The sequence below is a fragment of the Ranitomeya imitator genome, chromosome 2, assembly GCF_032444005.1.
Source record: "Ranitomeya imitator isolate aRanImi1 chromosome 2, aRanImi1.pri, whole genome shotgun sequence".
Taxonomy (NCBI): Eukaryota; Metazoa; Chordata; class Amphibia; order Anura; family Dendrobatidae; genus Ranitomeya; species Ranitomeya imitator.
In genome coordinates, this window is record NC_091283.1 from 556,055,448 (window position 1) to 556,199,626 (window position 144,179).

At 44.7% G+C, this 144,179-nt stretch overlaps 2 protein-coding genes across 2 annotated transcripts; one reads left to right on the plus strand and one right to left on the minus strand.

Annotated features, from left to right (window-relative positions):
* Nucleotides 1–454: 454 nt before the first annotated feature.
* On the minus strand, nt 455–68,486 carry NFS1 (NFS1 cysteine desulfurase). The gene is made up of 13 exons (XM_069751996.1): nt 68,274–68,486; nt 55,190–55,266; nt 52,853–52,969; nt 51,078–51,161; nt 35,307–35,459; nt 35,122–35,215; nt 24,500–24,634; nt 23,343–23,500; nt 21,752–21,857; nt 12,017–12,098; nt 5,918–6,001; nt 5,603–5,692; nt 455–3,900 (listed from the first exon to the last, which is right to left on the minus strand). The coding sequence occupies exons 1-13, from the start codon at nt 68,362–68,364 to the stop codon at nt 3,837–3,839; spliced, it is 1,335 nt and encodes a 444-aa protein (XP_069608097.1). The 5' UTR covers nt 68,365–68,486; the 3' UTR covers nt 455–3,836.
* On the plus strand, nt 68,385–82,992 carry ROMO1 (reactive oxygen species modulator 1). The gene is made up of 3 exons (XM_069751997.1): nt 68,385–68,510; nt 77,958–78,091; nt 82,839–82,992. Exons 2-3 carry the CDS (start codon nt 77,958–77,960, stop codon nt 82,945–82,947), a joined length of 243 nt encoding a protein of 80 aa, XP_069608098.1. The 5' UTR covers nt 68,385–68,510; the 3' UTR covers nt 82,948–82,992.
* Nucleotides 82,993–144,179: the final 61,187 nt, after the last annotated feature.

Here is a 144,179-nt window from a genome sequence, read left to right on the forward strand (position 1 = left end):
AACCTGGGCTTCCATAACACCTCAGCAGTGCCACAGGCTGATCGCCGCCATGCCGCAATGATGCAGTAATTGATGCCAAAGTAGCCCCGACCAAGTATTGAGTGCATTTACTGAACACACATTTCAGTGGGCCATTCTTTCGGATTTTAAAATCATTTTTCAAGCTGGTGTTATAAAGTATTCTAATTTACTGAGATAATGACTTTTGGGGTTTTTATTGGATGTAAGCCATAATCATCAACGTTAACAGAAAAACACCTGAAATAGATCTTTCTGTTTGTAATGACTATATAATATATGAGTTTCACTTTTTGTACTGAAGAACTAAAATAAATTAACTTTTTGATCATATTCTAATTTAGTGAGAAGCACTTGTAGGTTAAATACGTGGCAACTATTATATAGACTTTGACTTCTTTTTTTTTCACCCACTAACACAAAATCAGAACACAAATACAAGCTAATTTTTATTGATTTGCAGTCATCCAAATGCAAAATATCAACGGTACTGTACATTAGCCTCACATTTTTACAAACCTGAGCAAAAATAAGGCAAAAAAAGGATATATTGTATAATTGTGAGAAGTCACAAACTTGGAACAAGAAAAATATATAACCTAGAAAAACACACGCATTACCACATTACACAATAGAATTGGCGCACGCAGCTGTGCATCCTTGTGCGTTACGTGAATGTGTTATGCAGTGTGAGGACAACAACCTTAGGTTCCATCTGCTGCAGAAAAAAGGGACACTATACTGCTGCATTCACACGTCGAGGCTACGATCGCAGCAAAAACACACCACGCCTCGAACACGTGAACAAAGCCCTAGAGTGGGGCTACACAGTGCGACTGGGCACAGGGTCAAAGCTCTGCCAATGATCTTGGTGTACATTTATGTAGTGATTGGCCATCATAGAGGGAGAAGTTTCATTCGCCATTGTGAATGGTTTAGGGCAAGTAGTCCAGACTCATAAGATCATTTCTGCAGCGGATTTCACCATGAATTTGCAGAAAACCTGTGTTGAGAAACTAGTCACATATCCAAGCACATGTGATTTAAACATGTGTATTGCAGAGGGTCAAGTCAGCGCTGAAAATGCTCAGCTTTTCTACAACTAAATCAGTACACTGCATATTACAAATTCTGCAACATGTTCATATTGTCACAGATTTTATAGGCCATCTGCATATAGGATAAAGTTTAAAAGCCCCAAACCATGGGTATTGTACAGTACACAGGGTTGTGCAAAATCCAAGGAAAGCCCACCAGGTCTAGATGTTGATCAATATGGTTATTGCAATTGGAGCAGCTCCTAAAAACAGAAGTAAAAAAGGAACACTTTTTTTTGGCCTACATTTATCGTAAATGTGTATGTTGCAAAAGCATTGCAAAGTTCTGCCAAATTTGGCAAAATGTACAATATAAAAAGGACAAATGTGGAGGAGATAGCCTAAACAGAGAAAAGTTGAAAAAAGAGTAAGTGTAAAAAAACAAAAAAAACTAAAAACTTAAATTCACTTTCATAGTAAAGGAAGTCTGTGATGGTCTCCTGGATGGATTCCAGAGCATTCAAACAGGGAGGAGAGGCCAGGACACTTCACAGTTAGGAAACACCAGTTGAACACTTGGAATCCTGGTGCGCTGCAGAGTATTAACATTAAAACATGCACACTTTAAAGGGTTGTTCTCATGTGGACAAAATATTAAAACTGCAAAATGTTTGTAAAAGATTGATTTTTAATTCTATTGTTTATGGCTTGTTTCATAGGTAACCGTCCACCTCTGCCATCCATCAGTGGAGGCCAGTCTCCTAGGGAAGGAGCACAGTGCTAACAAGGTCTTTGGTTTAGAGCTGGCAAGTGCTGCTTTGACACTGGCAAGATTTTTTTCTTTGAGGGACCAAAATACCAAAAAGGAATGCGAAAATTTGGAGAAACTTGGACAGGGTGAACACTGGAAAATTTAGAGGTGATTCCATACCCCAGAATGAGTGTTACTGACAAACAAAAATGTCCAAGAAATTCTGGTCATGGTCAATGCCTATGTTAAGGGGAAACGGTCATGGTCAAAAAGGCATCTCATCTGCAGCCTGCTATAAAGCATGAGGAGCTGATCAGGTTGATATTTTTTTTTGTGGGAAAGGTTTCAGTATGGGCTCGTTCACATGACCGTATTTTCAGTTTGAGTGCTGTTTGTGGGGAAAAAATCAAACAAACAGCACTTGGGACCAATGTTAATAAATGTGTGAAACTTGGAATGATTTTTATACATTCATTTGTACCTACCCCAAGGCTTCCATGATATCCGTGGCGTTTGTATGGATACAGTTCCAGTGGGTGGTCCTTTTTAGTAATTGACGGTCTTAACTGTACAAGTGTGCATGCAGAGATAGCGGTCAATCATTGGTATGACCGCCCACTGGACTTACAATCATATGAACACCAGGGATTTCAATGAATAAAATACAAGTTATAGTGAATCTTTTCCAAAAAGCCTATATATTATGATTCTGCTCAGATTTCCTTCTCTATACCATGCTCCGCACATATTTGGGATGGATGTGCAATGTGTCAGGTTCCCTTTAATGAATGGCCTTACATTTTTAACTATGGCTAGTGTACATGCTTAAACGTTGATTTTCTGCCTATTATATTTACTACGAAAGAAGGCAAGTTCACATGTAGTGTTTTTGATGCGTTTTTAATTTTTTTGTGCAGTGATCTCAAATGGGAAAAACTGCATTAAAAATTGAAAGTGTTTTTTAAAGTGCATGGAAAAACAATACACTGAAAATGAGATGTCAGAAGTCGCATTCATTTTGCTGTTAATGCAAAATAACGTGTTTTTTTTTTCTAGTAAGTGCTAAGGGTCCTATAGAAACAGCAATAGGCAGAAATGGTGACATGGACCATCATGCTCAATGCCACACTAAAGAGCATAATTATTATCATTTTCTTTAAGGCGTGTTTGTCAGCAGTTTTAATCCTGCAAAACTACTGAAAAAAGTAAGTGGGTGCAGTCTATGCATACCATTGTTATGGTTATATTATCGGCATCAATGTGAAGGAAGTTTTATCCAGGCATACACCATCTTCTTCAGGTGCTCTGAAGGTGGTCCCTAATGCTTAGGGGCTCTCGGCAGTGAGCGCTCCCCAACACCCCCAACTCATAGCTGTAGTGTGCAATCTCCCTATACTTGTCACACAAGAGTAAAAGGGAAAGGGTCTATGGCAGGGGTGTCAAACTGCATTCCTCGAGGGCTGCAAACAGGTCATGTTTTCAGGATTTCCTTGTACTGCACAGGTGATAATTTAATCACCAACTCATTATTTGTGTAGGTGATTAAATTATCACCTGTGCAGTACAAGGAAATCCTGAAAACATGACCTGTTTACAGCCCTCGAGGAATGCAGTTTGACACCCCTGGTCTATGGGGCGCTTGCTGCAGATTTCACGTCAATGCTAGGAACCACCACATTAAAACTTCTGAATATATAAAGGTACGTTTTAAACTACATGTTAGAGCTCCTATTTATCTGCAGTTTTGAAGATTGCCAATTGCTACAAGCCTTCCTTTTACAAGAAACTAAAATGCTGGTCTTCTAAAGCGACAAAATGCAGAGAGTAATATGTTTTCAATGGTGTCTGCATCAATTCTGCAACAGATCAAACTCACAGAGGACCTCCCTGTAACTGATAAATATTTCATTTTTTTACATAAAACATGGAGATGCAATCACACAGATGTTAGACTAAGTGTTGGCAGCTGGAGAAGTATCCCATTGTAACAGAAGCCATTCAAAGTTTTCTAAGAAGCCAGTCCTTGATAATCAGTGTTGCGTCCATTGTATGCTCTTCAAATCGATCCCATCTTGTACCATTTCCCAAAGTGGGCTGTAAAATGCAAAGATATGATTTTACCAAGAGATGCAGAAGCATGGGGGAGAGGAGGGAGGAGGGGGGGGAAAGAGTTGAAATAATCTAAAAACAAATAATACGTTGCACCCTAATGGGAAGCCCTAATTAATTTGTGAGAAACAGTGCAGATACCCAACAGAAAACACTTCCACCTACACTTCAGTGGTGGGTGCTCAGCAAATACAATTGCCATCACGTAATAAGTGATGAATTGTGGCACTCGCTCACTTTATTCCAAAATGCTTTCAAACACCGTGCATGTACACAGGCCAAGGCAGTTTCACACCTGATACTCGAGCCTTCCTTGTCCACGGCCAGGAAGAAGCATGTAATAGGCGTGAAACGGCTGTTGCCTGAGTACTCTGAGTATTTTAATGTGACGAGTATACAACGACCCCTTGTGTGACCCCGGCCATATCGAGGAGCTCAGAATCTGTAGTCTGAATCGTTTATTCACTACAATGGGACAATAATGCGTATGTTGGAAGGTGACCCTTCCCTTCTCATCCTGAATGATATCCTAATCATGAAGTCTTAATTATGGGCTCATTCTGGCGACTCTTGGATTTTCCTTTAACCACACCCAAATGTAATGTTTGCCTACATTGCTTAAAGCGTAACCAAAGTTTTAATTTTTGTTTCAGAATTTAATAATACACATAAAAATAAGCAACACTAATATATTTTAGCAGAGAAATTTGATTCGGTCTCTACCAGAATTGATCAGTTATTATCAACATTCTCAATTCTGATGTCCAATCTTTACTCCGTGAAGCCACTTTCCCATTACCGAGAGGAGATGGCGATTGCTGCAGATACCCGTCTATGTGGACAGGAGGAGGAGAAGCTAGAGGCAGAGCTCCTCCCCATCCCATCTAGATAGAATCTCATCAGTAGCAGCCGCCATCTCCTCTCTGTAATGGGAAAGGGTCTTCACCGAGAACAGATTTTACCTCAGTATTGAGAATTTTGGTAATGACTGGGGATGATCGCATAGCTTCGGATAACTCCTTATCCGAATAGCTGCATCGGGAACCCAGATAGCTCCCAATAATCAGGTGTCCGGCGCTGCAGCTGTGTGACAGGCACTACAAATGAATGGACAGCCTGTGTGTTGTGCCTGTCACACAGCCGCTGCGGCACCAAACAGCTGATTATTGGGAGCGCTCCAGGTATCCAGGATCCCGATGCAGCTATTCGGATAAGGAGTTATCCAAAGCTATATGCTCATCCCTAGTAATGACCGATCAATGGTGGCAGAGAAAGAAGAACATTGTACTACTAAATTATGAAATAAAAACTAAAATGACGGTTACGCAAGAAAAAAAAAAGCCACAACATATTGTAACGAAACAAGCATGATTATGTCAGGTTTATCCTAACAAGCAGCTCCTTGTAAATACAAACATGCAAGGAGAATGGAGAAATATAGAAAAAAAGAGAGCACCCCATATTGGATCCCTCTCCAGCAAGCCATAAGACTTAACTTTTATTAAATTGATTAAAATATATATGGCGTATTGATAAAAATGTCCCTAATCTGCCATCTATTTATGGACATCTTCCTACTGTATACATTTTCAATAGCTGGTACCCCAGGGTGTCATCACTAACTGGCAGAACGGGACATTGATGGGGAAAATCAGGAAAAAACACAAACTGATCCCGCTGCTTGTACCTCATTTCTCGGAGCCTTTTCACCTCCTGAATGCATTTTTTAACAGTAAAATCAACCTCTTCTTCTGTTGTAAAACGACCAATACCAAATCTTTAAAAGAAAAGACAAAACAAAAATGTGTAACAAAGCAGGTAAGTTAATAAGCATTTCAGAGACCCAGAAGAGAATGTAAATCTGCACTAAAATGCATGATTTCTGGGATGACAAACAATTAAAATGTATTATCTATTGATTGTAACATGCATAGCAATTAAATCTAGGAGAGGAGGGCAAAATACACAACCTACAAAAATACAGAAATATAAAAAGAACAACCTGATGGAGGAGTGAGCCAAATCTTCATCTGCCCCAATGGCTCGCAGTACATACGAGGGCTCCAGCGATGCAGATGTGCAAGCACTGGAAATCAATGCACACAAAAAGGTACAGGTAACGTACATATGCAATTTGTATAGCAGCCCATAAAAGACTATAGATATTCCAAAATGTGCAGCATGTGTTTCAGTATCAGTGCACGAACACTATCACTAACACTATCAACCCCAAATTATGAACTAGTTTAAACAGTCTTTGGTGTAAAAAAAAAGTTGCAATTTGGTAAAAAAAAAAAAAGAAAAAAAAAAGACCCCATTAAACAAAAATGCAGCTTTTTATATTATGCTTGCGAGAAGTTCAAAAAGGTTTGAAATAGAGTGGCCATGACCACAATGTCTTAGACTGTTTTATTGAGATGAAACCAAAAAAAGGTGCAAATGTTTGTGCAAAATTTGCATCAGTTCCTAGCTGGTCAAGATTTCTTTTTCTAAGTCTGTCTTAAATGTCCCAAATTTGTTAAAAGATGCACGTCAATTGTAATTTGCAGTTAAGTCAGAAGGTCAAACTCCGTGATGTGCACTATAATTTCGAGCTCATAATTTAGTAAATTAGTAGTTCCATTTCCAGCAAATGAAGTGCTGCTGAATGTAAAAAAATTTTTGTATTGTAGTCTTTTAATCAATTCTTTGCAGGTTCCAAAAACCCTGGTCCTCATTTATCAAAAGTGTCATAATTTGTGTCAAAACTGTAGTGAGCTCACGTCAACTCTGCCACTCCATATTTATCAAATGCTGCACCCAATAATACATTTGGCGCACATTCCAGCAGCGCAACATTTTAAGCATGGCAGTACATGTTCTAATGTTAGATAATAGCAAATGTGTCAAAAATCAGATGATCTGCTGAATTATTCTGCAAACATCTTTTGTCTAGCATGGGCAATTTTAATATATCGATTCATTCATAAATATGTCATACTTCAGACTGAAAGGTTATCCGTGCCCCCTTTATCATCATTTTGAGTTTTAGCATAGGCACTAAAAAATGGTATATAAAAGGTCATAAAACACTGATAAGTTTGGCGCACAATTTTATGCATTAGCGTTTCACAAATGCAATCATAAATTTAAAAAAACTCATTTTTTAAAAATACGATTATATATTGGCCACAGTGTATTTGTTCACCTGCTTGTTAATTCAATACTAAAGGTTTGCAGGTGTATTCTTTTTGTAGTATACTTTGGGCTCCCTCCCGAGCTTTCCTACAAAAGTTTCATTAGCAGCAAAGTCTGGTTCCCATCTCTCCCCTGTTTTATTTGAGGCCTATCTGACACACGGAGAGGCGAGTCGCTAGAGTTAAGGGCCATCCAAATTGATGTCACCTTGTCATGTTTGGATTTGACACTTTTGATAAAAAAAAAAATGTTAATCAAGTACCTCATGATTTTTTAACTTGCATAACAATAGTGGAATTCATGTATTCATTAACCGAAGTGTGCTGATGTACAATGTGTGTATAAATGTCCCCCAGTGACTGTAGTTAAAGGGGTTTTCCACAGAAACTGATGATCTATACTTATCCTAAACAAATAAATGAAGCCAATCAGCAGTACACAAGAGTTGCCAATAAACAGTGAGACGGGGCGTTGTGGTGTTCAGCTCTGTACACCATGTACAGGTCCTTCTCAAAAAATTAGCATATAGTGTTAAATTTCATTATTTACCATAATGTAATGATTACAATTAAACTTTCATATATTATAGATTCATTATCCACCAACTGAAATTTGTCAGGTCTTTTATTGTTTTAATACTGATGATTTTGGCATACAACTCCTGATAACCCAAAAAACCTGTCTCAATAAATTAGCATATCAAGAAAAGGTTCTCTAAACGACCTATTACCCTAATCTTCTGAATCAACTAATTAACTCTAAACACATGCAAAAGATACCTGAGGCTTTTATAAACTCCCTGCCTGGTTCATTACTCAAAACCCCCATCATGGGTAAGGGTACCGTCACACAGTGAAATTTTGATCGCTACGACGGCACGATTCGTGACGTTCGAGCGATATATCTGTGACGTTCGAGCGATATCGCAATGTCTGACACGCTCCTGCGATCAGGGACCCCGCTGAGAATCGTACGTCGTAGCAGATCGTTTGAAACTTTCTTTCGTCGTCTAGTGTCCCGCTGTGGCGGCATGATCGCATGGTGTAACATATATCGTATACGATGTGCGCATAGTAACCAACGGCTTCTACATCGCACATACGTCATGAAATTATCGCTCCAGCGTCGTACATTGCAAAGTGTGACAGCAGTCTACGACGCTGGAGCGATATTGTTACGACGCTGGAGCGTCACGGATCGTACCGTTGTAGCGATCAAAATTTCACTGTGTGACGGTACCCTAAGACTAGCGACCTGACAGATGTCAAGAAGGCCATCATTGACACCCTCAAGCAAGAGGGTAAGACCCAGAAAGAAATTTCTCAACAAATAGGCTGTTCCCAGAGTGCTGTATCAAGGCACCTCAATGGTAAGTCTGTTGGAGGGAAACAATGTGGCAGAAAACACTGTACAACGAGAAGAGGAGACCGGACCCTGAGGAAGATTGTGGAGAAGGACCGATTCCAGACCTTGGGGAACCTGAGGAAGCAGTGGACTGAGTCTGGTGTGGAAACATCCAGAGCCACCGTGCACAGGCGTGTGCAGGAAATGGGCTACAGGTGCCGCATTCCCCAGGTAAAGCCACTTTTGAACCATAAACAGCGGCAGAGGCGCCTGACCTGGGCTACAGAGAAGCAGCACTGGACTGTTGCTAAGTGGTCCCAAGTACTTTTTTCTGATGAAAGCAAATTTTGCATGTCATTCGGAAATCAAGGTGCCAGAGTCTGGAGGAAGACTGGGGAGAAGGAAATGCCAAAATGCCTGAAGTCCAGTGTCAAGTACCCACAGTCAGTGATGGTGTGGGGTGCCATGTCAGCTGCTGGTGTTGGTCCACTGTGTTTCATCAAGGGCAGGGTCAATGCAGCTAGCTATCAGGAGATTTTGGAGCACTTCATGCTTCCATCGGCTGAAATGCTTTATGGAAATGAAGATTTCATTTTTCAGCACGACCTGGCACCTGCTCACAGTGCCAAAACCACTGGTAAATGGTTTACTGACCATGGTATTACTGTGCCCAATTGGCCTGCCAACTCTCCTGACCTGAACCTCATAGAGAATCTGTGGGATATTGTGAAGAGAAAGTTGAGAGACGCAAGACCCAACACTCTGGATGAGCTTAAGGCCGCTATTGAAGCATCCTGGGCCTCCATAACATCTCAGCAGTGTCACAGGCTGATTGCCTCCATGCCACGCCGCATTGAAGCAGTCATTTCTGCCAAAGGATTCCCGACCAAGTATTGAGTGCATAACTGAACATTATTATTTGATGGTTTTTTTGTTTGTTATTAAAAAACACTTTTATTTGATTGGATGGGTGAAATATGCTAATTTATTGAGACAGGTTTTTTGGGTTATCAGGAGTTGTATGCCAAAATCATCAGTATTAAAACAATAAAAGACCTGACAAATTTCAGTTGGTGGATAATGAATCTATAATATATGAAAGTTTAATTGTAATCATTACATTATGGTAAATAATGAAATTTAACACTTTATGCTAATTTTTTGAGAAGGACCTGTACATCCAGACGGTGCCGTCACCCACCAATCTCATATTGGGGACCTATGGATAAGTCTCAAATAGATGACATCCAGCGCCTCTTTGGATGAATGATCCCAGGAAATCCAAGGTTTCTTAAAACATCTACCGGTATTTATTTCTTCATATTAAAAACAGGTAACATAAAAAAAAAAGGATCAGGCAGTTTGGATACTCTCATGATTTAAAAAAAGGCATAGAAACCAAGATGTTTCGACCCAGGCAGGTCTTAATCATGGAGTTGCATCTGAATGTCTGTTAGGAAGTCTAAGGCCTCTTTCACACTTCCGTCTTCTGCTGTGCGTCGTTGTGCAGTAAAATGACGTATCGACGGACGTCACGAAAATAGTGAAAAACGTGTGTGATGCATGAGAGAGAGATTTTTCCGGAGTTGAAAATCCTTCTGGGCATGCTCAGAGGGAAAAAACGTGATACGTCGCTGGATTCCTGTGTGTGACGGTCAGCGACGGATCCTGCGCCCATAGGCTTCCATTATAGCCGACGACGGACAGAGCAGGACCCGTCGCTGACCGATTTTCCAACGTGCAGAAAAAATGTTCCTATGAACGTTTTCTCTACACGACGGGCCGCTATTTTCTGACGGATCCAGTGCACGACGGATGAAACGGATGGCCATCCATCAGTAATACAAGTCTATGGGAAAATTCAGGATCCTGCATTCTCAAAAAAACGACGTATCTCGATGGGAGCGGAAAGACGGAAGTGTGAAAGAGGCCTTATAAAGAAGTTCTGACTTCAGGTTTTTTTGTTTTTTTTTTCTTACAGGGAAAAGGAACCACTTCTTTCCAATCCAATTGAACTCCTCATCATCTGTGTTTCATTAGTCCCTATTCTCATTAGTTTAGGCAGTCCTCTTATACTTTTACACACTTTCATGTTATAAATGGATCACCTCTGTACAACAACATAGAAGCAGAATTATTAACATTCACACCATGAATGGAAAATGTATAAATGCGTACCCTCTATTTCTCATCTTTTTTCATTTCTTAACCACTATATAACCTTAATAACTATGTTACTATGTAGTGAAGAAATAAATAGATGTTTTAAGAAACCTTGCATTGCCTGGGATCATTCGTCCAAAGAGGCGCTGGATGTCAACTATTTGATGCATATCAACCCTCACCCAGTGGATCCGTGCAGCCTGGAGGACATAGTAACCAGTGGAGGAGGTGAGTGGACAATCTCATTTTATATAAATAATCTATGGGTAAGTCATCGCCATGAGTGCAATAGAAAACCTCTTTAAGGGCAGTCCCACACGTCCAGATAATTCTGGTACCGGAAAAATCGGTACCGGAATTATCCGTGTCCGTGTGCCCCTGCGTTTCTGTGGCACATCAGTGTGGCACACGTGTGCCGCCCGTGTGCCCACTGGGTACCACACGCACCGTGCAGGAGACAGCGCTAAAGTTTAGCGCTGTCCCCTGCATCTGGTGCTGAAGCTGCCATTCATATCTTCTGTGCAGCAGCGTTTGCTGTAAAGAAGATATGAATATTACTTTTTTTTTTGTTTCTCGTGTTTACAATAAAGATCCATGACCCCACCCCCCTTCCACCCCCTGTGCGCCCGCCCGCTGTTATGAAAATACTCACCCGGCTCCCTCGCTGGCTGGCTGGGGGGAACAGCGCTTACTGTAGCGCTGTCTCCTGCACGGCACACGGACAACATTGACTTTAATGGGTCCGTGTAATCCGTGCGCTCCCACGAACACTGACATGTCTCCGTGTTTGGCACACGGAGACACGGTCCGCAAAAAATCAATGACATCTGCACAGATGCATTGATTTGAATGTGTCTACGTGTGTCAGTGGCTCCGGTACGTGAGGAAACTGTCACCTCACGTACCGGAGCCACTGACGTGTGAAACCGGCCTAATACATAGGAGCACACTTTGCTTCTGATCACACAGGAGCTAAACGTTTGACAAAGTGCTTTGCTAGCCTTCATCCAAGCCATGTATAGGTGATCATCACATAACCACAATGGTTTTTCATCCTCTGGAAGAAAATAACAACTTGCAATTCAATAACCACAAGCAGAAATCGTAAAATCCATTAAGAATTTACCATAAACAATATTAGAAAATTCTCTAAACATACATAATATAAAAAAAAAACGCTAAAGTGGGCAGATGGATTATACATTTACTCCCGTACTATGGACTCTCCTCTGTTAATGAGAGAGACAACCTCTGCAAAAAATGACTACGCCAAGTGTGCCAAAGACGCAGTCACTAGTCATATGTTAATCAGAAGCCCAATTTAAAATGGCACTTTGTAATACTACATTGCATGTGTATACATCTGCAGCAGGCCCATTTGTCCTGGTGGGAGAATGTTGTCTGTGTTCTGCCATACCTTCCAGATGAAAGTGCAACATCTTTTAAAGCCATCAGCAAACTCTCACCCTCCACGTAGGCAAAAGAAAGGTTTATACAACCTAAAGAGGAAATGTATGTTAGATAAATGTATCACATACCATGCATCTGAACACAAGATGCAAAAAAATATGTTGCAAAGATTTATTTTATTGGGGGCTTTGTGTGCATGCAAACAAACTTAGGACTTAAAAATTAAAATTACTGTTATTCTTTATTTCACAAATCAATAGTACACATAAAAATAAGCAACATTGTAATATATCTCATCAGAGAAATCTGCTTCTTTCTCTTCCTAGATTCATCTTTCACTCTAAAATGTATGGATAAAATCTGTATTAAGTGAAGACAGTGTTTCACATTACTGAGAAACAATTGGTGCTTTTAACATTGCATGGAGGGAGGAGTCAAGAGACACAAACTCTGCTGCAAGTTCTCCTGAAATGACACTTGCAGTTCTCCGTAGAAATGTATAAGCATCAACTGTCATCTCCAGTCTTAGTAATGGGGAAGTCTGTATTCATTGAAGACAGATTTTACCAGTACCGTAAATTGATACCGTAAAAATATTTATCTTTCTTCAGGAGACAACTGACCTACTGAATTCACTAGCAGCAATAGATCCTCTACCAGAAGGAACCATCTTGGCCACCATGGATGTGGAATCTTTGTACTCCAATATCCCAAACCACGATAGATTACATGCCTGCAAAGCCTTCATGGAAAATTCATGAATTGATGCCGCTTCAGTGGTGAAACTTACAAAGTTCATCCTCACCCACAATTACTTTGAACTTGATAACATATCTACAAGAGACTAGTACAGCAATAGAAAGTAAAATGGCTCCACATTACGCAAATTTTTTCAAGGCTAAGCTTGAGAGCGACTTTTTGTCCTCATATCCCATCAGGCTTCTGACCTACTACCATTACATTGATGATATTTTAATTATCTGGATAGAGTCTGAACAACAGCTAAAGACTTTCCATGAACATTTTAATCAATTTCATCCCACCATCAACTTAACACTCAACTACTCCTGTACTGAGACTAACTTTTGGGACACCATCATTAACCCCTTTACCCCCAAGGGTGGTTTGCACGTTAATGACCGGGCCAATTTTTACAATTCTGACCACTGTCCCTTTATGAGGTTATAACTCTGGAACGCTTCAATGGATCCTGGTGATTCTGACATTGTTTTCTCGTGACATATTGTACTTCATGACAATGGTAAAAATTATTTGATAGTACCTGCGTTTATTTGTGAAAAAAACGGAAATTTGGCGAAAATTATGAAAATTTCGCAATTTTCCAACTTTGAATTTTTATGCAATTAAATCACAGAGATATGTCACACAAAATACTTAATAAGTAACATTTCCCACATGTCTACTTTACATCAGCACAATTTTGGAACCAAAATTTTTTTTTGTTAGGGAGTTATAAGGGTTAAAAGTTGACCAGCAATTTCTCATTTCTACAACACCATTTTATTTTAGGGACCACATCTCATTTGAAGTCATTTTGAGGGGTCTATATGATAGAAAATACCCAAGTGTGACACCATTCTAAAAACTACACCCCTCAAGGTGCTCAAAACCATATTCAAGAAGTTTATTAACCCTTCTGGTGCTTCACAGGAATTTTTTGAATGTTTAAATAAAAATGAACATTTAACTTTTTTTCACAAAAAATTTAATTCAGCTCCAATTTGTTTTATTTTACCAAGGGTAACACGAGAAAATGGACCCCAAACATTGTTGTACAATTTGTCCTGAGTATGCCAATACCCCACATGTGGGGGTAAACCACTGTTTGGGCGCATGGCAGAGCTCGGAAGCGAAGGAGTGCCATTTGACTTTTCAATGCAAAATTGACTGGAATTGAGATGGGACGCCATGTTTCGTTTGGAGAGCCCCTGATGTGGCTAAACATTGAAACCCCCCACAAGTGACACCATTTTGGAAAGTAGACCCCCTAAGGAACTTATCTAGAGGTGTGGTGAGCACTTTGACCCAACAAGTGCTTCACAGAAGTTTATAATGTAGAACCGTAAAAATAAAAAATCATATTTTTTCACAAAAATTATCTTTTCGCCCCCAATTTTTTATTTTCCCAAGGGTAAGAGAAGAAATTGGACACCAAAAGTTGTTGTACAATTTGTCCTGAGTACGCTGATAGCCCATATGTGGGGGTAAACCACTGTTTGGGCGGATGGGAGAGCTCGGAAGGGAAGGAGCGCCGTTTGACTTTTCAATGCAAAATTGACAGGAATTGAGATGGGACGTCATGTTGCGTTTGAAGAGCCACTGATGTGCCTAAACATTGAAACCCCCCACAAATGACACCATTTTGGAAAGTAGACCCCCTAAGGAACTTATCTAGAGGTGTGGTGAGCACTTTGACCCACCAAGTGCTTCACAGAAGTTTATAATGCAGAGCCGTAAAAATAAAAAAAATTTTTTCCCACAAAAATTATTTTTTTAGCCCCCAGTTTTGTATTTTCCTGAGGGTAACAGGAGAAATTGGACCCCAAAATTTGTTGCCCAATTTGTCCTGAGTGCGATGATACACCATATGTGGGGGGAACCACTGTTTGGGCACATGGGAGGGCTCAGAAGGGAAGGAGTGCCATTTGAATGCAGACTTAGATGGAATGGTCTGCAGGTGTCACATTGCGTTTGCAGAGCCCCTAATGTACCTAAACAGTAGAAACCCCCCACAAGTGACACCATTTTGGAAAGTAGACCCCCTTAGGAACTTATCTAGATGTGTGCTGAGCGCTTTGACCCACCAAGGGCTTCACAGAAGTTTATAATGGAGAGCCGTAAAAATAAAACAAAAATTTTTTCCCACAAAAATTATTTTTTAGCCCCCAGTTTTGTATTTTCCCGAGGGTAACAGGAGAAATTCGACCCCACAATTTGTTGTCCAATTTGTCCTGAGTGCGCTGATACCCCATATGTGGGGGGGAACCACTGTTTGGGCGCATGGGAGGGCTCGGAAGGGAAGGAGCTCCATTTGGAATGAGGACTTAGATGGAATGGTCTGCAGGTGTCACATTGCATTTGCAGAGCCCCTAATGTACCTAAACAGTAGAAACCTCCCACAAGTGACACCATTTTGGAAACTAGACCCCCCAGGGAACTAATCTAGATGTGTTGTGAGAACTTTGAACCCCCAAGTGTTTCACTACAGTTTATAACGCAGAGCCGTGAAAATAAAAAATCTTTTTTTTCCCCACAAAAAATATGTTTTAGCCCCGAGTTTTGTATTTTCCCAAGGGTAGCAGGAGAAATTGGACCCCAAAAGTTGTTGTCCTATTTGTCCTGAGTACGCTGATACCCCATATGTTGGGGTAAACCCCTGTTTGGGCACACGGGAGAGCTCGGAAGGGAAGAAGCACTGTTTTACTTTTTCAACGCAGAATTGGCTGGAATTGAGATCGGACGCCATGTCGCGTTTGGAGAGCCCCTGATGTGCCTAAACAGTGGAAACCCCCCAATTATAACTGAAACCCTAATCCAAACACATCCCTAACCCTAATCCCAACAGTAACCCTAACCACACCTCTAACCCTGACACACCCCTAACCCTAATCCCAACCCTATTCCCAACCGTAAATGTAATCTAAACCCTAACTGTAACTTTAGCCCCAACCCAAACTGTAGCCCTAGCCCTAACCCTAGCCCTAACCCTAATCCTAACCCTAGCCCTAACCCTAGCCCTAGCCCTAACCCTAGCCCTAACCCTAGCCCTAACCCTAGCCCTAACCCTAACCCTAGCCCTAATGGGAAAATGGAAATAAATACATTTTTTTAATTTTTCCCTAACTAAGAAGGTGATGAAGGGGGGTTTGATTTACTTTTATAGCGGGTTTTTTAGCGGATTTTTATGATTGGCAGCCGTCACACACTGAAAGACGCTGTTTATTGCAAAAAATATTTTTTGCGTTACCACATTTTGAGAGCTATAATTTTTCTATATTTTGGTCCACAGAGTCATGTGAGGTCTTGTTTTTTGCGGGACGAGTTGATGATTTTATTGGTAACATTTTCGGGCACGTGACATTTTTTGATCGCTTTTTATTCCGATTTTTGTGAGGCAGAATGACCAAAAGCCAGCTATTCATGAATTTCTTTTGGGGGAGGCGTTTATACCGTTCCGCGTTTGGTAAAATTGATGAAGCAGTTTTATTCTTCGGGTCAGTACGATTACAGCGACACCTCATTTATATCATTTTTTTATGTTTTGGCGCTTTTATACGATAAAAACTATTTTATAGAAAAAATAATTATTTTTGCATCGCTTTATTCTCAGGACTATAACTTTTTTATTTTTTTGCTGATGATGCTGTATGGCGGCTCGTTTTTTGCGGGACAAGATGACGTTTTCAGCGGTACCATGGTTAGTTATATCTGTCTTTTTGATCGCGTGTTATTCCACTTTTTGTTCGGCGGTATGATAATAAAGCGTTGTTTTTTGCCTCTTTTTTTTTTTTTTCTTACGGTGTTTACTAAAGGGGTTAACTAGTGGGCCAGTTTTATAGGTCGGGCCGTTACGGACGCGGCGATACTAAATGTGTACTTTTATTGTTTTTTTTTTTATTTAGATAAAGAAATGTATTTATGGGAATAATATATTTTTTTTTTTTTTTCATTATTTTGGAATATTTTTTTTTATTTTTTTTTACACATTTGAATTTTTTTTTTTTACTTTGTCCCAGGGGGGGACATCACAGATCAGTGATCTGACAGTTTGCACAGCACTCTGTCAGATCACTGATCTGACATGCAGCGCTGCAGCCTTCACAGTGCCTGCTCTGAGCAGGCTCTGTGAAGCCACCTCCCTCCCTGCAGGACCCGGATCCGTGGCCATCTTGGATCCGGGGCTGGAGGGAGCAGGGAGGGAGGTGAGACCCTCGCAGCAACGCGATCACATCGCGTTGCTGCGGGGGGCTCAGGGAAGCCCGCAGGGAGCCCCCTCCCTGCGCGGTGCTTCCCTGTACCGCCGGCACATCGCGATCATCTTTGATCGCGGTGTGCCGGGGGTTAATGTGCCGGGGGCGGTCCGTGACCGCTCCTGGCACATAGTGCCGGATGTCAGCTGCGATAAACAGCTGACACCCGGCCGCGATCGGCGGCGCTCCCCCCGTGAGCGCTGCCGATCGCATATGACGTACTATTGCGTCCTTGGGAAGTAAAGCCCACCCCACATGGACGCAATAGTACGTCTAATGGCAGAAAGGGGTTAAGCTATAGAACAATAAAATAGAGACAACCCTAAACCAAAAGCCAGTTTGCTGTCCAACATACCTTAAATGGACATTTTTCCACCAAAACACATAAAAAACTCTATTGTCTACAGCCAAGATATCAGATACAAATCGGATCTGTTCTAACCCTATGGATAGAGACAAACACCTTGGTGCCCTCAGAAAAACCTGTTTGAATCAGGGCAAACATCCAAGAACAATTGAAAGACCAGATTACAAGAGCCACCAGAATATCAAGGAATCACCTCCTACATTACAAAACTAAACAAAAAAGCAACCGAGTGCCTCTAGTAGTCACCTACAATCCAAATCTGGAGGTGCTAAGGGGAGCTGCACGGAAATTACAACCTTTTCAAAAAAAAGATGCCAGATTACATTCCAGATTTCCAGACCCCCCACTACTGTGTTTTAGGCAGCCCCTAAATCTAAGAAGCATCATTGTCAGAAGCTCCATGTCCTCTCCAACAGCTACAGGAACCTTTCTCTGCAACCAAAAAAAATGTTAAACCTGTCCATTTATAATGACCACAGACAAGATAAAGATCCCCAATTCACATCAGGACTACAAGATCTCAGGTACTTTCAGCTGCATCACTTCTAATGTGGTGTACTTAATTATATTATTATTATTATTATTATTATTATTGAGCCATTTATTCCATGGCGGTTTACATGAGAAAAGGAGTATACATAACAAACAAGTAGAATGATCTGAAACAATACAAGTCACGACTGGTACAGGAGGAGAGAGGACACTGCCCACGAGGGATCACAATACTACAAGGGTTGTGTAAGGATACAGTAGGTGAAGGCAGAGCTGGTCTGCAGTGATTACTGCATGTTGTAGGCTTGTCGGAAGAGGTAGGTCTTCAGGTTCCTTTTGACGAATTCCATGGTAGGCGAGAGTCTATGTTGTGGTAGAGGGTTCCAGAGTAGGGGAGATGCACGGGAGAAAGCTTGTATGGGATTGTGGGAAGAGGAGATAAGAGGGTAGTAGAGAAGCAGATCTTGTGAGGATCGGAGGTTGCGTGCAGATAAGTACCTGGAGAAAACGTCACAGATGTATAGAAGAGACAGATTGTGGATGGTTTTGTATGTCATGGCTAGTGTTTTGAACTGGAGTCTCTGGGTAATTGGGAGCCAGTGAAGGGATTAACAGAAGGGAGAGGTTGGGGAATAGCGGGGGTATAAGTGAATTAGTTGGGCAGCAGAGTTTAGAATAGACTGGAGGGGTGTGAGAATGTTAGAAGAGAGGCCACAAAGCATGAGGTTGCAGTAGTCAAGGCGGGAGATAATGAGGACATGGAATAGGGTTTTTGCAGATTCTTGGTAGCGGAATGTACGGATCCGGGAAATATTTTTGAGTTGAAGTCAGCAGGAAGCGGAAAGGACTTGGATATGTGGTTTGAAGGAGAGATCAGAGTTAAGGATTACCCCAAGGCAGTGAGCTTGTGGGACTGGGGAGAGTGGGAAGCCATTTACTTTAATGGATGGATCCATTGGGGGAGTCGAGTGAGATGGGGGAAAAATGATGAATTCTGTTTTGTCCATATTAAGTTTCAGAAATCTAGCGGAGAAGAACCAAATATGTAGCAAATATCCACCTGGGGGTCTGTATGTAGGGGAGACAGGGCAAAACCTTACAAGGATAAATTCTCATCGCCACACAAGAAAAAAAAGAATAGATCTACCTGTTGCCAAACATTTTTGTATCCCTAATCACAGCACCATGGACATGAAATTATTGGTATTAAAAGGAAACTTCAAATCTCAGAAAGAGAAATATTTGGGAATACAAAACAACCTTTGACACTCCGTGCAGGAAAAAATGTGTCACATGGATTTATGTCTTTCGATATGAACTAAGGAATGTGCTCCTCAGACCATTTTGGAGTATCACAACCATGGACCAGACCTCAATCACAGGACAGTAAAACTTTCACACTCCTAATCTATGAAGTGTTCCAATATTTATGGCCATAACTGTTTCTCCTCTTCCTATGCTGATAGTTCTGCTGCTCTTATTTATTGCATTATTCCCGTGCCCTGTTGTGTATAAATATGTGATACTTCAGATTTTGTGTTATTTTCAGTTCTTCAAGGTCGGGTTGAGGGCTTATATGCAGCATTGTAGCATGCTGTATATAAGCCCTGAAAGTTGATGGCCGTACCTTATATCAGCCAAAACTGCTAACAGGTTCCCTTTTTCTACCCATAAATTGAGAATTTTGAGAATAATATGTCAAAGAGGAAAAAGAAGCAGATATCTTTGATAAGATACATTATTATTATTTCATTCATGGTTTACTTTAGGCCATGTTCACATGTTGCGGTTTTTACTGCGGAACCGCAGCGATTTTGCCGCTGCGGGTCCGCTGCAGTTTCCATTGTGTTTACAGTAACATGTAAACCAATGGAAACCGCAAACCACTGTGCACATGCTGCGGGAACGCAGCGGTTTGCAACCCGCAGCATGTCACTTCTTTGTGCAGAATCGCAGCGATTCTGCACCCATAGAAATGCATTGATCCGCTTACTTCCCGCATGGGGCTGTGCCCACCATGCGGGAAGTAATGCGGATAATGTGCAGATGGTACCCGGGGTGGAGGAGAGGGGACTCTCCTCCAGGCCCTGAGAACCATATGTGTGTAAAAAAAAAAAGAAAGAATAAAATAAAAAATAATGATATACTCACCTCTCAGCACTGCACGCGGCCGTCCGGTCTCAGGTTGCTATGCGAGCAGGACCTGCGGTGACGTCGCGGTCACATGACAGTGATGTCACGAAAGTCCTTCTCGCACAGCATCTTTGGAACCGAACCGCCGCCTGCTGCTCCGAGGAGATCGGGACGTCAGAGGGTGAATATATAATTATTTTTATTATTTTTAACATTACTATTGATGCTGCATATGCAGCATCAATAGTAAAACAAGTGCAGGATTAAACCCGCAGCGGAACCAGCAACACAAACCGCGATAAATCTGCAGGGATAACCGCAGTGGGTTTGCCCTGCAGATTTATCAAATCCGCTGCGGGAGAACCCACAGCCCCCTTCCTACGTGTGCACATAGCCTTAAAGTACCACTCCAGCGGGGAGGGAGGTAGGTGGGTAGTTTAAGCTCTAGAGTGGTGGTATTAATCTAAGATCCCCGACCATAGTCATACTTACTTGCTGCCTTTTTCACCTTTTTTCGAGGCCACTTCGATCCTGCAAAGCGATTTTGTGACCACAACTTCTCACTGGCCGAAAATCAGAAGCAAATGTCCCAGGCTCTTAATGTAAGTCTATGAGAGCCAGAATGAGGCTCTCGTATAGACTTGCATTGAAAAGTGTCCTCTGGTTCGCTCTAGAGAACACTGGAGCAGGTCACAAACTGCTGGTTCAGCGGTAAAAGTGGTGCTTTAATTGGATAAAAACCTGTCCTGGTCATGTGCACTGATGCATGGCTCTATACAGGGCCATTCTAAGGCTCAGTGGTTAGCAATGTTGATTCGCAGCACTGGGGTCTTGAGTTCAAATCCCACCAGGGTTCAAGTCTGCAAGCAGTTTGTATGTTCTCCCCTTGTTTGTGTGGGTTTCCCTGGGGTAATTCAGTTTCCTCCTACACTCAACAGATATACTGATAGGAAATTTATATTGTTAGCGGAGACAGTGCCGATGGGAGATTAGAACAGTGTGCTCCCCGAGATGCACGCTGTAAATGCTGCTGTCATTAACCTGTTAAATGGCACTGTCAGAGGCAGATTACTGAATAATCCAGCCATCATCTGCAGGCATCAAAGAGAGAGCTGGACAGAGGGGTAATAAACATTTTGTGGAAAAGTTTCAGTAAAACTTGTATTTTATTCATTCATAGGGCAGCACGGGGGCTCAGTGGTTCCTTGCAGCACTGGAGTCCTGGGTTCAAATCCCAGAAAGGACAACATCAAGCAAGGAATTTGTATGTTCTCCCCGTATTTGCGTGGGTTTCCTCCGGGTACTCCGGTTTCCTCCCACATTCCAAAGACATACTGATAGGGAATTTAGATTGTGAGCCCCATTGGGAACAGTGATAATGTATGTAAAGTGATGCGGAATAAGATAGTGCTATATAAGTAAAAGGATAATAAATAAATAATTAATTGAAATCCCTAATATTTGTATACGAGTCCAGTGGGCGGTACTATTTAGTGAGTGGCAGGCTTTTCTGTACGACTGTGCACGAAGTAGCAGCTGGAAATCACTAGTAGGACCCGCTCACTGGACTCGTATGCATTCAACCAGAGATTTCAATAAGTAAAACACAATTATACTGAATGTTTTCCAAATACTGTATAATTCTGCTCAGCTTCATTGTCTTTATACCACATTGTCCACAGATCAGACACTATGTACAAAGAATGAGACAGGTTCCCTTTAATTAAATAATATCTCAAATAATATCTCATCTTCATACCTGGATACCGTTGCTCGGGGTCTCCATTCAAGACAACTTCTGGCACATTGTTCACAATGTTCTGAATCAGCCTCTGAGACAAGTAGCTGATTCTCTTGTGGTCATACTGTGGGAATACAGGTATACACAAATGACAACACTACCATAATAAAAAGCTAACAGAAACACAGAATTAAAGAACATCGGTACCAAGCATGTTCTGGATGTACAGTAGCGGAGAATACACTTTATTCTTGCAAGTCTTGCTTTCTTGTAAACTACACCTTTTATTTCCACCCTTGTTTCTGGTAGTTTTCTAAACAATGAATGTTAAATCAGTTCTGTCATCAGACCGCACTGCCCAATGTAAGCACAGCATTACTCTTATTAGCCAAAGAGCACAAAAAGAATGAGCATGTAGCTAATAAGAGCAATGCTAGAATACATCATATGCAGAGTTTATGGTTTGGCGTATGGAGGAGTTGATCCCATCCTCACAGTGATTGCAAGGCTGCCGTGTACATAGACCCGGCTGGTAGACACTGCTGGGGAGGCTGCACTCCTCATAGTGATTACCAGCCTGCCATGTACATACACCTGTCCGGTAGTCACTGCTGGGGAGGCTGCACTCCTCATAGTGATTACCAGCCTGCCATGTACATACACCTGTCCGGTAGTCACTGCTGGGGAGGCTGCACTCCTCATAGTGATTACCAGCCTGCCATGTACATACACCTGTCCGGTAGTCACTGCTGGGGAGGCTGCACTCCTCATAGTGATTACCAGCCTGCCATGTACATACACCTGTCCGGTAGTCACTGCTGGGGAGGCTGCACTCCTCATAGTGATTACCAGCCTGCCATGTACATACACCTGTCCGGTAGTCACTGCTGGGGAGGCTGCACTCCTCATAGTGATTACCAGCCTGCCATGTACATACACCTGTCCGGTAGTCACTGCTGGGGAGGCTGCACTCCTCATAGTGATTACCAGCCTGCCATGTACATACACCTGTCCGGTAGTCACTGCTGGGGAGGCCGCACTCCTCATAGTGATTGCCAGCCTGCCATGTACATACACCTGTCCGGTAGTCACTGCTGGGGAGGCTGCCCTCCTCATAGTGATTACCAGCCTGCCATGTACATACACCTGTCCGGTAGTCACTGCTGGGGAGGCTGCACTCCTCATAGTGATTGCCAGCCTGCCATGTACATACACCTGTCCGGTAGTCACTGCTGGGGAGGCTGCACTCCTCATAGTGATTGCCAGCCTGCCATGTACATACACCTGTCCGGTAGTCACTGCTGGGGAGGCCGCACTCCTCATAATGACTGCCAGGCTGCCAAGTACATACACACGGCTGGTATTCACTGCTGGAGAGGCCGCACTCCTCAATAACACACCAAAACCACACTATGTGTCTGCTGTATTCTCTGAACATACCTATTACCAAACAGCACAACATTTGCATGTCATTTAGTGGCAGGAGAGCAGACCTCTCGCCATATTAAGCTGCCCCAACATAAAATTCACATAATCTAATAACACATCCACCAATCATATGCTGTAACTAGAAATATATACACTGCACAAATAACTACTGATCTGTTACCTCAATCTCCTGTTCAGCTACTTCACATGCTGCACCAAACCCAACAGTGAGTGGTGCTGGTACTGTCCCAGATCTCAGACCTCTCTCCTGCCCTCCACCACTGATTTGGGGCTCCAGTCTTACTCTAGGTCGCCGACGAACATAAATGGCCCCTATACCTGAAACATCAATATAAATTCAAAGTTATCAAAGTAAAAAGGAATATGTTTACATATTATGAGTTAAAGGGAATCTGTCAGCAGGTTTCTACTATGTAATTTGATAGCAGCATGATATAAATACAGAGACATGGATTCCAGCAATATGTCACGTACTGGGCTGCTTGTTGCAGCTTAAATAAAACCAGCGATTTTATCAGCAGGAGATTATTGCTGGAGGACTTGTTTTCTCATGCCGTGTAGTCCTCCTGCTATGTGTAACTCCGCCCCCACCACTGATTGTCAGGTTTCTGCCTATGCACAGTGTACACAAAAAGCTGCCAATCAGTGGTGTGGGCGGGGTTATACAGAGCTCAGCATTCAGAGAACTGCTAGATCTTTAGCAGAGAAAACACAGATTTTATTAAAATAAAAACATGAAGACCGTCAAGAGACACATCGCTGGAATCAGTGTCTCTACGCCTACAACATGCTGCTCTCAGATTAATGAAAAAAAAAAACTGACGCCAGATTCCCTTTAAAGGTGCCAAAACTTAACTCCGTGAACAATAAAATAAATAGTGGTTTAAAATACAATGTCTTCATTTTACGCAGAGTTTGAATATCTATCAAATTAATACAGACATTAGTATAGCATTTGTGGATTGCAAAGTGTGTGAGAGTTGCTAATTGGGGAAAACCAGGAACAGATGGGTTCAGTTATTATCTGACTAGTTTTACTTGGCAATGTGTCTGGCAAGTGCTGAGCTCTCCCCTTTAATTGCCATAAAAAGTGTAATCGGGGGTTTCAGTGATGATGGTCAACTAACACCTGTCAAAACGTATACATATTCAAGGACTTGCATTTGAATAAAGAGAATTTTTAAATTATCAAAGCCCTAAAAAACCCTCCACAAAATTACATTGAGTTGTGTTGTAACCAAAGTGGCAAAATGACAGACTCCTGTGATAAAGGAGCTGGGACATCTAGGATAATGACACGACACAAGGACTGCGTACCTTTAGGACCATAAAGCTTATGTGCACTTATGCTCATGAGGTCGATCTTCATTTGATTTACATTCAGTGGTACCTTGCCTACCGCCTGTGCAGCATCTGTGTGAAAGAAGACTTTTCTGGAGCTGCAAAGATAACCTAAAGACAAAAAAAGTTGCCCAGTTTGAGATTTTCGTTTAAGTCAATTACTTTGATTAGAAAGTACTAACCCCACTAAAATGGGAAAAGCAACCAGCTATATACTAGCTGAGCAGATGGTCACTATTTATGTACATACGTTCTAAGTACAGTAAAATGCTAATTAAAAGGGAAAAAAAGAAATATACACACGGTGGGGAAAATAAGTATTTGACACATTGCTTATTTTGCAAGTTTTCTGCAAAGAATGGAGTGGTCTGTAATTTTTATTGTAGGAACATTTCATCTGTGAGACACAAAATCTTAAAAAAATAAAAAAACAGAAAATCACATTGTATGATTTTTAAATAATTAAATTGCATTTTATGGCATGAAATAAGTATTTGATCACCTACCAACAGCAGGAATTCTGTCTCTTAGGCTGCTTTCACACATCAGTTTTTTTGTTTCAGGCTAAATCCGGCTCTCAGGAGAAAAACCGGAACCGGAAAAAATAAAAACCGAATCCGGTTTTTCCCCCATTGACTTGTATTAGCGCCGGATTGCCCAGCGTTCCTTCCGGTTTGATGCCGGATCCGGCGTACACTCGATTCCGGCGTCTGGGAAAAAAACGTCTACTGTAACTTTTTTGTCTCCGGCGAAAAAGCCTGAAGCGCCGGATCCGGAGCTTCCGGCTGTTTGCTAGAATGGAAGCCTATGGGAGCCGGAAGACCTAACAGCTGTCAAAGGATACAGAGGACAAAATTGTAGACCTGCACAAAGCTGGGATGGGCTACAGAACAACAGGCAAGCAGCTTGGTGAGAAGGGTAAAAACTGTTGGCGCAATTATTAGAAAATGGAAGAAAAACAAGATGACTGTCAATCTTCTCGGTCTGGGGCTCCATGCAAGATGGTAAGGAGGATTCTGAGAAAGGTGAGAAATCAGCCCAGAACTACACTGCAGGACCAGGTCAATGACCTGAAGAGAGCTGGGACAACAGTCTCAAACATTACCGTTAATAAAATACCCGATCATGTATTTCATACCAAGTCTGAGAGTGTGTGCCACGCTCGAGAAGTGTGTGGTTTTATCTACCATTCCCCATGTTCCCCTGACTTTTCTTCACTATGGACATAGCTCCACTACTATTCCTTGTGTCATGGAACTATTTTTAATGTATTGGAATAAGAAGAGTACTACCCCAAGAATATCATCCCAACCATGAAGCATGGTGGGAAAAACATACGTTGGGAGTGCTTTTCTGCAAAGGGGACAAGATGACTGCACCGTATTGAAGGAAGGAAGGAAGGATGGATGGGTTCATGTATCACAAGAATTTAGCCAACAACCGCCTTCCCTCAGTAAGAGCATTGAAGATGGGTCGTGGTAGGGTCTTCCTGCATGACAATGACCTAAAACACATACAGCCAGGGCACATAAGCAGTGGCTCTGTAAGAAGCTCATGGTCCAGGGGTTACCTAGCAAGTCCCCAAACCTGAAACCAATTGAAAATCTTTCGAGGAAATTGAAACTCAATGTTGCCCAGCAACAGCCCCGAAACCTGAAAAACTAAAGAAGATCTGTATGGAGGAGTGGGCCAATATCCCTGCTGCAGTGTGTGCACCTTGGTCAAGAACTACAGGAAACATCTGACCTCTGTAATTACAAAAGATTTTTTACCAAATATTAAAGGGAACCTGTCACTTCCCCCATGCGTTTGTAACTAAAAGAGCCATCTTGTGCAGCACTAATGAGGCATTCTGACAAGGTGGCTCTTTTAGTTCTTGTTCCTGCCACTGATGAAAAAATAGTTTATGAAATTTGTCCCTCATATCTTGAAATCGTCCATGGGGCAGGTCTTTACCCCCTAATACAGACGCACCACAGCCGTCACTCATGGCCTCTGCGTGCCGAGTGCTGCCTCCTATTCCTTCAATAGCATTCCCAGCGCCTGCGCCGTAATTTTTTTTTTTCGAGCATGCGCAGTTGCGCTGCCCTTTGAACTTACAGCGCAGGCGCCGGGGACGCTATTGAAGGAAGAGGAGGCGGTGCCCGGAGGCCATGAGTGATGGCTGTGGTGCGTCTGTTATTAGGGGGAAAAGACCTGCCCCCGGGACAATTTCAAGGTATGAGGGACAAATTTCAAACTATTTTTTCAGCAGTGCCAGAAACAAGAACTAAAAGAGCCACCTTGTCAGAATGCTGCATTAGTGCAGCACAAGGTGGCTCTTTTAGTTACAAACGCCTGGGGGAGGGGTGACAGGTTCCCTTTAAAGTCTTGTTTTTCTATTGCATCAAATACTTCATGTATGAATAAGCTAATTAATTATGCAAAAAAATAGTTAAAAAAACTAAGCGATTTTCTGGATTTTGTTAGATTCCGTCTTTCACAGTTGAAGTTTACCTACGATAAAAATTACAGACCTCTCCATTCTTTGTAGGTGGGAAGGTTTGCAAAATTGTCAATGTTTCAAATACTCATTTTCGTGTGTGTGTGATTATTTGTATATATGTATAATATATATATATATATATATATATATATATATATATATATATATATATATATATATATATATATATTACACACGCACGCACATTTTAAACTTATATATACACTCACTTTAAATTTTGTCCGTCTGTAACGTAGGGGTACACAAACCATGCTTTCCTCTATTGTTACTGTTAAAAAAAAAATGTATTGTGGAAAACAATTCAGCTTGGCATCCTGGATGTGACCAAAAATGTACTGCAGCTGCGGAGCCGAACAGCTGATCAGCCAGAGTGCTCTGCAGCTATTCAGTAAGCACTATTACTTGCCAAACGAGGGAGCCGAACATATCTGTAATTGTGATACTGGGGTTTGCCCTCTCTCATCTTGCTCACTCCCTGCTGCAAGCAGGGACAATCAGAAAGGGAGTGAGCGCTTCACCCCACAAAGCCTGTTTTCACCGTCCTGTGAATTTTTTTGCAATTCTGACCACTGTCACTTTATGAGGTAATAACTCTGGAACGCTTCAACGGATCCCAGTGATTATGAGACTGTTTTCTCATGACAGTATACTTCATGATAGTGGTAAATGTCTACTTCACATCAGAACAATTTTTGAAACATATTTCTTTTTTTTAGGCAGTTAGAAAGGTTAAAAGCATACCAGCGATTTCTTATTTTTCCAACACAAATTTACAACACCATTTTATATTTTTTAGGGACCACACCACATTTGAAGTAACTTTGAAGGGTCTATATATGACAGAAATACCCAAAAGTGACACCATTTTAAAAACTGCACCCCTCAAGGTGCTCAAAACCACATTTAAGAAGTTTATATAACCCTTCAGGTGCTTCACAGGAACCGATGCGCTCACAGTGGCTCAGTCACCAGCGATTCTCAGCATGGATGTTTGCATATTGGCACCGTCCAGGTTGAAAACTATTAATCCCCAGACATGGATTACGACGTGGGACAGAACAACGGACAGGTGAGGGATATTGTTGTTTTTGTTTTATTACAAGAGATGAGGGATTCGGTGGAATTAGGGGAGTATAGCTGTGTTTGTTGTTTTGAAATAAAAAAAAGAAAAGTGTGTTTTGTTTTATCTACTATATAATTGTCTAAGGGTCACTTCCGTCTGTCTGTCTGTCACGGATATTCATTGGTTGCGGCCTCTGTCTGTCATGGAAATCCAAGTCGCTGATTGGTCGTGGCAAAACGCCCACGACCATTGCCACGACTAATCAGTGACGGGCATAGTCTGGCAGCGAAATGGCCGCTGCGTAACTGCCCTGCAGTCCGAGGTGAGTGCTCACACAGGGTTAATGCCAGCGTTATTGGACCGCGGTGTAATGCACTCCGTTAACGCAGCTATTAACCCTGTGTGACCAACTTTTTACTATTGATGCTGCGTATGCAATGCGAGAAGGGCCTGCCATGACGTCACGGTCATGTGACCGCGACGTCATCACAGGTCCTGCGCTCATACCAACCCTGGGACCGGAAGCTGCCGCGTGCACCGCACACAGGCGCCAGGACTACAAGGGGCCTTCGGAAGGTGAGTATATGTTTATTTTTTATTTTAAGTCTTTTTTAACCATGCATATAGTGCCCACATTGCTATATACTACGTGGGCTATGTTACATACTGCGTGGGCTCTGTTATATACTACATCTCTGTGCTGTATACTATGTAGCTGGGCAATATACAATGTGAGTGTCCAATATACTACATGGCTGTGCAATATACGTGCTCTGTGCTATATACTACGTAGCTGTACAATATACTATGTGGCTGTGTCGGTTCTGTTACATACTACATCGACTGTGCAATATACTACGTGGCTCTGTTATATACTACGTGGCAGTGCAATATACTACGATGTATGACGTGGCTATGTTATATACTATGTGGCTGACCAATATACTACGTATCTGTGCAATACACTATGTAGCTGTGCAATACACTACGTGGCTATGTTATATACTACGTGGCTGTGTCATATACTAAGTAGCTCTGCTATATACTACGTACGCTGTGTTACATACTACGTAGCTCTGTTAGATATTAGATATTAGATGTTAGATATCGGTTGAGTTATATACTACGTCACTGTGCAATATAGTACATAGCCTGTGCTATATACTACCTACATATTCTAGAATACCCGATAAGTTAGAAATCGAGCCACCATCTAGTTTGAAATAAAAGACTTTATTCTAGCTGTCTTTATTTACCATATAACTACAGGATTAGTAATGTTTAATCAATTCAATGATCAAAAAATCCACATGTGCTAGCTATATAAGCTGCAATTAGTCTGCTATTTTTTGGATACTAGATCCCCTGTACCTTCCAGGCTGATTGGTAGCCTGCATTATATTGTTTGTCATGCGGTATTTGTATAGCCTTTTTTGATAATATAACGCTTTGATCATATGCTATATGTGAATGGTTACCCTGTGGTCCCTCTTTATCTGAGATATTTTTCGTTTTTGTTATTTTCTGTTTAATGTTTATATATGTGGATTTAATAAAACAAGTATTTTTATATATTTATGAGTATGATGTGCTTTTTCGGTCTCATTGCAGTTTATTGCAGTAGATGACACTGATGGAATTAGGATTAGTAATGTATAGGTGTCTTATAGACGCTTCTCCATTACTAAGCCATGGGCTTAATGTCACCAGACAATGCAAAGGTGACTTCAAGCCAAATATAAACCGCACTTGCCACCGCTACAAGGCAAGTGGGAAGATCCGGGCAAAGTGCCAGAATTGTCACATTTAAGGCGATGTTCACATTTGCGTTGCTGGGCGCAGCGCCATCGACGCATACGTCATGCGCCCCCATCTTTAACATGGGGGGGCGCATGGACATGCGCCGGTATGCGTTGTACTGCGTTTTACGACGCATGCGTCATAGACGCACAAGACAGGGCGCAGAGGACGCTACTTGTAGCGTTTTCCCTGCGCCGAAAGTCTTGATCGTAGGGTCTTATGACAACGCATGCGTCGCAAAATGCTGTGTTGTGTATTTGCGTTGTTGATTGCGTTGTGTCGCCCACGCTGCGCCCAACAACGCAAATGTGAATGTAGCCTAATAGATGCACCTTTTCTGGGCAGCTGTGGGCTGGTTTTTTTAGGCTGGGAGCCTATATCCATGGCCCAATATCAGCCCTCAGCTGTCTGCGTTAAGCATGGCTGGATGTCACAAATGGGGGGGGGGGGGGGGAACCCACACCGTTTTTGTTCATTATTTATTTAAATAATTTAAAAAACAGAGTGGGGACCCCTATGTTCTTGATAACCAGCCCTGTTAACAGTGACAACTGAGAGTTGCAGCCCCCAGCTGTGAGATTTGCCAGGCTGGTTATCAAAAATACAGTGGAACCCACGCCATTTTTTAAAAAATTGTAATTAAGAGAGCTGCTCCTGCTCTCACTGTTATTAGCGGCAGCAGGTGTAGGCTGATGGGAGCAGTAGCCCCATCAGCCGACGCCAGTGACCGGAGGTAAACTTTACACCTCCAATAACAGCTGTGGGCTCACGCTGTCATTAGACAGCGCGGGAACCGTGGCTGTCTGACCAGCGGTAATTATTTTACCGCCGATCACGGTTATGCACATGACAGAGTGGCGAACACTGGATGTTCGGAGCCCCCCATTCAAGTCAATGGGGTCCGGGTACTGTTCTGGTACCCGAACCCAAACTTTAACTGTTCGGCCGAACCCGAACATCCACGGGTCCGCCTATCTCTAATCACTGCAACTATCTCGACTCATAAAATGAAGTTACCGTATATACTCGAGTATAAGCCGACCCCCCTAATTTTGCCAAAAAAAACTGGGAAAACTTAATGACTCGAGTGTAAGCCTAGGGTGGGAAATGTAGCAGCTACTGGTAAATTTCAAAAACAAAAATAGATATCAATCAAAGTAAAATTGAGACATCAGTAGGTTAAGTGTTTTTGAATATTCATATTGAATCAGTAGCCCCATATAATGCTCCATACAGTTCATGATGGGCCCATAAGATGCTCCATACAAAATACGCCCCATAAGATGCTCCATATTAAAATATGCCTATGCCCCATATAATGATGCACAAAGGTTAATAATAGCCCCATAAGATGCTCCATAGAAACATTTGCCCCGTACAACGCTGCATAAAGGTTGATGGCCCCATAAGATGCTCCACACATTATGCCCTATAAGATGCTCCACACATTATGCCCCATATGCTGTTGCTGCGTTTAAAATAAAATCACATACTCCCCTCTCTTCGCTCAGACCCCCGGGCACTGGCGATATTCACCTTCCCCGTTCCACCGCTGCGCGCCGCTCTATCTTCCATCCTCCGCAGTAACTGTTCAGGCAGAGGGCGCGCACACTAACTACGTCATCACGCCCTCTGACCTGAACAGTCACAGCCAGAGGACGGAAGGCAAGGCGGCGCACAGTGGTGGAACGAGGAGAGGTGAATATCGCGCAATGCTCACCTCCCCAGTCATACTCACCTGCTCCCGGCGCGGTCCCTGGCAGCGTCTTACTGTCAAATGGTCTCCAGTAGCATGCGGCATCTTCCCATGTTCAGCGGTCACGTACCGCTCATTAAAGTAATGAATATGTATCCATATTCATTACTTTAATGAGCGGTACCACGTGACCGCTGAACACAGGAAGAGCTGCCCGGAGACCATAAGAGATGCAGGGACCGCGCCAGGAGCAGGTGAGTATGTGACAGCCGCCGCTCCCCCTCCCTCCCCGACCCCCTGGGACAACGACTCGAGTATAAGCCGAGATCATCTCGGCCTACACTCGAATATATACGGTAATGTTATTTGTTATTTTTACCATACAACCCATGCTGTAGAAAAAAAAAAATATATATAGTCCCAGTGATCCTGGAGCTCCCCCTGCCGTCCCACGGTCTTCGGTGCTGCAGTTCTTCCTCTATCAGCGGTCACGTGGGACCGCTCATTAGAGAAATGAATAGGCGGCTCCACCTCCCATAGGGGTGGAGCCGCCTATTCATTTCTCTAATCAGCGGTAACGGTGACCGCTGATAGAGGAAGAAGCTGCGGCACCGAAGACAGCTGTCCGGGAGAAGGAGCCGGACGCCAGGACCAGGTAAGTATGTAATATTCACCTGTCCGCGTTCCAGCCGCCGGGCGCCGCTCCATCTTCCCGGCGTCTCTGCGCTCTGACTGTTCAGGTCAGAGGGCGCGATGCGCATATAGTGTGCGCGGCGCCCTCTGCCTGATCAGTCAGAGCAGAGAGACGCCGGGACCGGACGCCGGAACGAGACGCCGGGAGCTGCAAGCAAGAGAGGTGAGTATGTGTTTTTTTTTTGTTTTTTTTTTTTAACTGCAGCAGCAGCAGCGACAATGGCAGAGCTTTCTATGGGGCAATATGAACGGTGCAAGAGCACTATATGGGGCAGAGCTTTCTATGGGGCAATATGAACGGTGCAAGAGCACTATATGGGGCAGAGCTTTCTATGGGGCAATATGAACGTGCAAGAGCACTATATGGGGCAGAGCTTTCTATGGGGCAATATGAACGGTGCAAGAGCACTATATGGGGCAGAGCTTTCTATGGGGCAATATGAACGGTGCAAGAGCACTATATGGGGCAGAGCTTTCTATGGGGCAATATGAACGGTGCAAGAACACTATATGGGGCAGAGCTTTCTATGGGGCAATATGAACGGTGCAAGAGCACTATATGGGGCAGAGCTTTCTATGGGGCAATATGAACGGTGCAGAGCACTATATGGGGCAGAGCTTTCTATGGGGCAATATGAACGGTGCAGAGCACTATATGGGGCAGAGCTTTCTATGGGGCAATATGAACGGTGCAAGAGCACTATATGGGGCAGAGCTATAGGGCAATAATGAACGGTGCAGAGCACTATATGGGGCACAGCTATAGGGCAATAATGAACGGTGCAGAGCACTATATGGGGCACAGCTATAGGGCAATAATGAACGGTGCAGAGCACTATATGGGGCACAGCTATAGGGCAATAATGAACGGCGCAGAGCACTATATGGGGCAGAGCTATAGGGCAATAATGAACGGTGCAGAGCACTATATGGGGCACAGCTATAGGGCAATAATGAACGGTGCAGAGCACTATATGGGGCAGAGCTATAGGGCAATAATGAACGGTGCAGAGCACTATATGGGGCACAGCTATAGGGCAATAATGAACGGTGCAGAGCACTATATGGGGCACAGCTATAGGGCAATAATGAACGGCGCAGAGCACTATATGGGGCAGAGCTATAGGGCAATAATGAACGGCGCAGAGCACTATATGGCACAGCTATGGGGAAATAATGATCTATTTTTATTATTGAAATTCACCGGTAGCTGCTGCATTTCCACCCTAGGCTTATACTCGAGTCAATAAGTTTTCCCAGTTTTTTGTGGCAAAATTAGGGGGGTCGGCTTATACTCGAGTATATACGGTATATATACACACAAAAAAATAGGGGAATTGATTTTTCCTTTTTTCACTCACCCGCCTAAAAGTTAATGGAAATTATTCAATAAATTATATGTACCTACAATGGCGAATAAAAAAGTACACTTCCCTCAAAAATCAAACCCTCATGCAATTATATTGATGGAAAAATAGAAAAGTTAAAGCCCTTGGATTGAGAAGAGAAAAAAAAAAACACTTGCTCCTAAATGTAATTTCAACAATCATGAAAATGTAACCGTACGATATCTCATCTACATAGGTTAACATTACAGACAAACATTCATATCCAATAACCACCATATCAAAAACTGAACTCCTTGTGTTTCCTCCCTCTACTAACCTACCTATGCCTGACATTGCTATTTCCGTTTGTAGTTCCTCCATTACTGCACAGCAACTCTTGTCTTGGAGTCACGCTTGATTCCGAGCATTCATTCACCCCCACATCTGATCACTGGCTCGCTCTCGTTGTCTGTACCTCAAAAACATTTCTAGAATTCGACTATTTCTTACTTTCGACTCTGCAAAAACTCTGCTTCTCTTATTCCTTCTCGTCTGGACTATTGTAACTCTCTACTAATCGGTCTCCCTCTTATCAAACTCTCCCCTCTCCAATCTGTCTTGAATGCTGCAGCCAGGATCAGATTCCTCACCAACCGTTACACCGATGCCTCTACCTTGTGCCAGTCATTACACTGGTGACCCATCCACTCCAGAATTCAGTATAAACATATGACCCTCACACAGAAAGCACTCCATGGCTCAGCACCACCCTACATCTCCTCCCTGGTCTCAGCCTACCACCCTACCCGAACTCTCCATTCTGCTAATGACCTGAGGTTAGCATCCTCAATCAGAACCTCCCACTCCCATCTCCAAGACTTTTCACGTGCTGCGCCATTTCTTCGGAATGCACTACCCAGGTTAATTCGATTACTCCCCAATCCACAGTTTTAAGCGTGCCCCAAAAACACATTTCTTCAGACTGGCCTACCGTCTCAATGCATTAACCTAACTATTCCTGTGTTGCACATTCAAAATTTTTACCATAACCAGGTTCCTCGCATCTTGTTCTCACACATTTTATGCAGTTAATAGCCCTCTATGTCTGTACTGTTACATACTTAGGTCGATAACCGGTTCATGCACCTTTACATGAACACCTAAATTCTTACACTATGGCTGGTCTGAACAACGAAAGCAATTGTTACCATCCACCTCTCATGTCTCCCCTTTTCCTCAAAGATTATAAGCTTGCGAGCAGGGCCTTCATTCCTCTTGGTATCTGTTCATCTATGTGTTTATTGTATGCTTAATGTCTATTGTCTTTACAAGTCCCCTCTAAAATGTAAAGTGCTGCGGAATAGGTTAGCGCTATAGAAAAAAAATTATTATTATGTGGCCTGGCCTAAAGAACAAACCTGAGCTAATATTGACAAGTTTCTGGTGTCGCAATAAATAAATTGTTCATTGCTGCCATTTATTCTATCATTATTACAGAAAGCTGAAATTTACCTATGTCAGCTATAGGTTGCTTGACTCCAATTTCATTGTTCACAGCCATGACAGACACCAGGCTTGTATCTGGCCGAATGGCTTCTTCTAGAACCTAAAGAAAATGATAATGTTTACTCCAAAGTAAAAATCCAATTTGTAATTACAATGCAGAAAATGCAGGAAAAAAGTAAATGAAAAATAACCTTTAAATCCAAGAGCCCATTCTTCTGGACAGGAAGGTAAGTTACTTGAAAACCTTCTGCTTCTAATGAGCGGCACGAATCCAGGACACACTTGTGTTCAGTCTGAGTGGTGATTATGTGTCTTTTCCGAGACTTGTAGAATCTGGCAACACCCTTCAAATCACAGGTCAAATAATGCACAGTTTAGAAAAAAAAAGTAAGTGCACCTTAAAATAGGGATTTTTGTGTACTCACCGTAAAATCCTTTTCGCCGAGCCACTCATTGGGGGACACAGGACCATGGGTGTTCTGCTGCTGTCACTAGGAGGCTGACACTAAGTTGAGACAAAAAGAGTTAGCTCCTCCCCTGCAGTATACACCCTCATGCTGGCTTCCACAGACCCAGTTCAGTGCAAAAGCAGTAGGAGATTAATAACAATATATAACATAACATTAGAGTATAACATGTCAGAGGAAGTCAAGAACCAAAAGAGTAACGAGCCGTAAGGCTAACAGGGTGGGTCCTGTGTCCCCCAATGAGTGGCTCGGAGAAAAGGATTTTACGGTGAGTACACAAAAATCCCTATTTCTCCTTCGCCACATTGGGGGACACAGGACCATGGGATGTCCCAAAGCAGTCCCTGGGTGGGGAACAATACAACCAAATAACTGTGTACCATCTGACTACAAATGCACGATGGTCGCCTGCAGAATACGTCTGCCAAGGGCCACATCCGCGGAAGATTGAGTGTGGACATTGTAGTGCTTTGTGAAAGTATGCAGGCTAGACCATGTTGCGGCCTTGCAAACCTGCTCCGCCGTTGCCTGGTGCCGAATGGCCCAGGGACCACACATCAACCGAGTAGAGTGTGCCCTAACCCCTGCCAGGATAGGTCTGCCCCTGACCCGATAAGATTCTTGGATAGCCGATCGGATCCATCTGGCTATCCTGGCCTTAGACGCAGCTGGACCCTTTCTGTGACCCTCTGGGAGCACAAAGAGGGAGTCCGATTTGCGGAAGGGAGCAGTCCTAGAAATGTACCTCCTGAGGGCCCGTACCACGTCCAAGGTGTGAAGGGCCTTTTCGACCCTATGTCTAGGCTGTGGGCAGAAGGAGGGAAGAATGATATCTTCAGTAAGGTGGAAGGATGAAACCACCATAGGGAGAAAAGCCGGAGATGGGCGTAGGACTACTTTGTCCTGGTGGAAGGAGAGGAAGGGCGCCCGGCAGGATAGTGCGGCCAACTCCGAGACGCGCCTGATAGATGTTACTGCCACAAGGAAGGCAACCTTCCAGGAGAGGATGGTCAGAGGGACATCCCCCAGAGGTTCAAACGGAGATTCCTGAAGGACGCTTAGGACCAAATTGACATCCCAGGTCTCTAACGACATTCTGTAGGGGGTACCACGTGGGAAACACCTTGAATAAAAGGTCCTGACTTGCAAGTTAGCAGCAATCTTACACTGGAACAACACCGATAACGCTGAGATCTGACCCTTGAGGGAACTGAGCGCCAGGCCGGAATCCAAGCCGGACTGGAGAAACTCCAGAATGGAGGGAATGGAGAAAACGAGAGGAGGGCGACCGCGGAGCCTGCACCATGAGAAGGCTTTCCAGGTGCAGTGATAGATGCTAGCGGAAGAAGTCTTGCGAGCTCTGATCATGGTGGCGATGACCTGCTGGGAGAAACCTGCTTGAGTTAGGATCCAGGTTTCAACAGCCCCGCCGTTAAAGGTAGGGCCCCTGAGCTCTGGTGGTAGATCGGTCCTTGGCGAAGCAGATCTGGGTGGTCTGGTAACCGCCAGGGGACGTCGGATACAAGATGAACGAGCTCCGCATACCATGCGCGATGTGGCCAATCCGGGGCGATAATCACCGGAACCCCCTCCATCTTGATTTTTCAGATCACTTTCGGCAACAGAGGAAGCGGAGGGAACACGTACGGGAATTGACACCGGTGCCATGGGAATATCAGTGCATCCACCCCGACAGCCCGGGGATCCCGAGAACATGCTATGAAGTTGGGGACCTTGGAGTCTGGACGCCATCAGGTCCACGTCCGGAGTTCCCCAGCGAAGGCAGATTTGTTGAAAAACCTCTGGATGGAGTTCCCACTCCCCTGAGGTGAGACCCTGACGGCTGAGAAAGTCCGCCGCCCAGTTCTCAACGCCTGGAATGTGCACTGCAGAAATGGTGGAGTGGTTGGTCTCGGCCCAACGGAGAATGTCGGAGACTTCCTGCATTGCCGCTCTGCTGCGGGTACCCCCCTGATGGTTTATGTACTCCACCGCTGTGACGTTGTCCGATTGAATTCGGATTGGGTGACCCGCGAATAGGAAATGAAAGCCTCTCAGGGCAAATATGATAGCTCGGATCTCCAAGATGTTTATGGGAAGTTTCGACTCCCGAATCGTCCAACGCCCCTGGGCAGTGTGGTGGCGAAACACCGCTCCCCAACCGAGGAGACTGGCGTCGGTGGTCACCACCAGCCAATGGATCGGGAGAAAAGACCTCCCCTGGTTGAGAGATGATTCCAAAGTCCACCATTTGAGCGCTTGCCTGATCCGCAGGGGAAGAGGACATGGCCGGTCGAGAGTTAAGGGACTCCTGTCCCAATTGTCTAGCAGGGCCTGTTGGAGGGGACGGAGATGCAGTTGAGCGAAGGGGACCGCTTCCATTGTGGCCACCATCTTCCCCAGGATCTTCATGGCAAACCGAATGGACTGCAGACAAGGGCGACAGAGCATCCGGGCTCCCTGCTGAAGCGCTTGGGCCTTGGACCGAGGAAGTGAAACCAGCCCCTTTGACGTGTCCAGGATCATGCCAGAAAAGAGATCCGTCGAGCTGGAACAGGGGAGGTCTTGTCGAAGTTGATTAACCAGCCCAGGCGCGAAAGGGAATCCAATGTAATGCAGACTCTTGCTTCCCAGGCACGATAAGACGGACCTTTGATCAGAATGTCGTCTAAGTATGGCAACACGACCACTCCCCAGGAGTGTAGAATGGCCATGACAGCCGCCATGACCTTTGTAAATACCCTGGGCGCAGTGGCAAGACCGAAGGGTAAGGCCGTGAATTGAAAATGGTTCTCTAGGATGGCGAAACGAAGGAACCTTTGATGTGGTGGAAAGATTGGGATATGAAGATAAGTATCTTTGATGTCTATTGATGCTAGGAACTCGCCTCCCGACCGGAGGGATTCCATCCTGAAGTGCCATACTTTTATTATACTTGTTTAGGAGCTTCAGGTCCAAAATGGGGCGCATCGTCCTGTCCTTTTTTGGCACGACGAAGAGGTTTGAGTAAAAACCTCTGAATATCTCGTGTTCCGGAACCTGAATGATGACTCCGTTTTGGCGGAGGGATTCGATGGCGCAGTGAAGAGCACAAGACTGAGCTCCCGAACCTGGGAGACGAGAGGGAGAAAAACGTGCTGAAGGGGAGGCGGAGAATTCTATTTTGTAACTAGAAGACACCAGGTCTCTGACCGATTCGTCGTGAATGACGGAAAGCCAGACGTGTTGAAAAAGAAGCAGGCGTCCGCCTACTTTGGAGGTGTCGACTGGAATACTCCCCGAGTCATCGTGAAGGAAATCTGGAAGGCCTGGAACCTCTGGTTCTGGGTTGTCAAGGATTTCCTCGCCAGGTCTGATTCGGTCTGTAAGAAGGCCGAGAGTCTCTGTCTGTGCGTGTAGATAGATCAGATCTGGACGATGCTGTGGAGTTGGACCAGAAAGGGCTACTGCGAAAGGGGCGAAAACGAAAATGTTGTTGGCGCTGAAAGGCAGCTTTAGGCCTGTGTTGAGGGAGGAACTTGCTTTTCCCTCCTGTAGCATCGGAAATAAGCTGGTCCAATTTTTCTCCAAACAGACGTCCGCTCTGAAAGGGAAATCAGACTTTTTGAGGAGGAATCCGCACGCCACTCTCTAAGTCAAATAGCTCTCCTGATGGTGATGGCGTTTGAAGCCGCGGTTGCTGCACAGTCCGCTGCGTCTAATGACGCGTACATCACAATCTGCAGCCATAGCAATTTGTTTGGCGAAGTCCGCCGCCTCAGATGGAAGAGCCTGGTCCTGAATGGATTTTGCAAGGGCATCTGCCCAGAAAACCATTGCTTTGGCGACCCATGCCGCAGCGAAGGAGGGAGATAGGGAGGAACCTGAGGCTTCATACACTGAGCGCGCCAGAGAATCTAACTGGCGTTCTGTGGGATTTTTGATTGAAGCCCCGTCAGGTACTGATAAAAGCGTTTTGGTAGCCAAACGCGATACCGGAGGATCTACCAGCGGTGGTTCCGTCCAATCTTTGACCAGATCTGCGGAAAAGGGATACTTTGAATCCAGGGCCTTTTTACCCGTAAAGCGTTTATCCGGTCGCTCCCTGTGCCGCCAAACTATCTCTAGGAAGTCTGGATGGGAGGCGAACACCTTATGGGATCGCTTGGTTCTTGTAAAGGAAACTGCGTGATCCGGAGCTGAATTAGGGTCATCATTAATCTTTAGAACATGATTGACAGCCTCAATGAGGGAGTCAACAGTTGATCGGAACTCCAGAGAATCCGGGTCCAGGGACACCTCAGACTCATATTCCGAGTCGTGATCGCTTCGAGTCCGTGGAGAGGGTGAGCGCGAAGTGGAGCTACCAGAGGCTGAATGGAGTGGTGAATGCTCAGGAGAGGTAGTGCGTATCTGTTTTTTGAATGGTCGTACCTCTTTTGGGTGAGAGCGGCCCTTGCTGGCCGATGATTCCCCTGTTATAGAGGGGTCTCTTAACCCAGGAAAACGAACGCCCCGCTCCCCAGAGGGGGCATGAAGGGATTCAATCACTTTGGCTAGCGAAGCCATGGATTGTGACAGTGACTCGGCCCACTCAGGGGGGCTAGATACACTGGGGTCGGTAGCGGCTGAAGGCTCTTGGGCACATTGGGCATCACAGGCAGGGCAGAGAGGGGAGTTTTGAGGCCGAGGGAGAGGAGCTGGCAGGTGGTACACGCAGTAAAAAAGGTGGTATGTACCTTAGTGGTCTTTTTAACCCTTGACTGTGACATGTTGTACCTCAATGTGAGAAAAAAAAGAGGCTGCTAGTGGAAGCTGAGGGGTAACGCTGCAGGGAAGCACTTAGTGCTGTCTCCTTACCCAGGTCCTGTGCCCCGCAAGTCGGATAGGTGGTGTGGAAAACAACCTCCAGAGCTGCTGGCGTGTGGAAGAAGCCGGCTGGCGCTGCTGTGCAGAGGGAAGATGGCTGCCGAGAGTTTGTGGGGTAGTCTCGCAGGGAGCGAGAAGCGCCAGGACCGGAGGGGGAGCCGCAAGACTGATGCAAACGTGGGCGGGGCTTACCAGAATGCGGCCTGCACTAGGCCAAAGCCGGGGACTAAACTTTTGGCTTCAGCTGGCGCGCACCGGCGGACCGCCGGAAGGACGCCGCAGAGCCCTTACCGCCATGAAGCCCTCCCAAAACACTGGAAAAACCTGACCCCTTATCTGGACTTACCCCTATGGGGAAGGGGGGGTCTGAAAACCTTGGATCTCCTGTATCAAGGTAGATAGGACGGTGCAGGGTTAGAGGAGTCTCCATCCACCATCCCCTTAAAAGGGGGGTGGAGAGGAACCGTCCGCCTCCTTCCATCATCCGCTTTTTCAGTGGTGATGCAGTGGGAGGCTGCACGGACGCCACGGTGGAAGAGTGCCTCTGAACAGCCAAGGGGATGACCTGGTGGGCAGGGCAGATGTCCGGCAATAAGGCCTGGCTGCAGAAGAGGATACTGGAGGTGACACTCCAGTGCTTGTCTGTAAAACAGGGGGGAGATCGGTGCCCTTGAAGGGGCCCGTCGCCCCAAAAGTCAGCTCAGGCAGTGGCAGGAGAGGATACGGAGAGGTAAAACTCCCGTGCTCGCCTGTTGTTGGTTCGGGGAGATCGGAACATGAAAGAATTTGTCGCCCCTACGTCCAGAAAAGAAGGTTTAAATCCAGTGTGCCTCCTATGGACACTAAGCTTGAACTGGGTCTCTGGAAGCCAGCATGAGGGTTTATACTGCAGGGGAGGAGCTAACTCTTTTTGTCTCAACTTAGTGTCGGCCTCCTAGTGACAGCTGCATACACCCATGATCCTGTGTCCCCCAATGTGGCGAAGGAGAAAGGGACTGTTCGCACAGAATGACTGCTGAAATCAAGTATAGGCGCTCTGAGTTTCACGATGTGGCCAAACATTTTATGGGAACCTGTCGACACTTATCTGTCCTACCAGCTAAAAATATCATTTTATTCAGTGTCAGCTACGCATTCCCTAAATACTTTTGTAACCCCCTGACTCCCCATGTATCACCCATGAAAACCTTTTATATCTCTCCCACAATGTATGCTAATAGGGTCCGTCCAGTCCGATAGGCCTGGCTTTGGTTCACTCCCTCCACCCCTCTCTCCGGCTGCTGGACACAGTCCTTGATGTTGATGATGCAGGCACGATGTCTCACAGCAATCTGCATCATCCACGTCAAAGACTGCGTGCAGCAGCCGAAGAGAGGGGTTGAGTGAGTGAACCGTAGCCATGCCCATCGGACTGGAAGGACCCTATTAGCATACATCGCAGGAAATATAAAAGGTTTAAAATGGGGATACATGGGTAGTCGGGGGTTACATAAGTATGCTTAGATGACATTGAATAAAATGATATTTTTAGCTGGTAGGACAGAAAAGTGGTGACAGGTTAACTTTAAATGCACCTTCCCACCTGCTTAGTTTCCATCTATCGCCACCCTTCTCTAGTCGTACAAAACCAAAGCTGTCAATCAAAGAATAGGGGGTTGGAAATAGATGGAAAACAATCAGGTTGGAAGGTGTATTTAAATGACTGGCCCCACCATTTGGTTTGAACAATCATTCTGTTCTGACAGGGTCCCTTTAAAGGGACGCTGTCAGTAAGACCAACCATCAAAATGATGCCTTGATATCTGTGATCCGATGTCTTGTTCCAGATAAATCCACATTTTTCTTAAATATAAATGAGATGTAAAGATCTGTGAGCTGGACACAGCTCTCCCTGAGAATCTGCCTCCGGAACTTATTTTAAAAGAAATGGGGGATTACGAGTGTGAGACATGTAATGACTGACAGTTCTAATCACACTCATTACAAATACATCTACAGCTGCAGTTGTCGGCTCACAGTTCTGTCAGCTCCGTTGCAGAACTGTGCCCGATTTCCACTCACACATCTTCAGCGTCCATCTCACAGGCAGCCAGTGTGGAAGGAAAAGATAACTTTGTCTCATAAACACATCTGTAATTGCTGTTAGCTCTACTGTACGGTCTCTTGAACCACACTAGCTGTGTGAGAGGAAAGCTAAAGTGTTAGTTATAGTCATGCACAAAGTCAGTAGAGGGTATGATGCTCACCAGAAAGTCCTTTGACCTGACCGATCCATGCAAATATGGAACACAGCCACCCGTCGGTTGGGTGCATAAATAAGTCCAAAGAGAAAAAAAAAAAAAATGTTACTCTTTGGACTTATAGTTATGCACAGCTCTGCGGCTGAGCTGACAGCAGAAGAGAGGTGCCACTGCAGTGAGATTTGGAGAGCGGACTGTCAGTCATTATGTCTCACAATGGCAACGCCCCCTTTCATTTAAAATAATCTCTGGAGGCAGATTCCCAGGAAGATCTATGTTCTGCCAATAGATCTTACCAGCTCATTTACATCTAATATATAATTGCCTAGAATACTACTTCCTGCAATTTGTGCCAACTTCCGTGGCTTTGTCCGGAGCTAATGTCCGGAGCTAATGTCCGGAGATTAATTGCCTAGAATACTACTTCCTGCAATTTGTGCCAACTTCCGTGGCTTTGTCCGGAGCTAATGTCCGGAGCTAATGTCCGGAGATAATGTCCGGAGATAATGTCCGGAGATAATGTCCGGAGCTAATGTCCGGAGCTAATGTCCGGAGCTAATGTCCGGAGATAAGTGACGTCAACAGTGTCCAGTGTCTGATTGGTTGCCGCCTGCTGCGAGCGAACAATCAGAAACGTGCCGTACTGTGACACACTCCGCCCGCCATTTTGGTGTGATTTTTGAATTTTTACCTCACAGCAAGTTTCTACTGCGTGGAGGCGGGCCCAGTGACGTTGCTCTTCAAGCTCCTGCCGAATTTCGTCAAAAAAATGATAATACCATTTACCAAAACTATATATATTTAGTTGTGAAGTGGTTCAGTGACATTTTCACACCAATTTTGAACTTTTGTTTGGTGTTTTCTCCATATACTGCCTATTATTTTTGTTCTTTCTTACTATTATTTATTAATTGTATTATTCTTACATTTGAATAAATAAAGTATATATGGATTCTAGACTCCCGATTCTTTAGAATCGGGCTGCCATCTAGTCTATATATAATCGTCTAAGGGGCACTTCCATCTGTTTGTCTGTCGGTCATGGAAATCCCGCATTGTTGGCGGGCACAGTCCGGCCGCGAATTCACCCCTTCCTACTCTCTGTCAGCGCCCCCTCCAGTCAGCGCTCACACAGGGTTAATGGCTGCATTACACAGCGTTATGCCGCGGTGTAACGCTGCTATTAACCCTGTGTGACCAACTTTTTACTATTGATGCTGCCTATGCAGCATCAATAGTAAAAAGATCTAATGTTAAAAATAATAAAGAAAATAAAAAATCATTATATACTCACCTTCCGGCGCCTTTCCCGCTCCTCACGATGCTCTGGGCCATGCATTGCGGTCTCGCGAGATGATGACGTAGCGGTAAACGGCTGCCCACTCTCCCCAGTCCCACAAGCTCGATGTCTCGGGGTAATCCTTGACACTGATCTCTCCTTCAAACCGCATATCCAAGCCCTTTCCACTTCCTGCCGCCTTCAACTTAAAAATATTTCACGGATCCGTACTTTCCTAAACCAAGAATCTGCAAAAACCCTAGTTCATGCCCTCATCTCTCGCCTCGACTACTGTAACCTCCTGCTCTGTGGTCTCCCCTCGAACACTCTCGCACCCCTCCAATCTATTCTAAACTCAGCTGCCCGACTAATCCACATGTCCCCCCGCTATTCCCCGGCCTCTGTCAATCCCTTCACTGGCTCCCCATTACCCAGAGACTCCAGTACAAAAGCCTAACCATGACATACAAAGCCATCCACAGCCTGTCTCCTCCATACATCTGTGACCTCGTCTCCCGGTACTTTCCTGCACGCAACCTCCGATCCTCACAAGATCTCCTTCTCTACTCCCCTCTTATCTCCTCTTCCCACAATCGCATACAAGATTTCTCTCACGCATCACCCCTACTCTGGAACCCTCTACCACAATATATCAGACTCTCACCTACCATTGAAACCTTCAAAAAGAACCTGAAGACCTACCTCTTCCAGCAAGCCTACAACCTGCAGTAATCACCAATCGACCAAACCACTGCACGACCAGCTCTATCCTTACCTACTGTATCCTCACCCATCCCTTGTAGATTGTGATCCCTCGCAGGAAGGGTCCTCTCTCCTCCTGCACCAGTTGTGACTTGTATTGTTCAAGATTATTGTACCTGTTTTTATTATGTATACCCCTCCTCACATGTAAAGCGCCATGGAATAAATGGCGCTATAATAATAAATAATAATAATAATAATAATAATATACAACATCGCTGTGCTCTATACTACGTGGCCTGTGTTATATACTACGTGGCTGTGCTATATACTAGGTGGCTGTGCCACGTGGCTGGGCAATATATTACGTGGCTGGGCAATATATTACGTGGCTGGGCATATACTACGTGGCCTGTGATATATACTGCATGGGCTGTGTTATATACTACATCTCTGTGCTATATACTATGTGGCTGTGTAATATACTATGTGGCTGTGCAATATATTACGTGGCTGGGCAATATACGTGTCTGTGCTATATACTACGGGGGCTGAGCTATATACTACGTGGGCTGTGTTATACACTACGTGGGCTGTGTTATACACTACGTGGGCTGTGTTATATACTACGTGGGCTGTGTTATATGCTACGTGGGCTGTGTTATATGCTACGTGGGCTGTGTTATATGCTACGTGGGCTGTGTTATATGCTACGTGGGCTGTATGCTACTTGGCTGTGCTACATTTCTCTGCTGTATCTGTGCATCATGAATCGTGGTATGTGTTAAAGAGGGGGGCCCACAGACTCTTTCGCCCGGGACCCTCAAAAACCTGAAGCAGGCCCTGGCTTCACTGATTGGTCACACCAGGCCGCGAACAATCAGCCGGCCACGAATTGGCGCGGAATTTGAACCACGCTTCGCTAATTGGTCGAGCCCGGCAGGCCGAATCCTGTGTAAAAATTGCATTATTCTGAAAACTTCATAAATAAACTACATACATATTCTAGAATACCCGATGCGTTAGAATCGGGCCACCATCTAGTATTAATAAAATTGTGGATTTCTCTGGAATGAGACATCACAGATATCAAGGGATCATACAACCCCTGGCAAAAATTATGGAATCATCGGCCTTGGAAAATGTTCATTCAGTTGTTTAATTTTGTAGAAAACAAGCAGATCACAGACATGGCACATGTCCATAACTTTTCCCCTATGCTTGGTTATAAAAAGTAGCCATTGCTGACTACCACAGTTTTTGTTCTTGATTTCTATTAGTGTTTCTTAAAGCCAGAAAGTTTCCATTTGAAATGACTTTAGTTTTGTGCCATGTCTGTGATCTGCTCTATTTCTATAAAATTAAACAACTGAATGAACATCCTCCAAGGCCGATGATTCCATAATTTTTGCCAGGGGTTGCATTATTCAGTTTCGTATGCCCTACATGCCCATATAGATAGCTTAGGAGGGGTGATCCTACTGACAGATTACATTGAGATCATAAAAAAATACAACCAGATATTTTCTTATTATACCAGATCTAATCTCATTTTAAAAGATGAAGGTACCGTATATACTCAAGTATAAGCCGAGAATTTCAGCCCATTTTTTAGGCTGAAATTGCCCCTCTCTAGGGCTTATACTCAAGTCAAACCCAGGGGTCGGCAGGGGAGGTGGAGTGGCAGCTGTCTAATAATACTCACCTGCTCCTGGCACGGTCCCCGATTCCCCGGCAGCGTCTTCCTGTAGTGAGCGGTCACATGGTACTACTCATTACAGTAATGAATATGGACCCCACTCCACTCCCATAGGGGTGGAGCCACATACTCATTACTGTAATGAGCAGTACCATGTGACCGCTCACTACAGGAAGAAGATACCGGCGAAGCAGGGACCGCGCCAGGAGCAGGTGAGTATAAGCAGTGCGCGATATTCACCTGCTCCCCGTTCCACCGTCGCTGCGTCTTCTGCATCCTCTGCACTGACGCTCAGGTCAGAGGGCGCGGTGACGCGATTAGTGCGCGCCGCCCTCTGCCTGCGCAGTCAGTGCAGTGGACTGGGAACGTAGCGGCGGCTGGCGGAACGGGGAGCAGGTGAGTATAGCAAGTGCCGGGGGCCTGAGACACGAGAGGTATGTGATTTTTTATTTTTTTTTTTATCGCAGCAACAGCATATGGGGCAAATGATTGTATGGAGCATCTTATGGGGCCATAATCAGCATTTATGGAGCATTACATGGGGCAAATGTCTGTATGGAGCATCTTATGGGGTCATAATCCGCATTTGTGGAGCATTATATGGGGCAAATGTCTGTGTGGAGCATCTTATGGGGCCATAATCAACATTTGTGCAGCATTATATGGGGTGTATTTTGTATGGAGCATCTTATGGGGCCCATCATGAACTGTATGGAGCATTATATGGGGCTCCTGATTCAATATGGATATTCAAAAACACTTAACCTACTGATGTCTCAATTAATTTTACTTTTATTGGCATCTATTTTTATTTTTGACATTTACCGGTAGCTGCTGCATTTTCCACCCTAGGCTTATACTCGAGTCATTAAGTTTTCCTAGTTTTTTGTGGCAAAATTAGGGGTCTCGGCTTATACTCGGGTCGCGAGTATATATGGTAAGTGAAATATCTATTTTCAATCACATAGCCGCCCCCCTTCCCTTGTGACTACACACAAAACTATTATATATGTACTAGCTGGCCCGTGTGAAATTTTCGCACATTGGTTGTCGGGGGTGCAGGCAATTTCAGGACAATCAAGCTGGTCAAATGTAAATGTATTTAATGAGATGATGAACACAGAGAGGTATGTGTCTCACTGTATATATGTTTTCATGAATATTTGAGCCCATGGATAAATTATATGTCCATTTTGCAAGCCGGCGAGAAATTCTCGCCATACGGATGTCACACGGATGCTTACATGTGAGAAAATCGCATCCTCGCACTGCACACGGATGACATACGGATCACTGTTCAGGGAACATTTCTGCAATTCTCATCAGTGTAAAACGGACCAGTTTTTTTTTTTTTTTTAAACGTTGTGTGTGACTCCAGCCTAAAGGAGATCCTCCAACATTAAACATAGTGGTATTTTACATACTGATCAGAAGGGGTCTGATTGTCAGGACCAAAAGAACAGTGACAGCAGCATTTTTTTCCCCTCCATAGCAGCATTGCCATTTATCTGCAGTGTAGGGAAGTGCAACACGGCCGTATGTATGTGAACGGGGCAGCTCCCTGTACAGCAGTGCCACTTTGACAGTAAAAATGATGAAGGAGAATTTACCCCCTAACTGAGCGTATTTACACTATTGTATAATAATTGGGAATATCCCTTTTTTTAAAAAAAGTAATATCTGCAGATTATTTTACCTTTTTTTCCCCCTATGGTTGTTTTTTTTTCCCCAAGATAGACTTTTCAATGACTGTCTAATAATACGGAAAATCTGATGGTTCAGAACCTGTCCGGTCCCCTTTAGGCTGCATTTATTTATATATTCAGTTTTAAAGCTGAAGTCTTAAACAGGTAAAGTTTTACTTTTATTCTACTTCCACATATGTAGCAAATATTTTATATGTACCGGTCTGAAATCAGCTGGGCAAGGAGTTCGGCAAGCTGGAAAGCCCCCAAGGCAAATGTTAGGATTTGTTTCAGCTTTGTGGTATTGTGCTTTGGGGTAGTGTGGTGCCACCTGCAGATCATTTTTCCTTACTGCAGTTTTATGAAAATGAATGTTTAACCCCTTAGTGACGGAGCCAAATTTTTGAAATCTGACCAGTGTCACTTTATGTGGTAATAACTCTGCAACCCTTCAAAAAATCCCAGTGATTTTGAGATTGTTTTTTTCATGACACATTACACTTTATGATAATGGTAAATTTATGTCAATACGTTTTGTGTTTATTTATAAAAAATATAAAAAATTTGAGAAAAATGTTAAAAAATTTGCAATTTTCTAAATTTGAATGATTATCCATTTAATCTAGATGGTCATACCACGGCAAACCATTAATAAATAACATTTCCCACATGTCGGCTTTACATCAGGACCATTTGTAAAATGTTATTTTATTTTGTTAGCATTTTAGGAGGTTTAAAAATGTAGCACCAATTTTTCATTTTTTTCAAGAAAATTTTCAAAATTTATTTTTTTAGGGACATATCCATGTTTGAAGTGACTTTACGGGTCCGATATATAGGGAAACCCCCAAACGTGATACTATTTTAAGGCCATGTGCACACGTTCAGTATTTTTTGCGGTTTTTTCGCTATAAAAACGCGAAAAAAACGCTTACATATGCCTCCTATTATTTACAGTCTATTCCGCATTTCTTGTGCAAATGTTGCTTTTTTTCCGCGAAAAAAATCGCATTGCGGAAAAAAAAGCAACATGTTCATTAAATTTGCGGAATTGCAGGGATTCCGCACACCTAGGAATGCATTGATCTGCTTACTTTCCGCATGGGGCTGTGCACACCATGCGGGAAGTAAGCAGATTATGTGCGGTTGGTACCCAGGGTGGAGGAGAGGAGACTCTCCTCCACGGACTGGGCACCATATAATTGGTAAAAAAAAGAATTAAAATAAAAAATAGTCATATACTCACCCTCTGATGGTCCCGGAGTCTTCCCGCCTCTCATCGGTGCACGCTGCCGTTCCTATAGATGCTCTATGTGAAGGACCTGCGATGACGTCGCCGTCTTGTGATTGGTCGCGTGACCGCGACGTCATCGAAGGTCCTGCACACACACACACACACACCATCTATAGGAACGGACGCCGCTGAGGAGATCGGCTGTCTGCAGGTAAGTATAACCATTTTTTTTTATTTTTTTTTAATTATTTTTAAACATTCCATCTTTTACTATTGATGCTGCATAGGCAGCATCTATAGTAAAAAGTTGGTCACACTTGTCAAACACTATGTTTGACAAGTGTGACCAACGTTTCAGTCAGTTTTCCAAGCGATGCTACAGGAAATTTCAGGAAATTTCTGCAAGAAATCCGGACGTGTGCACATACCCTAAAAACAGCACGCACTGACATATTGAAAACTGCAGTCAGGTAGTTTATTAACCCTTCAGGTGCTTTACAGGAATTAATGGAAAGTGGTATGACCAAAATGAAAATGTGTATATTTACCACCTAAATGTCTCTAACTTGTGAACAGATTACTATAGCAGTCAGACTCTAAGGCCACAATTTGGTCATGAATTGCCATGGCAAACATCAGGACCACAAAATCATGATCTGAGGGCACCAATTTGGATAAAGAGGAAGCCCCCACACTCTGTTAACCATTTATAATGATGTAGTCACTATTGAAAGCAGGATCTAAAGGTACACTAGACGATATCGCTAGCGATCCGTGACGTTGCAGCGTCCTCGCTAGCGATATTGTCCAGTGTGACAGGCAGCAGCGATCAGGCCCCTGCTGTGCTGTCGCTGGTCGGGGAAGAAAGTCCAGAACTTTTGTTTCGTCGCTGGACTCCCCTCAGACATCGCTGAATCGGCGTGTGTGACACCGATTCAGCGATGTCTTCGCTGGTAACCAGGGTAAACATCGGGTTACTAAGCGCAGGGCCGCGCTTAGTAACCCGATGTTTACCCTGGTTACCAGCATTAAAGTAAAAAAAACAACCACTACATACTTACCTACCACTGTCTGTCCTCGGCGCTCTGCTTCTCTGGTCTGGCTGTGAGCACAGCGGCCGGAAAGCAGAGCGGTGACGTCACCGCTCTGCTTTCCGGCTGCCCGGCGCTCACAGCCAGACCAGAGAAGCAGAGCGCCGAGGACAGACAGTGGTAGGTAAGTATGTAGCGGTTGTTTTTTTTACTTTAATGCTGGTAACCAGGGTAAACATCGGGTTACTAAGCGCGGCCCTGCGCTTAGTAACCCGATGTTTACCCTGGTTACCGGGGACCTCGGGATCGTTGGTCGCTGGAGAGCTGTCCGTGTGACAGCTCTCCAGCGACCAAACAGCGACGCTGCAGCGATCCGGATCGTTGTCGGTATCGCTGCAGCGTCGCTTAGTGTGACGGTACCTTAAGGGGTTAAACAGATTTGGATGGGGTAAACAGTGATCGTGGCTGATACAGCAAGTTGTCAGCTATAGTGGACAGCTGCTGGATTGTCACCTGTATGGGGAGGCTATGCTCTTATATCTCAGGTCAGTTAAAAGACGTATTGGCTGTCATTAAGGGGTTAAAATGTATTTTGTGATCACACCGCGGATGTGTGGTTTGTTTGGCTATTTTCTTGCTGAAGGGGGTAAGTTTACCTTTTAAATGGTGTATCATTTGTGTGTGTGGGTGCAGTATGAACGGAGATACAAAGGAAGAGCGTTTTGAAATAATATAGAAGGATTGCTCATCTTACATATCAAAAAAAAAAAGAATTACCTTGAGAGCCAGATTGTTAGATTCTGTTGCACCACTTGTGAAAATAATCTCTCTGGGGTCTGCACCGATCAAGGAGGCCACTTGCTGCAGGAGAAATGTTTCATTTCATATTCTTTGAAAATGTGATACAGGAAAGGACTAAATAACTGCAAAATATCATGTGGCAGAAATATATCATGTGGCAGATTTACTTATTCTAATATTTAGTGTAAACATGGCCAGGCAGTCTGAAAATGTGCCAAATTTATCACCGTGGCTCGCATCGTACGCTTTCGTTTTTTTTCCCCTCTTTTTCCAAGAGCCATAACTTTTTTTTATTTTCCGTCAACATAGCAAAATGAGAGCTTTTTTTATTTTTTTGACAAGTTACCGTTTTCAAGCACACCATTCCTTTCAATTCCTAGTGGGGAGAAATAGTGAAAAAAATTGCTATTCCACCATTGTTCTTTGGATTTAGTTTTTTATGGCATCTATTGTGCAGTAAAAATGATCTGGCAATATAGTTCTCTAGGTTAGTACAACTGGTGGTGCCAAACTTTAAAGTTTTTTGTTTTTTTAAATATTTTAGTTGTTATAATAATTCATCCTTGTAAAAAAAAAAATGCGTTTGTGCTGCGATTTTTTGATGTCCATAACATTTTTTTTTCATCCATGGGAACTGTATGAAGGCTTGGTTTTTGCACAATGAGATTAACTTTTATTTATTGGTAACATTTAGTAGGGTCTCCTTCGAAACGTGTCGGTTTTGTGGCCGCACAGAGGTTCCGTAGTTTACTGACAGTGACGTCACATTCGACACATCCCTCGCTTCCGTGACACCATTTGAATATGTCTGACAGCCACAACGAGGGGCATCCACGAGCAGGCGCTCCCTAAACAGACCTTTGGCTCACACAGGACCTTGCCGCCAGCACAGTGCCAAGATGGGAGCTGCACAATTACTATTAGGAAGTACCCCACTCATAGCAGTCACCGCTACTAACCTTGTGGTATATTCTGGAAATAGCCATTTGCAGGCAGTCCCCCAGCGGCTGGTCAGGGGATATCTTTGGGCATATTTGAATCCCTTGATATTTACCAAGTTTATTCATTCCGGGCTTATATTATTTCCTAACAACTAGTGGAGATTGTACTCCACCACGGCATAGGTTTACTGTGCACACCCGTACTCACTTCCAATATTATCTCGTGTGATTCACCCACATATCCAAGTTATATCTCACTCTACTCTACACCTCATGTGCAATATTTTTTTTGTTAGTAGGGAGGTAGTTCTTTCGTTATCAACCTTGCTGACAGGGTAACACACAAAGCCTGTCCTACTACCAGCAGCTTCATTTAACAGCACTCAGTGGGTTATTTCTCCTTTTTTCCAGATTGATTTCTTGGTGTATATAGCTTGGATGTTGGCTTTATGTCGCTTGATTGCTCCTGTGCCCAAGCATAATTCCATGCAATGTCACGTACTCTGTATTGCGGCCATTCTCGAAAAGTGCATCTCAGCTGACATTCACATCAATACCTGCTGAGACGAAGTACCTGAAAGAGGTCCCTACACAGTATAAGGAGCCATGTCCGGCTGCAGCTGCAAATGGCTGGTTATGTGGGTGCTAGACCCCACCGATCTGACAATGAGGACCTATCATAAGGATACTTCTTCATCAATATCCAAATAGAAGGCAATCCCTAGATTTCTGGAAATCATCTGTTTTCCTGCAGGCATTACTCACACAGCCCAAACAGATTATACTACTTAGACCAGCTGTAGCAAATACCTCTCTCGCTTTTTCCATCGCCTTCTCGCTCTCCCAACCATACGCATGAGTTCTTGAATGAGGGTTTCCATAATAATTCACCAAATAAGGCAACATACGGTCTAGTACTCTGGGATCCTTTAGAAGAAAGTGACATATAAAACTGTCATAAGACTAAGGCGTCCTTCTGCTAAAACCATTGTAGGGTATTAAGGATATAACAACAGCCACTAATATTAGATGATACAATAAACACCAAATCACATTAACATAAGGTCTGGAAATTGGAAAACCTGATTTTACTATAATGTGACTACCACCTCCCACAACTCTTTCCTAACCTTGCTTCACAGTTCGCAAGATCTGAACATTTGGGAAAATTGCCTGTTCTGACGGCTAAGTCTTCTTTCACACTTCCGTCTTCCAAATCTGCACAGGATCCGTCAAGACGTTGAAATGACGGATCCTGTGAAGATTGTGGAAAACGTATGCACTGGGCCCATCTTTCAGACGGACCCGTCGAGCCTATGTGCACCTGTTGTGTATGCGTCTTCGCAGCAGTTTTCCACTTCGAAAATGCATACACAACACAAACCAGGTTAAAAAAAGAATTAAAAAAAAAAATAAAATAAATCGCAGTATTCTCACCTACCGGCATTCCCGCGCAGCGATGCTCCCAGCAGCTAGCATTCCTAGTAATACATAGCGAAATCTCGTGAGAAGTCGAAATCTCGCAAGAAGTCGCGATGTATTACTAGGAAGTAACGCTAGCTGCCGGGAACACCGGTGATGCTGCACGGGAACTCCGGTAGGTGAGAATATTCTGAATTTTTTTTTTTTTTTTTAACATTATATCTTGTTACTATTGAGGCTGCATAGGCAGCATCAATAGTAAAAGAGAAAGTGAGCGAGCGAGAGAGAATTTCCCTGACGGGAAATTCTTCCACGAATGCTCAGTTTGAAAAGACGGGACCCGTTGCTGGATTCCTGCTTTTCACAGGCAGCGATGCATCCTGCGCCCATAGGCTACTATTGTAGCCAGTGACGGGCAGCGCAGGATGCGTTGCTGACCGATTTTCTGACGTGCAGAAAAAAACATTCCTCTGAACGTTTTCTCTGCCCGACGGACCGTTTTTTTTTCTGCAGGATCTAGTGAAAGACGGATGAAACGGATGGCCATCCGTCACAATCCATCGCTAATACAAGTCTATGAGGAAATGCAGGATCCTGCATTCTCAAAAAACGACGGATTGTGACGGGAGCTGAAGGACGGAAGTGTGAAAGAGGCCCAATTGTGATGACCTTGAAGTTAACTGAGAACTTTAATCACAACTTATGGGAGAAATAGAACATGGAGACTTTTGGCTCTGGGGCAGACACAAACTGCAGAGGGCCATGTGCAAGAACAGAACATGGGCCTCTTACAGGGCTGTGGAGTTGGAGTCCATTTTGGTGGAGTTGGTATAAAATGGACTAAAATATATAACAAATTAGATATAGTAGTATGATGCAGTAGTTGCCAGGGCTGTGGAGTCAGTAAGCCAAACCTCAGACTCCTCAATTTCCATGACACAACTCCAATTCCACAGCCCTGGTATTTGCTGTAAAAAAAAATTCAGAATTTGGGAAAGTTCTGAAACATCCTATAATTGTCTGTTCTGTTCCTGATTGAAGGATCTCAGCTTTTAGTTGAGATGAATCTGTGCTGCACTTTATGTACATGCTCAGTAGTGACCAGTGCTGTGGGATCGGAGTCGTGGAGTTGGAAATCAGGGAATTTGAGGAGTCTCAGTCAGAGGTTTGGTTTACCAATGCCACAGCCCTGCCTATTACTATGAAATAGCCCATCATAGAGTGCCCACCTCTGAATCTCCAGGAGATCCCTAATAATTGTGAGCCATGAAACTCATTATCTCCATCCTTTACATGAAATCTCATTGACAGATGGAAGCTACTCTGAACCCCCTAACCAACTGGGCCCCTATACAGGGCAACACACGGTATATTTGCCCTGTCCTGGCTGATAATACAGATGTTTGAAATTACAGCAATCAACATATTAGATTTTTGTTTCGTTTTCTTATTAATATTATATATTTTAATATAATAATTAAGTACAGGAACATATTGAACACAACCTGTAGGAAAATGTTTTCTAATTCAGTAGCAAGAAAAAAATTATAATTTTAATATTACAGCCATGAGTTAAAAGAGCCTGGGGTCCCATGACAAAACGTCTCTATCAAGTGTTCCCCTCTTAATGCTACAATGCTAAGATTATGGCTCACCGGTGTCATATCAAAGACTCCTGTAACAATATTCCTGTATTGATTGTTGGCAGAGCATGATGCGACTTACCAATGGACTTGTTGCTTGTACATCCATATACAGGGGTCTGAGCTCTGGCTTCTCGGAGAGCTTTTCGTTTTGCCAATCTGTAAGGAAATACAAGTTATTAGTGTTCCCTAACTAATTGTCTAAATGGATATTTCAATACTTTTAGATTGATGACCTATACATAGAATAGGTCATCAATATAAGATTGGTGGTGGTCCGAGACCCATGCCCTATCCTAAGAATTTATCAGCATTTCACGTTAAAATATTAGCCCAGTGTGGTGTACGCAGTATGCCACAACTTGCACGCGGTTGTTATTTGCCGAGTGTCACATGTTATGCCATCCTTCACAACCAGCCTCGCTTTCTATTATTATGTCCAATAACCTGTATCATCTCAAACATCAACCAAGTTTAATAATGCTCGGCCTTCTACATCTCTCAGCATTATGCCAGTTTAGCACATAATATGCCTTGTCTTAAAGCGTCATTCCCACCTTTGTGAATGGATATTGTCGGATAGAGCTTGTAATAACAAGACAATATGCTATTGACTGCTTATTAAAATGTTAGGCTGTTCTAGAAAGATTAACCTTTTTGTTTATAACGCACTGCCTTGAAAACCGGCCACCTCTGCTAGGCAGAAGAACATGCATAGATTGTAAGCTTGAGAGCAGGGCCATCACTCCTCTTTGCATCTGGTAAATTACGGTAAGCACTTGCTCTGTTACGTTTTTATCTGTACAAGTCCCCTCTGAGACGTAAAGTGTTGTGAAATATGTGGGTGCTATAGAAATAAAAATTATTATTATGTGCGCACGCCTTACAATCTCTTTTCTATTGAACAAATAAACATTGTTTTGAAGCTGGCCAGGATCGCTGTAGCACGAAGTTACCTCCAAATCCCTACCAGCATCAGTGTAGTGCTTACAAACTAGGCAGCAGTGGTCGGTCTCCTAGGCAACAAACTATAAAGAAAATAAAAGGGTTAATATCGTAAGATAGATTGCAAAACTGCTTGTTTTTACCAGCACTATCTGACAGTACCCATCTATGAAGATGGGAATAACCATTTAAAGGGTTGTCCACTACATTTCTAAAATAAGCAGTGCACCTTGGAAAAGAAAAAAAACCTAACCTCACCTCGTGTGCTGGCGCCCTTCCAGCAATGTCAGCGCCAAGCCTTGCGTGCCATTGTTATGCCCCAAGAGCCTTGCATCCAATCAGAAGCTGCTATTGAGTTGCTGTGCCCTCACTTCTGTCAGATGAACCGCGGACAAGGGGTTGAAGTGAGAACGTAGCAGCCACAGACTGGCAACAACATGGGACGATGCCAATGAAGGGAGTTACGGTATGTTACTTTTCTTTTACGAGGGTGAGTATTCATTTTAAAAAGGTGTTGACCAGGTAGTGAACAACCACTATAAGAAATTCAGAATATGCTAGACCACTCCACATTATACCAGTTTATGTCTTGCCTTCTACGATCCTTAATTAATCATACTGGTTTAGCATATACCGCCTCATTACAAGAAAAAGCGGGCATGGCAAAAAACATATCCATCTCAAGTCTGAGCAGGCGCTATAGTATATTGGTTCTCAGAATCACTTCTACTGAAGTCAGAAAGTAAAATTATATATATATATATATATATATATATATATATATATATATATATATATATATATATATATATATATATATATATATTTATATATACATATACATATATGTCCAAGAAATAAGACAAAAAAAAAGTGCACTTACCCGTGTTCAGAAGTCACAATTTTATTCGGACATTTTTACCAAAAATATGCAGGGAGGGATGTGAATAAAGCGGACAATGGCCGTTTCGTGCCTCAGCACTTCAACGGGTCCTATACCACACATAAGGATATATGTCTAACAATAACACCTTATTGTTAGACATGTTTACATTATACCTCCGAGTCATGTGCAGGCTTTTGCCTTGTTAGGGGCTGTATGTACAGGGTTTAAATGAACTGTATGTACAGGGTTTAAATCCCTTTTTAAATAGTTTTAAATGTTTATGTCTTGCTCATGTTTTGTATTTTCTTACTCAAATAAAGTTGTGTTGAATTTTTTGCCATATCCTTATGTGTGGTGATCCCCGTTCTTAAGACCTACTCTGCTTCTTTGTGTGTTATTATTGGTTTCTTTATAGGTCTTGGTGTGATCCCACTGACCGTGGTGCCCCCTTATCCTTATATAAACAGCACAATAGCTGCAGCTTTGGAATCTCTTGCCCCTCTCACACATAAGCTCGCAAAATTAACAGACAGCCCTGGCACATCAGCCTGACCAAAGAACTGAGGCGAGCTTCCAGGGCTGCAGAGCGGAGATGGAAAAGATCCCACTCCAACGAGCACTTTATCGCATTCAAACAGTCCCTCACTACTTTCAAGACCAAACTCGCCACAGCTAAACAAACCTACTTTTCATCTCTCATATCCTCTATGACTCACAACCCTTAACAGTTATTCAACACCTTCAACTCTCTCCTCCGTCCCCCAGCACCTCCTCCCTCTCCACTCATCTCAGCTGAAGACTTTGCCTCATTTTTCAAGCAGAAGATTGAGAACATCAGAGACAGTTTTAGTCGACAACCCCCAGAGCCCTTCCTCCCAACTACCCAGCCCTCCACCTCAAAAGTCAACTTCTCCACCATTACAGAAGATCGACTCTCCACTCTACTCTCAAGATTGCATCTCACCACCTGTGCACTTGACCCAATCCCTTCCTACTTCATCCCAAACCTCGCCACAGTCTTCATCCCAACTCTAACCCATCTTTTCAACCTATCACTAACAACTGGTGTTTTCCCCTCAAGCTTTAAACATGCCTCAATCACACCTATCCTCAAAAAGCCCTCTCTTGACCCATCCTCTGTATCTAGCCATCGCCCCATATCACTTCTCCCCTATGCCTCAAAACTACTGGAACAACACGTTAATCTTGAACTGTCATCCCATCTATCTTCCTGCTCCCTTTTCGACCGCTTACAATCAGGCTTACGGTCACACCCCTCCACTGAAACTGCCCTAACTAAGGTCACCAATGACCTATTAACTGCCAAGAGCAAGCGACACTTCTCTATCCTCCTCCTCCTGGACCTGTCCTCTGCCTTTGACACAGTGGACCATTCCCTATTACTACAGACCCTCTCATCCCTTGGCATCACAGACTTGGCCCTATCCTGGATCTCGTCATACCTAACTGACCGAACATTCAGCGTCTCCCATTCACACACCACCTCCTCACCTTGCCCCCTATCTGTCGGAGTCCCGCAAGGTTCAGTTCTAGGGCCCCTGCTCTTCTCCATTTACACTTTTGGCCTAGGACAGTTCATAGAATCTCACAGTTTTCAGTATCATCTCTATGCTGATGACACACAGATCTACATCTCTGGACCAGATATCACCACCCTACTAACCAGAATTCCTCAATGTCTGTCCGCTATTTCATCCTTCTTCTCCGCTACATTTCTAAAACTTAACATGGACAAAACAGAATTCATTGTCTTTCCCCATCTCACGCGACCCCCCCCCCCAATGAACCTATCCATTACAGTAAACGGCTGCCCACTCTCCCCAGTCCCACAAGCTCGCTGTCTCGGGGAAATCCTCGATAATGATCTCTCCTTCAAACCACATATCCAAGCCCTTTCCACTTCCTGCCGCCTTCAACTCAAAAATATTTCACGGATCCGTACATTCCTAAACCAAGAATCTGCAAAAACCCTAGTCCATGCCCTCATCATCTCCCGCCTCGACTACAGTAACCTCCTGCTCTGTGGTCTCCCCTCTAACACTCTCGCACCCCTCCAATCTATTCTAAACTCTGCTGCCCGACTAATCCACATGTCCCCCGCTATTCCCCGGCCTCTCCCCTCTGTCAATCCCTTCACTGGCTCCCCATTACCCAAAGACTCCAGTACAAAAGCCTAACCATGACACACAAAGCCATCCACAACCTGTCTCCTCCATACATCTGTGACCTCGTCTCCCGGTACTTTCCTGCACGCAACATCCGATCCTCACAAGATCTCCTTCTCTACTCCCCTCTTATCTCCTCTTCCCACAATCGTATACAAGATTTCTCTCGCGCATCACCCCTACTCTGGAACTCTCTACCACAACATATCAGACTCTCACATACCATCGAAACCTTCAAAAAGAACCTGAAGACCTACCTCTTCCGGCAAGCCTACAACCTGCAGTAATCACCGATCGACCAAACCACTGCACGACCAGCTCGATCCTCACCTACTGTATCCTCACCCATCCCTTGTAGATTGTGAGCCCTCGCAGGCAGGGTCCTCTCTCCTCCTGTACCAGCTGTGACTTGTATTGTTCAAGATTATTGTACCTGTTTTTATTATGTATACCCCTCCTCACATGTAAAGTGCCATGGAATAAATGGCGCTATATATATATATATACACACACATACATACATATACACATACATACATATACACATATACACATACATACATACAAACACACATATACACAAAGTACAGACACACCTCATTTAAAGATTTTTCTGTATTTTCATGACTATGAAAATTGTAAATTCACACTGAGGGCATCAAAACTATGAATTAACACATGTGGTATTATATACTTCACAAAAAGGTGTGAAACAACTGAAATTATGTCTTATATTTTAGGTTCTTCAAAGTAGCCACCTTTTGCTTTGATGACTGATTTGCACACTCTTGGCATTCTCTTGATGAGCTTCAAGAGGTAGTCACCAGAAATGGTTTTCACTTCACAGGTGTGCCCTGTCAGGTTTAATAAGTGGGATTTCTTGCCTTATAAATGGGGTTGGGACCATCAGTTGGGTTGAGCAGAAGTCTGGTGGATACACAGCTGATAGTCCTACTGAACAGACTGTTAGAATTTGTATTATGGCAAGAAAAAAGCAGCTAAATAAAGAAAAACAAGTGGCCATCATTACTTTAAGAAATGAAGGTCAGTCAGTCCGAAAAATTGGGAAAACTTTGAAAGTGTCCCCAAGTGCAGTGGCAAAAACCATCAAGCGATACAAAGAAACTGGCTCACATGAGGACCGCCCCAGGAAAGGAAGACCAAGAGTCACCTCTGCTTCTGAGAATAAGTTTATCCGAGTCACCAGCCTCAGAAATCGCAGGTTAACAGCAGCTCAGATTAGAGACCAGGTCAATGCCACACAGAGTTCTAGCAGCAGACACATCTCTACATTAACTGTTAGGGCTCCTTTTCACTTGCGAGAAATACGTCTGAGTCTCGCAGGTTAAAACCCTCCTCTGGCGCCGGCACTCCAGAGTGGAGCGTGTGGCCGCATAGCAACGTATGGAGCTACACGCTCCGCTCCCAAGTACCGGCGCCAGAAAAGGGCTTTAACCTGCGAGACTCGGACGTATTTCTCGCAAGTGAAAAGGAGCCCTTAAGAGGAGACTTTGTGCATCAAGCCTTCATAGTAAAATAGCTGCTAGGAAACCACTGCTCAGGACAGGCAACAAGCAGAAGAGATTTGTTTGGGCTAAAGAACACAAGGAATGGACATTAGACCAGTGGAAATCTGTGCTTTGGTCCGATGAGTCCAAATTTGAGATCTTTGGTTCCAACCACCGTGTCTTTGTGTGACGCAGAAAAGGTGAACGGATGGACTCTACATACCTGGTTCCCACAGTGAAGCATGGAGGAGGAGGTGTGATGGTGTGGGGGTGCTTTGCTGGTGACACTGTTGGGGATTTATTCAAAATTCAAGGCATACTGAACCAGCATGGCTACCACAGCATCTTGCAGTGGCATGCTATTCCATCCGGTTTGCGTTTAGTTGGACCATCATTTATTTTTTCAACAAGACAATAACCCCAAACACACCTCCAGGCTGTGTAAGGGCTATATGACCAAGAAGGAGAGTGATGAAGTGCTATGCCAGATGACCTGGCCTCCACAGTCACCAGACCTGTACCCAATCGAGATGGTTTGGGGTGAGCTAGACGGCAGAGTGAAGGCAAAAGGGCCAACAAGTGCTAAGCATCTCTGGGAACTCCTTCAAGATTGTTGGAAGACCATTCCCGGTGATTACCTCTTGAAGCTCATCAAGAGAATGCCAAGAGTGTGCAAAGCAGTCATCAAAGCAAAAGGTGGCTACTTTGAAGAACCTAGAATATAAGACATAATTTCAGTTGTTTCACACTTTTTTGTGAAGTATATAATTCCACATGTGTTAATTCATAGTTTTGATGCCTTCAGTGTGAATGTACAATTTTCATAGTCATGAAAATGCAGAAAAATATTTAAATCAGAAGGTGTGTCCAAACGTTTTGGTCTGTACTGTACATACACACATATACATACACACACATACATACACAGGAAGATATATCCCAATGCAAACCAGAATTCATACATCCATACACTGATAGCAAGGTCAATCCATGGGTTCTATGGAGGGAAGGACATTTGTGTATAAACATACAATTCAGAAAGTCATAATGTAAATAAACACCACTTAGTGGTTATGTAACTCAATTACCCCCTTCCCAACCACCACCGTACCTGCTCCATTTGAACCGGGTGACAGCAGTGTTACACTGGCTGGTTGATAACTCGGATATTAGCAGTTCTGAATTTTTAAGCCCCAATTTATCAGAATTCCATCATAAAACGGTTTAAAATGTTACACAATTTTTCCACTACCAACTTTCTCTAAAGTAGGCAGCACTTAGCAGGAAGGGCATAGTGTGTATTCTTGATGAGTGGGGGGTCTTGGCAGTTAGACAGAGTGGAGGGTCTTAGAAGTACTGACTGCATGTTTCAGCCTCTTAGTGGCACTAAACAATTTAAAAAACATATTAAAGAAGCACTCCTCCTTCTCCCATCAAAGTGTTTATCCTCTTAATGTATTGCAGTCATATTACATAGCACTGTGTACTTACAATGCTCATTTTGCTATGGCATGCAACCACAGCGACCATAGTATAGTATTCGAGCACGCCGAAGACACTCTATTAGCACCCGAGCATGCTCAGATAACACCTTATCCGAGCACGCTCACTCATCACTAAACACATCAATAAAAATATCACGTTTTAATCCAGAACAGTAATCAACATTGTGGTGAAATATGTGTATATATATATATCCATATGTGTGTAGTGACATATGTCTAAGGTTATGTGTGTGACTAGTGATAATGTAATATCTGTCCTGAAGGCAAGTCGCACCTAGGTGTTAATAGGTACTTCCTTGGGACTAGTAGAAATTGTGTCTCCATATCTCACCAGGAGGTCTAGCTAGGGCCAAGAAGAAAGGTAACATTTGGCACCTCCTAGGTCTTGGAGGGGAGATGCTAATTGCAGCCTGAGGGCATCTATTCCTGAGAACCTTTTCACAAGTGTCTCAAGAGAAAAATAATATATTCATTAGTAGCGCGGCCGTGGCCAATCAAAAAGCCAGCAATTATTATATTAACCTGAGGGGCCGGTCTAGAAACCTGACCTCCAGACCAAAGTTATAAATTTAGGCTGCAGACAGAGAATTGTGTTCACATGATGGGGGCAGCCTGAGAAGCTGGTGTGATCCAATCTACATTCGTCCTACCCTCAGGGAGCAGAAAGCAACTACCAGTTAGATAATTTCTGTAAGTTTCTCCGGTTTATTTTGATACTGATTTGCATAAGTTGTATGTCTTTTTATTATCATATTTTTATACCTTTTTCTTATTGTAAGCATTGAACCTTTTGTTAATAAAGTATAAAACTTTACAAGTTGAACCTTGAATGTTCTAAAAGAATCCATAGCCTAAGGTGTGTGAGCCTTATGAGTGATAGACATATTTTTATTAGTATTATTAGTTCTGGGACTCATCGCCCGTGTATTCGATGAGTGGTCGCAGCGTGTATGAGCGGGTGTGTGGCCTGGGTCGGTGTGTGATTTATGCTCCCATTACAGCATAGGACAGAGGTTGAATGCTGGACTGAGAGTGGGAAGACAGATTAACCCTTGCAGGCACAACCCCAAGTCACGTGTGAGAGCTGGCACGTGACGAATAAGTGACACCACGGAGAAGGGTAGCGTGACAAACATGCAAAAAAAAGTTTACCCAATTAAGTTGTGGCACTACTTGTTCCCACCCCCATTTTAGTACATGCCATCCTACTTTATTATATGCCTCGTGCCATCCATTATGCCAGCTCAGTATGTGCCAAGCCTAATGTCGCCCATTATTATACCAGCTTCGTATATACCAAGCCTGATGCCATTCTACATTACGGCAGTATTGTATATAGCAAGTCTTCCAACACCTCTTCTGCCAATTGTGTCTATACCAGACCTTATGCCATCCCTTATTATGCCAGATCAGCATATACCAAGCCTTGTGCCATCCCTTATTATGCCAGTCCAGCATATACCAGGCCTTGTGCCATCCCTTATTATGCCAGTCCAGCATATACCAGGCCTTGTGCCATCCCTTATTATGCCAGTTCAGTTTATAACATGCCTTGTGCCATCACTTATTTGCTAGTTTAGTGTATGCTATCTTACATTAAGGTGTTTAGTATATACCAAGTTTTGCACTACCCCTTATTACGCTTGTCGAGTCTATACCAGGCCTTGTACCTTCACTTTTGTCAGTTTAGAACATGTCACACTGATGCCATCCCAGATTAAACACTATGGTATATATCTTTCCTATTAAAGGGAACCTGTCACCCCCAAAATCTAAAGTGAGCTAAGCCCACCAGCATCAGGATGCTGTAGATAAGCCCCCGAAGATGAGAAAAACAGGTTATATTTTACTCACCCAGTGGCGGCCCGATCCGGGGCCTCTCATTTTTATACAATCACGTCCTCTTCCTTTCTTCCTGCTGCGGTTCCGGCGCAGGCGTACTTTATCTTCCCTGTTGAGGGCAGAGCATCGTACTGCAGTGCGCAGGCCTCTCTGACCTTTCCTGGCGCCTGCGGACTGCAGTACTTTGCTCTGCCCACAACAGGGAGACAAAATGCCCCTGCGCCGGAGCGTGAAGACCAGAAGAGGACGTCATCCTATGAAGATGGGAGGCCCCGGACCGGACCGTGACGCCCACAGGACCCGAACAGATCCGGGACCGCCCCTGGGTGAGTATAATTTAACCTCTTTTTCTCATCTTTCAGGTTACATCGGGGGCTTAGGCTACTTTCACACTAGCGTAAGCCCCTCGCAGTGCGTCAGGCCGACGCATCCTGTGACAACACAGCACATCGGAGGCAGCGGATGCATTATTACAACACATCCGCTGCCCCATTGTGAGTTGCGGGGAGGAGGGGGCGGAGTTCCGGACGCGCATGCACGGTCGGAAATGTCGGACACGACGCACAAAAAAACGCTGCAAGCAACGTTTTTTTGTTTTGACAGTCCACCACAACACGACACAACCGTCGCACGACGGTTGCGACGTGTGGCAATGCGTCGCTAATGTTAGTCTATGGGGAAAAAACGCATCCTGCAGACAACTTTGCAGAATGCGTTATTTCTCCAAAACGACGCATTGCGACGTACGTCGTACGACGCTAGTGTGAAAGCAGCCTTATCTACAGCATTCCAGAATGCTGTACAGTCATGGCCAAAATTTTTGAGAATGACACCAAAATTATATTTTCACATGATCTGCTGCCCTCTGGTTTTTATTAGTGTTTGTCTGATGTTTATATCACATACAGAAATATAATTGCAATCATATTATGAGTACCAATAGGTTATATTGACAGTTAGAATGAGTTAATGCAGCAAGTCAATATTTGCAGTGTTGACCCTTCTTCAAGACCTCTGCAATTCTACCTGGCATGCTCTCAATCATCTTCTGGACCAAATCCTGACTGATAGTAGTCCATTCTTGCATAATCAATGCTTGCATTTTGCCAGAATTTGTTGGTTTTTGTTTGTCCACCCGTCTCTTGATGATTGACCACAAGTTCTCAATGGGATTAAGAACTGGGGAGTTTCCAGGCCATGGACCCAAAATCCATATGTTTTGTTCCATGAGCCATTTAGTTATCACCTTTGCTTTATGGCAAGGTGCTTCATCATGCTGGAAAAGGCATTGTTGGGTGCCAAACTGCTCTTGGACGGTTGGGAGAAGTTGCTCTTAGAGGACATTCTGGTACCATTCTTTATTCATGGCTGTGTTTTTAGGCAAGACTGTGAGTGAGCCGATTCCCTTGGCTGAGAAGCAATACCACACATGAATGGTTTCAGGATGCTTTACAGTTGGCATGAGACAAAACTGGTGGGAGCGCTCACCTCTTCTTCTCCGAATAAGGCTACTTTCACACTGGCGTTTTATTTAATACGTCGCAATGCGTCGTTTAGGGGAAAAAACGCATCCTGCAAAGTTGTTTGCAGGATGCGTTTTTGCCCCATAGAGTTACATAACCGACGCATTGCGACACGTCGCAACCGTCTTACGACGGTTGCGCCGTGTTGTGGCGGACCGCCGGGAGCAAAAAACGTTAAATGTAACGTTTTTTGCAGCCGACGGACCGCTTTTTCCGACCGCGCATGTGTGGCCGGAACTCCTCCCCCACCTCCCAATGGGGCAGCGGATGCGATGAAAATCTGCATCCGCTGCACCCGTTGTGCGGCGCAAACCACACTAGCGTCAGTAACCTCGGCCCGACGCACTGCGACGGGCCGAGCCCGACGCTAGTGTGAAAGTAGCCTAAGCTGTTTTCCAGATGTCCCAAACAATCGAAAAGAGGATTCATCAGAGAAAATGACTTTGCCCCAGTCCTCAGCAGTCCACTCCCTGTACCTTATGCAGAATATCAGTCGGTCCCTGATGTTTTTTCTGGAGAGAAGTGGCTTCTTTGCTGCCCTCCTTGAAACCAGGCCTTGCTCAAAGAGTCTCCGCCTCACAGTGCGTGCAGAAGCACTCACACCAGCCTGCTGCCATTCCTGAGCAAGCTCGGCACTGCTGGTAGTCTGATCCCGCAGCTGAAACGGTTTTAAAATACGGTCCTGGCGCTTGCTGGTCTTTCTTGGGCGCCCTGGAGCCTTTTTGACAACAATGGAAGCTCTCTCCTTGAAGTTCTTGATGATGCGATAGATTGTTGACTGAGGTGCAATCTTTGTAGTTGCGATACTCTTCCCTGTTAGGCCATTTTTGTGCAGTGCAATGATGGCTGCACGCGTTTCTTTAGAGATAACCATGGTTAACTGAAGAGAAACAATGATACCAAGCAACTAGTTAAATGCCGCTGTCAAACGCAGACAGCGGCATTTAACTACCGCATCCGGCCGGGCGGCCGGAAATGACGTCATCGCCGACCCCCGTCACATGATCGGGGGTCGGCGATGCGTCTCTATTGTAACCATAGAGGTCCTTGAGACCTCTATGGTTACTGATCGCCGGTGGCTGTGAGCGCCACCCTGTGGTCGGCGCTCACAGCACACCTCCATTTCTGCTACATAGCAGCGATCAGCAGATCGCTGCTATGTAGCAGAGGCGATCGAGTTGTGCCTGCTTCTAGCCTCCAATGGAGGCTATTGAAGCATGGCAAAAGTAAAAAAAAAAAGTTGAAAAAAATGTTAAAAAATAAAAAAAATATAAAAGTTTAAATCACCCCCCTTTCGCCCCAATCAAAATAAATCAATAAAAAAAATATAAAATCTACGCATATTTGGTATCGCCGCGCTCAGAATCGCCCGATCTATCAACTAAAAAAAAAGCATTAACCTGATCACTAAACAGCATAGCGAGAAAAAAATTCAAAACGCCAGAATTACGTTTTTTTGGTCACCGCGACATTGCATTAAAATGCAATAACGGGCGATCAAAAGAATGTATCTGCACCGAAATGCTATCATTAAAAACGTCATCTCGGCACGCAAAAAATAAGCCCTCAACCGACCCCAGATCATGAAAAATGGAGACGCTACGGGTATCGGAAAATGGCGCAAATTTTTTTTTTTTTTTTAGCAAAGTTTGGAATTTTTTTTTACCACTTAGATAAAAAATAACCTGGTCATGTTTGGTGTCTATGAACTCGTAATGACCTGGAGAATCATAATGGCTGGTCAGTTTTAGCATTTAGTGAACCTAACAAAAAAGCCAAACAAAAAACAAGTGTGGGATTGCACTTTTTTTGCAATTTCACCGCACTTGGAATTTTTTTCCCGTTTTCTAGTACACGACATGCTAAAACCAATGATGTCGTTCAAAAGTACAACTCGTCCCGCAAAAAATAAGCCCTCACATGGCCAAATTGACGGAAAAATAAAAAAGTTATGGCTCTGGGAAGGAGGGGAGTGAAAAACGAACACGGAAAAACGAAAAATCCCAAGGTCATGAAGTGGTTAAAGTGTCCAGTGATGTCATTCTTACTTAATCATGACTGATTGATCGCCAGCCCTGTCCTCATCAACACCCACACCAATCACTAAAACGATGTTAGCTGCTCCTTTTAAGGCAGGACTGCAATGATGTTGAAATATGTTTTGAGGGTTAAAGTTCATTTTCTGGGCAAATATTGACTTTGCAAGTACAGTAATTGCTGTTAAGCTGATCACTCTGACATTCAGGAGTATATGCAAATTGCCATTAGAAAAAATGAAGCAGTAGACTTTGGAAAAATTAATATTTGTCTCATTCTCAAAATTTTTGTCCATGACTGTAGATAAGCCCCTGATGCCGGTGGGCTTAGCTCATATACGATTTTGGGGGTGACAGGTTCCTTTTAACTATAACTTAAGTCAGTTCAGCATATACCAGGCCTTGTACCATCCTTTATTATGCCAGCTCAGTAAATGCCATGCACTGTACGTTCATTTTCAATGAGTGAGGCCACACATACCTAGTCAGCATGTGACCGCATGTATGCCAATTGTTGGCACAAGAGAATCCTGACAGTGTGCCAGCTCAGTTATGCCATGTTCCTGCGCAGTATGCCGTTTGGCGTGTGTTATGCCACCTGTGACTGTGCCCGTGTTACGCCAGCACAGTGTGTGCCATCCCTTGGTATGATGGCAGTTCACTCACTATACGCCATGTAATCCCGCATGTCTTCCCACACTGCCATGTCCGCCGCTCGGGGCCTAGTGGCCGTACCTGTGCGCTCCACATGACTGGCCCGGTGCACGGACACTTTCCTGCAGGTGCCCGCCGCCAGCAGACTCCGCAGTGCCGCTCTGCACAACATGCTTCCCGGCTGGTTGTGTAACGGGCTCCGGGGCGGCGTCACCGGGTACTAGAGGAGGAGAGAGCGGCCACCGGCGGCTTCCGGGGAGGGCGGAGACTCTGGCGTCATCAGTGAGTGCGGCCTGGAGCACGGGCGACGGTGCAGAGGTGAGTGCGGTCCTGGGAGCCCGGGGTCACAGGGGCAGGAGGATGTTCCAGGCCCCGGTCCTGCATGGCCCCCGTTAATTATACGTGTATAGAGCTTTATTCTCGCCGGTGCCCGCTAATCACCCGGGTGTGCCCGCATGTTGCCAGCTAGGTGGCTGCCATGGGCTCTTGTGGGAGAATACCCCTCATAATCAGCGGAGAGCAGTCAGGGCATGGCCTTATTCTGTGTTGTGTATCTGGCAGGGGCAGTGTGTGACTCCAGGGGCCCGCTTTTCCCTTTGAATAGATGACTTAGTCTCCGCACCCTCTGGTCTGGGTCTGGCGTGGGCGTTCTCCGGTCTGGGTCTGGCGCCCTCCGGTCTCACTGGGGCGTTCTCCGGTCTAGGTCTGGCGTGGACACCTTCCAGTCAGGCAGGGGCACCTTCCGGTCTGGGTCTGGCGTGGGCACCTTCCAGTCTGGCGCGGGCACCTTCCGGTCTGGGTCTGGCGTGGACACCTTCCAGTCTGGGTCTGGCGCGGGCACCTTCCAGTCTGGGTCTGGCGCGGGCACCTTCCAGTCTGGGTCTGGCGTGGACACCTTCCAGTCTGGCACGGGCACCTTCCAGTCTGGCGCGGGCACCTTCCAGTCTGGCGCGGGCACCTTCCGGTCTGGGTCTGGCGTGGACACCTTCCAGTCTGGCACGGGCACCTTCCGGTCTGGGTCTGGCGTGGACACCTTCCAGTCTGGCACGGGCACCTTCCGGTCTGGGTCTGGCGTGGGCGCCCTCTGGTCTGGCGCCGGTGCCCTCCTGTCTGGGTCTGGCGACAGTGCCCTCCAGTAAAAACGTATCAGGCCATAGAGTGACTAATCCAAAAAGGAAGTTTCACCTCTCCTGGGTCTTTTCCATGTGGTCGCGGTGTCGAGCGTAAAGGTACTAAGGATTAGCAGGATACTCCTTCTAGCAGCTGCGCCGTTCGGTTAAGTTCACACTGTTAGGGCTGCAGGATGCATGCAGAAGTAGGCGGACCTAAACTGAAGTGCGGAAGTGGGTGGAGCTTAACAGAGCAACTACGCAGCCCTCCGCAAAGCCCCGGTACGCAAGTGTGAACCGCCCTCAGAGATGACAGTCTGCGGTCACTATAGGTGGCTGCAGGCTTCTGAATTCTCACAGTGCATGTACTGCAATTTGTATACTTCTGGCCACATTCCGACTAGACGTGCCCGGCCTCGCTCAATTCATTTTCAGTGAGTGAGGCCACACATACCTAGTCAGCATGTGACCGCATGTATGCCAATTGTTGGCACAAGAGAATCCTGACAGTGTGCAGGGCGCACTGTGAGAATTCAGAAGTCTGCATTAACTCAGAATGACTGCAGACTCATCACAAACTTGGACAACCCTTTCAATGCTCCTAACATAAATTAAAAATCTCAGAATTAGTCAGTATCTCAAAATACATTTACATCCAAGTGCCTGATGCATGACATGGTCTCTTATTGGAGTCTTTCTTTTCATCTTCATCTTGTCCAGATGCTCTGATGACTTCACAACCACAGCCCATCTCTGCAGACTTCATCTTCTCCAGCAGATCCCAATAAGGTGCCCTTAACTATAGCAGTGTCATTATAATGCTGCTGAGTATAAAAAAAATCTGCCATACGATGAATAGATGTCTGCCCCTCACTATAGTCCCTGTACACATTGTCCCTCTTATGGAATATGCCCTCCACGCTGCCCCCTCCTTTAAATACTGGGCTCCATCTTCACACTGTTCTTTCACACTGTGTGTCCCCCACCACCCCTACAAGGCAAAGTCTCTATACTCTATCCCCCTCATCATACTTTCTCTCCTTGGCATACTGGCCCCTCTTGGCTGTGCCTTGCACTGTTCTCCCATGCTACCCTGTACACTGCTCAGTCTTTATTCTGCAAAAATGCACACTTTTCTTCCCCCATACTTTCTCCACACACTCTTCCCCTTAATAGTCTCCTCATATGTTTCCCCCTCCCTCCTCATACTGCCTCCTCTCACACCCCCTCCGCTAACCATTTTGTCTCCACACATGCTATTACCCTCACTCTCCATACTGTGTCCACATATATTCTTCCCCATACTTTGTCCACACCCATCCCCTCATTCACACCCCATACTGCATACTACATTCTTCCCCTCACTCGCCATACTGTCTGCACACATTCCCCCTCATACATTCCCCCCTTGCTCCTCGTACTTTGTCTGCACCACCCCTCCTCTCGCCATTCTGTGCTGCACCCATCCCCCCATACTGTTTCCTCATACATGGACCCATCTCCCCCCTTGCTCCTCATACTTTCTTCAGATTTCTCCCACTCCCAATATTGTCTTCACCTGTCCCTTCCTTGCTCACCAAACTTGTCTTCAAGTCCCCTCTCCACCCCGTTACACTAAATGTTCCCTGCCCCTCACAGAGTAAATCTCAACCTTGTTCCACTGGAGCACTTACAACCGATGTTCTTCAATCGTTGATGAGTAACATCAGCAGTGTGATCACAAGACCTGATAATGCTATAACGATGCTTACTTCGCTCTGGCCCTGCGGTCGAAACTTCAATTGTACTCGCGTTTGAAAGATGCAAGAACAATTGTTCACTGGCATCTCCTCTGTGCTGGATGTCAGCTTGACAGCCCGCTTAGAGAACGGCTGACTCCCAGTTCAGGAGGCTGCAAAAGGCAGCTGCCGGGGAGACACCTCGGACAACCTCATTAGGTGGCCCGACTGCTCCCCATACCCCCCCCCCCCCAGATACGCCTTTTCCGCTCGCTGAACACTGAGCAGCAGCGGCTGTAAGCTTGGCCACAACGCCCCGACACTATGATTCACAGCTCGTTCCGCAGAACACCGTCCAGGACTTTCTGACCTCCCAAACTCACCAGTGTTCTTTTTATATATGCACCAAACTGTTGATTTGGCCACTCATACATTTTTGCTATCTGTGATGGATTTCTTCTTTTTTCCAGCCTAATGATGGCTTGTTACTCTTCCATTCAGAGTTCCTTTGACCGCATGTTGTAGGTTCACAGCAAGTGTTTCCAAATGCAAATGCCTCACCTTGAGTCAGGTCCAGACCTTTAACATGCTTAATTGATGATGGATTAACAAGGGAATAGCCCACTCAGCCCATTAAAGAGCTTTATAGATAATTGTCCAATTAGTTTTGGTCCCTTTAACCCCTTCCCGACCCATGACGCCACGTAGGCGTCATGAAAGTCGGTGCCATTCCGACCCATGACGCCTATGCGGCGTCATGGAAAGATCGCGTCCCTGCAGATCGGGTGAAAGGGTTAACTCCCATTTCACCCGATCTGCAGGGACAGGGGGAGTGGTAGTTTAGCCCAGGGGGGGTGGCTTCACCCCCTCGTGGCTACGATCGCTCTGATTGGCTGTTGAAAGTGAAACTGCCAATCAGAGCGATTTGTAATATTTCACCCATTATAACGGGTGAAATATTACAATCCAGCCATGGCCGATGCTGAAATATCATCGGCCATGGCTGGAAATACTAGTGTGCCCCCACCCCACCCCTCCGATCGCCCCCCCACCCCCCCGATCTGGCCGGTACACTGCTCCGGCTCCCCTCCGTCCTGTGCTCCGCTCCCCCCCCGTGCTCGTGCCCGCTCCCCCCGTGCTCCAATCACCCCCCCGTGCTCCAATCACCCCCCCTGCACTCCGATCCACCCCCCCCCGTGCTCCGTTCCACCCCCCCGTGCTCCATTCCAGCCCCCCCGTGCTCCGTTCCACGCCCCCCGCGCTCCGTTCCACCCCTCCCGCGCTCCGATTCCCCCCCCCGTGCTCCGATCCCCCCCCCCGTGGTCCCCCCCCACCCTATCATACTTACCGATCCAGCCGTGGTCCCGTCCTTCTTCTCCCGGGCGCCGCCATCTTCCAAAATGGCGGGCGCATGCGCAGTGCGCCCGCCGAATCTGCCGGCCGGCAGATTCGTTCCAAAGTGCATTTTGATCACTGAGATATAATCTATCTCAGTGATCAAAATAAAAAAAATAATAAATGACCCCCCCCCTTTGTCACCCCCATAGGTAGGGACAATAAAAAAATAAAGAAATTTTTTTTTTTCCACTGTTAGAATAGGGTTAGGGGTAGGGTTAGGGTTAGGGTTAGGGGTAGGGTTAGGGTTAGGGGTAGGGTTAGGGGTAGGGTTAGGGGTAGGGGTAGGGTTAGGGGTAGGGGTAGGGTTAGGGGTAGGGTTAGGGGTAGGGTTAGGGCTAGGGTTAGGGTTAGGAATGTGCACACGTATTCTGGTCCTCTGCGGATTTTTCCGCTGCGGATTTGATAAATCCGCAGTGCTAAACCGCTGCGGATTTATGGCGGATTTACCACGTTTTTTTCTGCGCATTTCACTGCGGTTTTACAATTGCGATTTTCTATTGGAGCAGTTGTAAAACCGCTGCGGAATCCGCACAAAGAAGTGACATGCTGCGGAATGTAAACCGCTGCGTTTCCGTGCAGTTTTTCCGCAGCATGTGTACAGCGATTTTTGTTTCCCATAGGTTTACATTGAACTGTAAACTCATGGGAAACTGCTGCGGATCCGCAGCGTTTTCCGCAGCGTGTGCACATACCTTTAGAATTAGGCTATGTGCACACGGTGCGGATTTGGCTGCGGATTCGCAGCAGTGTTCCATCAGGTTTACAGTACCATGTAAACATATGAAAAACCAAATCCGCTGTGCCCATGGTGCGGAAAATACCGCGCGGGAACGCTGCGTTGTATTTTCCGCAGCATGTCAATTCTTTGTGCGGATTCCGCAGCGTTTTACACCTGTTCCTCAATAGGAATCCGCAGGTGAAATCCGCACAAAAAACACTGGAAATCCGCGGAAAATCCGCAGGTAAAACACAGTGCCTTTTACCTGCAGATTTTTCAAAAATGGTGCGGAAATATCTCACACGAATCCGCAACGTGGGCACATAGCCTTAGGGTTAGGGTTGGAATTAGGGTTGTGGTTATGGTTAGGGGTGTGTTGGGGTTAGGGTTGTGGTTAGGGGTGTGTTGCGGTTAGGGCTGTGATTAGGGTTATGGCTACAGTTGGGATTAGGGTTAGGGGTGTGTTGGGGTTAGTGTTGGAGGTAGAATTGAGGGGTTACCACTGTTTAGGCACATCAGGGGTCTCCAAACGCAACATGGCGCCACCATTGATTCCAGCCAATCTCGTATTCAAAAAGTCAAATGGTGCTCCCTCACTTCCGAGCCCTGACGTGTGCCCAAACAGTGGTTTACCCCCACATATGGGGTACCAGCATACTCAGGACAAACTGCGCAACAATTACTGGGGTCCAATTTCTCCTGTTACCCTTGTGAATCTAAAAAAATGCTTGCTAAAACATAATTTTTGAGGAAAGAAAAATGATTTTTTATTTTCACGGCTCTGCGTTGTAAACGTCTGTGAAGCACTTGGGGGTTCAAAGTGCTCACCACATATCTAGATAAGTTCCTTGGGGGGTCTAGTTTCTAAAATGGGGTCACTTGTGGGGGGTTTCTACTGTTTAGGCACACCAGGGGCTCTGCAAATGCAACGTGACACCCGCAGACCATTCCATCAAAGTCTGCATTTCAAAAGTCACTACTTCCCTTCTGAGCCCCGACGTGTGCCCAAACAGTGGTTTACCCCCACATATGGGGTATCAGCGTACTCAGGAGAAACTGGACAACAACTTTTGGGGTCCAATTTCTCCTGTAACCCTTGGGAAAATAAAAAATTCTGGGCTAAATAATTATTTTTGAGGAAAGAAAACGTATTTATTATTTTCACGGCTCTGCATTATAAACTTCTATGAAGCACTTGGGGGTTCAAAGTGCTCACCACACATCTAGATAAGTTCCTTTCAGGGTCTAGTTTCCAAAATGGGGTCACTTGTGGGGGGTTTCTACTGTTTAGGCACATCAGGGGCTCTGCAAACGCAACGTGACGCCCGCGAGAGCATTCCATCAAAGTCTGCATTTCAAAACGTCACTACTTCAATTCCAAGCCCCGGCATGTGCCCAAACAGTAGTTTACCCCCACATATGGGGTATCACCGTACTCAGGAGAAACTGGACAACAAATATTGGGGTCAAATTTCTCCTGTTACCCTTGGGAAAATTAAAAAATTCTGGGCTAAATAATTATTTTTGAGGAAAGAAAACGTATTTATTATTTTCACGGCTCTGCATTATAAACTTCTATGAAGCACTTGGGGGTTCAAAGTGCTCACCACACATCTAGATAAGTTCCTTTGGGGGTCTAGTTTCCAAAATGGGGTCACTTGTGGGGGGTTTCTACTGTTAAGCCACATCAGGGGCTCTGCAAACGCAACGTGACGCCCACAGAGCATTCCATCAAAGTCTGCATTTCAAAACGTCACTACTTCACTTCCGAGCCCCGGCATGTGCCCAAACAGTGGTTTACCCCCACATATGGGGTATCAGCGTACTCAGGAGAAACTGGACAACAACTTTTGGGGTCAAATTTCTCCTGTTACCCTTGGGAAAATAAAAAATTGCAGGCTAAAAGATCATTTTTGAGAAAATATTTTTTTTTTTTATTTTCATGGCTCTGCGTTATAAACTTCTGTGAAGCACTTGGGGGTTCAAAGTCCTCACCACACATCTAGATTAGTTCCTTTGGGGGTCTAGTTTCTAAAATGGTGTCATTTCTGGGGGATCTCCAATGTTTAGGCACACAGGGGCTCTCCAAACGTGACATGGTGTCCGCTAATGATTGGAGCTAATTTTCCATTTAAAAAGCCAAATGGCGTGCCATCCCTTCCGAGCCCTGCCGTGCGCCCAAACAGTGGTTTACCCCCACATATGGGGTATCAGCGTACTCAGGACAAACTGGACAACAATATTTGGGGTCCAATTTCTCCTATTATCCTTGGCAAAATAGGAAATTCCAGGCTAAAAAATCATTTTTGAGGAAAGAAAAATTATTTTTTATTTTCATGGCTCTGCGTTATAAACTTCTGTGAAGCACCTGGGGGTTTAAAGTGCTCAATATGCATCTAGATAAGTTCCTTGGGGGGTCTAGTTTCCAAAATGGGGTCACTTGTGGGGGAGCTCCAATGTTTAGGCACACAGGGGCTCTCCAAACGCGACATGGTGTCCGCTAACAATTGGAGCTAATTTTCCATTCAAAAAGTCAAATGGCACGCCTTCTCTTCCGAGCCCTGCCGAGTGCCCAAACAGTGGTTTACCCCCACATATGAGGTATCGGCGTACTCGGGAGAAATTGCCCAACAAATTTTATGATCCATTTTATCCTACTGCCCATGTGAAAATGAGAAAATTGAGGCGAAAAGAATTTTTTTGTGAAAAAAAATTACTTTTTCATTTTTACAGATCAATTTGTGAAGCACCTGAGGGTTTAAAGTGCTCACTAGGCATCTAAATTAGTTCCTTGGGGGGTCTAGTTTCCAAAATGGGGTCACTTGTGGGGGAGCGCCAATGTTTAGGCACACAGGAGCTATCCAAACGCGACATGGTGTCCGCTAACGATGGAAATAATTTTTCATTCAAAAAGTCAAATGGCGCTCCTTCCCTTCCGAGCCTTACCATGTGCCCAAACAGTGGTTTACCTCCACATGTGAGGTATTGGTGTACTCAGGAGAAATTGCCCAACACATTTTAGGATCCATTTTATCCTGTTGCCCATGTGAAAATGAAAAAATTGAGGCTAAAAGAATTTTTTTGTGAAAAAAAAGTACTTTTTCATTTTTACGGATCAATTTGTGAAGCACCTGGGGGTTCAAAGTGCTCACTATGCATCTAGATAAGTTCCTTGGGGCGTCTAGTTTCCAAAATGGGGTCACTTGTGGGGGAGCTCCAATTTTTAGGCACACGGGGGCTCTCCAAACGTGACATGGTGTCCGCTAAAGAGTGGAGCCAATTTTTGATTCAAAAAGTCAAATGGCGCTCCTTCCCTTCCAAGCCCTGCCGTGCGCCAAAACAGTGGTTTACCCCCACATATGAGGTATCAGCGTACTCAGGACAAATTGGACAACAACGTTCGTGGTTCAGTTTCTCCTTTTACCATTGGGAAAATAAAAAAATTGTTGCTAAAAGATAATTTTTGTGACTAAAAAGTTAAATGTTCATTTTTTCCTTCCTTGTTGCTTCTGCTGCTGTGAAGCACCTGAAGGGTTAATAAACTTCTTGAATGTGGTTTTGAGTACCTTGAGGGGTGCAGTTTTTAGAATGGTGTCACTTTTGGGTATTTTCAGCCATATAGACCCCTCAAACTGACTTCAAATGTGAGGTGGTCCCTAAAAAAAATGGTTTTGTAAATTTCGTTGTAAAAATGACAAATCGCTGGTCGAATTTTAACCCTTATAACTTCCTAACAAAAAAAAATTTTGTTTCCAAAATTGTGCTGATGTAAAGTAAACATGTGGGAAATGTTATTTATTAACTATTTTGTGTCACATATCTCTCTGGTTTAACAGAATAAAAATTCAAAATGTGAAAATTGCGAAATTTTCAAAATTTTCGCCAAATTTCCGTGTTTATCACAAATAAATGCAGAATTTATTGACCTAAATTTACCACTAACATGAAGCCCAATATGTCACGAAAAAACAATCTCAGAACCGCTAGGATCCGTTGAAGCGTTCCTGAGTTATTACCTCATAAAGGGACACTGGTCAGAATTGCAAAAAACGGCAAGGTCTTTAAGGTCAAAATAGGCTGGGTCTTGAAGGGGTTAAAAAAGGGATACATGTTCAATATATGACCTCTATGAGATGGATATTAGTAGGTCATAACATTCCATATCATATCCCCCACCCCTTTCCTTTTGTCTGAGTCTGTATGTTTGTTTGTGAGCTTTTACTCTTTATACACTTGAAAATGTTTAGCCGAATGGTAAAGTATTATTATAGGATAAGATAGGTTGACAACCTATAAATGATAGTGAAAAATTTAAAATGGCTAATTTTTTTCTTTTCCTGTAAAAATTGGAAAATGTATTTCAATAAAAATTAAATTTAAAAAAAAAATATATAGAGACAGCTTCATATTAAAGAGCTGTAATTCCTAAACCCTGAGTCCAATTAGAATGTGAATACCCTCAAATTAAAGTCTGCACGATAAGCCCACATTGATTATAACTATATCGAATATGTTTTGGTAAACGGCTAAAATCCCCAAACTTGTCACTATCGAAATATTACTGGAGCTAACTTTATGGAAGCATAAAGCTTTCTCTGCTGTCTCCCAGTATTTCATACACTATAGTGCAAAGAGATGGTATTTTGTATGGAAAATGTATTGTGAAGTCTGGGATGGCAGGAAGTGCCCCACCATTATGTGGTAGATAAGTGTTGGAAAAACGTAGCCAGCCTTCATTTTGCCTTTTGTCTATAGTTGGTAGATGGCACCGATATAACAGAACTATTTGTCCTAGCTCAATACATGTACTTTTCTCTTACAGATGCCAGTTGCAGTTGGAGGGCCCTATGGGCAATCGCAGCCCTCTTGTTTTGACAAGGTGAAGATGGGGTTTATGATGGGCTTTTCCGTAGGCATGGCGGCAGGGGCGTTGTTTGGCACTTTCTCGTGTTTAAGGTAAGCAAACAAAGAACTCTCATCTGTCCTCATGATCAAAGTGCAGTTGCAGGGCGGGCTCTTCACTCACCAGCTCTGCTGTACTTCGCTGCCGAACTCCGGTCTTTGATTAACGGTCCTGTCCCGGTGTTTTGGCTGCTGTGGTGACATCACAAGTCCCTGCTATAGGCAATTACTGAGCTCAGCGGCTGCGCTGGCGAGTGACTGCATACCTCATCGAGCAGCTCAGGACGCGAGCACTCAGCTCACCGACTGGCTAGTGCCGTGACTTATTGACGTGACTTCACCACTGCAGCCAAAACAAAGGGCCGGAGCAGCAGCCGGGAGGGTGAGAACCTGCTAAGTTTATTACTTTAATGGGAACCTGTCATCCCCCCCCTCTCCCCCAGCGTTTTTAACTAAAAGAGCCACCTTGTGCAGCACTAATGCTGCATTCTGTCAAGGTGGCTCTTTTAGTTCGGGTCCCTGCAAACACTGAAATAATCGTTTTTAGGCTGGCGTTACACTCAGCGTATAAAAATACGGTCCGTAATTTACGGCCGTAATACGCAGAAAAGTGCCCAAAATAGTGGTCTGTATCTCCTCCATAGGAGGAGGTCACGTGGGGCCACCGATTACGGTCATGAATATGCGGCTCCACCTCCCATAGGGGTGGAGCCGCATATTCATTACTGTAAATGAGCGGCCCCACGTGACCGCTCATACAGTAGAAGGTGCGGCCAGGACAGGAAGCAGCTCCAGCCAACGAGGGAGCTGGGTGAGTATTTTAAGAACAGCGGGGGGGCGCACAGGGGGTTGGAGGTAAACACGATTATTCATATCTTTTCTACAGCAAACGCTGCTGCAGAGAAGATATGAATGGCGTCTTCAGCACCAGATGCAGGGGACAGCGCTAAACTTTAGCGCTGTCTCCTGCACGGTGCGTGTGGTACCCACTGGGCACACGGGCGGCACACGTGTGCCACAGAAACGCACCGGCACACGGACACGGATAATTCCGGTACCGGAATTATCTGGACGTGTGAGACTGCCCTTACAAAGACAGTGAAAACTAAAAAAATAAAAAATAGTTGCAATCTCTCCCCTTTTACTCTATTAAAAATAATGAAATGAATTAAAATACACATGTGGTATCGCTACCTCTGTAAAAGGCTGATTAATCAAAATATCAATGAATTAACCCAATGTGTAAACATTTTAATGAAAAAAATTCAGTAAGGGGTGATCAAAACATTATATCTACCCCGAAATGGAACCAATAAAAAAAGTCAGCTTAGGGTGCAAAAAAAAACCAAACCCTCAGACAGCCCCCATCACTGAAAATAAAAAACATTACAGGTCTCAGAAGCGTTTTTGTTTTTTTTCCTTAGAAATTTCCAAAAATTTTCTTCCCCACTTGAAATTAATAAAACGTTAAAAAACACTGCATTAATGGTATCACCACAATTGAACTGACCTGGAGAATCATATTGATGGGAAATTTTTACAATATAATGCTGTAAATAAACAAAAAAAAACCCATAAACAATTGTGGAATTGCACTTCTTTTCCAATGTCACTGCACCTGGAATTTTCTTCTTGGTTTCCATTACATCACACGATTAACTGAAAAGTGTAATTCAAAAGTACAATTCTTCCCACAAAAGGCAAGCCCTCACACGGTTGTGGGGGATGTAAAAATAAAAAGGGTATGGCTATTGGAAGGAGAGGAAAAATGGAAAATGGCTGTGTCAGGAAGGGGTTAAACAGAGCAGGCGTCTGTAGTATTACTAACTGTCTTTGATACACAGTTAGCTACCACTTACAAAGGGTAGGCCTACAGAATGACTGATTGATGGCTACCTACATATTGACGATCCCTGAGTAGGAGCATCCTCTGGATTCCTAGACGTAGGGATTGAGGGTGGAATTAAGACATGGAGAATCTGTCACCAGCATTTTGCTATATAATCTGAGAGCAGCATGATCCAGGGGCAGCGATCCTGATTCACACAATGTATTATTTACTGGGCTGCTTGTTGTCCTGTTCATAAACTTGCTGTTTTCTCTTTTTCTATATAACACGGATTAGCTGTTTACTGTATACACTGTGCATAGGCAGAAAGCTGCTAATCACTGCTGGGGTTGCATAAAGCAGGAGGACTACATAGCCGAGACTAGTCCTACTACTGATAAAACACAAACCAGTAAGTGACACATCGGTCTGTGCACGTACGTCCTGCTGCTGTAAGATTAAATGTAAAAACTTGACGACAGATTCCCTTTAATGAAATTGCCAACGTGTATTTCTAGTACACACCATGTGCAGAATAGAAGCAACCTACCATCTGAGTGGATACAAATCCTGATTTATTGTAACGTGTCATCACTGTTACCCATGACAGCATGAGAATATTCCACTACCTGCAGAGTAACATCATGATTATATTTCTTTGATTTAGTATGATCAGTGGTAATATAGGATATAATGTTTTTTTTTTTGTTTTATATGTTTTTACATATATTTTTAGCTTTTTTCCCCTTTTTTATTAATAAAATCAGTTTTCTCTGCTGCAGATCTAGCAGTTCTCTGAATGCTGGGCTCTGTATAGCGCCCTCCACAGCACTGATTGGCAGCTTTCTGTGTACACTGTGCGTAGGAAGAAAGCTGCCAATACTTTCTTGTGGTAGTGTTGTATATAGCTCATGAATATGGAGAACTACATGGCAGCAGGTTTCCTAATCCTCTAGTGATAATCTCCTGCTGATAAAACCAGTACATTTTTTTTAAAACTACAGCAAGCAGCCTAGTACAGAACACATCGCTGCAATCAGCGTCTTTTTTTTTTTTTTTTTTTTCCTTCTGCGTTGCACTTACAGGTCCTTCTCAAAAAATTAGCATATAGTGTTAAATTTCATTATTTACCATAATGTAATGATTACAATTAAACTTTCATATATTATAGATTCATTATCCACCAACTGAAATTTGTCAGGTCTTTTATTGTTTTAATACTGATGATTTTGGCATACAACTCCTGATAACCCAAAAAACCTGTCTCAATAAATTAGCATATTTCACCCATCCAATCAAATAAAAGTGTTTTTTTAATAACAAACAAAAAAACCATCAAATAATAATGTTCAGTTATGCACTCAATACTTGGTCGGGAATCCTTTGGCAGAAATGACTGCTTCAATGCGGCGTGGCATGGAGGCAATCAGCCTGTGACACTGCTGAGATGTTATGGAGGCCCAGGATGCTTCAATAGCGGCCTTAAGCTCATCCAGAGTGTTGGGTCTTGCGTCTCTCAACTTTCTCTTCACAATATCCCACAGATTCTCTATGAGGTTCAGGTCAGGAGAGTTGGCAGGCCAATTGAGCACAGTAATACCATGGTCAGTAAACCATTTACCAGTGATTTTGGCACTGTGAGCAGGTGCCAGGTCGTGCTGAAAAATGAAATCTTCATCTCCATAAAGCATTTCAGCCGATGGAAGCATGAAGTGCTCCAAAATCTCCTGATAGCTAGCTGCATTGACCCTGCCCTTGATGAAACACAGTGGACCAACACCAGCAGCTGACATGGCACCCCACACCATCACTGACTGTGGGTACTTGACACTGGACTTCAGGCATTTTGGCATTTCCTTCTCCCCAGTCTTCCTCCAGACTCTGGCACCTTGATTTCCGAATGACATGCAAAATTTGCTTTCATCAGAAAAAAGTACTTGGGACCACTTAGCAACAGTCCAGTGCTGCTTCTCTGTAGCCCAGGTCAGGCGCCTCTGCCGCTGTTTATGGTTCAAAAGTGGCTTTACCTGGGGAATGCGGCACCTGTAGCCCATTTCCTGCAGACACCTGTGCACGGTGGCTCTGGATGTTTCCACACCAGACTCAGTCCACTGCTTCCTCAGGTTCCCCAAGGTCTGGAATCGGTCCTTCTCCACAATCTTCCTCAGGGTCCGGTCTCCTCTTCTCGTTGTACAGCGTTTTCTGCCACATTGTTTCCCTCCAACAGACTTACCATTGAGGTGCCTTGATACAGCACTCTGGGAACAGCCTATTTGTTGAGAAATTTCTTTCTGGGTCTTACCCTCTTGCTTGAGGGTGTCAATGATGGCCTTCTTGACATCTGTCAGGTCGCTAGTCTTACCCATGATGGGGGTTTTGAGTAATGAACCAGGCAGGGAGTTTATAAAAGCCTCAGGTATCTTTTGCATGTGTTTAGAGTTAATTAGTTGATTCAGAAGATTAGGGTAATAGGTCGTTTAGAGAACCTTTTCTTGATATGCTAATTTATTGAGACAGGTTTTTTGGGTTATCAGGAGTTGTATGCCAAAATCATCAGTATTAAAACAATAAAAGACCTGACAAATTTCAGTTGGTGGATAATGAATCTATAATATATGAAAGTTTAATTGTAATCATTACATTATGGTAAATAATGAAATTTAACACTATATGCTAATTTTTTGAGAAGGACCTGTAGATTAGGTAGCAAAGTTCTGATGTCAGATTCCCTTTATTTACCAAAATATATCGGCGTGACCAGAGGCTCCTGTTTTTGTTACTTTTTATTGCAACATTGAATAAAAGTGATATTGCTGGATCTTCTCTTTATCCGTACATTAAATATGGACCAAAGATACAACCCTGAAATATGTATTGGCGAGTCCTAAAGGCATTTCTCTGTAAAAAAAATTCTGTAGCCAAAGTGGTCTCAGATGTGGTGTGAGATGTAATTAATCACTTTGTCTTTTACAGATTCGGAATGAGAGGACGTGAACTCGTGGGCGGCATTGGAAAGACCATGATGCAGAGCGGTGGCACATTTGGGACATTTATGGCAATTGGAATGGGAATTCGATGTTAATCTGCCACTAGTTAATAAATATCTGCACTTCAGTTTCCACATGAATCTTTGCTAATTATTCCCGTAATAATGACAGCCAATTTTGGCCTTTTGACCAAGCCATTGTTCAGTTCGGATATGTTTGTAGTAGTACCACTGGAATGCTTCTACATAGCCCTGTGATTGTGACACTTGGTGGTAAATTTAGTTTGTGTGAGGGTTTTGTTTGTGTTTTTTTTTTTTTTTTTTTTCGTTTTTTTTTTTTATTAGAAAATCTGCAAAATTTGGAAAACTGTTTCTTTTCAAAATTTCAGTGCTTTTAGTCTTAAACCAGATGATCATAAAAGTGAAAAAAAAGGTACCGTATATACTCGAGTATAAGCCGAGAGTTTCAGCCCATTTTTTTGGGTTGAAAGTCCCCCTCTCTGCTTATACTCGAGTCATACCCAGGGGTCGGAGGGGGAGCGGGGGCTGTCTAATTATACTCACCTGCTCCTGGTGCGGTCCCTGCTTCCCCGGCGCCGGAGCTTCTTCCTGTACTGAGCGGTCACATGGTACCGCTCATTACAGTAATGAATATGCTGCTCCACCTCCCATAGGGGTGGAGCCACAAATTAATTACTGTAATGAGCGGTAACGGTGACCGCTCAGTACAGGAAGAAACTGCGGCGCTGGGGAACCAGGGACTGCACATCGCCAGGAGCAGGTGAGTATAACGGGGAGGGGAGTGCTGCGTTGCGCGGTATTCACCTGCTCATTCCGGCGCCGCTCCGTCTTCAGCATCTTCTGCAGTGACGCTCAGGTCAGAGGGCGCGGTGACGTGGTTAGTGCGCGCCCTCTGCCTGAACTTCAGTGCAGAAGACGCTGAAGATGGAGCCGCGCCGGAACAAAGTCAGGTGAATATTGAAAGTGCCGGGGTCCAGAGCGACGGAAAAGTGAGTATGTGTTTTTTTTTGTTTTGTTTTTTATCACGGCAACAGCAAATGGGGCAAGTGTCTGTATGGAGCATCTTATGGGGCCATAACGTTTGTGCAGCACTATATGGGGCAAGTGTCTGTATGGGGCCATAATCAACGTTTGTGCAGCACTGTATGGGGCAAGTGTCTGGAGTATCTTATGGGGCCATAACGTTTGTGCAGCACTATATGGGGCAAGTGTCTGTATGGGGCCATAATCAACGTTTGTGCAGCACTGCAAGGGGCAAGTGTCTGTATGGAGCATCTTATGGGGCCATAACGTTTGTGCAGCACTATATGGAGCAAGTGTCTGTATGGGGCCATAATCAACGTTTGTGCAGCACTGCAAGGGGCAAGTGTCTGTATGGAGCATCTTATGGGGCCATAACGTTTGTGCAGCACTATAATGGGGCAAGTGTCTGTATGGGGCCATAATCAACGTTTGTGCAGCACTGTATGGGGCAAGTGTCTGTAAAGAGCATCTTATGGGGCCATAACGTGCAGCACTATATGGGGCAAGTGTCTGTATGGGGCCATAATCAACGTTTATGCAGCACTGTATGGGGCAAGTGTCTGGAGTATCTTATGGGGCCATAACGTTTGTGCAGCATTGTATGGGGCAAATATCTTTATGGAGCATCTTATGGGGCCATAATTGACGTTTGTGGAGCATTATATGGGGCAAGTGTCTGTATGGAGTATCTTATGGGGCCATAATCAATATTTGTGCAGCATCATATTGGGCAAATGTGTCTATGGAGCATCTTATGGGGCCACTTTATGCAGGATTATATGGGGCATATTTTAATATGGAGCATCTTATGGGGCCATCATAAACTGTATGGAGCATTATATGGGGCTCCTGATTCAATATGGATATTCAAAAACACTTAACCTACTGATGTCTCAATTAATTTTACTTTTATTTGTATCTATTTTCTCCTTCGCCTCATTGGGGGACACAGACCGTGGGTGTATGCTGCTGCCAATAGGAGGCTGACACTAAGTGATACAAAAAAAAGTGATCTCCTCCCCTGCAGTATACACCCTCCTGCTGGCTCTCGGCTCCTCCCCTGCAGTATACACCCTCCTGCTGGCTCTCGGCTCCTCCCCTGCAGTATACACCCTCCTGCTGGCTCTCGGCTCCTCCCCTGCAGTATACACCCTCCTGCTGGCTCTCGGCTCCTCCCCTGCAGTATACACCCTCCTGCTGGCTCTCGGCTCCTCCCCTGCAGTATACACCCTCCTGCTGGCTCTCGGCTCCTCCCCTGCAGTATACACCCTCCTGCTGGCTCTGGGCTCCTCCCCTGCAGTATACACCCTCCTGCTGGCTCTCGGCTCCTCCCCTGCAGTATACACCCTCCTGCTGGCTCTCGGCTCCTCCCCTGCAGTATACACCCTCCTGCTGGCTCTCGGCTCCTCCCCTGCAGTATACACCCTCCTGCTGGCTCTCAGCTAACCAGTTCTTGCTTAGTGTCTGTAGGAGGCACATGGGTCTGTTTCAGACCCCAACGTTTTTATTTTATTGTTTACTTTTCTGTAAATTTTTATTTTTTAATTAACGGAGTGAAGGGGGCGACGGTTCCTTTCAAGGTTCAGATCTCCCCCGAACCATCAACAGGCGAGCACGGCGAGTATACCTCCCCGTACCCTCTCCTGCGACGTGGGAAGCCATGCCTGAGCTCACTTCAGGGGCGACGGTTCCTTCATGGTCCTGATCTCCCCACACCAGCAGCAGGCAACCACATGGAGTGTCGCCTCCATGTATCCTCTCCTGGAGCCAGGCCTAATGCCGAACAACTGGCCCTGTCCACCCGGACTGAACTCCGTGGCTGTACAGAGGCCCCTCTCTATGGCGTCCGAGCAGCCCCCACTGTCCCACCACTGTGAAAGCGGATGGCACAAGGAGGCGGACGGTTCCTCTCCACCTCCCTCACAAACGGATGATGGATTGAGGCTTATCCCTGCACTGTCCACGCTGCACAGAACAGCGCTGAAACCCACATCCACGGCGGCTCCATGCCGGGACGCGCATCAATGGTGAGTGGATCCATCTTCAGTGGGATATTCAGATGCTGACAGGCAGCCTCAGCCACTTCCCTGTGGCCCACCTCTCTGAGGTAACGCTATGGATGGCTGCAAAAATTTAGTCCCCGGCTTCGGCCGATTTGTAGGCCGCATCCTGGAAGTCTTGCCTGGAACGACCCACTGGTGACGTCCGCCGGCTACAGAAATTTAGGCCCCGCTTAGGCCTATTCAACATTGTGTCTGTGGCTCCGCCCCCCAAATTGGCGCTTCTCGCTCTCTGCGAGATTTTATCAACTCTGCAGCTCCCGGTGGCCATCTTGGTTCACCCGGCCAGCTCACACTGGGATGACAGTTTTTTTGCATTAAAGGGGCACATCGACTCTACATCAGTACCCGGGTAAGGAAGTACCTGGTCTTAAAGGCACATGACCAGTATTTCCTGGTCTTAAAGGCATATGGCCAGTATTCCCAGTCTTAAAGGTGCATGACCAGTATTCTCTGGTCTTAAAGGTGCATGACCAGTATTCTCTGGTCTTAAAGGCGCATGACCAGTATTCCCCGGTCTTAAAGGCGCATGACCAGTATTCCCTGGTCTTAAAGGCGCATGACCAGTATTCTCTGTTCTTAAAGGCGCATGACCAGTATTCCCTGGTCTTAAAGGCGTATGACCAGTATTTCCTGTTCTTAAAGGCGCTTGATCAGTCCGAGGAGCCCTCCGCCGCCGACCCCAGCTTTATCCTCTAGTTCCCCTCAGTGGACTTCTTCACTGACCAATCCATGGTTCTCTGACCAAGAGATTGAATCCCTCTGTGTACCCTCTGTGTTTGGAGTGCTCGCAGGACCAATATACATGGTCCCTATCCTACATGGGAGCCGTCGGCTAGCAGGGGCCGCAAGTATTCTAGAAACGTGCAGGCGTCTAGAAACATACAGGCATCTAGAAAACGGAAGTTTTTCGTTTCCTGCTCCCTCACCAATGATTTGATGACAACAAGGCTCTGAATATGGATTGGATATTGCCTGAGCTTGCCAGAGCTTCAGAGACTAAACTCCCTCGAGAGCATTTGCCATTCAATTCGGATAAGCGATTCACTGGACAGAAGCCTCTATGTGGGATGCCATGCCTGGCCTGTTTTTTAAGGGCGACGGGTCCTTTAAAGGGCACCGATCTCCCCACACCATCAACAGACGAGCACACGGAGTGTCGTCTCCATGTTTCCTCTTCTGCATCCAGGCCTAACGCCAGACAACCTGTCCTGTCCACCTGGAGACCTGAACTCTGTGGACATATAGAGGCACCCTTTTTGGCGTACGAGCTCCCCCCTCTGCATCACCACTATTTAGTGGATGATGCAAGAAGGCAGACAATTCCTCTCCACTTCCCTGTTAAGTGGTTGATGGATCGAGGGTGCCTAATTTTTATCTCTGCACCGTGAAAAGAGGAGATGGCAAGAGACTATGACCTGCTGGATGCAGCTGCACATTCTGCCATGGGGCAGATTAACCGGGTAGAATCTCCTGTGGTATACCTACCAGTATCCCTACCTGATGGGTCATCAATTAAAAATACCACGGACTGTCAGATAGCAAATCTGGTTTGTTCCGTCTTGCGGCTTCGAGTCCAGCGCTCTATCCTCCCTAGTGGCCGCATGGATTGCTAGAGCAATGGTCTCCTGGCTGGAGACCTTAACTACCTTGATTCACACCAGCAACAACTAACAACTGGCCAATCAAATCCTTTGAGCGGGAGACTGACAAAGGATTGTATAAGGATTGTCCAGCACAGTCTAGATCTAAGGGATCTTGGTTCCAAACAGGGGAACGAAAAGTAAGATCGACCTTGGACCTCAAACTTCTAACAACCTTTGACATTGTCCTCCTTCTTTGGATGGAGTTCCTCTGCTCAGCCATTACTTCAACAGAAAAAGGTGCAGTTTCCGGCATCCATCGACATTCGGGTTGCTTGCCCTCTGCAAAAATTCCTTCGCCTTTCCATTCGTCAACAGCATTTTCAAGTCACAACCTTGTCCTTCGGCCTTGCTTCCGCACCCAGAGTGTTCGCTCGGGTCATGGCGGATGTCATGTTTCTCTTGCACTCTAGAGGCGTGCTCGTCCTGCCCTGTTTGGTCTGTCTAGCCGCCCTTCCAGGACTACGCTGAGTCGTCTATATCTCTTGCGATACCTTCTCTCCTGGGCTGGCAGCTACACTTAGACAAGTTCTCCTCATTTCCAGCCCAGCAGATATCCTTTTTGAGGATGATCCTGCACACTTCTAGAAGGATGGTAATTCTTCCTCGAGACAAGGTCATGGCCCTTCAACAGGGAGCTTGCGCAAGGAGAGTTCTGAGGACTTGATTACTCACCCCCTCATTTCATTCGATTTGCTAAGAGAGTTCTGAGGAAAAATGGTGACGACAATGGAAGCGGTTTCCTTCGCTCCGCTCGTTTTCAGCAAGTCAAATAGACTTTCAGACAATAGTCTCTGAGCTCCTTCTTCATCCAGGGCCTTTCTCCCGGTTCAATAGTTATTAGTAACTACCAATGCCAGTCTTCTTCTCCCCATCATTGTTCTGGAGATCCGAACGGTAGTCTTACAGCAGGTCCACTGCCTTCTGGCGGGTCACCCTATCCGAATTCAATTGGATAATGCCATTGCGGTGCCTTACGTCAGTCATCTAGCAGGTACCCACGGTCAGGCGCCATGACCGAGGTACCTCACTTTCTCTGATGGGCCGAAGTCTATTATTCGGTGATCTCGGCAGTATATATCCCAGAAGTAGAACTCTGAACGGCAAACAAATTCAGCCGTCAGGGTTCCGCCTCAAGTCAGTGGGAACTCACCCTGAAGTCTTCCATCAGATCTGTCCTTACTGGAGCTCTCCAGTTGTAGGTGGGATGACATCCAGACTGAAGGCCAATGTACTCGAGTTCGTGGTTCGGCCTCGAGATCCAAGAGCCATCGCTTTCCATGCTCTGGTTCTGCCGTGGTACCAGTTTCCATAACTCCCCTTCCACTGCTTCCGAAAGCCTTTCGGAAGCAGAAAGGGGCCCCAGTGATCCTCAGAGATCCGCACTGACGACGTCTGTTTTTTTGTTTGCGGAGCTAGTATCTTATCGCAGCACAACTGCAAGTAGGGACTTTCTCACAGGGATTTTTCACACGTAGTTCTTCCCTATCGCATACCGTTAGATCATTGGGACCTTATTATTCCAAGGAGCCTTACAGTAGGCTCCTTTTTCATCCGGGCAGACTTTACTATCAGGGAAAGTCGTCCCGTTCTCCTCTGCGATATTCTCACTCTGACGAGTCTTCGGAGCTAGCTTCTCTGCTCTTTCAGACTTTTTTCCCTTATTACCTTCAAGGCAAGGTTGTCCTCAGGCCATCTCCATCCCTTGTTACCAAGGTGGTACTGTATTACCACTGTTATGAGGGCATAGTTCTTCCCTCATCTCTTTTGGCTCCAGTCCACAAAATGGAATAAGATCCCCCATATTCTGGACGAAGTGAGTGCTCTGAGTAGGTACGTCTTGAGGACGGCGTCATTCTGAAGGTTGGACATTTTATTTGGGCTTCCTGACGGTAGAGGAAGGCTTCCTGACATTTTCAGGAAGGGTTTAGCCGTTTCATCGACCATGATAACATGGTGAATTCTTTTCACCATCCAGGAGTCCTTCCGTGCTAGATGTCAGCCTATCTCCCTGTCTATCAAGGGTTCTAGGCACCAGGCTTCAGCAAGGCACGCCTGCAAGCTTGCGGATTCGTCCAGTCCGCATGCATTCTTGAAGCACTATAATTCCCACACTTCCACAGATGTGAGTCTGGGCAGGCGGACTCTGCAGGCCGCGGTGGCGCACTTGTAAGTAGCGGTTACACAGGGCCTGATCTATTGTTGTCCCCACCCAGGGATTGCTTTGGAACGTCCCACGGTCTGTGTCCCCCAATGAGGCGAAGGAGAAATAGGGATTTTTGTGTACTCACCGTAAAATCCTTTTCTCCGAGCCATTCATTGGGGGACACAGCTCCCACCCTGTTATTAGCTTATGCTTGTTTTTTAGAATATGACATGCTATACGCTCATATATTATTGATCTCCTACTGCTTTTGCACCGAACTGGTTAGCTGAGAGCCAGCAGGAGGGTGTATACTGCAGGGGAGGAGCTAACTTTTTTTTGTGTCACTTAGTGTCAGCCTCCTATTGGCAGCAGCATACACCCCACGGTCTGTGTCCCCACGGTCTGTGTCCCCCAATGAATGGCTCGGAGAAAAGGATTTTACGGTGAGTACACAAAAATCCCTATTTTACTTTTGACATTTACAGGTAGCTGCTGCATTTCCCACCCTAGGCTTATACTCGAGTCATTAAGTTTTCCCAGTTTTTTGTGGCAAAATTAGGGGGGTCGGCTTATACTCGGGTCACCTTATACTCGGGTATATACGGTAATACAATTTACTAGTGATGAGTGAGTATACTCATTGCTCGGGTTTTCCCGAGCACGTTCAGGTGATCTCCGAGTATTTGTTAGTGCTCGGAGATATAGTTTTCATCGCCTCAGCAGCATTATTTACAGCTGCTGGACAGGCTGAATACATGTGGGAAATCCCTAACTAACAGCCATTTCTCACATGTAATCAGCATATCTGGCAGCCGTAAATCATGCAACAGAGGCGATGAAAACTATATCTCCGAGCAATAACAAATACTCAGAGGTCACCCGAGTGTGCTCGGGAACCCTCGAGTATACTCGCTCATCACTAGAATTTACCATACGTCTACTTTACATCAGCATTATTATTCTTTTTTTTTTTCCAAGGAAAGTTGCAACTCCTATTTATTTATGTTTTATGGCCCTATTAGGGTTGGAAGTGACTTTGAAGGGGCAGTCCAGCTTTAGGCTATAAGTCTCAAGGCACTCTGACTACAGACTTTTGAATCCTCGCATCCTGTATGGTGTGCGCGTGACCGCTAGTGATGAGCGAGTGTACTCATTGCTCGGGTTTTCCTGGGCACGCTCGGGTGACCTCCGAGTATTTGTTAGTGTTCGTAGATTCAGTTTTCATCCCGGCAGCTGAATGATTTACAGCTACTAGCCAGGCTGAGTACATGTGGGGGTTGCCTGGTTGCTAGGTAATCCCATGTAATCAAGCTGTCTAGTAGCTATAAATCATGCTGCTGAGGCGATGAAAACTTAATCTCCGAGCAGTCATAAATACTCGGAGACCACCCGAGCCTGCTCTGGAAAACCCGAGCAACGAGTATACTTGCTCATCACTAGTCACCACAAGTATGTGATTTGCATACGTGCGGTCATGTGCCGACTACATGGGCGCAGCCTTGCTCAATGTAAGTGTATTGAGTGAGGCTGGACAAGTTTATTTGGAATGTGCCAACAGTATGCAAATGTCATACTTGCAGTCTCGTGATGGCCCGGCCCTGGAAAATCCTCACAGCGCGCTATGTGAGGATTCACATGTATGCAGACTTGGCCAAAGTCACACTAAATGAACGAAAAATCTTGTCTCCCTGCTGAGAGTCGCACGAGAGTAATGTGAGTACAATAAGATTTTTTTTTCACACCTAGCTTCCGATTTACATCCGAATGCAGTGCGATTTTTAACATGAGCTTTTACATATAGAAATTCTCTTGTCATTTATACATTGGTTTTAAAGGAAAAATTCTTCAAAACACACTTATACAGCTCTGGCAAAAATTAAGAGACCACTGCAGAATGTTAAGTTTGTCTGATTTTTCTCTTTATAGGTATATTTTTGAGTAAATTGTTCTTTCTCAGTCCCCCATGGCAGCACCACAGAGAGAGGGGATTCGCCCTTCAGGGACAGGAAACCTACAGGATAAAAAGGGCGGTACCTCTCCCCTGCATCAGTTTGGTTTCCTGTCCCTGACGGGGAACCTGCTAGGATGGTACCTGAAGTTTCCAGGTCGCCGCCTCCCAGTCAAGAAAAGACAAAAGATAGTAAATCTAGTGTCAGAAGCTCACTCAAACCCTTCCATGACTCTGAGAAAGGAAATGTCATTACTGGGGTCTCTCTCTGCTTGCCTTCCAGCAGTACAGTGGTCACAACTCCACACGAGACATATCCAGTGGGACATTCTGAGAAACCATGTTATACTAAAGGGACATTTAGATAGTCATATGACTCTAAGTTTAACTACTATTCATTCCCTAGCTTGGTGGATGGAACTCAACAACCTGTCAAAAGGGATTCCCTGGGTGATAGAGGTATCTCGGATAGTTACCACAGATGAAAGTCCCTCAGGGTGGGGAGCTCACCTGGACAACAGGGTCACTCGAGGTATGGACAGGTCAGGAACATGGGGCTTCCTCAACCCAAAAAGAACTGTGGGCTGTAAGTCGTGCATTACTGTTTTTTCTGCACAAATTACAAGGACATCATGCCCGAGTTTTTTCAGACAACTGAGTAGTGGTAGCCTACCTAAACCAACAGGGGGGACCAGGTCTCAAGCACTAATGAAAACCACCTTTGAAATTTTCAGCTTAGTAGAGAGCAACTTCATATCCCTTTCTGCCCTACATATAAGAGGAGTAGAGAACCAGAAAGCGGACTTCCTGAGCCGTTCCCAATTAAAACAAGGAGAATGGACTTGAAATCAGTACATCTTCGACAAAATCCCAGATCTGTGGGGAATCCCTGTAATGGACCTCTTTGTCAATATGCCCAACAGAAATGTGAAAACCTTTTGTTCCCTAGACCCCAGGGGGAAACCTCGTGCCGTAGATGCATTCACGATTCCTTGGACACACAGTCTTGCGTATGCCTTTCCTCCGACTATCCTCATCCCAGCAGTTCTGTAGAAAGTCAGGGAGGACAAGACCAGACTCATTCTAATAGCCCCCTTCTGGCCCAAGAGGACCTGGTTCTCCTGGCTGAGGATGTTATCGGTCACCGATCCCTGGGTTCTTCCGGACCTCCTATCACAGGGACCGGGGTTCCACCCTCAGTGAGAGAATCTCCACCTGACAGCGTGGAATTTGAGATGTCACTATTGAAAGAAAGAGGGTTTTCGGACAAGTTAGTTTCTACACTAATGAAAAGAAGAAAGTCAATGACCACAAAAATCTATGGTAAAACTTGTAAAAAAATTTTGTCCACCTCCGGGGTAAAGTTACAAGATGGGGTCCCAGTTGCTGAAATATTAGAATTTCTACAAAAGGGTTTAGATCTAGGCAGGGCCGTATTTAGAGTTTCTGCTGCCCTAGGCACTTTTCGTGCTGCCTCCCCCATTGGTGAGTATGACTAATGCAGACACTATCGGCAGTGACTTAGGCTACTTTCACATCAGCGATTTTTGACATTTGCGGCAGATCTGGCAGTTTTTCCGCATCCGTGATGGATCACTTATGGCAACACTGTGTTTGGCCTCATTCATTCCCTATGGGACTTGCGGCACTTGCGGTTTTGCTGCGATCGGCAAATGCGGTACTTGCAGCAACAAGAAAAAAAATGCTGCTAGCAGTGTTTTTTTTCGTCTCACCTCAAGTGCTGCACATGTCCGCAAGTCCCATAGGGAATGAATGAGGCCGATCGCCGGCCTGTAAGTGATATGTTACACGACAGAGGCGGAAAAACTGCAGTATCTGCCGCGAACGGAGAAAATCGCTGATGTGAAAGAAGCCTTAGCAAACCTTTCCATTAGTTGTCATGTGAGAATCTGGTGGATCTCATACACAGTACATGGTCAGTTGATTCTGCCACGGTTGCAAGGTTTGGCTGACAGGTTTTTAAGGGGAACCTGTCAGTCAATTCATATTAACAAAACCATGGGCAGCATCACTCAGACTGCAAACAGGGAAGTTTATCTCTGTAATGCTGGGACGTTTCAGAGAGAATAGTTTGAAGAGCTGGATGGGTAATTTAGTGAGAGAACGGACTAATCTGTTGCTATCGTATGTGGGCTTCTCACTCCATGTCTCTAGATCAGGGGTGGGCAATTTATTTTCCCGAGGGGCCAGATGAAAGACCATGACTGTTGTGGAGGCCGAACCAATAGCATGAAAATAATTCTACTCAATATTAATTAATATTAATTGTATCACTTAATATTGAGCAGAATTAAGTATGCTGACACCCCCTATATATCTTTAAACCCCCCACAGCCCCTTAAATACAGCATGAGCCCCACACAGCCTCCCCATATACAGCATGAGACCAGCCTCTCATCTCCTCTACTTTCCAGCCTCTCCTCTACTTTCCAGCCTCTCCTCTACTTTCCAGCCTCTCCTCTACTTTCCAGCCTCTCCTCTACTTTCCAGCCTCTCATCTCCTTTCCAGCCTCTCATCTCCTTTCCAGCCTCTCATCTCCTTTCCAGCCTCTCATCTCCTTTCCAGCCTCTCATCTCCTCTCCTTTCCAGCCTCTCATCTCCTCTCCTTTCCAGCCTCTCATCTCCTTTCCAGCCTCTCATCTCCTTTCCAGCCTCTCCTTTCCAGCCTCTCCTTTCCAGCCTCTCCTTTCCAGCCTCTCCTTTCCAGCCTCTCATCTCCTTTACAGCCTCTCATCTCCTTTACAGCCTCTCATCTCCTTTACAGCCTCTCATGTCCTCTACTTTCCAGCCTCTCCTCTACTTTCCAGCCTCTCCTCTACTTTCCAGCCTCTCCTCTACTTTCCAGCCTCTCCTCTACTTTCCAGCCTCTCCTCTACTTTCCAGCCTCTCCTCTCCTTTCCAGCCTCTCCTCTCCTTTCCAGCCTCTCATCTCCTCTCCTTTCCACCCTCTCCTCTCCTTTCCAGCCTCTCCTCTCCTTTCCAGCCTCTCATCTCCTTTCCAGCCTCTCATCTCCTTTCCAGCCTCTCCTCTCCTTTCCAGCCTCTCATCTCCTTTCCAGCCTCTCATCTCCTTTCCAGCCTCTCATCTCCTTTCCAGCCTCTCATCTCCTTTCCAGCCTCTCATCTCCTTTCCAGCCTCTCATCTCCTTTCCAGCCTCTCATCTCCTTTCCAGCCTCTCCTTTCCAGCCTCTCATCTCCTTTCCAGCCTCTCATCTCCTTTCCAGCCTCTCCTTTCCAGCCTCTCATCTCCTTTCCAGCCTCTCATCTCCTTTCCAGCCTCTCCTTTCCAGCCTCTCCTCTCCTGCCTCTCAGCTCCTTTCCAGCCTCTCATCTCCTTACCAGCCTCTCCTTACCAGCCTCTCCTCTCCTGCCTCTCAGCTCCTTACCAGCCTCTCATCTCCTTACCAGCCTCTCCTTTCCAGCCTCTCCTCTCCTTACCAGCCTCTCCTTTCCAGCCTCTCCTCTCCTTACCAGCCTCTCCTCTCCTTACCAGCTTCTCCTTTCCAGCCTCTCCTCTCCTGCCTCTCAGCTCCTTTCCAGCCTCTCCTCTCCTGCCTCTCAGCTCCTTTCCAGCCTCTCCTCTCCTGCCTCTCAGCTCCTTACCAGCCTCTCATCCCCTCCCCTCACTCACATCAGCAGACTCCCGTCTCCTCTCTGCAGCTTCCTCTGAGTCCTCACACACTGCCCGCCTCCTCCTCTCCCTGCTCACCGCCAACTTCAGTATCTTCTCCCACAAACATTATCTGCTTCTCTGCAGTCTGCTCCAGTGCTTACAGTAAGAAGAGCACGCAGCGTGTCACATGACCAGCGTCAGGAGGAACATGATGCACTTGGGCTGCTGCTGCTTAAAGGTACAGCACCCATTTCTGCCCCATACAGTGGTCAGGGCAGCAATGCCCTGATAGTGGCCTTGCGCTTGAGACCCCCTCCCCCCGCAGCAGCTGGGACTGAGGTGGGTGGGCGGGGGGACCCCCGGACTTAAAAAAAAAAAAAAAAATTTTTTAAAACTTGCTTAGGTGCCGCCCCCCTGCATTGTCCCCGCCCTAGGCACGTGACCTCAAGTGCCTAGTGGCAAATACGGCCTTGGATCTAGGCCTTTCAGTGAGTACCTTAAGGGTATGTGCACACGATGCAGATTTAGTGCAGAACTGCAGCAGATTTTTCTGCAGCAGAAACTCTGCAGAACTGCACTGTGATTTACAGTACAATGTAAATCAATGTGAAAAAAAAAAGCTGTGCACATGGTGCAGAAAAATCTGCGCAGAAACGCTGCAGATTTCAAAGAAGTGCACGTCGTTTCTTTTGTGCAGTTCTGCAGATTTTTCTGCACCATGTGCACAGCTTTTTTGTTTCACATTGATTTACATTGTACTGCATGGAAACTGCATAGAAACTGCACAGAAACTGCATCAAATCTGCAGTTACAGATTTAGTGCAGAAAATTCTGCACCACATTTCCTACGTGTGCACATAGCCTAAAAGTACAGATAGCAGCCCTAGGAGCATTGTACTGTGAAAACATAGTGGCCAACCCTTGGGTAACATGGTTTATCAGAGCAGCCGCAAGGTCTAGACCAGTAACTATACAGAGATTACCAGCCTGGGATTTGAATCTAGTCTTATCAGCTTTAAGAGAATTCCCGTTTGAGCCTATAGAATCAATACCCCTTAACCCCTTTACCCCCAAGGGTGGTTTGCACGTTAATGACCAGGCCAATTTTTACAATTCTGACCACTGTCCCTTTATGAGGTTATAACTCCGAAACGCTTCAACGGATCCTGGTGATTCTGACATTGTTTTCTCGTGACATATTGTACTTCATGATAGTGGTAAAATTTCTTTGATAGTACCTGCGTTTATTTGTGAAAAAAACGGAAATTTGGCGAAAATTTAGAAAATTTCGCAATTTTCAAACTTTGAATTTTTATGCAATTAAATCACAGAGATATGTCACACAAAATACTTAATAAGTAACATTTCCCACATGTCTCCTTTACATCAGCATAATTTTGGAACCAATTTTTTTTTTTGTTAGGGAGTTATAAGGGTTAAAAGTTGACCAGCAATTTCTCATTTTTACAACACCATTTTTTTTTTAGGGACCACGTCTCATTTGAAGTCATTTTGAGGGGTCTATATGATAGAAAATGCCCAAGTGTGACACCATTCTAAAAACTGCACCCCTCAAGGTGCTCAAAACCACATTCAAGAAGTTTATTAACCCTTCAGGTGTTTAATAGGAATTAAGTGACACCATTTTGGAAAGTAGACCCCCTAAGGAACTTATCTGGATGTGTGGTGAGCACTTTGACCCACCAAGTGCTTCACAGAAGTTTACAATGCAGAACCGTAAAAATAAAAAATCATATTTTTTCACAAAAATTATATTTTTGCCCCCAATTTTTTATTTTTCCAAGGGTAAGAGAAGAAATTGGACCTCAAAAGTTGTTGTCCAATTTGTCCCGAGTACGCTGATACCCCATATGCGGCAGTAAACCACTGTTTGGGCGCATGGGAGAGCTCGGAAGGGAAGGAGCGCAGTTTGACTTTTCAATGCAAAATTGACAGAAATTGAGATGGGACGCCATGTTGCGTTTGGAGAGCCACTGATGTGCCTAAACATTGAAACCCCCCACAAGTGACACCATTTTGGAAAGTAGACCCCCTAAGGAACTTATCTAGAGGTGTGGTGAGCACTTTGACCCACCAAGTGCTTCACAGAAGTTTATAATGCAGAACCGTAAAAATAAAAAATCATATTTTTTCACAAAAATTATATTTTTGCCCCCAATTTTTTATTTTTCCAAGGGTAAGAGAAGAAATTGGACCTCAAAAGTTGTTGTCCAATTTGTCCCGAGTACGCTGATACCCCATATGTGGCAGTAAACCACTGTTTGGGCGCATGGGAGAGCTCAGAAGGGAAGGAGCGCCGTTTGACTTTTCAATGCAAAATTGACAGGAATTGAGATGGGACGCCATGTTGCGTTTGGAGAGCCACTGATGTGCCTAAACATTGAAAACCCCCACAAGTGACACCATTTTGGAAAGTAGACCCCCTAAGGAACTTATCTGGATGTGTGGTGAGCACTTTGACCCACCAAGGGCTTCACAGAAGTTTATAATGCAGAGCCATAAAAATAAAACAAAATTTTTTTCCCACAAAAATTATTTTTTAGCCCGCAGTTTTGTATTTTCCCTAGGGTAACAGGAGAAATTGGACCACAAAAGTTGTTGTCCAATTTGTCCTGAGTACGCTGATACCCCATATGTGGGGGGGAACCACCGTTTGGGCGCATGGGAGGGTTCGGAAGGGAAGGAGCGCCATTTGGAATGCAGACTTAGATGGAATGGTCTGCAGGCGTCACATTGCGTTTGCAGAGCCCCTAATGTACCTAAACAGTAGAAACCCCCCACAAGTGACACCATTTTGGAAAGTAGACCCCCTAAGGAACTCATCTTGATGTGTTGTGAGAGCTTTGAACCCCCAAGTATTTCACTACAGTTTATAACGCAGAGCCATGCAAATAAAAAATATTTTTTTTTCCACAAAAATTATATTTTAGCCCCCAGTTTTGTATTTTTCCAAGGTTAGCAGGAGAAATTGGACCCTAAATGTTGTTGTCCAATTTGTCCTGAGTACGCTGATACCCGATATGTGGGGGGGAACCACCGTTTGGGCGCATGGGAGGGCTCGGAAGGGAAGGAGCATCATTTGGAATGCAGACTTAGATGGATTGGTCTGCAGGCGTCACATTGCGTTTGCAGAGCCCCTAATGTACCTAAACAGTAGAAACCCCCCACAAGTGACCCCATATTGGAAACTAGACCCCTCAATGAACTTATCTAGATGTGTTGTGAGAACTTTGAACCCCCAAGTGTTTCACTACAGTTTATAACGCAGAGCCGTGAAAATAAAAAATCTTTTTGTTTTCCCACAAAAATTATTTTTTAGCCCCCAGTTTTGTATTTTCCCAAGGGTAACAGGAGAAATTGGTCCACAAAAGTTGTTGTCCAATTTGTCCTGAGTACGCTGATACCCCATATGTTGGGGTAAACCCCTGTTTGGGCACACAGGAGAGCTCGGAAGGGAAGGAGCACTGTTTTACTTTTTCAACGCAGAATTGGCTGGAATTGAGATCGGACGCCATGTCGTGTTTGGAGAGCCCCTGATGTGCCGAAACAGTGGAAACCCCCCAATTATAACTGAAACCCTAATCTAAACACACCCCTAACCCTAATTCCAACGGTAACCCTAACCACACCTCTAACCCTGACACACCCCTAACCCTAATCCCAACCCTATTCCCAACTGTAAATGTAATCTAAACCCTAACCCTAACTTTAGCCCCAACCCTAACTGTAGCCCCAACCCTAACCCTAACCCTAATCCTAGCCCTAACCCTAACCCTAGCCCTAACCCTAACCCTAGCCCTAACCCTAGCCCTAACCCTAGCCCTAATGGGAAAATGGAAATAAATACATTTTTTTTTATTTTTCCCTAACTAAGGGGGTGATGAAGGGGGGTTTGATTTACTTTTATAGCGAGTTTTTTAGCGGATTTTTATGATTGGCAGCCGTCACACACTGAAAGACCCTTTTTATTGCAAAAAATATTTTTTGCAATACCACATTTTGAGAGCTATAATTTTTCCATATTTTGGTCCACAGAGTCATGTGAGGTCTTGTTTTTTGCGGGACGAGTTGACGTTTTTATTGAAAACATTTTTGGGCACGTGACATTTTTTTATCGCTTTTTATTCCGATTTTTGTGAGGAAGAATGACCAAAAGCCAGCTATTCATGAATTTCTATTGGGGGAGGCGTTTATACCGTTCCGCGTTTGGTAAAATTGATAAATCAGTTTTATTCTTCGGGTCAGTACGATTACAGCGATACCTCATTTATATCATTTTTTTATGGTTTGGTGCTTTTATACGATAAAAACTATTTTACAGAAAAAATAATTATTTTTGCATCGCTTTATTCTCAGGACTATAACTTTTTTATTTTTTTGCTGATGATGCTGTATGGCGGCTCTTTTTTTGCGGGACAATATGACGCTTTCAGCGGTACCATGGTTATTTATATCTGTCCTTTTGATCGCGTGTTATTCCACTTTTTGTTCGGCGGTATGATAATAAAGCGTTGTTTTTTGCCTCATTTTTTTTTTTTTTTTCTTACGGTGTTTACTGAAGGGGTTAACTAGTGGGCCAGTTTTATAGGTCGGGCCGTTACGGACGCGGCGATACTAAATATGTGTACTTTTATTGGTTTTTTTTTTATTTAGATGAAGAAATGTATTTATGGGAATAATATTTTTTTTTTTTTTCATTATTTTGGAATATTTTTTTTTATTTTTTTTACACATTTGGAAAATTTTTTTTTTACTTTTTTACTTTGTCCCAGGGGGGGACATCACAGATCAGTGATCTGACAGTTTGCACAGCACTCTGTCAGATCACTGATCTGATAGGAGTGCAGGCTGCTTCACAGTGCCTGCTCTGAGCAGGCTCTGTGAAGCCACCTCCCTCCCTGCAGGACCCGGATCCGCGGCCATCTTGGATCCGGGGCTCGAGCAGGGAGGGAGGTGAGGAGACCCTCGCAGCAACGCGATCACATCGCGTTGCTGCGGGGGGCTCAGGGAAGCCCGCAGGGAGCCCCCTCCCTGCGCGGTGCTTCCCTGCACCGCCGGCACATCGCGATCATCTGTGATCGCGGTGTGCCAGGGGTTAATGTGCCGGGGGCGGTCCGTGACCGCTCCTGGCACATAGTGCTGGATGTCAGCTGCGATAAGCAGCTGACACCCGGCCGCGATCGGCCGCGCTCCCCCCGTGAGCGCGGCCGATCGGCTATGACGTACTATCCCGTCCAGGGTCAGATAAGCCCAGGGCACCTGGACGGGATAGTACGTCTAAGGTCACAGAGGGGTTAAAATTATATCACTTAAAACTGCCCTCCTGATAGCCCTAACATCGGCCCGCAGAATAAGTGATCTCCAAGCCCTGTCTGCAAACCCTCCCTTTACAAAAATCCTGGATAATAAGGTTATACTAAAAACAGGCCCTGCCTATCTACCTAAAGTAGCGTCCAAATTCCATAGGTCTCAGGAAATAATCCTTCCTTCTGTCCAGACCCTAGAAATAAGAAAGAATAGTTCCACACATTAGATGTGAGAAGGTGTCTAGTTCAGTATATAAATTCCACCCAGCAGCATAGGAAGGAAGGGTCTCTTTTTATCTGCTTCCAGGGACCCAGGAAAGGACTCAAAGCTTCTAAGGGCACTATAGCACGCTGGATAACAGATGTGATAGCCTTGGCGTACTCATCCACTGGGAACGCCGTTCCGCAGGGACTGAAGGCCCACTCTACAAGGTCTATGGCGACCTCCTGGGCCGAAAGGTCGGAGGTACCATTAGATTAAATCTGTAAGGCGGCCACTTGGTCTTCACCTTCAATGTTTTTTAGACACTACCGTTTAGACCTAGCCTCTTCATCTGACCTAACTTTCGGAAGAAGGGTTCTGCAGGCTGTGGTCCCTCCCTAAGCAATAATCTCTGCAATTCACTGGTAGTGCTGTCATGGAGGACTGAGAAAAGCATAGTTACTTACCGATAACGGTATTTCTCAGAGCCTATGACAGCACTCGCTTATTCCCCTTCCCCCCCCCCCCCCCCCCCATCACGTGTGCGGTGAGCACATTCTAGTGTATGAAGTGTGTTTTTTCTATATAGACACGGTGTTCACATGTTAAGCAATATGATAAAATTGTATATTTTCTTTGTTGTGACTAACCTGGAGGACCTCCGATTCTCTGTAAACAAAACTGATGCAGGAGAGAGGTACCGCCCTTTTTTATCCTGTAGGTTTCCTGACCCTGAAGGGTGGATCCCCTCTCTCTGTGGTGCTTGTCACGATATGGTATGAAATATCATATAAGTAGCTTCTCTTGCTCAAGGCTGTGGGCTAACAAGCCTCCCTTCCCTTTCACTCAGCCAAGAGCTGCTTTGCCAATGTAGATGGGGGAAGAAGAGTTTATTACCTCTAGCTCGGAGAGCAGAAGTATTTACGACCGGCATTTCCTGTGTAAGCTCTTGTCCAGCGATAAGTGAACTAGAAACTTCGAGGATCCATGAAAGATTCTTTTAGTTTTTGTAAGATATTAGGCAAACGATTTAAGCTAGAAATAGGAAAAATATATATTCCTTAACGTCACTCGTTGTACGTCAACCGCTGTAAACATGAACTTCTAACTCCATCTGGTAAAGAAGTAGGGATTTCTCTGTAAATATGTATCCCAGATAGGACATATTTGATCTCATTAGAATGCCCACGTTAATCCGAGATGAATGATGGGTTTGTTATGACTGTGACATGTGTTGTAGCGAAGTTATAGAAATTAGAGAGAATAGTTTTAAGTTTAGTCAGAATGTAGAGAGAGGAGGGTCTGGATAAACCAGCCTTTCTGTGATGTCACAGCCTTAAGGTTTTAAGTGTCTGGAAGGCTCTGAGGAGTCTTTCTTCTTCCTGCTTGCTTGCTTGCTTCATTTCCTGGAAGAGCTGAGCACGTCCCATGAACTGGGACGTATGGAAAACTCCACTAGCCTGGGTGCCTGCCATGCTTTGAACATGTGAGTGTTACTTTTTCTCATTTAATCCCTGTTTATCTCATAATTACCCTTGTACATATTTGCAATTGTCTCCTTTGTAACATCTTTATAAAATATTTTTGATAAAGCACTGCCTAATTTTTTATGGGATATACTATTATATGTTAGTTAATTCTCCATGCTCTAACAACCGTACCCTAAGTCTCTGGAAGAGAATTACGCTACTGTGTTGGGTTAGCTTCGGACCCGTTTAGTTGAAGCTGGTGGCAGCGATAGTGTGCAGACTGTTGAGTGATGCTGTAGCGACTGCGGCGTTGATAATTATTGTTCCTGCCTGAGTGGGAGTAGTTATCGTGTCGCTGCAGCGTGCCCAATAGCCAGTACATAGCAGGCAGCCTTTCTGGCGACTAATTACCCAGGGTGCAGTACCTAATCTGACCTGAGAGTAAGGGGGGCGCCAGAGAGCTGCAAGTGTTAAGTGGAACTGTAAGTGGGATATACATAAATCCCTGCAGTTTGTGGTATATTGAAAGCAGTGGGATACCTAGAATAAGCCCCTGCTGTAAACTAAGAGGTCGATAGCCTTGTGTGTGTTTTCTCATCACATTGTTAGCAGTGGAGGGATAGCTAAGATAAGCCCCCCTGCACATGCGATAGCCATCTGTTGGCCTAAAGTCACCCCAACCCGTGACGTAGGGGTGACGGTCACGGTGTGAATCGTGACAAATTGGTGGCAGCGGTCAGGGGATTCCTGACAAATTGGTGGCAGCGGTCAGGGGATTCCTGACAGTGCTGTCATGGGCTCTGAGAAATACCATTATCGGTAAGTAACTATGCTTTTTAATCTATAAACTTCTGACAACATGTCTCTGAATTTCCAAACAATAATTTTTTTTATTTATAAATGGTCAACATTTAAAAAAAACAAAAAAAAAAAACAGTGCTTTCAGACCTCAAATAATGGAAAGAAAACAAGTTCATAATAATTTAGAAACAACAATACTAATGTTTTAACTCAGGAAGAGTTCAGAAATCAATATTTTGTGGAATAACCATGATTTTTAATCACAGCTTTCATGCGTCTTGGCATTCTTTCCACCAGCCTTTCACACTGTTCCTGGCGCAAATATGTAAGCAGTTCTTTGTTTGATGGCTTGTGACTATCCATCGTCCTCTTGATTACATTCCAGAGGTTTTCAATGGGGTTCAGGTCTGGAGATTGGGCTGCCCATGACAGGGTTTTGATGTGGTGGTCTCTTAATTTTTGCCAGAGCTGTATACTATAAAAATACATGAAAATCACTGCAGGACCATGGGGAGATGCAGTATATTGTATGGAGGACCATGGGGAGGTGCATTATATTTATGTGACGCCCAGGAGACCGGGATACCCAGCACCGGACCAATGGAGTCTGTCTCTTGAGGGGGATGTCACGGGTGGCTTGACCCGGTGCTGTGGCCTCAGGCAATGCACAGTGTAAGGGGTATCGTGAGGGGACAGGCCCTTACTTAATCAGCAGCAGGTTCTCCCAGCGGTGACTATCCCGATCCTGGATAGATGGCTATTGTCCAAATGAAAGACTGAGGCACTGAAACGTTTAACCAGTTTACTTTAACATAAAAGGATTTACAACCAGTCCTGTCACCGGAGTCTGTATGGGAACTCTGAGTTACTTTGACCCTGCCGGGGTCTTCGCCTCTTATTGTGCGCAATTTCTGTGTGGCCCTGCTGCTGTATGTGAACTGGCTGCCGGCCCAATCTGTCCCCTCCGGGTCCTGGTTCGACGGGCAACCCAAGTCCTTTTATCGGTTTACCCCCTCTGGGAGTACCGCTGAACTCTGTATCTGTTGCTGCGTCCGGCCCTAGTGAAGCTGATATCACCTCACGTTTTTCCGGTTGCTGTATTATATATAATGAATACAGCCACGGATCCGGTATCCGTCTTTGCGCCTGTTCTGGGTAGTGATTAATGCTACCCGGTTCTCACAATGTCCTTTTTCTTTATCCCTCTTCTCCTCAGGCCGGTGATTTAGGCCTGGTAACAGTCACAGGGCTGTTAGATATTCAACTGTATGACCTCTCACTTTCAGCTCCTTTGCCCAAATGCTATATATATATATATAATATATATATATATATATATATATATATATATATATATATATATAATCTACTATATAAAGCTGAATGTGTGTGTGTGTGTATGTGTGTATGTCCAGGATTGGCATCTGCACCGTCGCAGCTACAGCCACAAAATTTTGCACAGTCACACGTCTGGACCCTGAGAGCGTCATAGGCTACGTAGGGAGGTGAAATATTAACCCCGCGCGTTCCAATTCACCAAACAATTTTGCCCCTATCTACATAATGGGGAAAAAGTGAAAGGAAAAGTGTTGGAAGCGTCGCAGCTACAGCAACAAAATTTTGCACAGTCACACGTCTGGACCCCGAGAGCGTCATAGGCTATGTTGTGAGGTGAAATTTTAACCCCGCGCTTTCCAATTCACCAAACAATTTTGCCCCTATCTACATAATGGGAAAAAATGAAAGGAAAAGTGTAGGAGGCAAATTGACAGCTGCCAGATGTGAACAAGGGGGACTTAAAGAATGAGAGCGATGGCGCCAAAGAGTATATACCGTACAGTTGCTAAGCTGGGGCCTCGACATGGGATACTCACCACACACGGGGATATGAACACACACAAAATGCGCCACACTCTACCACGTGCTTGAACACATATTACCCTCAGCACACATTTCACCACAAATACACCAACCTCGCCACATAAAAGTCAAAACACAAAAGTCGCCACTCAAAACTCGCCACGCGCAGAACTCGCCACATGCAAAAACTAGGCTCTTGCAAAACTCGCCACAAGTGCAAAATTCTCCTCATGAAAAACTCGCCACACGCAAAACTTACACACGCGGAAAAATTGCCACATGCACAAAAGTTGCAACACATGCAAAAGTTGCCTCACACAAAACTTGCACATACTCAAAAGGCACCACACATAATACTCGCAACGCGCAAAACTCGCCATGCGCAAAACTTGCTGCACACAACTTGCTACACTAACCTGTCACATGTAACTCGACACACAAAAAGTTGCTACACGCATGTTGCTACACAAAACTCATCTCACAAAAGTCACTACATGCATGTCGCCACACGCAACTCAACACACACAACTTGACAAACGAAACTCGCCCTAAAACACACACAAGTCTGGTATTGTCCTTCAAAAATAAAAATCTGATTAATAAGCAGACAAACTACAACAATTGCACCATATAGGAAATACGGCAGCTGTCAGTCACATGACCTGTCTATTATGTGTATGTGTGAGCTAATATATACTGCCAGGGGGAGGGCTTCCTGTTGGCTGGGGATTTGTCAGGCTGCCAATTTAGCTTACAAATACTGAGGTAAAAATACTGAGCAAATAACGTGTGATCGAGGTCTAATACAGGAGGAGATGACACACAGGTATATACTATATACAGAGGAGATGACACACAGATATATACTATATACAGGAGAGATGACACACAGGTATATACTATATAGAGGAGGAGATGACATATAGGTACATATATATACAGGAGGAGATGACATACAGGTATATACTATGTACAGGAGGAGATGACATACAGGTATATGCTATATATAGAAGATGACATGCAGGTATATACTATATGCAGGAGGAGATGACACTCAGATATATACTGTATACAGGGGAGATGACACACAGGTATATACTATATACAGGAGGACATGACATACAGGTATATGCTATGTATAGAAGATGACATGCAGGTATATACTATATGCAGGAGGAGATGACACTCAGATATATACTATATACAGGGGAGATGACACACAGGTATATACTATATACAGGAGGAGATGACATACAGGTATATACTATATATAGAAGGAGATGACATTCAGGTATATACTATATATAGGGGAGATGACACACAGCAGGTATATACTATATACAGGGGAGATGACATACAGGTATATACTATATACAGGAGATGACATACAGATGTATACTATATATAAGGGAGATGACAAACATGTATATACTGAGGTGATGAGGTGAAAATGAGAGGTGTGAGGTGAAAATGAAAAGGTGTGAGTGCAAAATGAGAGAAGTGAGGAAAAATAGTGGAGTGATCAGAAAATGACAGATGTGAGGTTGAAATGACAAGTGTTAGGGGGGAATGAGAGGTGTGAGGGAGAAAATGAGAGATGTGATTGGGAAAATGAGAGGTGTGATGGGAAAATAAGAGAAGTGAGGTGCTATAACTAACCACAGATATTTACTATGCCCAGGCAACGCCGGGCTCTTCAGCTAGTATGTATATGTATATATATAATTATTATTATTATTATTATTATTATTATTATTATTATTATTATTATTATTACCATGGCGAGTCCTTTATATTATATGGAGGATTATGGGAAGCTCATTGTACTATATGGAGGAGTATAGGGGACACATAATATATAGAGTATTAGGCCGGCGTCACACTAGCGAGTTTTACGGACGTATGAGCGCATAAAATACGTCCGTAAAACACGCATTACACACGGCCCAATGCTTCTCTATGCCCCTGCTCCTATCTGCCGTATTTAATTATCTGTATTATACGGCTTGCTACGGCCGTAGAAAATCGCAGCATGCTGCGTTTTTCACCGTGTTGCGCAAAAAAAGCCAATGAAAGTCTATGGAAGCCCCAAAAATACGGATTACACACGGACCAGCAGTGTGACTTGCGAGAAATACGCAGCGGTGTTAGAGAATCCAATAAATAACCACTTGTATGCAAAATAAATGTCATGCACTACTAAACATAAATCATCCCAAACAAAAACGTGCAACACAAAGACACTGTATAAAATTAATTTAATTTTATTAATAATAATACAAAGTATAAAGAAATAACATACACAAAGAGAGCTGATAAAATTAGAGCACACTATAATGGTATGATAGGACACCTCAAAGACTAGAACCTATATGGCACAAATAATGCACAAAAATATATGATAAATATAAAGTTATACCCAGATAAACAAATATATTATATTAGATGTATGCACAAGAATAAAAAAGTGTAAAAATAAAATCTACTAAAAAAACAGTGTATATGAAAAAACAATATGATAAACACAAAAAAATATATAAAAAATTATTAATATTAAAAAATAATATATATATTGCACAACCCAACTATAATATATATATATATATATATATATATATATATATATATATATATATATATATATATATATATATATATATATATGTGCAAAAAAGTGCTAGAGAGTCAAGTGCAAAAATAAGATATGCAGAAAAAATCCCTGCATATAGTATAAAGTGTGCCAATATAAAGTGCAACAGGGCTAATTTAATAAATTCACCTGGGTCCCTAATTTGTGCAAATACATGCAAATATAAATAGTACCAGACATTGGAAAGTGCAAAAGAAACGCATATAATATATAATGCATATAATATACTATGTACCGCTAATGAAATGCAGGTATGCTGAAAGCTAACACTAGTTATTTTGTATTGCACAAAGCCACGCTGGAACTCACACAACAGAGTATTGCAGCGATAGTAAAGGTACCTTCACACATAACGATATCGTTAACGATATCGTTGCTTTTTGTGACGTAGCAACGATATCGTTAAGGAAATCGTTATGTGTGACAGCGACCAACGATCAGGCCCCTGCTGGGAGATCGTTGGTCGCTGAACAAAGTCCAGAACTTTATTTCGTCGCTGGATCTCCCGTGGACATCGCTGGATCGGCGTGTGTGACACCGATCCAGCGATGTCTTCACTGGTAACCAGGGTAAACATCGGGTAACTAAGCGCAGGGCCGCGCTTAGTAACCCGATGTTTATCCTGGTTACCAGCGTAAAAAAAAAAAAAAAAAAAACACTACATACTTACCTACCGCTGTCTGTCCCCGGCGCTGTGCTCTGCACTCCTCCTGTACTGGCTGTGAGCGTCGGTCAGCCGGAAAGCAGAGCGGTGACGTCACCGCTCTGCTTTCCGGCCGCTGTGCTCACAGCCAGACCAGAGAAGCAGAGCGCCGAGGACAGACAGCGGTAGGTAAGTATGTACTGTTTTTTTTTTTTTACTTTTACGCTGGTAACCAGGGTAAACATCGGGTTACTAAGCGCGGCCCTGCGCTTAGTTACCCGATGTTTACCCTGGTTACCCGGGGACTTCGGGATGGTTGGTCGCTGGAGAGCTGTCTGTGTGACAGCTCTCCAGCGACCAAACAGCGACGCTGCAGCGATTGACGTCGTTGTCGGTATCGCTGCAGCGTCGCTTAATGTGAAGGGGCCTTAAGGTAGCACTAAAGTGCAGACAGTGCCTGAATAAAACCGCCGCTATTGTACACTAGCAGCGGCATGGATAGCATAAATAAAGTCTGAATAATTACAAGAGGCTCCACATACCTATAGGTGCTCAGTCCCTACGTACGTTTCGGCTGAATGCCTTCTTCCGGGGGCGTATACAAGGGCTGATTAGGGTCAGTTTATATAGTGTGCTAATTGCCCCTGAATGAGTGAAGCTGAGCGGTATATTGGCGCATGCGCAGTTGCCCGGACCATGGACCCATCCACCCGGCGTCACCCCTGCAACGCGCACACCACCAAACCCCGCCCACGTAGATCACGTGGTAGGGGAAGGCGGGGAACACGTCACCAGGGAGAAAGACGCCGCTCTGAATGAAGCCAGGGACAGGGAAAGCTGCGCATGCGCACAGCCGCCAAGCTGCAACTCAGGGATACAATAAAGCGGCAGAGAACGAATACTCTAATCCAGATTGCACTGTGCACATGAAATATACAAATATATAGATAAGAACCATAATCTTACTCATAACCACACATGACAACAATATAAACATATATAAAATAATGGACATATACACAAAAGAATATACATATAATGATATATAATATCACCATCTTCAAAAACTGGTACATCTTCCAATGAACTCCAAATCTTCACTCAAGAAGCTGATACGATTCTTGCATAAAGGAATTTAGTTCAGATATAGTATCTTAGAAACCAATACTGTAAAATATGCAAAAATAGAAATTAAATAATAGCACATGACAACAGTTATACAAAATAACAATAAATGAATATAAAAGCATTTTTTGTTAAAAATAGCTAAAATATGATGACTATTAAAACAATTTATTTATATTATAAATAGGAAAATTAAGAATGATCAGAGAAATGAAGAGTAATTTAAAGCCTCATTGAGACCCAGAGGTTGAAGAGTACGGAGGGTCCATATCCATCTGCTTTCTTTTTGAGCAAGCCTACGGCTAACATTACCTCCGCGTAAATCGGTAATAATCCTATCTATACCGATCACGCGGAGACCGGTTGGATCGCATCCATGATGAATTTTAAAATGCCGTGGTAGCGTTTTTAAATGTTTCACAATTTCTTCCTTTTCTGCTGCTCTAATGTCTCTAACGTGTTCACGCACACGTAATTTCAAAGGTCTGGTAGTAAGCCCCACATAAATCTTTGAACACGGACATGTTGCATGATAAATTACTGCTTTTGTGTTGCACGTGATTGTCTGCGTAATTTTATATGGCTTATTATCCGAACAAAACTGGTAGCACAGTCTATATTGGGACATGCAACACAATTGCCGCAAGGGGCACAACCCCATTTCTCAATAGGCTTAGAGACAAGAAAGGGAAAAAGTAATGACTGATCATTAACAGGATAGAAGCTTTTGGTAAGATGGTCTTTCAAATTGTGTGCACGGCGTGCCATAACACACGGACGCTCAGGTACATATTGCTTCAAAACAGGATCACTCGTGAGTGTGGACCAATGTTTGGATAAAATCTCCCGCATCAACTCCCAATGGGAGTGATACTCTGTAATGAATCTCGTTTTAACTTCTTTCTGAGGCTTGCTTGTAGAGAAGATTAAATTATTCCGTTCTGTTTTCAAAGCACGAAAATAAGCTTTCTTTACACTTCTGTGACTATACCCACGATCTAAAAATCTTTTTTTTCATTTCTTCTGCTCTCATTTTAAAATCCTCAAGAGATGAACACACCCGTCTAAGCCTTAAAAATTGCCCAATAGGTATAGCATTAATGACATGTTTCGGGTGTGAAGAAGAGGCATGCAAGACTGAATTTCCTGCCATTTTTTTACGAAACAGATCAGTCTGCAGCATTCCAAAATTGTCACGCTTAATAGTTATGTCTAAGAAATCAACAGAATTGGTATCAGAGTGGCATGTCAATTTAATATTAAGCTGATTAGTATTTAAAAATTTGATAAAATCTAAAAGTTCAACCGAAGTACCACGCCAGATAAAAAATATGTCATCAATAAAACGGGTCCAAAAAACCACCCGATCCATGGCATCGGTAGAAAAGAGCTCCCTCTCCCACAGCCCCAGGAACAGATTTGCGTAAGAGGGCGCACAAGCTGCACCCATAGCTGTTCCCTGGAGCTGCAGGAAGAAGGAGCTATTAAAAGTAAAAAAGTTATGGGTTAAAACAAATTTTAAAAGCAAAATAATAAAATCTATTTCCTCAGCTTTAAAATTTAGCATGCTTAAAAAATATCTAGATTAGAAAAGTCTATCACGTCACTCCTCAGACTTGTCGTAGGGTGCTCAGATAAGGGATGCCACCCCTATATCCAGACAATGAAAAAATCCGGCACTCCAAAATGAATTATTTAAATTTTATTGAATCTTAATCCAGTTTAAACGTAACGTTTCGGTCAATCGTGACCTTCATCAGACGCTAAATGCAGTAACTGCAAAGACCACCATATAGTAAACGTGACTCCGTCAGGAGTGCGCAAATGTATCGGGTGATCCGGAAATTCTGAACCGCCACCTGCGGTGCAGACATTCCTTTCACCGCAGGTGGTGGTTCAGAATTTCCGGATCACCCGATACATTTGCGCACTCCTGACGGAGTCACGTTTACTATATGGTGGTCTTTGCAGTTACTGCATTTAGCGTCTGATGAAGGTCACGATTGACCGAAACGTTACGTTTAAACTGGATTAAGATTCAATAAAATTTAAATAATTCATTTTGGAGTAAAAAATATCTAAATGCCTTGAGCCCATCCTCATGTTTAATACTTGTGTATAGTGCCTCAACGTCACAAGTAACTAGTAGCATATCATCGTCAATTACCATAGATTCGATTTTGCGCAAAAGGTCTGTGGTGTCACATAAATATGACGGTAGAGTTTCAACGAGTGGCTTCAGATGTGAATCAATATACCGGCAAACATTCTCAGTCAGGGCTCCAACACCTGATATAATAGGCCTACCTGGGGGGCACAATGGATCTTTATGGATCTTCGGTAATAAATAGATAGTAGATATAGCTGGTTCCTTAATGTAAAGCAAGTCCTGTATCTCCTTAGTAATGAGATTTAAATCCCTTGCGTTCTGTAAAAGTGCCCCAAGTTGTGATCTATAGGATAAAAGGGGATTAAACGTTAATTTCTTATAACATTGGCGATCTTTTAATAACCGGTTCATTTCTTGCTCATACATAACACAAGGCCAGACTACAATATTACCCCCTTTATCAGCAGGTTTAAATACTAGATTTTTCTTCCTTCTAAGACTGTTAAGAGCTACACGTTCTTCTCTGGATAAATTATCTGAATAAATATTATGAGGAATTTTCGCCAGTTCATCAGAAACTGTGCGGACAAAAACGTCAACACTAGGACATAACGAAAGTGCAGGGAATCTCTGAGACTTCTGTTTAAGTGTCGTGGGGACCTTACCCAATGGTGTTGTATTATGTTCCTCTTGCAGTTGTTCAAGTATAAGTTAGTTAAGCATGCTAAATTTTAAAGCTGAGGAAATAGATTTTATTATTTTGCTTTTAAAATTTGTTTTAACCCATAACTTTTTTACTTTTAATGGCTCCTTCTTCCTGCAGCTCCAGGGAACAGCTATGGGTGCAGCTTGTGCGCCCTCTTACGCAAATCTGTTCCTGGGGCTGTGGGAGAGGGAGCTTTTTTCTACCGATGCCATGGATCGGGTGGTTTTTTGGACCCGTTTTATTGATGACATATTTTTTATCTGGCGTGGTACTTCGGTTGAACTTTTAGATTTTATCAAATTTTTAAATACTAATCAGCTTAATATTAAATTGACATGCCACTCTGATACCAATTTGTTGTGAGTTCTGTGATCAAGCTCCCTCCTGTGGTCACGAGTGGTACTGCGGCTTCTGAGTTTCCTTCCTCAGGTGATGAGGTTAAGTCGTTAGGTGCTGCTCTATTTAACTCCACCTAGTGCTTTGATCCTGGCCTCCAGTCAATGTTCTAGTATTGGTCTTGCTTCCTCCTGGATCGTTCCTGTGGCCTGTCTGCTCAGCATAAGCTAAGTTCTGCTTGTGTTACTTTTTGTTGCTTTATTTTCTGTCCAGCTTGCGTTTTTGGTTTTGCTGGAAGCTCTGAGACGCAGAGGGAGCACCTCCGTACCGTTAGTCGGTGCGGAGGGTCTTTTTGCCCCTCTGCGTGGTTGTTTGTAGGTTTTTGTGTTGACCGCAAAGCTATCTTTCCTATCCTCGGTCTATTCAGTAAGTCGGGCCTCACTTTGCTAAATCTATTTCATCTCTGTGTTTGTGTTTTCATCTTACTCACAGTCATTATATGTGGGGGGCTGCCTTTTCCTTTGGGGAATTTCTCTGAGGCAAGGTAGGCTTATTTTTCTATCTTCAGGTCTAGCTAGTTTCTCAGGCTGTGCCGAGTTGCATAGGGAGCGTTAGGCGCAATCCACGGCTACCTCTAGTGTTGTTTGATAGGTTTAGGGTTTGCGATCAGCAGAGTTCCCACGTCTCAGATTTCGTCCTATGTTTTGTGGTTTTTGTCAGGTCACTTGTTGTGCTCTAAACTTCAAGGTCCATTGTGGTTCTGAATTACCTATTCATAACACCAATTATGTTGATTTCTTAGACATAACTATTAAGCGTGACAATTTTGGAATGCTGCAGACTGATCTGTTTCGTAAAAAAACGGCAGTAAATTCAGTCTTGCATGCCTCTTCTTCACACCCGAAACATGTCATTAATGCTATACCTATTGGGCAATTTTTAAGGCTTAGACGGGTGTGTTCATCTCTTGAGGATTTTAAAATGAGAGCAGAAGAAATGAAACCGGTTTTTATGTACCGGTAATAGGATTTTACAGAGTCCACGACAGCACCCACAACGAGAGAGGGGATCCGCCCACCTTCTGGACAGGAACCTACAGGTTAAAAAAGGGGCGGTCCCCCTCGCCCTCCAGTTTGTGTTCCAGAGTACAAGGGATACCGCCAATGAATCAGTACATGACAATATTATCTTAAACACTACTAAATACCACCACCTCTATAGAGTGATCTCTAAGGCACACCTTCCAACAGAGTGCAGGAATAAGTAACTAAATACGGGGGGGGGAATGTATGGGTGCTGTCGTGGACTCTGTAAAATCCTATTACCGGTACGTAAAAACCGGTTTTCCTATCGCCACGACAGCACCCACAACGAGAGACTTTCAAAGACTATTTAACTGGGAGGGACCACAGCACTAAGTACTGAACGGCCAAACTGTAAGCTGGAATTAGCAGATAGATCAAGGCGATAGTGCTTATAAAAGGTGGAAGGTGATGACCAAGTTGCCGCCTTACATATCAATTCAATGGGGACATCTGCCTTCTCCGCCCAGGATGATGCCATGGCCCGAGTGGAGTGCGCCCTGATGCCTTCTGGTGGTGTTACTCCCCTGGCAGAGTAGGCAAGACATATCGCTTCTCTAATCCATCTAGCGATAGAGTTCTTTGTGACACCAGAACCTTTTTTCTGATTCTGGAAAGAAACAAACAGAGCCCTACTGTCTCCAGCTTTGTGTCCTATCCAGGTATTCTAATATCGCCCTCTTTACATCTAGGGTATGATATTTTTTCTCCTCTTCTGAACCTGGATTTTCATAGAAAGATGGTAAATAAATCTCCTGACTTCTATGAAATTTAGTTGCTAGTTTTGGTAAATATGCAGGATCAGGTTTTAAGACAATCTTATCCTGGAGAATTATTAGATAGGGAGGATCTACTGATAACGCATGTATATCACTGACCCTCCTGGCAGACGTTAATGCTAAAAGTAGAGCTGTCTTTAAAGTTAAATTTTTTATCGAAATAGAGTCTAATGGCTCAAAAGGAGGTTCAGTCAACGCCTCAAGCACCAAATTTAGATCCCAAGGGGGGATTCTTACAATATGGATTGGGTTAGAACGCTGACATGCCTTAATAAACCTAGTAACCCATCTATTACCAGCTACATCACTGTTATATAGAGCTCCCAAGGCTGAAACATGAACTCTCAGAGTGTTGACTGCTAAACCCAATTCCCAGCCCTTCTGAAGGAATTCTAAAATAGCTGAAATCGGAGCCTTATCTCCTAATGGTTGCTGATGAAACATAAGGAATTTTTTCCAAATTTTTGTATAGATCTTTGTAGTAACCTCCTTCCTGCTTTTCAATAAGGTAGTAATTAAAGCATTGGAGAAGCCTCTCTCCTTCAGAAGCTCCCTCTCAAGTTCCAAGCCGTTAAGTGAAGAGTCTCCAAATTTGGATGACGAAATGGACCATGAGAAAGGAGTTCCGGAACCACTGGCAACACCCAGGGATCGGTCACTGACATTGTCCTGAGGAGAGAGAACCAAGGCCTCCTGGGCCAGAAGGGGGCAATTAAGATCACTCTGGCTCCTTCCTCCCGGATCTTCCTGAGAACTATCGGAATCAGACACATAGGAGGAAAGGCATATGCCAGCTGGAAGTCCCAACGGACACGAAGGGAATCCACTATGAATGGTTGGTCTGCTATGTGTAAGGATGCGAACCTCCTGACCTTCCTGTTCTTCCTCGTAGCAAATAGATCTATTATCGGCAAACCCCACAGATTGACTATTCGATCGAATATCTGTTGGTCTAGGGACCACTCTCCCTGACGCAGGGAATGGCGACTGAGATAGTCCGCCTCTATATTGAGTTCCCCTTTTATATGAACTGCCGACAGGGATTGTAAGTGATTCTCGGCCAGAGACAATATCTGTGCTGTAGTGGTCATTAGGGATCGTGATCTTGTCCCCCCCTGATGATTGATGTAGGCTACCACAGTCATATTGTCTGTTTGTATTTGTACATGTGCATTCCTCAGGGATGGTAGTAAGCAAAGAAGAGCCTGTTTGACTGCCACTAGCTCTCTTAGATTTGAGGAATTCTGGGATTCTTGAATCGACCATTGCCCTTGGGTTAGAATGTCTCCCATATGGGCCCCCCAACCGAACGGACTGGCATCTGTTGTAATTACGTTGTTCGGAGTGATGGTCCAGAGAACCCCTTTTGACAAATGTGCCAGATTGAGCCACATCTCAGATCGTGAAGAGTGGCGGGTGATAGACCGAATTTTCTGCTCAGAGCACCGTGAAGATCTTTCTCCGCTTGAAGAACCTCGTATTGAAGCATTCGAGTATGAGCCTGAGCCCTTCTCACTGCCGATATACACGCAGTCAAAGATCCTAGTAGAGACATTGCGTCTCTTAAACTTAAGTTTGGAGTTTTCCTTACAGCCGTGATTCTTTGAATAATCTTCTGCTTCTTCTCTTCTGGTAGGAAGGATGACTGATCTTCTGAGTCTAAAAGAACTCCTAGAAAGATTTGACGTCTTGTGGGTTCCAGTTTTGACTTTTCCCAGTTGACTATCCACCCGAGTTCCTGTAGGGATGATATTATGGCATTTACCCTAAACGTACACTGAGCAATTGAATTTCCAACTATCAAAAAATCGTCTAGATTTTTGGTACTTCTTCAATAACTCGCTTTGTAAGCAATTGTTGAATCTCTAATTCTAAGGCCTGTTGTTGGGCCGGAGTGTCCAGTGGTGTTATCACAAAATGATTTGGTGGAGTTCTCAAAAATTCTAATTTAATCCTGACTCAACCACCCCCATTATCCAGGCACTAGAAGTAATCTTTTTCCATTTATCCGAGAAGAACTTTAGTCTTCCCCCTACTGGTAGATCAGTTTTATCTGTAATTATGTCTACGTCTTGAGAAAGATGAAGGGTTCTTATAGTATCCACCTTTCTTCTTTTGATCCGATGTTTCCCAGTCGCGATTATTTCCCTGCTGGTCTGACTAGAATCTTCTGAAGGGCATGCGTCTCCGGAAGGCATTCCTAAAAGTGGGATTAAACGTTTTAGGAAATCCCTTCTTTCTGTCTTCTGCCTTTGCAAGGATGTCATCCAGCATCGGGCCGAATAGGTACTCACCCCTACATGGAATGGAGCACAATTTGGCTATTGCCTGAGCATCCCCCTTCCAGGTTTTTAGCCAAAGTGCCCGTCGGGCTGCATTTGTGAGACCCGCCGATCTTGCAGCCAATTTCAGGGAATCAATCGAGGCATCCGCTAGATAGGCCGCTCCTTCCCTGACCTGAGACAGGGAGTTTAACAATTTATCCCTGGGTACTTTTGCTTTAAGCTGTTCCTCCAGCTGAGTCACCCAGACCATAACTGATCTTGCCGTACAGGTGCCTGCGATTGCGGGCTTAAAGGCTCCAGATGATGCTTCCCATACCTTCTTAAGGAGCATGTCAGCCTTCCTGTCTGAAGGATCCTTAAAGGGACTCTGTCACCTGAATTTGGCGGGACTGGTTTTGGGTCATATGGGCGGAGTTTTCGGGTGTTTGATTCACCCTTTCCTTACCCGCTGACTGCATGCTGGCTGCAATATTGGATTGAAGTTCATTCTCTGTCCTCCATAGTACACGCCTGCGCAAAGCAATCTTGCCTTGTGCAGGCGTGTACTATGGAGGACAGAGAATGACCTTCAATCCAATATTGCAGCCAGCATGCAGCCAGCGGGTAAGGAAAGGGTGAATCAAACACCCGAAAACTCCGCCCATATGACCCAAAACCAGTCCCGCCAAATTCAGATGACAGGTTCCCTTTAAGGAGTCCTACATCTTCTAACGGTAGCGAGCCTGTTTTCGAGGTAGAGGCTACTGCTGCATCTATTTTAGGGATCTTCATCCACTGGGATAAGGTGTCATCCTCAAAGGGGTACCTTCTTTTTGCGGCCGAAGGTAAGAACCCTTTATCCAGCTTGTCCCACTCCCGTTTGACCAGATCTTTAATGGTATCTACCACCGGGAAAGCTTTGCGACTTCTCTGGCTCAGCCCTGCGAACATGATCTCCTGGGTTGTTTTCGGCTCTTTACGCTCAGCCACACCCATAGTCGCACGGACTGCCTTAATTAAAGTCTCCATATTATCTGTGGCAAAGCAAGGCCTTCCTTCCTCATCAGAGGAGGATGGTGATGAACTCTCCGAGCACTCGCCCTCTTGCAACGAAGGGCTGGAATCGGATACCATTTCAATACTACTCTTCTCATGCCGCTTAGATTTAAGAGATTTTATTTCTTCCCTAATTACTTCCCTCAAATCCGATATACGAAGGGGAGCCTCTTCCTCTAACGTACGGCATATACACGTCTGACATAATCTCTTTACATAGGTGTCAGGTAGTGGCTCCGTGCATAACGCACACTGCTTATGTTTAGACTTTGAGACCTTCTTCCCCTATAACAAAACATAGTATAGAAGACAGTTGTATCAGCCAGTGGCTCAGATATAACACTCACCACTGCTGATGAAATTAGAGTATCGGTTTCTGAGGGGGTGAGGTGTGATGTGACGTGCCAGGATCCTGCTGCCCGCGTGCCACATCTCCACTCTGAGATCTGCTGCTGCTCCTTTGCTGCTCTCCTTTTCGGTGTTCGGCGTCTCCTGTGGAAGACATCTTGCCGCACACCACTCACCAAGCGCTGCCTTCTTTTCAAAGGTCCCGCGCTCCTCCTCCCGGCCTCCTCCGGAAGTCATTAGATCACTTCCGGGTCATAAGCGCCGACCTGCTCCCGCAGCGTCCCGCGCGTGTGGACGACCCAGGGCGGCGTGCCTTCCCCTGGGAACGCCACTCCGACGTTCAGCCGCTCCTTGCCAGACGAGGGGGGAAGCTGGACACAGGACTTCCCCCGACGCTGCTTCTGGGCCCCCGACTCTGCCATTCTCACCTGGACACCGCACAGAGGCTTGGCGGACCCGGGTAGGTGAACGAGACCTGTAGGCTCCCGCCGTCCGGACAGGAACCCAATCTGGAGGGCGAGGGGGACCGCCCCTTTTTTAACCTGTAGGTTCCTGTCCGGAAGGTGGGCGGATCCCCTCTCTCGTTGTGGGTGCTGTCGTGGCGATAGGAAAAAAAAGATTTTTAGATTGTGGGTATAGTCACAGAAGTGTAAAGAAAGCTTATTTTCGTGCTTTGAAAACAGAACGGAATAATTTAATCTTCTCTACAAGCAAGCCTCAGAAAGAAGTTAAAACGAGATTCATTACAGAGTATCACTCCCATTGGGAGTTGATGCGGGAGATTTTATCCAAACATTGGTCCACACTCACGAGTGATCCTGTTTTGAAGCAATATGTACCTGAGCGTCCGTGTGTTATGGCACGCCGTGCACACAATTTGAAAGACCATCTTACCAAAAGCTTCTATCCTGTTAATGATCAGTCATTACTTTTTCCCTTTCTTGTCTCTAAGCCTATTGAGAAATGGGGTTGTGCCCCTTGCGGCAATTGTGTTGCATGTCCCAATATAGACTGTGCTACCAGTTTTGTTCGGATAATAAGCCATATAAAATTACGCAGACAATCACGTGCAACACAAAAGCAGTAATTTATCATGCAACATGTCCGTGTTCAAAGATTTATGTGGGGCTTACTACCAGACCTTTGAAATTACGTGTGCGTGAACACGTTAGAGACATTAGAGCAGCAGAAAAGGAAGAAATTGTGGAACATTTAAAAACGCTACCACGGCATTTTAAAATTCATCATGGATGCGATCCAACCGGTCTCCGCGTGATCGGTATAGATAGGATTATTACCGATTTACGCGGAGGTAATGTTAGCCGTAGGCTTGCTCAAAAAGAAAGCAGATGGATATGGACCCTCCGTACTCTTCAACCTCTGGGTCTCAATGAGGCTTTAAATTACTCTTCATTTCTCTGATCATTCTTAATTTTCCTATTTATAATATAAATAAATTGTTTTAATAGTCATCATATTTTAGCTATTTTTAACAAAAAATGCTTTTATATTCATTTATTGTTATTTTGTATAACTGTTGTCATGTGCTATTATTTAATTTCTATTTTTGCATATTTTACAGTATTGGTTTCTAAGATACTATATCTGAACTAAATTCCTTTATGCAAGAATCGTATCAGCTTCTTGAGTGAAGATTTGGAGTTCATTGGAAGATGTACCAGTTTTTGAAGATGGTGATATTATATATCATTATATGTATATTCTTTTGTGTATATGTCCATTATTTTATATATGTTTATATTGTTGTCATGTGTGGTTATGAGTAAGATTATGGTTCTTATCTATATATTTGTATATTTCATGTGCACAGTGCAATCTGGATTAGAGTATTCGTTCTCTGCCGCTTTATTGTATCCCTGAGTTGCAGCTTGGCGGCTGTGCGCATGCGCGGCTTTCCCTGTCCCTGGCTTCATTCAGAGCGGCGTCTTTCTCCCTGGTGACGTGTTCCCCGCCTTCCCCTACCACGTGATCTACGTGGGCGGGGTTTGGTGGTGTGCGCGTTGCAGGGGTGACGCCGGGTGGATGGGTCCATGGTCCGGGCAACTGCGCATGCGCCAATATACCGCTCAGCTTCACTCATTCAGGGGCAATTAGCACACTATATAAACTGACCCTAATCAGCCCTTGTATACGCCCCCGGAAGAAGGCATTCAGCCGAAACGTACGTAGGGACTGAGCACCTATAGCTATGTGGAGCCTCTTGTAATTATTCAGACTTTATTTATGTTATCCATGCCGCTGCTAGTGTACAATAGCGGCGGTTTTATTCAGGCACTGTCTGCACTTTAGTGCTACCTTACTATCGCTGCAATACTCTGTTGTGTGAGTTCCAGCGTGGCTTTGTGCAATACAAAATAACTAGTGTTAGCTTTCAGCATACCTGCATTTCATTAGCGGTACATAGTATATTATATGCATTATATATTACATGCGTTTCTTTTGCACTTTCCAGCGTCTGGTACTATTTATATTTGCATGTATTTGCACAAATTAGGGACCCAGGTGAATTTATTAAATTAGCACTGTTGCACTTTATATTGGCACACTTTATACTATATGGATTTTTTCTGCATATCTTATTTTTGCACTTGACTCTCTAGCACTTTTTTGCATATATATATATCATAGTTGGGTTGTGCAATATATATATTATTATTTTTTAATATTAATAATTTTTTATATTTTTTTTGTGTTTATCATATTGTTTTTTCATATACACTGTTTTTTTTAGTAGATTTTATTTTTACACTTTTTTATTCTTGTGCATACATCTAATATAATATATTTGTTTATCTGGGTATAACTTTATATTTATCATATATTTTTGTGCATTATTTGTGCCATATAGGTTCTAGTCTTTGAGGTGTCCTATCATACCATTATAGTGTGCTCTAATTTTATCAGCTCTATTTGTGTATGTTATTTCTTTATACTTTGTATTATTATTACTAAAATTAAATTAATTTTATACAGTGTCTTTGTGTTGCACGTTTTTGTTTGGGATGATTTATATATAGCGGTGTTAGAGAGAAAAGCCGGCAATTCATTGCGGTGTACAGTAAAATCACACTGACAGCTTACAGTAGAATAGGTAGAATAAATGTGTACACATAGAATAGGTGTGTGTATGTATGTGTATATATATATATATATATATATATATATATATATATATATATATATATATATATATATATATATATATATATATATATATATATAATGTCAGTGAGACACATATATGTATATATATTAATATTTCATACAGCGCTAGATAGCTTTAAAGCCGGTAATTCAATTACCGGCTTTTGGTATCTCCTTCCTAAACCCGACATGATATGAGACATGGTTTACATGCAGTAAACCATCTCATATCCCTATTTTTTTTTGCATATTCCACACTACTAATGTTAGTAGTGTGTATGTGCAAAATTTGGCCGTTCTAGCTATTAAATTAAAGGGTTAAATGGCGGAAAAAATTGGCGTGGGCTCCCGCACAATTTTCTCCGCCAGAGTAGTAAAGCCAGTGACTGAAGGCAGATATTAATAGCCTGGAGAGGGTCCATGGTTATTGCCCCCCCCCCTGGCTAAAAACACCTGCCCCCAGCCACCCCAGAAAAGGCACATCTGGAAGATGCGCCTATTCTGGCACTTGGCCACTCTCTTCCCATTCCCGTGTAGCGGTGGGATATGGGGTAATGAAGGGTTAATGCCACCTTGCTATTGTAAGGTGACATTAAGCCAAATTAATAATGGAGAGGCGTCAATTATGACACCTATCCATTATTAATCCAATACTAGTAAAGGGTTAAAAAAAAAACACACACACATTATTAAAAATTATTTTATTGAAATAAAAACAAAGGTTGTTGTAATAATTTATTCTACGCTCAATCCTTCTGAAGACCCTCGCTCTGTAACAAAGAAAAAATAATAAACCAACAATATACATACTTTCCGAAGATCTGTAACGTCCCACGATGTAAATCCATCTGAAGGGGTTAAAACATTTTGCAGCCATGAGCTCTGCTAATGCAGCGGTGCTCCTGGCTGCAAAACCCCGGGGAATGAAGGTAAAGTAGGTCAATGACCTATATTTCCCTTCATTTGCGGTGAGGCGCCCTCTGCTGGTTGTTCCTGGAGCGTGGTAACTTTCCTAGAAAGCTCCCAGGCTCGAGTTCATATGAGGACAACCAGCCGAGGGCGCCCTCATATGAACTCGAGCCTGGGAGCTTTCTAGGAAAGTTCCCACGCTCCAGGAACAACCAGCAAAGGGCGCCTCACCGCAAATGAAGGTAAATATAGGTCATTGACCTACTTTACCTTCATTCTCCGGGGTTTTGCAGGCAGGAGCAGCGCTGCATTAGCAGAGCTCATGGCTGCAAAATGTTTTAACCCCTTCAGATGGATTTACATCGTGGGACGTTACAGATCTTCGGAAAGTATGTATATTGTTGATTTATTATTTTTTCTTTGTTACAGAGCGAGGGTCTTCAGAAGGATTGAGTGTAGAATAAATTATTACAACAACCTTTGTTTTTATTTCAATAAAATAATTTTTAATAATGTGTGTTTTTTTTAACCCTTTACTAGTATTGGATTAATAATGGATAGGTGTCATAATTGACGCCTCTCCATTATTAATTTGGCTTAATGTCACCTTACAATAGGAAGGTGGCATTAACCCTTCATTACCCCATATCCCACCACTACACGGGAATGGGAAGAGAGTGGCCAAGTGCCAGAATAGGCGCATCTTCCAGATGTGCCTTTTCTGGGGTGGCTGGGGGCAGATGTTTTTAGCCGGGGGGGGGGCAATAACCATGGACCCTCTCCAGGCTATTAATATCTGCCCTCAGTCACTGGCTTTACTACTCTGGCGGAGAAAATTGCGTGGGAGCCCACACCAATTTTTTCCGCCATTTAACCCTTTAATTTAATAGCTAGAACGGCCAAATTTTGCATATACACACTACTAACAGTAGTGTGGAATATGCAAAAAAAAAGGGGGATATGACATGGGTTTACTGTATGTAAACCAGGTCTCATATGTCGGGTTTTAGGAAGGAGATAGCAAAAGCCGGCAATTGAATTACCGGCTTTAAAGCTATCTAGCGCTGTATGAAGTAATAATATATATACATATATTGTATGTGTCTCACTGATATATATATATATATAACAGTATATATGTTTTTTTTTTTTGTTTTTTTTTTACACATGGATCCCTTGTATAGCCGTATGTCGGTTTTGCAAGCCTGCGAGAAAAACACGCAGTACGGATGCCATACGGATTACATACGGAGGATGCCATGCGCAAAAAACGCTGAAACACCCTGCCTACGGAGGAGCTACGGACCACTATTTTGGGGACTTTTCAGCGTATTACGGCCGTAATATACGGACCGTATTGTCTTACGCTGAGTGTGACGGCAGCCTTATAAGGACCCATTCTGTATAGAGCATTAAATGGGGGCCAGTTCTGTATGGCACATTATATGGGGTCCACTAACCCCTTTCTGATATCGGGCGTAATAGTACGCTGATGTCGGACACCCTCTATTTGATGTGGGCTCCGGCGCTAATCCCACATCTTTTCCCGCACATGTCAGCTGTTTTAAACAGCTGACATGTGCCATTAGCAGCCACGGGAGGAATCTCAATCCTCCCGCTGCTGTTAACCCATTAAATGCCGCTGTCAAATTCTGACAGCGGCATTTAACACGCTTCTAGCAAGCACGCTGGAAATCTGCCCATAGATGACCCCCATCACATTATCGCGGTCACCGATGGGTTGGAATGACAACCAGAGCTCTCCTGCAGGCCTCTATGGATGTTACTACCAGATTGCTATTAGTGCAGCCCGGTGGTCGGCACTCATAGCAAGTGAGTACGGTAATTCTGCTACATACAGGCGATCTCATCATCGCCTGTATGTAGCAGAGGCGATTGGGTTATGGCATCTTCTAATTCTCCCATGGAGACTATTGATGCATGCCAAAATTAAAAAAGAAAGTAAAAAAAAATATATAAAAGTTCAGATCACCCCCCCCTTCGCCCCATTCAAAATAAAATAATTTAAAAAAATCAAACATACACATATTTGAAATCGCCGCGTTCAGAATCGCCCTCTATCAATAAAAAAAGGATTAAATTGATCACTAAACGACAATGTCAAACCGCCAGAATTACTTTTTTTTTGGTCGCCATGACATTGCATTAAAATGCATTAACAGGCGATCAAAAGAACATATCTGCGCCAAAATGGCATCATTAAACACTTTAGCTCAGTGCACAAAAAATAAGCCCTCACCAAACCTGTGATCACAGAAAATGGAGACGCTATGGGTATCGGAAAATGCACAATTTTTATTTTTTTTCTTAAAGTTTGGATTTTTTTTTTCACTTAGATAAAAAAGAACCTATACATGTTTGGTGTCTATAAACTTGTAATGACCTGGAGAATCATAATGGCAGGTCAGTTTTAGCATTTCGTGAACATAGTAAAAAAGCCAAACAAAAAAACAACCACAACTGTGGGATTGCACTTTTTTTGCAATTTCACCACACTTGGAATTTTTTTCCCATTTTCCAGTACACGATATGTTAAAACCAATCATGCAGTTCAAAAGTACAACTCGTCCCTCAAAAAAAAAAGCCCTCACATGGCCATTTTGACCAACAAATAAAAAAAAGTTATGGCTCAATGCAAAACCAAAAATACCTCTGGTCGTTAAGCGGTTAATCTGTATGGAGCATTATATGGGGTCCATTATTCTGTACGGTGCATAATACGGGGCCCATTATTCTGTATGCAGCATAATTTGGGACCCATTCTGTATGGGGCATTATGCGGGGTCCATTAATCTGTATGGAACATTATATGGGTTCTATTGTTCTGTATTGAGCATTATATTGGTAGCATTCATTATGGAGCATTATATGGGGTCCATTATTCTGTATGGAACATTATATGGGGTCTATTGTTCTGTCTGGAGCATTTTATGGAGCCCTTTGTTCTGCATGGAGCATTATTTGGGGACAAATATTCTGTATGCAGCAATATATGGGGTGTATTATTTTGACTGAAGCATTATGAGGTCCATTATTCAGTATGGAGCACTATATGGGGTCCATTATTCTGTAAGGAGCATTACATGAGGCCCATTATTCTGCATGGGGCATCATATGGGGCCCAGTATTCTTTATGGAGCATTACATGGGGTATATTATTCTGTATGGAGCATTATATGGGGTCTATTATTCTATATTAAGCAATATATGGGGTTCATGGAGGACTATGTGGCACCCATAATACTGTATGGAGGACTATGTGGAGCCCATAATACTGTATGGAGGACTATGTGGTGCCCACAATTCGGTATGGAGGACTATGTGGTGCCCATAATACTGTAAGGAGAACTATGTGGCGCCCACAATACTGTATGGAGGACTATGTGGCGCCCATAATACTGTATGGAGGACTCTGTGGCGCCCATAATACTGTACGAAGGACTATATGCTGCCCATAATACTGTACGGAGGACTATGTGGCGCCCATAATTCTGTATGGAGGACTATGTGCTGCCCATAATACTGTATGGAGGACTATGTGCTGCCCATAATACTGTATAGAGGACTGTGGTGCCCATAATACTATATGGAGGACTGTGGTGCCCATAATACTGTATGGAGGACTATATGGTGCCCACAATACTGTATGGAGCACTATGTGGCGCCCATAATACTGTATGAAGGACTATATGCTGCCCATAATACTGTATGGAGGACTATGTGACGCCCATAATACTGTATGGAGGACTGTGGTGCCCATAATACTGTATGGAGGACTGTCATGATCCCAATGGCAGGGGATCACTAAAGGACAAGCACAGATACAAACAAGCTCTAGGGCGATGGAACCTGAGCTGACCGCGACCCTGAACCTAACACACAAATAAAAGTAGCCGGGGAACGTGCCTACGATGATCCTAGACGTCTCGCTCCAGCCGAAGATCTAACTTCCCCTATTAGAAGAAACACAGACCTCTCTTGCCTCCAGAGAAACACCCCACAGAAATAGCAGCCCCCCACATATAATGACGGTGAAATGAGAGGAAAGCACATACGCAGTATGAAAACAGTTTCAGCAAAATGAGGCCCGCTAAAGCTAGATAGCAGAGGATACAAAAGTGAACTGCGCGGTCAGCGAAAAACCCTTCAAAAAACCATCCTGAAATTACTTGAACTCATGTGCCAACTCATGGTACATGAGGAGCAATTTCAGCCCACTAGAGCAACCAGCAGCAAGAATCACATATCTGCAGGCTGGACTAAAAACCAAATAAAGCAAAACACCAAAACAGGAAAATACAAACTTAGCTTGACCAGAAGGTTCTAGGAGCAGGGAGCAGAGGTAACAAGACACACTGGATACATTGATAACCGGCGAGGAAATGCCAGCAAAGCCAGGTTAAATAGGAAACTCCCATATGCTGATGGAACAGGTGGAACCCAGAAACCCAGGAAAGACAAGTCACCCAGTACCATCAGTAACCACCAGAGGGAGCCCAAAAACAGAACTCACAACAGAGGACTATATGGTGCCCACAATACTGTATGGAGCACTATGTGGCGCCCATAATACTGTATGAAGGACTATATGCTGCCCATAATACTGTATGGAGGACTGTGGTGCCCATAATACTGTATGAAGGACTGTGGTGCCCATAATACTGTATGGAGGACTATATGGTGCCCACAATACTGTATGGAGCACTATGTGGCGCCCATAATACTGTACGGAGGACTATGTGGTGCCCATAATACTGTATGGAGGACTATGTGCTGCCCATATTACTGTATGGAGGACTATGTGGCACTCATAATACTGTATGGAGGACTATGTGGCACCCATAATTCTGTATGGAGGACTATGTGGTGTCCATAATACTGTATGGAGGACTATATATAAAATTTACAATAGATATCACTCATGCAATGTAAGAAGTAAGTGCCATCTTTGGCATTGTACTGTATCTATATTTCTCTACCATATCCGTGCATCATGAATCGTGGTATGTGTTAAAGAGGCCCACGAAGACCTGGGCCTGGCCTTGGGGTTAGGAATGAGGGTGTCTGATAGCTGGTTAAAAAAATGGAACAGCAGACCATTAAAGGGAACCTGTCACCCCTCCCCCACCACCCCCTCTCCAGGCATTTACTAAAAGAGCCAGCTTGTGCAGCAGTAATGCTGCATTCTGCATTCTTTTAGTTCGGGTCCCTGGCACTGATGAAAGAATTGGTTCTGAAATTTGTTCCTCATACTGTGAAATCGCCAGGGAGGCAGGTCTTTTCACCCGAATCCAGACGCCTCATAGCCATCAATCATGGCCTCTGCGCGCTGGGCGCCGCCTCCTCTTCCTTCATTGGCGTCCCTGGCGCTGCTTTTTTTTGGGGGGGGGCATGCGCAGTTGCGGTGCCCTCCGAACTTACAGTGTAGGCGCCGGGGACGCTGATGAAGAAAGAGACAGCGGTGCCCGGTGCGCAGAGGCCATGATTGACGGCTGCGAGGCGTCTGGATTTGGGGGGAAAGACCTGCCTCCCTGGCGATTTCACGGTATGAGTAACACATTTCAAGACCGATTCTTTCAGCAGTGCCAGGGACCTGAACTAAAAGAGCCACCTTGTCAGAATGCAGCATTTCTGCTGAACAAGGTGGCTCTTCTAGTTACAATTGCCTGGAGGGGTGACCGGTTCCCTTTAAGTAAGTGGGTGCACAGGCCTCCCAAGCAAATTATCTGTAATTTTGCCAAAAATATAGAAGTTAAAAAAGGAAGCAGCACTCCAATAGTTACCAAAAGTTGATGTGCAATTTATTTAGTCCACATGGCGAGGCGACGTTTCAACTGTAGAATGTAAGCCCAAGGGCAGGGTCCTCGCCCCTCTGTATCAGTCTGTAATTGTTAGTTTGTTTACTGTTAGGCTATGTTCACATTGGCGTTACGCCAATGTGTGTCGCTGTTGCGCCGGCGACGCAGCGGCGACGCGCCCCTATGTTTAACATAGGGGACGCGTGCGTTTTTAGGGTGGCGTTTTTCGACACTTGCGTCGTTTCCGACGCTAGCGTCGGACGCAAGAAAATGCAACAAGTTGCATTTTCTGTGCGTCCGATTTTGGTCAAAAAACGACGCACGCGTCGCAAAACACGCGCGTTTTTGCGCGCGTTTGCGCGCGTTTTTTCGTGCGTTGCGTCGCCGACGCAGGGCGGCGCAACGCTAGTGTGAACGTAGCCTAAGTGATGTCTGTAATTTGTATGTAACCCCTTCTCATGTACAGCACCATGGAATCAATGGTGCTATATAAATAAATAATTCACATGAGCCTTTCTCAAGCAGTGAAAAACATATGCTAACAAGTGTGTATATATAGGAGTAATTTAACAAAGTTCAATTAATACAATAATCATAAGTACATCATGATACAGTATTTTATTTTCTCCGTTGCCTCATTGGGGTACTCGGGTGTTGTGCTGCTGAAACTACAGTAGGAGGCTGACACTAAGTGAATTCAAAAAGATTAGCTCCTTCTCTGCAGTATACACCCACACGCTGGCTCCAGCCGAACCAGTTCATGCTTGGTGTCTGTAGGAGGCACATGGGTCTGGTCTTCAGACCACAATTTTTTTTATTTTTACTTTATTTTGTATTCTTATTCCTTTTAATGGATTACAGGGGGCGATGGATCCCTTCAGGGTTCAGATCTTCCAAAACAACAACAGTGTCACCTCCACATACCCCCTCCTGCACTGTTGAAAGGTATGCTTGAGATTTTTTTAGGGGAGACGGGTTCCTTCAGAGCATCGATCTCCCCACACCAACAGCAGACGGGAACATGGAGTGTCGCCTTCATGTACCCCCTTCTGCAGCAAGGCTTATTACAGCCGGACCAACAGCCCTGCTCCATGCTAGAGGAGTTAACCCCTAGGATGTCCAGAGGCACTTATGGCATCCGTGCGTCCCCCACTGCATCACCACTGACAAAGAGCGGTGATGATGATAATAATTTTATTTATATAGCGCCAACATATTCTGCAGCGCTTTACAAATTATAGAGGGGACTTGTACAGACAATAAAGAAAAAGAACCCAGCACTCAACTGATGCTTTAGTGCAATTTTAATCGTAGTAGTACCCAATAAACGTTTCGGTCCTTGAATGGACCTTCGTCAGTAACTACATGTGAAAACCAAAAACAAGTGTAAACAAAAATTACAGAAAATAAAGTTGCATACAAAATAAAGTATATACAAGGTATTTTGGAAAAGGACAATAGCATCGATACAAAACTCTGGTCAATCTATACATAGAGTATATGCTGGGGAGAAAATAACCCGAATATCTAGGCTGAATTATGTTCCACTCAGGATGAAATAAGGAGAGATACACCAGAAAAATGATAGTGGGAGAGGAGGTACATACCGTACTGTAGAATAATAGAATAGACCGTATGGTCATAGGGTACAAAAGAGCAGCGTCTGTAAGTGTAAGAAAGTCCCATAAAATTCCCATGGACCGGTAAGCACAGGGTGTCAGGGGATATAAGGTAAAACATACCTTATGTGTGAGTCAGATAGGAGCGGTACTGTGGGTGGATAATGGAAAAGAAATTACATACCGAAAAAAAAAAAAAAAAAAAAAAATTACATACCGCAAAAACCGGCCGATCAGAGAAACGCTCTAGTGCAGGGGATTTACCTGAGGAGACCGAGCTGGATGGTGGTGCTGTCAGACGCGGTGTTCTTATAAGAAAGGGGCGGGACAAGCCAGCTCCAACAGCCAATCAGCGGCTGGGTGGCTGATTGGCTGTTGGAGCTGGCTTGTCCCGCCCCTTTCTTATAAGATGGCGGCCGCACTTACTTCTGATCAGACTAGCGGTGGACACCGCGTCTGACAGCACCACCATCCAGCTCGGTCTCCTCAGGTAAATCCCCTGCACTAGAGCGTTTCTCTGATCGGCCGGTTTTTGCGGTATGTAATTTTTTTTTTTTTTATTTTTTTTTTTCGGTATGTAATTTCTTTTCCATTATCCACCCACAGTACCGCTCCTATCTGACTCACACATAAGGTATGTTTTACCTTATATCCCCTGACACCCTGTGCTTACCGGTCCATGGGAATTTTATGGGACTTTCTTACACTTACAGACGCTGCTCTTTTGTACCCTATGACCATACGGTCTATTCTATTATTCTACAGTACGGTATGTACCTCCTCTCCCACTATCATTTTTCTGGTGTATCTCTCCTTATTTCATCCTGAGTGGAACATAATTCAGCCTAGATATTCGGGTTATTTTCTCCCCAGCATATACTCTATGTATAGATTGACCAGAGTTTTGTATCGATGCTATTGTCCTTTTCCAAAATACCTTGTATATACTTTATTTTGTATGCAACTTTATTTTCTGTAATTTTTGTTTACACTTGTTTTTGGTTTCCACATGTAGTTACTGACGAAGGTCCATTGAAGGACCGAAACGTTTATTGGGTACTACTACGATTAAAATTGCACTAAAGCATCAGTTGAGTGCTGGGTTCTTTTTCTTTATAGTCTATGAAGGTGTGGGAACCTAACCTAGCACCATTCTTCTCCAGTAGTGCACACGGTTTTTGTATCTGACTATCTTGTACAGACAATAGACATTTATAGCATAACAGAAATCACAGTTCAAAATAGATACCAAGAGGAGTGAGGGCCCTGCTCGCAAGCTTACAAACTATGAGGAAAAGGGGAGACACGAGAGGTGGATGGTAACAATTGCTTTAGTTATTCGGACCAGCCATAGTGTAAGGCTCAGATGTTCATGTAAAGCTGCATGAACCAGATAACTGCCTAAGTATGTAGCAGTACAGACACAGAGGGCTAATAACTGCATAAAGTGTATGAGAACATGATACGAGGAACCTGATTATGTTTTTTTTTTTTTTTTATGATAGGCCACACAGGGATCGTTAGGTTAATGTGTTGAGGCGGTAGGCCAAATGAGTTTTTAGGGCACGCTTAAAACTGGGGGGATTGGGGATTAATCGTATTAACCTAGGTAGTGCATTCCAAAGAATCGGCGCAGCACGTGTAAAGTCTTGGAGACGGGAGTGGGAGGTTCTGGTTATTGAGGATGCTAACCTGAGGTCATTAGCGGAGCGGAGGGCACAGGTAGGGTGGTAGACTGAGACCAGAGAGGAGATGTAGGGTGGTGCTGAGCCATGGAGTGCTTTGTGGATGACGGTAGTAGTTTTGTACTGGATTCTGGAGTGGATGGGTAGCCAGTGTAATGACTGGCACAAGGTAGAGGCATCGGTGTAACGGTTGGTGAGGAATATGATCCTGGCTGCAGCATTCAGCACAGATTGGAGCAAGGAAAGTTTGGTAAGAGGGAGGCCGATTAGTAGAGAGTTACAATAGTCCAGACGAGAATGAATAAGTGATGGAAGGAGGCGGATGGTCCCTCTCCATCTCGCGGACAACGGGATGGTGGATGGAGGGTTCCCTGCACCCATCCACGCTGCAGCAGCTGACTTGCAGGCAGAGCAGTCTGAACTCTTCACTGTGGGTAAATGACCAGGTCAGGTTCGGCAGGAGAGTTCCTGTAGCACGCAGTAAGCGGTCCTCGCCCGTCGATAACCCTCCTGATGGTGCCCTGCTCCCCGTTCATTGTTATTTCCTCTCTTCCGGGTACATTCCAGCTGCTTTGGGCTGCAACCTGGAAGCCCCGACCACCTGCTTATGTCACACCAGTGTCTTCATCCACGCACTTGGTGCTTCTCATTCAGGGCTAGACCAGCCCTCTGGTATACCCGGTGGCCATTTTTTCTACACGTGTGGGGGACTCCGGACGTTACTGCTTCCGGTGCTTTCTCCCTGAGCTGCTCTCGGCGGACGTCTTTATCTTTCAGCCACCTTTTTTACTTGAGTGAACTGTTAAGGAGCGCAGGGCACAAGGAGGACCGTCCTCAAAGGGCCACATTACCAGGGTAAGATTTCAGCTGCAGTACACCCTTGGCCCTTCTCTGCAGTAATTCCCTTGGTTATTAGCCACGATTCTCCCTATTGAGACATATTGAGGTACACCATGTCACTCTCTAAGACATCCAAGAAGGCTAACAAAACAGTGTTTTCACCTCATGTACCACCTGCCAGACTTCATTGCCACGGGACAGAATACACCACTATGCAAGGCCTGTGATCCTGAATGCACTCAGGAGTCCTCCGCTGCTACTGATCCCAGTGTACCTAGTCCCCCTGCGTGGGCTTCGTCACTGTCGCTGTCAATAGCCTCATTGGCTTAAGCAATTGAGTCCCTCCAAGATCCCTCCACGGGTCGGGGCATTCCTCTGCCTGTCTTAGAAGGTTCCTCTCACTACACGGGAACCGTCGGCCAGCAGGGGCCGCTCTCAGTCACAGGTATCTAAAAAACAGACCCATAGCACGTCTCCCGGGCTCTCTCGAACCTTGGCATCCATCAGCTCTGTTTCTCATTCCCCCTCACCAGGGGTTTGCAGCGACCAGCGCTCTGAGTTCGAGTCTGACCGGTCTCTCGACCTGGACTCGCCAGAGCATCAGGTGACTGTGGATACTCTCATTGAGGCCATCAACCAGACTTTAAAGGTTGACGAGGACTCAACCTCTGTCCCGAACATCGCTGTGTCCTTCAAGAGGACCAAACGTCCTCACAGGATGTTTGACAACCATTCTGAGTTTCAGGACAAGGTTCAGCGGCATAGGGAGCGGCCGGACAAACGTTCACAGGACAGAAGCCTCTTGAGGCGAGATACCCTTTTTCATCAGATTTGCAGAAGGAATGGGCTGAATCCCCTCCAGTTGATCCACCTGTATCTCGCCTGGCCTCCAAAACCCTCCTATCCTTACCAGATGGATCCTCGATTAAGAATCCCACAGACCGTCAGAGAATCTTGCTCGCTCCGTTTTTGGAGCCTCAGGCTCTGCACTCTCCCCCTCTTTTGCCACGGCATGAGTTGCTAAAGTGATGGTCTCCTGGGCGGATACCCTGTCCAAAACCATTCAAGACAGTAACCTTCCCCCGGAGGCAGCGGATCTGGCCAATCAGATCTCCCTAGCCGGGGACTATTTGTGCATGGTTCACTGGATGTGGCTAACAGCGCTGCACTGGCAGCATCAAATGCCATCACCATCAGAAGGCCACTGTGGCTCATGGAATGGCGAGCAGACTCTGCGTCCAAAAAGTCCCCAACATCTCTGCCTTACCAGAATGGTCGTTTGTTTGGAGAGAAGCTAGATCAGCTTATCTCTGACTCAACAGGAGGGAAAAGTAAATTCCTTCCCCAGCATAAGACTAGGCGACCCTGTCGCCATCAGCAACAGACTCATTTCCGGTCCTTTTGCAGCAATCCTGGTTGGTCCATTACGACAGCCTCTTCTGGATCAGGGTGCTCTCTGCATAGGGACAGGGGTCCCCAGGTTTTGTATAAGCCCAACCAGTCGTGGAAGAGCCAACCCAAACAGTCCAGATCTAAGGGATCCAGGCTCTGCGCCAATGACTTGTGGCATTATCCGGATGACACCTGCAGAGTAGGTCGTCGTCTACTCCTGTTTCGTCATGCCTGGCTCTCTGTCGTTCACGACAAATGGGTCAGGGACCTGGTGTCCTCCGGATACAAAATAGAGTTTTCTTCTCGCCCTCTGGCACGGTTCTTCCCCTCTCGTCCCCCCCAAAACAAAGGCATGGGCACAGTCCTTTTACCGAGCCTTCGATTCTCTACGTCAAGACGGGGTCATTATTCCGGTCCCAGAAAACTAGAGGTTCTAGTGGTTCTACTCAAACCTAATTGTGGTTCTGAAAAAGGGTGGAACTTTGCGGCCCATCCTGGACCTGAAACTTCTAAACAAGTTTGTCAAGGTCCGGCACTTCAGGATTGAATCCATCGTTCTGTCATCACCTCGATGGAGAAGGGGGAATTCCGATCATCCATCAACATCCGGGATGCTTACCTCCATATCCCGATCTTTCCCCTCTCACCAGTAGTACCTGTGCTTCATTTTTGAGGAGCATTTCCAGTTCACAGCCTTGCCCTTTGGCCTTGCTACCCTTCCCAGAGTGTTCACGAAGGTCATAGCGGCTATCATGTTCATTCTGCACTCTCGGGGCATGGTCATTTTGCAATACTTAGACGGCCTTCTAATCAAGGGACCATCATTCCAAGGCTGTGCGGAGTGCGTTCGTATCACTTTGGATACACTTTCTCGCCGGGGCTGGATGATAAATTTAAACAAGTCTTCCCCCGTTCCAGCTCAGCAGATATTCTTTTTAGGGATGATCCTGGACACCTCCCAAGCGTTAGTGATTCTCTTTCGAGACAAGGTCTTAAGGTACCGTCACACTCAGTGACGCTGCTGCAACATAGACAACGAGCCGATCGCTGGAGCGTCGCTGTTTAGGTCGCTGTAGAGACGTCAAACACCGCAACTCCAGAACGATGCAGGAGCGATCTAGTGACGTAACGGCGACTCACTTATCGTTCTCGCTGGTTGTTAGCTCCATGTAAAACATTGCTGGCATCGTTGCTTTTGATGTCAAACATGACGATACATGCTGACCTGATGACGAAATAAAGTTCTGGACTTCTAGCTCCGACCAGCGATGGCACAGCGGGATCCAGATCGCTGCTGCGTGTCAAACACAACGAGATCGCTATCCATGATGCTGCAACGTCACGGATCATTGTCGTTCTCGTTGCAAAGTTGCTGAGTGTGATGGTACCTTTAGTCCTTCAAGAAGAAGCATGGGCACTGTCGCCCATCCCCCCTCATTCCATCCAATTCGGTATGGGGGTTCTGGGCAAAATGGTGGCAGCGATGGAAGCTGTTCCCTTCGCCCAGCTACACCTCCCTCCTCTGCAGCATGCACTTCTGGTGGCCTGGGACCGGAACCAGTTCTCCCTCAACTGGCTGTGCCGCTGGTCTCCGCGGGTGAAGCAGGCCGCCCAGGTGGTGGATGTTGTGGTCTTCCGTCAACGAGGAGAAATCCTTTCTTCCGGTTTAATGGCTGATGGTCACTACTGACGCCAGTCTTCTTGGCTGGGGGGCTGTCTTCCATCTCCACACTTCCCAGGGATGCTGGTCACCTCGGGATGCGTGACTTCCGATCAACGTACTGGAGATTCGGGCGATCCAGTTATCCCTGTGGCAGTTCCATCACCTTCTGGCGGGTCGTCCCATCTGAATACAATTGGCCCATGCCACAGCCGTGGCATATATCAACCATCAAGGGGGCACCAGCAGCAGAGCGGAAATGCGCAAGGTGGTTTGCATACTCCGCTGGGCCAACAGGAACCATTCCGTAATTTCAGGAGTTAACATCTTGGGTGTGGAAAACTGGGGGGGCAGACTTCCTCAGCTGTCAGGGTCTCACCTCAGTAGAGTGGGCACTTCATCCAGAGGTCTTTCAAAAGATCTGTCATCGCCAGCTGACTCCGGACATGGTTCTGATGGCTTCAAGATTAAACGTCACAGTGCCTGAGTTCATAGCTTGGTCTTCGGATCCAGAAGCCATTGGGGCGGATGCACTGGTTCGTCTGTGGGGTCAGTTTTGTCTTCCGTATGCATTTCCCCGCTTCCGTTACTTCCGAGGGTCATCAGGTAGATCAAGGCAGAGGGGGTTCCAGTGATTCTAGTCACTCCAGACTGTCCACACCGGGCATGGTACTCGGAGTTGGTGCAGCTCGTCATCAACGTTCCCTGGCGACTACCGGATAAACCAGATCTGCTATCCCAGAATCCAATTTGCCACCAGAGCTTGGGAGCCCTGTGTCTAATGGCTTGGTCATTGAATCCTGGGTCCTAACTCAAGCGGGTTCTCCCAACAGGTGGTTTGCAACATGATTAGTGCCCGGAAGCCTGCATCGGTACGCATCTATCACCGCACTTGGAAAGCATTTTTTCGCATGGTTCAGAGACCGCAGGTGTCCTCCTTCTCGTCTTCTCCGTCCCCACCATTTTGGAGTTCCTCCAGACCAGCCTGGATTCAGGCCTGGCGCTTAGCTCCCTCAAGAGTCAAATCTCCACCTTATCTGTTTTGTTCCAGCGCAGGATTGTTTCCAAACTGCAAGTGAGGACTTTCATTCAGGGGGTCTCCCATGTGGTACCCCCCTATAGAATGCCATTGGATGCCTGGGACCTTAACTTAGTCCTGGGAGTTCTAAAGGAGACTCTTTTCGAACCGCTGTAGGACGTCTCACTGACCAGCCTTTCTTGGAAGGTCACCTTTGTTGTCGCAGTGACGTCAATCAGGGGGGTCTCGGAGCTAGCCACCCTGTCCTGTCGAGCCTCTTTCCTAATTTTCCACCAGAACAAGGTGTTTCTCAGGCCATCCTCATCCTTCTTGCCCAAGGTGGTGTCTTCCTTCCACCTTAACAAGAATATTGCCTTGCCCTCGCTTTGTCCGGCACCAGTACACCGTGTTGCGAGGGCTCTTCACACTCTGGATCTGGTGAGAGCTCTCAGAAGGTACGTTTCACGGACGGCTTTCTTCTGTAAGTCGGACGCCTTATTCGTTCTTCCTGAGGGTCACAGGAAGGGACTAGCCGCTTCAAAGTCCACAATAGCCAGCTATACAAGAGTCCTACCGTGTCAGAGGCAATCCTATTTCAGCGGGGATTAAGGCACACTCCACTCGGTCGGTGGGCGCTTCTTAGGCCATTCGGCACCAGGCGTCAGCAGAACAGGTTTGCAAGGCTGCGACTTGGTCCAGTGTGCATACATTCTCGAAGCACTAAAATATTCACACTCATGCTTCCGCAGATGCTGGCTTGCACAGACGGATCTTGCAAGCAGTGGTAGGGCATCTCTACACAGTTGGTACTTTGGGTTTTGATCTGCTACGCCAGTTCCCCACCCAGGGATTGATTTAGGACGTCCCATGGTCCTGTGTCCCCCAATGAGGCGAAGGAGAAACAGGGATTTTGTGCACTCTCCGTAAAATCCTTTTCTCCAAGCCACTCATTGGGGGACACAGCACCCACCCTGTTAGCCTGATGACTTGTGCTTGATCTTTGCATTGACATGTTGTACCCTTATTTGATGTTTATGATCTCCTACTGCTTTGTCGCTGAACTGGTTCGCCTGGAGCCAGCGTGTGGGTGTATACTGCAGAGGAGGAGCTAATCTCTTTGTATTCACTTATGCTGCTGCCACTAGGAGGCTGGCACTAACACCCATGGTCCTGTGTCCCCCAATGAGTGGCTTGGAGAAAAGGATTTTACGGTGAGTACACAAAAATTTGCCTGTGACAAAGTGCCTAGTGATAATATTTAATTCCATCAGAAGTGCATATGGACAGACATCTGTCTGAGATGGTTTAGTAAATCCTGCATTGAGCGGGGGGGTTGGACACTATGACCCTGAAGGTCCCTTCCAACTCTAACATTATATTATTCTATGATAACATATTATATTGTTAGATTAATACATGTTACATTAATATCGGAATGACTCACCCAGGTGTGCATTGCTATAGTCCATGGACGTACATACCAATCTCTGCATCTATAGATTCCTATTGCTCACGTCTCAGCGCGTTATTGTCCAGTCAGTAAGTCAGTAGCTACACAGCCAACCAAAGCTCAGATGTGGCAGAATCTACCTGCTCATGCGTCTTAGAAAAGAATGGGAACTTATCCGCGCCATGTTTAATGTGTCATTTTGAAAGTACGTTACTGCGGCTGTTCGGTGTCCCGTAGCTAAAGTCTACATAGCTCATACTTTACCTTCACCAATACTACTATTATGCGGATTACAATGCTCTATTTTTAGCAGCATTTTAGGGATATGTTAAGGTTTAGTCAACCACTTTCTGACACATGACGTACTATCCCGTCAAGGTGGTATGGGCCCGTATGACCACCGACGGGATAGTAAGTCATCACCGATCAGCGCGGCCGATCGGGGCCAGGTGTCACCTGACTATCACAGCTAACATCCAGCACTATGTGCCAGGAGCGGTCACGGACCACTCCTGGTACATTAACCCCCAGAACACTGTGATCAAACATGATCGCAGCATTCCGGCGGCATAGGGAAGCATCGCGCAGGGAGGGGGCTCCCTGCTTCCCTGAGACCCTTAGAGCAACGCAATATGATCTCATTGCTCCGAGGGTCTCCTCCGTCCTCCCTGCAGGCCCCGGATCCAAAATGGCCACGGGGCTCCTTCCGGGTCCTGCAGGGAGGTGGCTTGCAAGCGCCTGCTTGGAGCAGGCGCCAGCAAGCCTCCTGCAGTGCCTGTCAGATCGCTGATCTGACACAGTGAACTGAAAGTGTCAGATCAGTGAACTGACACTATACTGTGATGAACCCCCCCCCCACCAAGGACAAAGTAAACAAGTAAAAAAAAAAAAAAAAAATACATATGTAAAAAAAAAAAAAAAAAAATCCTAAATAAAGAAATATATATATATATATATATATATATATATATATTGTTCCAATGAATACATTTCTTTAAAAAAAAGCAAAAAACAATAAAAGTACATATTTAGTATCGCCGCGTCCGTAACGACCTGACCTATACAACTGTCCCACTAGTTAACCCCTTCAGTGAGCACCGTAAAAAAAGAGGCAAAAAACGCTTTATTATCATACAGCCGATCAAAATGTGGAACAACACGAGATCAAAAGAGGGATGTAAAAAACAAGGTACCGCTGAAAACGTCATCTTATCCCGCAAAAAACGAGCCACCATACAGCATCATCAGCGAAAAAATAAAAAAGTTATAGTCCTCAGAATAAAGCGATGCAAATGATTTTTTTATATAAAACAGTTTTTATCGTATAAAGGCGCCAAAACATAAAAAATGATATAAATGAGGTATCGATGTAATCGTACTGACCCGAAAAATAAAACTGCCTTATCAATTTTACCAAACGTGGAACGGTATAATTGAATTGCTGATTTTTGGTCATTTTGCCTCACAAAAATAGGAATAAAAAGCAATACAAAAACGTCACGTGCCCGAAAATGGTACCAATAAAAACGTCAACTCATCCCGCAAAAAAACAAGACCTCACATGACTCTGTGGGCCAAAATATGGAAAAATTATAGCTCTCAAAATGTGGAGACGCAAAAACTATTTTTTTTTGCAATAAAAAGCTTCTTTTAGAGTGTGGCAGCTGCCAATCATAAAAATCCGCTAAAAAAACCCGCTATAAATAGTAAATCAAGTCCCCCTTCATCACCCCCTTAGTTAGGGAAAAATAATAAAATTAAAAAAAAGCATTTATTTCCATTTTCCCTTTAGGGTTAGGGATGAGGCTAAAATTAGGCATAGGGTTTGGATTACATTTACGGTTGGGATAAGGGTTAGGGGTGTGTCAGGGTTAGGGGTGTGGTTAGGCTTATGGTTTGGATTAGGGTTAGGGGTGTGTTAGAGTTAGGGGTGTGGTTAGGGTTGGGATTAGGGTTAGGGATGTGTTGGGGTTAGGGGTATGGTTGGGATTAGGGTTAGGGGCGTGTTTGGGTTAGGGGTGTGGTTAGGGTTGGGGCTAAATTTAGGGTTAGGGATGGGGCTAAAATTAGGGATAGGGTTTGGATTACATTTACGGTTGGGATAAGGGTTAGGGGTGTGTCAGGGTTAGGGGTGTGGTTAGGGTTATGGTTGGGATTAGGGTTAGGGGTGTGTTGGAGTTAGGGGTGTGGTTAGGGTTGGGATTAGGGTTAGAGGTGTGTTGGGGTTAGGGGTATGGTTGGGATTAGGGTTAGGGGCGTGTTTGGGTTAGGGGTGTGGTTAGGGCTATGGTTGGGGTTAGGGGTGTGTTTGGGTTAGGGTTTGAGTTAGAATTGGGGGGGTTTCCACTGTTTAGGCACATCAGGAGCTCTCCAAACGCGACATGGCGTCCGATCTCAATTCCAGCCAATTTTGCATTGAAAAGTCAAACTGTGCTCCTTCCCTTCCGAGCTCTGCGATGTGCCCAAACAGTGGTTTACCCCACATATGGGGTATCAACATACTCAGGACAAATTGCACAACAACTTTTGGGGTCCAATTTCTTCTGTTACCCTTGGGAAAATAAAAAATTGGCAGCGAAAAGATCATTTTTGTGAAAAAATATGATTTTTTATTTTTACAGCTCTGCGTTATAAACTTCTGTGAAGCACTTGGTGGGTCAAAGTGCTCACCACACATCTAGATAAGTTCCTTTAGAAGGTCTACTTTCCAAAATGGTGTCACTTGTGGGGGGTTTCAATGTTTAGGGACATCAGGGGCTCTCCCAATTCGACATGGCGTCCTATCTCAATTCCAGTCAATTTTGCATTGAAAAGTCAAACGGCGCAGCCTTCCGAGCTCTGCCATGCGCTCAAACAGTGGTTTACCCCCACATATTGGGTATCAGCGTACTCAGGACAAATTGTACAACAACTTTTGCGGTCCAATTTCTCCTGTTACCCTTGGTAAAATAAAAGAAATTGGAGCTGAAGTAAATTTTTTGTGAAGAAAAGTTAAATGTTCATTTTTTGTTAAACATTCCAAAAAGTCCTGTGAAACACCTAATGGGTTAATAAACTTTTTGAATGTGGTTTTGAGCACCTTGAGGGGTGCAGTTTTTAGAATGGTGTCACACTTGGGTATTTTCTATCATATAGACCCCTCAAAGTGACTTCAAATGTGATGTGGTCCCTAAAAAATATGGTGTTGTAAAAATGAGAAATTGCTGGTCAACTTTTAACCCCTATAACTCCCTAACAAAAAAAAAAATTTGGTTCCAAAATTGTGCTGATGTAAAGTAGACATGTGGGAAATGCTACTTAAGTATTTTGTGTGATATATCACTGTGATTTAAGGGCATAAAAATTCAAAGTTGGAAAATTGCGAAATTTTCAACATTTTCGCCAAATTTCCGTTTTGTTTTACAAATAAATGCAAGTCTTATCGAAGAAATTTTACCACTATCATGAAGTACAATATGTCACGAGAAAACAATGTCAGAATCATCAGGATCAGTTGAAGCATTCCAGAGTTATAACCTCATAAAGGACAGTGGTCAGAATTGCAATAACTGGCCCGGTCATTAAAATGCAAACCACCCTCGGGGTAAAGGGGTTAAGGCCATTATATATTCTACTAGCTATTGAACCCATTCTACGCCCGGGTGGCGAGCATTTATATTGGTATATGGTCTCCATCCTGGTATGTGCTGCTCCATCCTGCGTCCCCATCCTGTCATGTGCTGCTCCATCCTGCGTCCCCATCCTGTCATGTGCTGCTCCATCCTGCGCCCCCATTCTGTCATGTGCTACTCCATCCTGCATCCCCATCCTGTCATGTGCTGCTCCCATCCTGCTCCCCCGTTCTGTCATGTACTGCTCCCATCCTGCACCCCGTTCTGTCATGTGCTGCTCCCATCCTGCACCTCCATTCTGTCATTTGCTGCTCCCATCCTGCGCCCCCGTTCTGTCATGTGCTGCTCCCCCGTTCTGTCATGTGCTGCTCCCATCCTGCACCCCCGTTCTGTCATGTGCTGCTCCCATCCTGCACCTCCATTCTGTCATTTGCTGCTCCCATCCTGCGCTCCCGTTCTGTCATGTGCTGCTCCCATCCTGCGCCCCCGTTCTGTCATTTGCTGCTCCCATCCTGCGCCCCCGTTCTGCCATGTGCTGCTGCCATCCTGCACCCCCGTTCTGTCATGTGCTGCTCCCATTCTGCGCCCCCGTTCTGTCATGTGCTGCTCCCTTCCTGCGGCACCGTTCTTTAATTTGCTGCTCCCATCCATATGCCCCATATGCTGCTCCATAAGATTCTCCATAGTATATGCCCCGTATCAGGTGGCGTAAGTAACAAATAGCTGTGGCATGAAGTGCCACAGCCTCATGCAACAGCAATTTGTTACTTGCGCCACCTGATTCCTTTCCGCCGCCATTTTCTTGGTCCTCCTGCTGGCGGAATCGGCGCCTGCGCAGTCCGCGCATTCCGGCGCCATTTTGTTGAAGACACACCTGCAGTGTGTCTTCAAGAAAATGGCGCCGGCAGTGTGTCTTCAAGAAAATGGCGCCGGAAACCGCGGACTGCGCAGGCGCCGATTCCGGCAGCAGGACCAAGAAAATGGCGGCGGAAAGGAATCAGGTGGCGTAAATAACAAATTGCTGTGGCATGAAGTGCCACAGCTTCATGCCACAGCAATTTGTTACTTACGCCATTCCTTTCCGCCCATTTTCTTCGTCCTCCTGCTGCCGGAATCGGCGCCTGCGCAGTCCGCGCTTTCCGGTGCCATTTTCTTGAAGACACACCTGCAGTGGAGCCGGAGTGTGTCTTCAAGAAAATGGCGCCGGAAAGCGCGGACTGCGCAGGCGCCGATTCCTGCTGCCAGAATCGGCGCCTGCGCAGTCCGTGCTTTCCGGCGCCATTTTCTTGAAGACACACCTGCAGTGGAGCCGGAGTGTGTCTTCAAGAAAATGGTGCCGGAAAGCGCAGACTGCGCAGGCTCCTGCGCAGTCTACGCTTTCCGGCGCCATTTTCTTGAAGACACACTCCGGCTCCTCTGCCTGTGACTGGTCAGAGGGCGGCGCCGGCGCGCATTAAGCGTGTCATCGCGCCCTCTGAACTGTCACAGCAGAGGAGCCGGGAGACGGAGCCGCACGCAGCGCTGGAACGGGGAAAGGTGAATATTCTTACCCTCCTGGCGGTCCCTGACTCTCCGGTGGAGATCGTGGTATGCGTTCAGTGCTTACGCATACCGCGATCTCCTGGGAGCGTTACTCTGTGGGGGCCAGACTGCGCCGGCGCTTGTGCCTGCGCAGTCTATAAAGGCTTCGGACAGAGTGACGCTCCCAGCGTTATATTATAGATGTTTAGAGAAGAACATTTCCTTTTAGGTGGTCATAGTATTTTTTAAAATTATTTATAAATAAACACTAAAGGGGTATTGTGGGAATAGGGACAATGGCAGCTCACCCTTACCCCTGGCATTCCGAACAGACCCCGATGTGCAGTTACTTTCGGATACCAATGGTACTGGGGGGTTGGGGGCAAAAAATACTTTTCGGTTATCTGTGCCTCAGCCAGTGTGACCATAAAGGTAAACCTGATAAACCTAAATATAACCACATCCTGCAGGCATCATATTCAAATTCATTTAAGCAGTATTATTTATTTATTTGATATTGGCTGACAAATTAAAGTGAAGTGACAAACGATTATTTACCAAATAATTTTTTACAACAAAAAAATGAAAGTAATTTTCTTAGTATAGCAATACAACTTCCCAGATGAGTACATATTCACAAACTAAAATGTTTCTATACAAATGCATAAAGCATAGGCAACAAACAAGGAGAATTGGAACTACGAACGCAGGAAAAGAAATATGTCGTCATTGGAATCACTGAAACTAAAATTAGGGTGCTCCAGCTGGTGCAGAAGGTTGAATGAAGTCTTTCTCTAAATTTTCATCTAGGTATTGCATTAGTACTTTCAATTCCGGTTCAGAAAGATTTTAAATTCGCCCAAACGGAATGGATGCTCTAGGAAGCAATTCAATGGGACAAATGTAAGAACAATGAGGAGGCATTTGATCGGCTTTCTTCTTACCGCAGACCTCACTGAAATGTTGGTACTGAGGTGGTAGTTATCATCATTCTTATAATAAATCTCGGAAACTTGAATTTGTTTGAAAACAGATAAATTAGTATGGCAATTGTTTTTATAGTACTCGGAGAGAAAGGTAATGGTCCTCGATGCCCAGTTGATAGATGGGTTATGGATAGTGTTGAGCGATACCTTCAGATATTCGAAAGTATTGGTATCGGATTGGATCGGCCGATACCGATACCCGATACCAATGCAAGTCAATGGGAGAAAAATATCGGAATTAAAATAAACCCTTTATTTCCTTGTAGCCTAATTCCACATGAAGTAAAACAACTAAGAATAACGTAGAATGTATCGGAGGAGGTGGAGGGGACATTAAAGGTATAGAGGTTTAGCCCATTCAAATGGAATAGCAGGAATTATACATTTTTTAAGACGTTCGGAGTTACAAAGATTTTGA

Bases quoted from the DNA above. Each gene is read 5' to 3' on its own strand.
- ROMO1 (XM_069751997.1), top strand. From the start codon at position 77,958: ATGCCAGTTGCAGTTGGAGGGCCCTATGGGCAATCGCAGCCCTCTTGT. The intron at 78,092-82,838 runs GTAAGCAAACAA...TGTCTTTTACAG, and splicing joins GGCACTTTCTCGTGTTTAAG to ATTCGGAATGAGAGGACGTG.
- NFS1 (XM_069751996.1), bottom strand. From the start codon at position 68,364: ATGTTGTGCAGAGCGGCACTGCGGAGTCTGCTGGCGGCGGGCACCTGC. The intron at 55,267-68,273 runs GTACGGCCACTA...ATTTCCTTACAG, and splicing joins CAGTCATGTGGAGCGCACAG to ATTGGCAAAACGAAAAGCTC. The intron at 35,460-51,077 runs GTAATTCTTTTT...TGTGATTTGAAG, and splicing joins CTAACAATCTGGCTCTCAAG to GGTGTTGCCAGATTCTACAA.